This window comes from Oryctolagus cuniculus, chromosome 10 (genome assembly GCF_051225735.1).
Source record: "Oryctolagus cuniculus isolate XC-2025 breed Fujian yellow rabbit chromosome 10, ASM5122573v1, whole genome shotgun sequence".
NCBI lineage: Eukaryota > Metazoa > Chordata > Mammalia > Lagomorpha > Leporidae > Oryctolagus > Oryctolagus cuniculus.
Genome location: NC_142876.1, coordinates 100,030,501 through 100,152,396, shown reverse-complemented (window position 1 = coordinate 100,152,396; position 121,896 = coordinate 100,030,501). Strand labels below are relative to the sequence as shown.

General features: G+C 57.3%; 4 protein-coding genes and 2 long non-coding RNA genes across 46 annotated transcripts; 4 read left to right on the top strand and 2 right to left on the bottom strand.

Moving 5' to 3' along the window:
* The first annotated feature begins 6,999 nt into the window (after positions 1–6,999).
* On the top strand, positions 7,000–16,082 carry LOC149124362 (uncharacterized). The gene is made up of 3 exons (XR_016214327.1): positions 7,000–7,663; positions 8,226–8,449; positions 11,635–16,082. It is a non-coding gene; the product is annotated as an uncharacterized LOC149124362 (long non-coding RNA).
* An 8,373-nt stretch (positions 16,083–24,455) lies between these two features.
* On the bottom strand, positions 24,456–33,721 carry C10H3orf18 (chromosome 10 C3orf18 homolog). Of its 18 annotated transcripts, none has more exons than XM_051852409.3 (6): positions 32,406–32,689; positions 31,080–31,197; positions 30,567–30,959; positions 27,951–27,976; positions 27,152–27,299; positions 24,456–26,077 (listed from the first exon to the last, which is right to left on the bottom strand). In XM_051852409.3, exons 3-6 carry the CDS (start codon positions 30,798–30,800, stop codon positions 25,997–25,999), a joined length of 489 nt encoding a protein of 162 aa, XP_051708369.1. In that variant the 5' UTR covers positions 30,801–30,959; positions 31,080–31,197; positions 32,406–32,689; the 3' UTR covers positions 24,456–25,996. The 18 variants fall into 18 exon arrangements, with proteins under 18 accessions (XP_051708369.1, XP_089162334.1, XP_008258924.1 ...); XM_089306208.1 differs by having other exon boundaries at positions 30,861–30,959; XM_008260702.5 differs by lacking the exons at positions 31,080–31,197; positions 32,406–32,689 and adding an exon at positions 33,590–33,721.
* Positions 33,667–59,548, top strand: HEMK1 (HemK methyltransferase 1, mitochondrial release factors N(5)-glutamine). 22 transcript variants are annotated; one of them, XR_016214795.1, is made up of 13 exons: positions 33,963–34,098; positions 34,853–34,936; positions 35,033–35,426; positions 35,667–35,758; positions 36,023–36,116; positions 40,133–40,267; positions 40,589–40,653; positions 40,917–40,966; positions 41,921–42,029; positions 42,820–42,915; positions 43,051–43,164; positions 43,306–43,425; positions 59,414–59,548. XR_016214795.1 is itself a non-coding variant. In XM_089306195.1 (12 exons), the coding sequence occupies exons 3-12, from the start codon at positions 35,166–35,168 to the stop codon at positions 43,340–43,342; spliced, it is 1,053 nt and encodes a 350-aa protein (XP_089162321.1). In that variant the 5' UTR covers positions 33,667–33,749; positions 34,853–34,936; positions 35,033–35,165; the 3' UTR covers positions 43,343–43,716. The 22 variants fall into 22 exon arrangements, 14 of the variants coding, with proteins under 14 accessions (XP_089162321.1, XP_089162320.1, XP_089162325.1 ...); XR_016214794.1 differs by lacking the exon at positions 59,414–59,548 and adding an exon at positions 54,618–54,754; XR_016214796.1 differs by lacking the exon at positions 59,414–59,548 and adding an exon at positions 44,233–44,292.
* On the top strand, positions 54,648–105,403 carry MAPKAPK3 (MAPK activated protein kinase 3). 2 transcript variants are annotated; one of them, XM_089306191.1, is made up of 11 exons: positions 54,648–54,791; positions 59,414–59,626; positions 96,635–96,774; positions 97,882–97,946; positions 98,405–98,484; positions 100,463–100,586; positions 101,739–101,814; positions 102,120–102,244; positions 102,709–102,794; positions 103,023–103,103; positions 104,074–105,403. In XM_089306191.1, exons 1-11 carry the CDS (start codon positions 54,648–54,650, stop codon positions 104,224–104,226), a joined length of 1,287 nt encoding a protein of 428 aa, XP_089162317.1. In that variant the 3' UTR covers positions 104,227–105,403. The 2 variants fall into 2 exon arrangements, with proteins under 2 accessions (XP_089162317.1, XP_051708345.3); XM_051852385.3 differs by lacking the exons at positions 54,648–54,791; positions 59,414–59,626 and adding exons at positions 76,483–76,659; positions 76,932–77,208.
* Positions 65,123–65,636, top strand: LOC149124361 (uncharacterized). The gene is made up of 2 exons (XR_016214802.1): positions 65,123–65,326; positions 65,433–65,636. It is a non-coding gene; the product is annotated as an uncharacterized LOC149124361 (long non-coding RNA).
* CISH (cytokine inducible SH2 containing protein) lies at positions 66,391–72,113 on the bottom strand. 2 transcript variants are annotated; one of them, XM_002713219.6, is made up of 3 exons: positions 71,760–72,113; positions 68,147–68,367; positions 66,391–67,935 (listed from the first exon to the last, which is right to left on the bottom strand). In XM_002713219.6, the coding sequence occupies exons 1-3, from the start codon at positions 71,777–71,779 to the stop codon at positions 67,403–67,405; spliced, it is 774 nt and encodes a 257-aa protein (XP_002713265.1). In that variant the 5' UTR covers positions 71,780–72,113; the 3' UTR covers positions 66,391–67,402. The 2 variants fall into 2 exon arrangements, with proteins under 2 accessions (XP_002713265.1, XP_017199331.3); XM_017343842.4 differs by lacking the exon at positions 71,760–72,113 and adding an exon at positions 70,441–70,661 and having other exon boundaries at positions 68,147–68,385.
* Positions 105,404–121,896: the final 16,493 nt, after the last annotated feature.

The following is a 121,896-nucleotide window of genomic DNA, read 5'->3' as shown; positions in this document are numbered from 1 at the left end:
CCCTGGATATCTGACTTACCCTAGTCTGCTGCTCATAGCCATGCTCATGCACCCCTCCCCCACCAGGGTGAACCTGAACCCCAAGGCCTGTGCTCACACAAGCAGATGCCTGTGTTCCTTTGGAATGCCCCCCTGCCCTTTGCATTCATGCCCCTCTCTGGGCACACACACTAAGATGTGTAACTACAAACCAGAGCTCCAGAAGGTCAGAACCCAGACAAACTAGAAGTGTGACCTCCCCTGACAAGTGCCTGGGGGAACCAGAGGCCCAGAAAGGTGGAGTGGAAGTGGAGAGCTGGCTGGGAAGTGTGGCTGCACCCAGGAAGGGGTCAAACTGGTTACCCCACTGCTTCCGAAACAGGTCCCCAGCTGAGCCATGTGCCTGGGCACATTTCCTTGCCAACCGCTTTTCCTGTCCAGAGCAAACAAGATCTCAACTCTGCCCTGGGGAGCCAAAATGCCCATGCCCTTCAACCCTTGCCTTCTACCTGCTCCTCTCTACCTCCAGCTCTCTCTCAGGACCATCTCTCCAACAGGAAAGTCATCTCAGGTCCAGCCATGCTCTGAGGTCCCAGCTCCTGCTGTGTGACCTCAGACAGGTCACCTCACCTCTCTGAGTCTCCATTTCCTTAGTAAACACAGAGACCAGCAGAGCTTACCTCATGTGCTGTCGTGAGGCAGAGAGGCTCACCTGGAAGGGACTTTGTGCAGGGCACACAGTATAATAGTAACAGCAACAATGATAAAGCCGCTGTCCTTCCCCACATCCTCCAACCCCCAGCTCCCCACCCACGGGAATCTTTTCTTCATCAGACGTCATCTTGTGCAAGGCACCACTTCCTTCCCGAGCACATACTCCTACACACTCATGCCTACTCGCGGGAATGTGCCCCTCGTGGGAATATGCCACAAACCCACACCTCCATGGGACATGCACACACATGCTCACACACATGTGCACAAATGGTAAATGAGTGTAATTCATTTGTAAAGGAGACTCCAGTCGTGCCATCCATCTTAAGCTAAAATCCAATACTTCCTGGGACTTGATGAGTGGAGAGAACAAGGCTGGCTCCCACGCACCTGCTGAGCTACCTTCTCTGCAGCAGCAGAATGCCAGCCATGAGGACCCAGCATCCCAGCCATCTTAACAGGTCAGTGTTCTAAGAGATTCCAGTAGGAAATGCTCTGACTTCAGCTATCCCACCTAACTCCCCTTCTCTGATGCTGCATTTTATTCTAGGCCTTTTGGGGAAAATGTAGCCAAGCAAGGGGGAGGGCAGGGGCACACCTGATGCCAGCCCCCACCTCCGTTCCACCTCTGTTTCTCCCTCCCAGCTTCAGGTCCTCCCTTAGCCACTACAGCAGCTTGGCTGCCCTATTCTCTCTCTCTCTCTCTTTTTTTAACTGTTGGCATTTTACTTTTTTTTAAATTTATTTATTTGTTTGAAAAGCAGAGTTACAGAGAGGCAGAGGCAGAGAGAGAAAGAGAGGTCTTTCATCCGCTTGTTCACTCCCCAGACGGCCACAATGGCCAGAGCTATGCCAATCTGCAGCCAGGAGCCAGGAGCTTCTTCTGGGTCTCCCACGCGGGTACAGGGGCCCAAGGACTTGGGCCATCTTCTACTGCTTTCCCAGGCCATAACAGAGAGCTGGATCATAAGTGGAGCAGCTGAGACTTGAACCGGCGCCCATATGGGATGCCAGCGCTGCAGGTGGTGACTTTACCTGCTATGCCACAGCGCCAGCCCCCAACTCCCCTATTCTTAAAATCTCCCCCATCCTTATGGGAACTGCACCCCCTTAGAGCCTGCAGCCACCTCTCAAGCACCTCTGGCGTTTCCAAGGCTCTTCTCCCACCCTGGGCCGCCATTCCTCCCCTTTAGTCTGGAGAACTCTTCCACGTGACTCAAAGCATAGCTCCAACATCCCTCCTCCAGGTGCCAGCCCTGGCCGTTCTGGGAACAGCCAAGTGCAGGCAGTCACCACGGTTAGAACCATGAGGTGGGGAGCAGTGACGGAGGCGGGGGGGACTGTCCCTGCGCCACCATGCAGGCTCCTGTGGGCCAGGTGCCAAGGACGAGGGAGCGGGGCAGTGCAGTCAATTTGAGATGCCTGGATGTGGCTCTGGAAAGACGCACCAGCCCTGCGCCCCGCCCGGGAAGGCTGGCACCCGGCTCGCCGAGCGGAGCGCCCTGGCTGCCGGGCTCGGGAGCTTTATGGCCCGCGGTGCTTCCTCCGCAATGGCCTGTGCTGTTTACGAACCCCTCTCCGGCTTGGAAATAGACTGTCTTTCCTGAACGATTTTCTCTTTTCCCATTTACTAAACATTGATTTCCCCCCTCCTGCGCCTCTAATAGAGCAGAAACCAATACGTCTTTGTTTGCTTTTCTCGCGCGTTCGGGGTGCGGGCGGCGGCGGGGAGCGCAGGCTGCGGAGCGGGGCCGGGCCGCCGCTCGCTCGGCGCATGCGCGTCCGTGCAGGTGCCCCCACCCCTCGCGCCCTGCCCTTAGCCGCCGGGTCCGGAGGCCGGCGCCGCCAGGGACAGGACAGGAAGTACAAGGGCTTCTGCATGAGGTGCCGGAGAGCACCTGAGGCTACATTCGGAAGAGGCCAGGTGGGGCTGGCACATGCATTCAGCCACCAAACCTGTCAGATCACCTGATGGGGAGGAGAGGAATGCAAGACAGGTGACTGTCCCTGCTCCAGGGTCTCTGACACAGCTCCCTTGCTGCTTTCTTCTCAGAAGGGGAGGGGGTGGAGGTAATCCTCAGCCTAGGGCTCACCCTCCTCCTGGGGCAGGAGCTCTCACAGGGGTGCGAAGAGCCCTGGGCTCAACACTGCCTCGGCTAAAAGCTTCAGGCTGCCCAGCTGTGAAGCAGGGTTGTAACAGCTCCTCCTGAATAGGGTGACTTTAGGGATCAAGTGTGGCCTGGACTAGCACTGAGGCTGCACAGTGTCACTAAAAGTCCCTTCCTGGCTGGCGCTGTGGTGTAGCAGATAAAGCCGCCGCCTGCAGTGCTGGCATCCCATATGGGTGCCGGTTCGAGTCCTGGCTGCTCCACTTATGAACCAGCTCTCTGCTATGGCCTGGGAAAGCAGTAGAAGATGGCCCAAGTCCTTGGGCCCCTGCACCCGCGTGGGAGACCCAGAAGAAGCTCCTGGTTCTTGGCTTCAGATCAATGCAGCTCTGGCCGTTGTGGCCACCTGGGGAGTGAACCAGCAGATGGAAGACCTCTCTCTCTCTCTCTCTCTCTCTCTCTCTCTCTCCCTCTCTTCTCTCTGTGTAACTCTGACTTTCAAATAAATAAGTAAATCTAAAAAAAAAAAAAGTCCCTTCCCATCCTGGCCCTGCCTCCTCCTTGACCTGCTGAACCCAGACCCGGGCAAGGGGGAAGGTAACTGCTGGTGGGAGGACCTCTGCTGCCTGTGACCAGAGAGGGACCGCACATTTTCCTGGCTGGCCAGTAGTGTAGTCTCCCCCTGCCGTATGGGATCCCATCTCCACCACCACCCCAACCAGAGTCCCAGCAAATGAAGCCCACGGTAGATCAGAATTCAATGTGACCACCGAGTCCCTAAAACCCAGTGAGGACTCCAGGATCAGAATGTAGAGGATTCAGAGGGGGGAGGGGCTGCCCAGGTGGGAGGCCCCAAAGGATGGGTAACCACAATGGCCCCTGGTTTTGTGGTTCCGTGTCCTTCCAGAACCCAGAACAGTGACGGGCCAGGCAGAAACTCATCTGTTTCTATTTAGAGATGAGAAAAGCAAGAGCCCCGAGCAGGGAAGGAGGTTGCCCGAGTCACACAGCAAGATGGAGGCAGAACTCAGAAGAAGGCCCTGGCCTTCTGACTCCGGGCAGGGATGGCTGCTGGTTGGGCACAAGGGCCTGGAGACAGGGATGTGTTTGCCATGGGCTGGGGCAGTGGAGGTCAGGACGTGGCCCCGGCGTGTTTGTGACCAAGTGAGATGCAGGAGAGGCCTCAGGGCAGACACCAAGGGAAAAGCTGAGGTTAGGGCAGATGCAAGAGGGGCCAGGGCACAGAAGGGCAGACAAAGAGACCCACAGACAGATGGGTGGCTGATGGACACATGGATAGACAAATGGACAGCCAGTTCCAACAGAGAGCAACGAATAGGAGTCAGCAGAGCCAAAGAAACAGGAGCACGTGTGTGTGAGCAAAGGCTCAGAGGTGAGTGTGGTTGAGTGTGACTTCTGCACTGGGGGCAGTGGCCACAGGAGGCTGGTGTCCTGTTATAGCAAATCTCAGAGGCCCAAGGCCATCAGCAAAGCAGGGCCAGGGTCCTGCACAGAAAAGGGGCCATTTTCAAATGGGTCCAGTCTTTCACATCCCCAAGGATGCCACCCCCCTGTACAGCCAGTGCCCAGCGTGTGCTTACAGGAAGGACCTGGATCCCGGTGCGTTCGCTGTGCAGGGGCTAAGTGTGTGGCTGACAAGACTCCAGGATAAGACTGTGGCCAAAGGGGCCAGACCCAGGGCAGGGGGCAGGCAGGTCTCAGCCAGCCAGGAGTTAGCCAGCCACAGCTCCACGCACAAGGAGCCTCACTCAGCAGGGCCTGGGCCAATTAGGAAGGAAGGGGAGGCAGCAATAATTAAAAATTAAAAGGCAACAAGACAGCAGTTTAAAAATGGAAGGAGTGAGGAAAAACAATTAGCAGACAGGAGGCAACGGGGCGGGCGTGATACAAATGGAGCCGGTCACCAAGCACTAATGGCATCGGGAAAGCTCATTTTGAGGGTGTCAGGACTGTGATTGAAGCGCAGGGTCTGCTCCCCTGAACCAGGTTGCGTGCTTGTCTGAGGGCGGCGGGACCTGGTCTCCCTCCATGCATCTCAGTGGGGCCAGGAGGCTGAGGATAGATGCCTGTGTGAGAGACTCAGAGGCTGGATGATCCAGGGGGTGTTGGGGGTGCAGAGCTGAGAGCCGGGGAAACTGAGGCAGGAACTGTCCCCCACCCCAAGTGTCCCCACCGAAGGCGGCTGCAGTGCTGAAGTCACAGTCTTCCAGTCACACGCACCGGTTGCCGCGGAGACCAGGGACCCTCCTGGCAGAGGGAGGCTGAGTCAGTTTGAGTAATGGCGGGGAGCGGTGCCGCTGATGGGGAAAAATACATCTTCATAACAGGGGGAACCTTTTGGAAAATGGAATAAGTAAAATAATTGAGAGAAAGAAAATTGAGTTTTTATTGCTTTTTAAGTGTTTAAGTGGCGGTTTCATTTAGGGAAATTATCGCTGCTTTTATTTTTAGCTGCCCTGTGGGGTGGGGAGGGGTCTGGGGGAGGCATTAATTTAGGGCGGGGCTCCAGTGTCCTGCCCCTCCCCCTAGGAGCTGCAGAGCACCCCCATTGCACAGAAGAGGGAAGGAGAGACCTCACCTCAGCCGAGGTGCTGCAAGAGGCCATGGTGCCACCGTGCTTCCTGGTGCCCCTTGCCGCCCTTCCAGGCTGGCCGCTGTGCGGCCTCTCGCTCTGCCCAGGGCCCACCCTGACCCACCTCCATGTCTTTGCCCACACAGGGACCTCCACTAGGAATGACCCCCAACCTGGCCCACCCTTGCTGTCCGGTGTGGGATGAGCGGAGGCCTCCCCAGGCTCTCCTGCTCCCCTGAGCCTCCGTGTGTTCCATCCTGCCCACCCCTACTGCTCCTGTGTCTCAGTCCCCAGCCCAGCCCCACAGCATGGTGGGGTGAGAAGGGGTCCCAGCAAACCTTGCTGATCAGCAGCCTACTGCCCCTGGGGTAGGGAGTCCTCAGACGCTCCAAGGGCCACATCCAGGTAGTGCCGGCTGAGCCGAGTTTACAGCCTCAACCACACTGCTCACCACCACACTCCCTGGCCCAGCCCTGGTGGTTACCTTTCCCCACCACAGGAATGGCTCAGGGCAAGGCCATTTGCCGGCAGCTCCCAAGTGGCCGAGGCGGCCTGCCTCCCCCTGTACCGGGCCCAGCTGCCCTGCAGGGCCGTCCTGGGTCTACTCTCCCATACTACCTTTTCCCCTTCTGGGTTTAGCCTCTCCCCAAGATATCCCAGACTCCCCACTGAGCCCCAGAAGGCGCCTCCTGGTACCAATCCTCCTCACTCCTCACAGGCCCCTCCTTCCACCCCAGCGCCCCCTTGCTCGGTTCCATCCCTGATCCATTTGCTCCCAGACCCCCTCGTCTCTGAGACAGACCTCCAGAAGCTCCCTACCCTGCTGCCTCCACTGAGCTCCCTGCCCCAGCAGTGTCTCAGTTCCTCAACAGCAGCATGGTTTTCTTGGCCCCAGGGCCTTTGTTTATGCTGTCCTCTCCAGGCACTTTCTGCCCTCAGGTCATGAATCAAGATGCAGAAACCGTGAAGTGGGTTGAGAGAAGTCCCAGAAGCTCAGTAACCTGACCAGTGGCTCCTGTATACCCGGAGAGGACCCCAGAAGACTGAGAAGGCACAAGCCCACCTTCCTGGCTGCCTTCATTTTTGCCCTCCTCCTCCTCCTCTCTGCCACCACCCACTCCCACCCTGGCCCCCTTGCTTATTGGCCTTGGCCAAGGCTCCTTTCCTCTCCCTTCCATTCTGGCCCCCTCCCCATGCATATCCCACTGCCGTCCTGGGCAGCCACCCTCCCATCTTTCCCTGCCAGCGCCCCACCTGCTCCCCGCTCAGCCTCTGTCCCTGGCAGCCCTGTCTCGCGGCTGCCACAGCTGCTTTGCTCTCCGAAGCTAAGTTGAATGGATCTGCTCTTTAATGGCCTCATGTGTTCATTACCTTGGGCAGAGGCGGGTGAGGTGGCTGGCAGGTGGACAGCTGGGACAGCTCAGCACCTTCTCACCTGAGAGTGCAGCAGTGCAGGTGAGCTTCCCAGGGGGTCGGGGAGGCAGGAGAGGCGATACACAGCTGCCCACACATGCATTCACACACACACACACACACACACACACACACATCTTGTTGTGTTTCTATATGTATAACATAGCCATGCCCCCACATCTCACTTGGCCAGTGGGGCATGCATATACACACAGGCATGTCCATGTGCACACACGTGCCCCATTGTCTCTCACACACAGGCTGTCCATACCCTCACAGCTGGAAGTACCTCCTCTGTCCTGGGCCCAACATACAAGGCCTCTGATCAACCTCAGCAGACGACTCCAGCCGCCCCTCCTTGAGGTGTCCCTGGATACGCTGGGGGCAGAGCAGCCTCGAGGCAGCCTCTACAGGCCCAGCCAGAAGAGGGCAGGCTCTCTGTGGCTGTCCGTCTGGCTGTGGAGGTTTCTGGCACCCTGGGGCAGAGGCTCTGAGCTCCCCTCTACAAACCTTGCTGATCCCGAGAGGGCATGTAGGGCTGGGCCAGGCCTGGCACTCACCCATCACCTCCCCTCTGCTGCTACCCTGGCTCTGGGCAGCACCTGGACTCCCACCCACACCTGAGCTGATCCCAGCCCTGGGGAAGGCAGGAGAGGGCAGAACTGAGAGGAAAACAAGCCCTCCCTGAGCACCTGCGTGTGCTGGTGCTTCCCGGCCACTGCTGCACCTGCTCCTCCCATCACCCTGTCCTCTGCCCACAGGTCCCCTCAAGCTCCCGAGGGGGCACCTTTTCCGTGTCACACACAGCCTGGTGGACCGTCCCCAGTGTTCCTGGGCTGTTTTCCCAAGGGCAGGGGTAAGTCTGAATTGGGTCTCTGTGGGTGTGTGGGGGACCCATTTTACAGATGAGGAAAAGTCAAGACTTTGGGAGTGCAAATAACTGTGAACTGAGGGCTCACAGATAGGAAGAAGCTGTGGCAGGAAGTGACCTTGGGTCAGGTTGCTGCCTGGGGTGGGCTGACCCCCACACCCTCCACACAGGTCAGGGGAGGGGTTAAAGCCCTGAGGTCAAGAAAGGAAGGCGCGCAGTGACCCTGAGCCCTGGAGGTCTTGTGCAGCCCACCTCCCTTCTCCCCTAAGGGACTCGTGAGACAGGTGTCCTGCTTGTGGGGTGGGGGTGTCAGTGATGATCCAGGGAGGAACCTAGCCCACTGCCCTGGTTTATTAGCATGAGCTCACACCCCCTTCCCCACCTGATCACGGGTCTCTGCAACCACCCACACCTTTCACAGTCTTGGCCCGAGAAAGGACCCAGAGAAGACCTAAAATAATGCAATTTTCCCTGGGTCTTTGTGTCCTGTAAAACTTAGGTAAAATAAAGGTATGCTTTTCTCTTACTCAGCTGTCTTTCGTTTTAGGGGGGTCGGCCATGGCCCTTGCACTGGGGAAGAGAAGACGCTGCCTTTTCTCCCCTGCTGCGTCCTTTCTGGAACCCGAGGCCAAAGCTCTCTCTGGACTGTCAGGGCCGGGAGCGGACCCTTGCAGACCGCAGCTGCGTCTGCATTTGGTGAACAACCCCCCACCCCTCCTGGCCTTCTATGTGTGGCAAGGAAACCACCGCCGGGGCCTCTTTCTGTCTGAGGTCAGCAGCGGCAGATTGGGATGTGGAAGGAAGTGGTCAAAGGGATTTTTGTCCAGCGGGCCTGACCTTGGACGAGTGAGCGCAGTGGCTGCTGTGCGTGGCCCCCCAGCGCCTCTCTCTCCTGGGAGGGCATTGGGAAGGAGAGGCAGGCAGAGAAGAGGGAAAAGGGAGGGCAGGGGAGGAAGGTGAAGGGGGTGGGGGAGGACACCCACCTGACCTGCGGGGAGGCTGCAGGGAGGGGGAGCCTGAGCCGCAGGGGAGCCCTGCAGGGCTGCAGGAGACAGATAAGGCTGGGGAGAGAGAGCAGCGGCTGAAGGGAGTGCAGGGATTAGGGGCTCCCAGGGACTGTCCTGGATTGCGGGTGGATCCCAGGGAGAGGGGAGGCTGGAGGAGAGCAGAGGGAGGTTCCCCTACCCCCTGCCATGGGGGAGCAGTAAGAAAGCCCCAGCACACTCCACCTCTGCCTCCCAGAGAGACGTCTCAGCACTGCAGCATACCCTGAACTCAGGGCTCCTCCCATCACAGACAAATCACCACCGTGGTCCAGCCCCCAGGGGTCTTGCTTATTCGCATCCTGATGCACTGACAGCCCAGGTATCAGCCTGGGGGGGGGGGGGCCTGCCCTCACACAGGCGTCCTGTGCAGCTGTGTCCTGACCGGCTCACAGCCACACACCTAGCCTTGGAGCCCTCCTGCCTGGGGCTTCCTACCTGACCCACAACAGCCAGGGTAGGGCTTGGTGCCAGGGTAGGGAGAACCCTGTGCTGGGTGCCTCAATCTCAGGGCCAGATTTTCACCTCATCCTCACCCCGAGTGCTGCCTCCTGAGTCCAGGGCCCCAGGCCATCAGCTTGAGACGCTAGCACTGGCCACAAGGCTGGGCCTGGGGAGCACAGCTCTGTGTGGGACCCTGCTCTTGCTCCCCTGCTCACCGTGCCCAGCACGTAGTGGGCAAGTGGCAGGCATGCACAGATGTCTGCGGTGGGTGGAGCCTTAAGGGTTAGAAGCTGGCTGTCCCAAGGGCTTGATGGGAAGGCCCCTTGGAAGGCCCCTCAGGCCCGGGCAGCACTGGGCAGGGACCTGCCAGGTTTGATATTTCCGGGTATCTAACCGATGAGCTGCATGGAGGAAGGGCCACCCAGCCCCAGCCCCGCGGGCTGGGAGCAGCTGAGGGAGATAAATGGCTCCTGTCCCAGGTGGGGGTCAGGGCCAGGGCCAGGGCCAGGGGAGGTGGCCTTGGGCCTAATAGATGACTCCAGCTGGGCCAGGAAGTCCAGGAGACCTCCAGCAGTGGATCTGCCTGGGCGGCATGGACCCAGCCATGCATAGCCTGTCCTGGTGCCCTCCCTAAGGGCTGAGAGCACGGGCAGGGGCCGAGCAGGCCCAACCTGTCCCAGGAGAGGACACTTAGCCCTGCTGGGCTCTCACCTGCAGGAGAAGGAAGGTGTGGGCTTTCCCAGGTGTATTTGCCAACTCGAGGTGAGGGCGGGGCCTTCAGAGGGCCCAGGTCCAAGGCTGTGTTCATTCATTCGTTCATTTCCCTGCCAGCCCCTGCTGTCCTTTCTGGTCTGTGAGGAGCCCCTCTCCACCCAGCGAGGCCCAGCCCCCCTCCCTAGCACCTCCTTGTTCATTCTGCTCCCGTGCATCCACTCTTTTCTGGGCTGTGTCTCCAAGAGACCCCTGCTCCCTTACTTTGGCTGGCTTTTTTGTCCTCTGGGCCCCTCCTGCCCAGGTCCCTGCAAGGCTAGCAGCTCTGGCCACCAGGGTCTCAGCCCAGTGCCGCAGTGCCTTCCCTCCTTGGCCACCCAGGAGAAGATGTACCCCTCGGGTTTTACTTCCACGGGGTCCTGGTTTGTTTCTTTCAGAGTTTGCAAGCGTCTTGCTGATTGGTTCACCTGTTTCTAATCTGGCCTCCCAAGGCCCTGGCCAGGCCTCCTGAGAAGCCAAGATCTCAGCTGCTTTCCCTCTGGCCTTGAGTGCCCAGGTCTCCAGGACCACTTGGGTCTGGGCTGCTGCAGACTGCTAACTAGAGGACTGTGCCCAGAGCAACGGGCTGCCTGTGTCTGAGGGGCTTATGGCTTCAGATCCAGGCTGTCAGAAGGAAGCTAGACAGCCAGGATCTGGGGACCCCACACACCCAGAAAGCAGGTTCCCCAAGCCATGCCCTGGCTGGATCCTGCAGCTGGAGCCCAGAGAGTACACACGTGGACGTTGGCATCAAATCAGGGCACCTCCGCCCCTGACATGATGGAGACAAATGAGAGGTGTCTGGTGCTGTCGTGGGTGACAAGCCGGCTGGCGCGGCCTGATTGATGCAGGGCTTGAGAGGGAGACAAGATGCTGGGAGGATCCACAGAGGCTTTAGGGCACTGCCCCGTGGGGGGAGGGATGGGCAAGGCCATGTTCCACAGGTGGGAGAGGTGGCCCTGGGGTCCAGCTCAGCTTCAGCCCCTGCAGGGGCAGCACCAGAGCCTTTGGCATCACCTGCATGCCAAGCCCTGAGTGCAGAGCCAGGGGGCAGTGTAGGAGCCTCGGCCACCAGTTCTGGCTCCCCTCCCCACACACTCCACCCTCTTCCTCTTCCTCTGTGGCTCCAGGAAGGGTCCTCTCTGGCTGCCATCTGGGAATCAGCAGGTCTGGTCAGTGTGGGCATCTTGGTGGCCAAGCTCCTAAGACCCTGTTGCTTTCTGTGTGGTTCCTCCAGTCCAGCCGATTCCCTGAATGCTGGTGCTGGAGAGGAGCCACGGCCACAGGCTCCTGAGATGGAAGGTGGTCCTATGTCTCACAGGGGTGTAGCCCCATCATTCCTCAACTCCTTTTGGGTCCAAGGCTACCAGATAACCTCAGGATCTCTTTAGAGGTCAAATCCAGCACTCCAGAGAAGGGATGCAGTGAGGTGCAGTATGGCGTTCACTTCTGCCACCTGGTGGCTGAAAGAGGCAAAGTACGTAAATTGCCGCCTCCAATTCCAGTGGCCTCCTGGTCGGGGGGAGGAGGGAGCAGAGGGATGTGGGGTGCAATGAGGGGAGCCTCCACTGTAGTGAAGGGGAACCAAGGGCCAAACTAGAAAGAGGAATGGAGATAGGGAAGCAGGGAGAAGCTTGGGCTGGGATGTGGTGCAGCAAGCCAGGCCCTGCTGTCCTGCCCGTGCCTTGCTCACAGACGCAACTGGTCCTGTCTTTGCAGGAAGCTCGATGGGGCTCGCCACGGCACACTGTCACCACTGATGTGTGTCACCATACAGCTCGCCCTGCTCTGGAGCAGCTCTGGGGTCAGGGACAAGGGCAGCTTGCTCAGGACCCTCAACTGAACCCAGCAGAGAGTCCTCAGGAAAACACAGACTTCCTTTCCTGCCCACCCCTCAACTGCCCACCACTCTGCCTGCATTGCATCAAGGTTATGTCAAGGTCATGAAATCCATGGAAGGACTTTCAGTGTAGCACCCGAGTTAAACGTGGGTACCAAAAATGGCTGCTCCTGGATTCCCAAGGGGCTTTCCCTGCCCTTTCCTCAGCCTCCAGGAGGCACAGCCCGCCTTCTGCAGCTGCTCTCCTGCCTGCCAGACAAGGAGCCCTGCTATTCCTCCAGTTGTCCATCTCCCGGCACCTCAGCAATTCTGACAAGAATAACCTACAGAAATCACTGGATGATCATCTGGAGTCGGGGGAGTGAACTGGATCCCTACCTCACATCACAAAGCAAAAGCCGATTCCAGTTGGTGCGAGGACTAGAGGGACTAAAGACGGATGAAAAAAAATTCCCAGCAGATGACAAGGGAGCTTTTACACAGATTTGATGTGGTACAGCCTTTATAAAGCACAACAAAAACCAGAAAAGCCATGGAGAAAAAAAATGGATGTGTCTGACTACATAAAAATCAAACATTTCCATGTGGAAAATATATCAAAGTTTAAAGACAAGCAGCAAGCTGAAGGGGAAATTGCAAATTTCATAACATTTAAAGGGCTCCATAAGCCTTTTAAGGGAAGGAAAAGATCAACAATCCCGTGGAAAAATGGGCCAAGCAGACAGGCACAGGCACAGGTCAGACAAAAGGAAACTCAATCATCGCAACCAGGCTCAACTCACTCCTCTAAGAGAGAGAAGATTAAACAGGCAAAGCTGAGAACGGTTGATGCGCTTGCTGGTGACTCTGGGGAAAGCGGAAACTCAGAGCTGCTGGTGAGAAAGTCAATTGTGCAGGCTGCACGAGGGCATCAGCGGCGAGAAGGGTGGCCCTGTGTAGTCCCTTGGCGCCCCCCCAGTCCATCCTCCACCCGAGATGGCCACATCCCTCCCTGTTCAAAGCACTCTGCCGCTCTCTGCTGTGCACTAGATGGAGGTCACATCCCCCACACAGCTTTTATTTTGCTCTTTTTAAAATTTGTATTTATTCATTTATTTGAAAAGCGAAGAGATATAGAGAGGGGAAAAGAGAAAGATCTCCTGTCTGCTGGTTTACTTCCCCAAAGCCCCCCAACAGCCAGGACTGGACCAGGAGGAAGCCAAGGACCAGGAGCTGGGAAGCCCACCCAGTTCTCCCATTGGATGGCAGGACTCCACACACTTGAATCATTACCTGCTCCCCCCCCCCCCAGGGTACACGTTGGCAGGAAGCTACAATCGGGAGCAGAAGAAGAACAAGAACTGAAACGCAGACCCCCGGTTTGGGGTACAGGTGTCCCAACTGGCATCTTAATCTCTTTGTTGAATACCCCCCAATTGGCTAAGTTTTTAAAAGATTTATTTATTTGAAAGGCTGAGTTACAGAGAGAGAGGGAGAGGGAGAGAGAAAGACAGAGGGCATCCATCTACTTGTTCACTCCCCAAATGGCCACATTGGCTGGAGCTAGGCCAGACCAAAGCCAGTAGCTTCTTCTGGGTCTCCCACGTGGGTGCAGGGGCCCAAGCACTTGGGCCATCTTCTACTGTTCTCCCAGGCACATTAGCAGGTAGCTGGATTGGAAGTGGAGCAGCCAGGACTTGAACCAGCGCCCTAGGAATGCTGCTGTTGCAGGCAGCATCTTAACTCATCACACCACGATGCCATCCCCAGCCCCAGCATTGGCTTTTGAGGGTCTGTTCCTGGCAGCCACACATTCTGTAAACTCTGACTTCTACCAAACCTCTGGTCTCAGCACAGTTCCCCCTGCCTGCACCCCTTCTCCCAACCCAGGGGCAGCCTCACAGGGCCTCCTTGTCCTGTCTGGCTACTGTGCTCCTGCCCTCACAGTGTCAGCCCTAGTGTAGTGCCTGCCTCGGGGCTGGGCTCTGCCAGAAGCCCACCCCACCCCAGTGCTCCTGGAATGCAGAATTTGGCCACATGGACAGAGGGAGGTTCCCAGGGCTCTTGGACTCTGAGACCCTCTGGGGGTCTCTGCTGCAGAACCCTGGAAGGCTAGATCAAAGCCAGCCAGGGAGGGCCCAGGGCACTGGTGCCTGGAGACCAAGGAGGAAGATCTGTGGCTGTGTGGAGTCAGCAAGAAGCTGTGTTTGAAAAAACAACACTGCTGTCAGTGGCGGTGAAACAATATAACAAATATGAGAAATAAACCTCGTTACCATGTAATGAGCTGCCTTATTAATGTGTTAAACTTGTAAGAAATGCTTAAGTGTTTAATTGGCACCTAATGAGGGTGCCAATTAGGGATCATTATACATTTCTTTAAAAACCCTCATTGGCAGGGGGCATTTCAATCAATGCCACAGGGCTGGTTCCAGGGGACCCTGTCCTTGCAGCCCATCTGCCTCTGGAGCCCACAGCCAGGTCAGGGCCACTTGGGTTGCAGTTGACCCCAAACCCACCAGTACCAGGACTCAGTTTCCCCTCTGCACCCTGGTAATCAAAGTCTGAAAATGGACTTCTGAAATGGACTTCTGTGGGGCGGCTGCCCACTCCCCCCACCGGACGTGGCCTGTCCCGAGGCTTGGGAGGCTGGGGACGCCCCGAGGACCCAGGGCCCAGCTCCAGGCCCAGGAGCCTGGGTGGGCAGGTGTTTCCAGAGGCCGAGTGAAGGCCTGGCTGGGCTGAGGCTGCTGTGCAGGTGCGAAGTTCTTGGGGCTGGAGAAAGGCTGGGAGGCTGTGCTGCAGTGCATCCTGGGATACTCTCGGGGTCTCCCAGAGGCAGATCTGGGTCTCTGTCAGCTAAATCCCCTCCTGGCCACCCTGCCGAGTAGCCCTGGTGTGCCCAGCACCCTTAGTGATGGGGCTCTGGGTAGATTTGGGTCCTTGAGCAGAAAGCCAAGCAGGTGTGTTTTCCAGGCCAGGCCAGAAGAGGCACGTCCAGAGCGGCAGGAACATGATTAATCACCAAACTAACTGCCAAATTAATCACCTGGGTAATTGCCAGAGAGCTGGGAGGGGAGCAGCAAGGGAGGCTGCCGCCCACCATGGGCCGAGCACAGGCATGGGACCCTGGCACGGGCACGGGGCAAGAGGGCAGAGGCAGGAGGCTGGCTCTGCCCGAACAAATGGCTTGGGTCCAAGGGAGGTAGCAGGCTGAGGGCCTTGGAGGCCAGACTGGGGCCTTCTGGAGTGTTCCACAGAAGCCTTGCAGGCCATGAGTGGAGGGATGCGGGGGCAGTGGCAAGTGGGGCATGGTGGGGAGGCCCAGAAAAAGGCAGCAGGTGCTCCTTACGGTCATGGGGGCATGTAGGCAGGTGGTCCTTACGGTCATGGGGGCATGGCGGTGACCAGCCTGGGGGCTGGGGGTTGGGGCAAAGCCCTGGTTTCTGGCTTGGAGACTGAGAGGGCAGTGGGTGCCCCAAGTCAGCAGAGAATGAGTCAGGGCAAGAGACCGACCCCTCTCCTGCTGCCTGGGCCCTGAGACTTCTTTGGGTGCCGCGCTAGGAGTGACTGGGTAGCAGCCGGAGAGTCTGTGCCATCCACGGGCTTTCAGAAGTCGCAGGAAGCTGAGGGACCCCACCCTTCCCAGCGGAAAAACCTCCCCTGGCCTTGTGCCGCAGGCTGCAGCTGGGAGCCAGATCAGAGGGCTCAGACCCCGCCAGCCTCCTCCCCTGCTCCAGCTGTCCTCACTCCTCCCTCCCAGATGGGATCCCAGCACCTGGACTCCATGTCCAGGAGGCAGAGGTCCCGCCAGGTTTGGAGCAGGGGACTGTCTCGTGGCTCTGACAGTGGACGATTCTGCTGGCCAGCGGCAACTTGAGAAGTTAGGCCACTGGGGAGGGTAAGAACAGAGGCTAAGCCAGGAGGTGTGGCCTGGAACCAGGCAGAGCTGGGACCCCTGTGTGCCCGGGGTTGCCTGAGGCTGAGTCTATGCATGGCTCAAAGTCCCCCTGCTGAGGCCCCGTGCCCCTGGGTCACCCTTTCGATGTTTACTGTGTGACTTATTTAGCAGGCATCAGCCTGGTGTTGCTGCTTGTCAGACACTGTTCTGGGCCCTAGAAATAGGGGCTCTTTTAATCCTCTTAAGTAGGGAACACCTACCCCACGTTGCAGGTGAGGAAGCTGTGGTGAGAGGTTCAGAGACTTGCCTGGGGCTGCAGGGTGGCTGATACCGGGCCTCGAGTGCTGGGGGCACTTACCCTGGGGTCCTTGGGCAGGGGTCTCTGGAACAACTGGCACAGCACCTCCAGGGGAAAGCAACACTGACCAGCCGTTGTCCTGCCTCAGACAGAACGTGGGGCCAGTCCCACCCCCCCACCCCCCGTCCCCCGCTGCACTTGACCACTAGTGGTTACTGCAGGAGCTGTGTGTTTCCTGCTGTCCGCCTTGTTGGAGGTGATGAGTGGGGAGGAGGTAGCTCAGTTCCCCCCCTTCCCAGTGGGCCTGCTGTGGAGACAGCAAATACCCCACCTCGCTTGTTCATGGTAGGGATAAAGGATCCCAAAAGAGGCGGCCCTCAGAGACGCAGGAGTAGAACCAGAGCCCAGGCCCTACATCCACCATGAGGGACGCAGGCATAACCCAGACCCATAAGACCTGGCCTCGGAGCCCAGCAGAGCGGAGTTCAAGTCGTGTGAGATGACAAGTCACAGAGCCTTGGCTCCTGGTGATGGTCTCACGAGGACTCAGTGGGAGGAAGCTGCCTCCCAGCGGGGTGGGGAAGGAGGTGGCAGTGAGCAGTTGCCCATCCTCTGGGCAGATGCCCTGGGTGTGCACTGAAAGGCAAGGACAAGACTGGCATTTACAGCAGGGGTCCCAGGTGGGTAGAGGTGTGCAGCGAGAGGGGCCCTGTGTGGGGCTGGGGGATCCAGACAATTCTGTGACCACCAAGGGAGGTGTGGTCCTCCAGCCGGGGGAGCCTGCCAGGAGCCAGTGCTGACAGGGACAGCAGGAGGCCGCTTGGTGGGGTCTCTTGGGGCCCAGTCCCCGTTACAACCTCAGCGACCCCCAACAGGCACCTGCCGTGCCCCAACTGCCCACCCACCATGGCTGCTGCATAAACTGGGTAGGCCTTGGGGTCTGCTCTTTGTCCCCCATGGAGAGAGGCCATCCACATCCCAGGTGAGGCCCACAGAGCAGACTCCCATGGCCCAGCGCGGGTAGGGGCCTCGGGGGTCCCTGTCCGCATTCCCAGAAGGCCACCCTCCATGACTGCAGCACAGTGACAGCATGCGTCTAGTGAAGGCTCTCCAAGAGCTTTGAATATGGCAGCTTGCTATGCTTCGAAAAGGGTGTGGCTCCTGCCAGACTGCCGGGACCACCCCACTGGGGACAGTGAGCCAAAGCAAACCTCTTCCTTCCTAAGAGACTCCTCCTGGTGTCTTGGTTAAAATGAAAGCAAGTGGGGGCTGGCGCCTGGCATAGTAGCTCAAGCATCTGCCTACAGTGCCAGCATCTCATATGGGCGCAAGTTCAAGTCCCGGCTGCTCCTCTTCCAATCCAGTTCTCTGCTATGGCCTGGGAAAGCAGTAGAAGATGGCCCAAGTCCTTGGGCCCCTGCACCCACGTGGGAGACCCGGAAGAAGCTTCTGGCTTCTGGTTTCAGGCCGGCCCAGCTGCGGCTTTTGAGGCCATTTGGGGGGTGAACCAGCAGGTGAAGACCTCTCTCTCTGTCTCTCCTTCTCTCTGTCTGTAACTCTACCTCTCAGATAAATAAATAAATCTTAAAAAAAAAAAAAAGCAAGCAAACACCCAGCTCATTTAATTCTCATCTGTTCAATCCTCCCTTCAATAAGGGACCTTGAACACCTACTATGTGCCAGGTTCCATTTTAGAGGCTCAGGCCACCGCGGTGAGCTGACTCCCGTACTCAGCTCATACGGGACCTGCTTCTTGTAGGAGGAAGCAAACAACTCCAGTGCAGGTGCCGCACAGAACCCCTAGACTGGCGGAAATTAAAGTCCCAAAGCCAAATTGCCTTCCAGGCCCCCGTCGGTCACCCGCCAGGCACACCCACCCAATAATCTGGGCCGGCACCGCCATCTGGTGGTCACAGTGGGAATGGCCCAAAGCGCCTCAGTCTGGCAAAGGAACTTAAGTCCACCGTACCTGGCTGGGAGAGACCTCTTATAGGGGGCTGGGAACAGGCCTTCTGGGCTCCTTTGGAGGGAGTGTGGATGGGTGTGGTCTCCCCGGGGGCATCGCAGAGCCGCACCCCACCAGTGCCAAAGGAGGAAGACAGGCGGTCCGTTTGCAGGGCTCACCTGGTGAGCGCTAGGCCGCCAGCGCCCTGGCTGTGGAAAGTCCGGCCTCCCTTACCCCTTGCTCCCTGCCCCGAAACGTCGCCGTCACTTACACCAAATCCAGGGCAGGGCCCTGCCCTCCGGTCAAGGGAGACGGCTCCCCTTCTGAAGTCTCCTGTCCCCTCAGCCGGTGAGGGAGGAGGTGTCGCTGCCGTGGGTGCTGCTGTCACTCGGAGGCGGACTCTCCCGAGGCCGGCCCGCCGTCGGGGCGTCCTGGGCGCCAGAGCGCCGCAGAGGGGCTGACTGGAAAATTTGGGACGGTTTGAAGAGAATGAGTCGGGGGCCGGAGCTCCAGCATCAGGGAATTCTTCCCTTCCTTGAGTCTTGGGAGGGAGCCCCGGGGTTCAACAGCCGGCGGTTCTGGGCCTGGGTTCCCCCAGCTGGAACAAGGAGGCACGAGGGGCGCCCACTCTGTGGTTGCTGGGGCGGGAAGCGGGCCCCGGTTCTGCCGGTGAGCGCCCGAAGAGGTTCACACCGGGGATTTGCGGCCGGGACCCCCGCTCCTGCTTCGCCAGCCTTCCGAGCGTCCTGGTGTCGCCTCCCTGTGGAGATCCTGCTGGTTCCTGGGTTCTCTCCCAGCTGCTCGTCGCCTCGGGAACTGGGCCCGCAGGGAGCTCTGGCCAGGGCGAGGCTTGTCCACACCGTTGCCGATGGGGCCTTCAGGAGAGGCCGGGGCGAGGGTGAGGCGGGTGCGGCGCCGGCGCCGGCGCAGGTCGGGAGAGAGCAGCGCCAGCACCTGGGGGCGGCTGCGCCTTTCCACTCGAACCTCAGGCCCCTCGCTCCTCTCACCTCGTCCGGGTCCCGCCAGGGGAGCCCCCACCTCAGGCCTGTGTGGGGGCTGCTGTCCACACCGCGTCGGGGAGCGCCTGAGGGCAGCGGAGAACCCCTGGGCCGCCAGACTGGTGACCTGGCTAGGGGCAGCAGTGCCAGGAGCAGCCAGCGGGTGGCAGCATGGGCTGGCGTTGGAGGCCGGCAGGCAGGAGAGCCAAGAGGGCCCATCCGGCCCCCACTCCTCTGTCCCTGGAGCTTGTCTGAGGCGCCTTCCCAGAGCAGTGTGGAAGGGCCCAGCCCCTGGCTCTGAGCCCGAGGACTCTGGGTGGCTTCCGGAGGGGCCACTGAGGTCAAGCGGGATGCAGCAGGTTGCACCAGTCACAGACGACGGTAACTGGGACCAGGTTCTGGCCCTCGGTGTAGTCCAAGACCCGTCCTGCGCTCTCCTGCGAGGATGCCTGTGGATGGTGTTCCAGGGCCCGGCTCGTGCGGGGATGCCGATCCACGTCCTGGCTTGTGGCGTGCGCTCAACACATCACACTCCTGTGATTACTCTGATCTTGTCCTTGTTATCAACCCCAAGCCCTTTACAACTCTCCCACAACCCCAGCAAATGGAACCCAGCTCCCCTAGCCCAGGCCCAGGTCTCTAGGCCTCCAATAGAAGAGCACCCAGAGCCAGGTGGACAGGAAAGGCGAGATAGGCCCAAGCTCTCATTTCCTGTCTGACCAGTGACTGGAGGACAGGGGCCTGTGAGCAGATGCTGTCCCCTAAATGCAATGGGAGGGACACAACCCACCTTTAGCCACTGTGGGCATCAAAGATGGTGCAGCTGAGTCCTGGCCTGGAGCCTGGCTCCGGGTCCACACAGACAAGCCTGTGGTGTGCAACTCCTGCTGCAGGGGCTTGGGAAGGACTACGGACACCCCGGGGGGCTGGGGGGAGCTGAGCAGCCAGTTCTGCACCCCTGTGCTTGTCCTGGCCCACACAGAGGCCCTGCCCACTGACTTGTCAGCGAGCGGAGCAGATGGGCCCAGCTAGTCTGGAGACACTGGCCAGGGGGTGGGGAGGAAGCAGCTGCCCCGACCGGCTGAGTGGCCACTGCCCATGGGAAAGCCCCCAGTTGCAGGAGGCTCAAGACATCCACCCAGGCCGCAGGACAGTGCCAGTAGCTCCAGCCACGGAGGAGGCTCAGTGGAGCAGGTGCAGGAGGAGGTTCAGGTGGAGACTCACAGACTGGCTTGGGGTGGAGAGAGAAGGTGGGAGGGTGCCCCTGGCAGTGGAGTGGGGCACAGGACCCCTTTGCAACATGAGCCCATGCTCTGGGTGGGGGCTACTCCAGCTAGGTAGGTTAAGTTCACACCTGGAAGAGTTGGCTCTAGGGGAGGGCCCACACCTGTGTCCCCTCCAAGTGGGAAAGCCAGTTAACATCTGCTGTGCCTACCTGACTTGGTGGGGCCAGGGAGCAGACTCGCTGTCCGAGTTTCTGCCCAGCCAGTGCCACTACTGGCTGGGGACACGGAAGGGGCGCCCAGCCACCTCACAGGCCAGAGAACGGGAGGCAGACAGAGCTGGACTGAGCCCTCCAGCCAGCTGCCACCTCACTGGCCACACAAGTCCAGGAGCGAGACTTGGGGAACCACAGTCAGCAGGAAACCATGGGGGGCTTGTGGGCCCTGAGATCAGGTGAGCGGTGAGCAGGGTGGCCTCTGTTACTTGCTGCAGGGGGAGTCCGGTTTGCTCTGTGCCTCTCCCTCCCCATTTGGACTGGGGGTGGGGCTCCTGTCTCTTCCATAGGCGTCCCCACGAGCAAGGCTGCCTGGTCATAAAGTGGCCTGGGGAGGTTGTGAATCACTTTCCAGGGTGCAGCTGTGTACTGGGAGCCAGCCGGGCTATGCCCTCCCGACCCTGCCATCCCTGCCTCCCAGCTGTGTGACCCCAGGGTAGGCCCACTGCCTCTGAGCCACCCTGTGCTTTCTCTTTCTAATGTTTGTCACAGGGATTATGTTAGATGGTGGGAGGCTGCCACACCCTGACCTGCAACCCTGGCCCTGGTGAGTCAGGCAGAAAGGGGAGGCAGCTGGTACCTTCCCCTCTGCCTCTTCCAGGCAGCCTTCCCTGGCTGGAACTCTTTGAGCTATTCAGACCCAGCACACTTGGTCCTGGAGGGCAAGATGTGCACCCAGGGCTTCTGAGCCTGGGGTCTGGGTAGCCCAAGAAGAGAAGGATGCCAGATCTCAGCATTATACTCTAAATACTCGGGCTGCAGGCCACAGCCCAGCGGGACTGATGGGACAGGGGTGGAGGCAACAAGAGGTCCAGTTGAAGGGAATCCAGCCTTCGACATGACTGCCGCCAGGACTCGGTCCCTGGGGATGGCACAGGATTCTGTCTTCGGTGGGCAGGATGTCAGGAGGGCTGTCTGGGGTGTGGAGAGGTCAGACCTGAAACCCTGGCACTGCCTTCAGACTTACCAGCGCTGTCTGATGTAGAGGAGAAAGGTGCAAATGCATCCCTGGTCCTGGCAAGGACTGGCACTGATGGAGGCAGCTGGTGTCTGACCTGCAGACCCTCCAGTCCTGGTCTGGGCCTGGCCAAGGCTGCAGTATGGAATCCTGAACCTGAGACCACCAGCAAGGTGCCCAGGGCCTTGGGTGAAGCCTTGCCCAGGGATACAGGTCGTGGGGCTCTGTTCCCTCCAGGAGACAAGAGGCCTCCAGGCCTCTGAGCGAGCTCTCTGCCACCCACCAGACTAGGTCTCAGCCCCGGCCATGCCCTCAATGACCCAGGAACTGGCCTATCCACGTCTCTCCCCGCCCCTTGGTGAATGTCAGCTGCTGTCACCTTGTAGGCCACGGTGGACACTGTGTGGGCCCGCAGGAGCTCTCAGGAGCTCCTCTGGTGCCAAGAAGTTCACAAGTAAGGGGCCTCTGAGAAGCTTACAGGACTCTCGGGCTCAACAGTGGCTTCAGCCACTTCACCCCAGCACCCAGCGACCTCGCACTATGTGACTCTCATTTGGCTTTCACGTTGAAGGTGGCTCCCTGGATTCTGTCCTAAATGTGAGTATGCAGCCCACCCATTAGAGCTGACCTGGCTCATCGTGGACGTGGCCTCCAACCTTGGAATAGAGGCTGTGTCTCCCCTGTTCTCAGAGAAACATCTGCAGACAAAGACCCGGCTCCCAGGAGGGGGCGTCTCCTCCCTCCTAATGACTGCCCTGAGCCCACACAGGAACCCCAGGGCCACCACACTCACCCCCTCCCATCAAGTTCCTGAGGTCACCTTGCCAGCTAAACCCTGGGAGGGTGGCTCTTCAGAGCTGAGGGAGATCTGAGAAGCAGGCCAGCCCCTTGACAGGCTTCCCCCTACCAGGGCCTGGGAACTGGGAACCCTGCTCCCAGACAGGTCTCAGTCCCACCCACTCCTCCGCCCCTCCCATGGACCCTCTCAGAACTGAAGGCTCTGGGCCTGGGGCTTTCTCTGGGATGAGTGAGCCCGACTCATTCCTCATTCCTCCCTGCATGCCTGCTGTGTGTTCCCTGGTACCCTCAGGGATGTGTGTGTGGGGTTGGGGGTGGGGGGCAGGTGTCCCTGGGGAGCACTGCCAAGAAGCTCTGGCAGGGCGGGGGGGTGAGAGCGAGCACCAAAGCAGACCCAGGCCCAGGTGGGATGCCACCCTGGTCACCTGCTGTGTCCCATCCGGGGCATCGCCACGCTTCCTCCCCTGTCTGCACATTGCTGCTTGCTTCTCAGCTTCCCTGGCCTGTGAAGGGTATGCTCCCGGTGACCACGTTTGTCCTCAAACGCCAGGGTCCCCCAGGGCTCTCCAGATTTCTTCAGCCTGCCTAGGGGTGCAGCTGCACTTGGTAGGGGTGTGTGTCCCCAACCTCTGGACACTCAGACCCCGCCCTGCCTTCTCAAACATCCGGCCACAGATATGAAGACAGAGACGTGGTAGGTACATGCGTGTGTGTGTGTCATGGGAGTACACACAGGGCCACCCCTTGTTTCCTATGTGACGTCTTCCTCCTCCTCCTGGGCTGGACTTGCGGAGCCTGGGTAGGTTTGCCAGTGGGCGCTGGGCTCAGGACAGGGGCTGGGTCCTGCTTCTGGAAGGCGTGCACAGCAAGGGCAGCCCACTTGCCAGCATTTCTCTCTCCCCCACGGAGGTTTCCTCTGCATTCCAAAGGCGTCCCCAGCGTCTGCCCGCAGCAGGCTCTAAGGTGCGCTGCACTTCATTAAGCAAGGGGACTGCTTCCTTCGGAGGCGCCCATCCACATCCACCCTGGTGCACTCTCTGCCAGCGCCGCAGCTGCCAACCCCAAGGCCTGCTTGCTCTTCACCAGGAAGGATCACTGATGGGATCACATAGGTGTCGGACGAGGCAGCATTCCTAAAGGACCCTAACAGTCAACTGCAGGAGCCAGGGGCAAGTGGGCACCTCCATCCCACCCTGGGTGACGGGCTGGGGCAGCGAGGAGGGCACCAGTCAGCCACCAGCAGGACATGCAACAGGGCCCGTTCACCTCCACCTGCCCAGCTCCCACCCTTGGTGGAGGCTCCAGGACACGCTGGGGAACTGGTTTCCTCCAGGGCTGTGAGGAAGAGCTGGGGAGTGGGAGAAGGTGGGTGAGGGGATGAGGAGGGGACTGTGGGGGCACGAGAGATGAGAAAGCAGCCTGTCTGTCACCCAGGCAGGCCCACCCGTCAGGAGAGAAAAGGACAGGGGTCTCCCCGGAGCCTCTGGTCCTTAGGGGCCGGCCTCGCTCCACAGGCCCTGTTTCTGCAGTCCCTCGAGACCTGGAGCCGAGGGGCTCTACAATCAGGCAGAACACCTAGCCCACCCACTGCTTCTCTCACCCCAGGCCCTTCAGGAATCCTCTGGTCTGCTAAGGGAAGGAGGCCCCTTCCCAAGACCAAGGTCATCTGCACCAGGCCTGGCCTTGACGCATGTGGGTGGCCCCTGGAGTACCTGCTGCTCAGCCTTCCCTCAGGGCCTGTCCTGCAGCCCCCACCTCCAGCCCAGCCCTCCACTGTGGAACCGGGGCCTTGCCCCTTCTTCCCTCCCATCATGCTAGCCTGAATGCTCCGCTGTCTGGGGAAGGGCACTCTTCAGTCCAGGCCTGTGGGACATTCACTGCGAAGACTGGGACAGTCCTGGGAAAACCACACGGTCACTCTGGGGTCACTCTGGGGTCACTCTTCCCCAGCCCTTCTGAATGCTGCAGATGGCCTGTGCTCCGGGAAAGGCTGCGTTGTCTTGTTCCTTTTTGTGTTTCAGATCCAGTTCCCTGAGGCACAAGATCACCCCCGGCCCCGGGGGCTCAAGTCCCCTCTTTCCCCATCCCACAAGGCCTTGTCTGCTTGGCCAGGGAGTGGCAGGCCTGCTGACCCATTCCACAGTTAAGACATGAGGCCCCCAAGCAGTCTGGACCTCGGGCCAGAGGCACTTCCTCAGTTCCATCAGGGCTGGGCTGCCACCTCCCAGCTGCCCTTCTTCCACACCCCCACTGCCACCCCCTGCAGCTCTCCGGTCCCCCCTGGGGTTTCACACCCTGAGTGCCACAGGCTACACTCTCCTCGTGTAAACATCTTAATTACATCTTTAATGTTCTCACATAGAGATGCTGTGAGTTAAATTACAGCTTTGTGCATCCCAAATTACCCACAGCCCTCCAGTTAGTGCAAGTACCAAAGTATTTATAGCATCTAGAGGAGGGAATAAATCCAGAACCTTCCCCATGGGGCCTCCTGGGCCCTCACCCCCTGACATGAGGTATTTGCCCAATGGAGGATCCACACATGCCCTCCCCGGGGTCCCTGGCCAACCAAAGACAGTGATGTGACCAGACCACTACGCATGGCTGCGTGTATATGCATAGCCAGTGTAGCCCTTGGGGTCTGTCTCTGCCCAGTGCCTTGCCCTTGGCATTGGTCCCCAGCCTCCAGGGCTTAGTAGGAGGCCGGGTACAGAGGATCTTCTTCCTCACTGCATCAACACAGGGAGACTTTCCACAGATGGGGTGGAGGTGGAGAATTTAAACACAGACCAGATTTCCTAAGTCTTTGCAAGGAGCATCCCCCCCCCCCCAACCTTTCAAGCAGTCAGAGCTGCCTCCACTACTCTGTGGCCTGCAACTACCACCCTCAAACCAAGTCTCCAAGCCTAGGTCCTTAATGTAGTCCAGGACAAGAAGCCAGATGGAAGTGGATTGGCCTGCCTTCTGGAGCCCGCAAAGAAACAGAATGGACAGCAGGACCTCACCTTGCTTCCCTCTCCCTGTGGTCTCTGAACATTGAGGGCAGAGAAGGTGGCCTACCCCGATGCTCCACTTCATGCCATGGGGGTGGGGTAGACTCGCAGGTGGGGTCAGTGCAGTTTCCATGCTGCCCTGTGCTGGGATGGGCACACATCTGCCTGTGAATGCGCTCATGCACGTGCCTGGGTCCTTTCTGCAGACCTGATGGGCTGTATCCTCCCCATCTGAACCGCTACTTCCTTTTCCCTGAGCTCCCTCTGGGTCTGGCGAGCCGCTGGCTGTGGGAGTTGGGTGGCTGGGGCAGCTCAGGGCCATGCGGGTGGAATGGGCAGCCCTGCTCCTGACATCCTGCCTTTTGTGCAGTTTCAGCGCCATCCCCAGGCCTCTCCCAGTCTGTCACAGATGCTGGCCCTGGGACCCACATGGCTGCCTCTCCCCAGCCCAGAGAAGGCTCCAGATTTTAAAGCACAAGTCTCTCCCTGATACTGGGGAACCTCCAATTTCTTCCACCTCCTCTCTCACCCATGTCTCCCCTCCATTTCCTCCATGCCAGAGATGCAGACCTGGATATAAGCAGCCTGGACACGAGAAGAGGAAGCCAGCAGTGCCTCACAACCTTCCTGGCTCGAGGGAGGCCCTCCATGCCAGGGCCCGCAGGGCAGGAGAGGTCCATGGCCAGATTCCCAGCCTGGCCAGAGCCCCGGAGATTCAGCAGATGGGTCTGTAGAGCAGCTGGGGCCTGGTCTGGCCCTTTCCTGACTTGGCAGGGCAGGTCCTGAGAACAGATCTTGACAATCAGCGAGCAGGCAGCCCTACGGGCACCACGGTGGACGTCTGTCAGAGTTCCAGGCCTGTCCCCAGGCCACTCATGCTTGGATGGCGTTGGCTACGTCGGTAAACACCAGCCGGCTGGGCCTCTGCAGAGGGCCCTGGGAGGGGACAGTGGTCTGCAGTGAGAGAGGCAGGGACATCAGAGAACTCAACCAAAGCCGTGTCCTTTCTGACCTCCCCACCTGGCTTCCTGGTGCCTGCTTGTGCCTGACACCAGCGATGCCTTCTGCCTGAAAACTCATGCTAGAAACATGACCTGGCTCAAATGACTCCGCCCCAGCAGCTGTCCCCAGCTGGCTCTGTTACCTCCACAGCACTTGCGGTCTCAGGCAAGTCCAATCAACTGAAGCATGCATCGCTTTCTCCCAGCAGGGGGGCTCGGCTCTGGACCCCTGGACCCCAGCACGAGGGAGGTGCCCGGCAACAACTGTCAAATGATCAGTAGCCCCAGAGGTTGGGTGGACCAAGGTTCTTAGTGTGGGTTCCAGAGCAACCCAAGGGGATCCAGGTGACTCAAAAGTGGCAGAAAACCAAGGGGTCTCCAGACTCTCAGCCTGGAAACTTCCCAAATCCAGGCTGGGCAGGGCGGGGGTGGGGGACTCTGCATGATGCTCTTGGGGATTTGGGGCAATGGTGTCCAGGATGACCACACAGGTCCTCACCCCTTGGACACAGGAAGAGAATTTGGCTGGGGTCCCCATCTGCCTGGTATCTGTCAGTGACGAGGAGTGCTCCAGCCCATTCCAGCCCGAGTCTGACCCTGTCCATAACCCACTCAGGCCTGTGGACCCTGGAAGCAGAGGAATTTAGCTCTGACATGTCTCCCACCAGTCTTCTACTACTTTCCCAGACAGGATATGGGGGTACACAGGGCAAGAATTGGGACTTTGATTTGTGGGTAAGAGAATTGAGGCTCTAAGATACCAAGGAGCTTCCAAGATCAGCAGGCTATTGGGGCAGAAGCAGGCTGGAGCGTGGGGCTGCCCCTGGCCTGGCCTCACACAGAAAGTTTGTGCAAGGCCAGGGAGCAATTCTCAGCTTCTGAATAAACTGGGCCAAGCCCATATACCCAAGAGCTGCCCGCTGACCACCTGGCAGGTGTGGGCAAGCGGCATGGGAAAGGAGGGAAGCACGGGTGAGGGAGACATGAAGGGCTGCAGGCTGGGTTGGGGAGCCTGGCTGGTGCCCACCTTGCCCTGTACAGCCTGTGCAGAGGCGGCAGCCTGCATGGAGGCTGCGTCCCGCCCGTGTTCCAGCAGCTCCTGCTCCAGTTCGTCTTGTTCCTCCGTGGGGTCGAAGTTGTACATAGGCATGAGCTGGTGGCGTAGCTTCTCCAGCCTGGGGGTGGGGGCAGAGGCTGCTGGGGACAGGACACACCCTTCCCTCCCCCTAGCCCTCCAGACCTTGCCTGCTGTCAGCTGAGCCATTGCACACAGCCTTGTTTTGGGTCCTATGATTTCCCCTGGGACTAAATGACAGACTTTTTGCACTTGCTTTACCTGCTCTATCCCTCAGGAGGGTGACCTGGGAAGAAGCAATTACCCAGTCCTGGGACTGATTGGGGCCTTGGGCCACACAGCTGTCATCCATGGGGTCCATAAGGACTGCCTAGGCCAAGGCCTTGCTATAATTCAGGTTCTGGGGGATGTGGCAGGGGGTGGTCAGGGGCAGTCAGAGCAGGGCAGCAGGGCAAGGGTAGCTGGGCAGTCAGGTGGGGGTGTGTCCAGCCTACTTCTCCTTCTCCTTACCACCCTTCCCAGTCCCACAGTAATCCCTGGCTGGCTGGAATCTGCACCTGCCTGTCCTGTCTGTGAGGTCCTGGTGGAGCTCCAACCTCCCCAAGGGAAAGTAGTCACCCCCAACCCAGGGACAGCAGGATAAGCAGCCCCAGTGGTGGTGGCCTCTGTCTCCCTTCCCACTTGCACATGCTCCTGGAGCCCAGCCCAGCCCTGCCTATGGGCTGAGTGTTAGGTGGCAGCTGGGAATTACCTCTTCTTCTTCCTGATGTACAAAACCTGCAAGAGAAAGGGCAGTGTCAAATGGCAAAGCAGGGAAGCCCTAATCAACCCAGTGGTCCCTCTGGTTGGGGGATCCATTGAGGCTGAAGAATGGGAGATTTGTGGGTGTCCCCATACTCAGGGTCCCCAGCCTACACTCATGCCTCCCTTGGGTGTATTTAGATGCTGACAGCACCCAGACTGGGCCTGGGGTCTCAGAGGTAGGGACCAGCCTGCCCTCGAGCAGCCTGGCCCGGGAAGACCACACAGGTGGTGGGCTCCATTGTGCCGATATAGCCCCTGGAGCCTGCCTGTGACTCCTAACAGCCAAAGGGGCAGGAGAAGACACACAGCACCCCACCCCCAACTTTCTCCTGGCCCAAAGCCATGTATAGGTCAAAAAGAGCAGGAGAGAGGGGAAAAAAAAAAAAGAGCAGGAGCTAGGGGGTGGTCAGATTTTGCAGGGCTGAGGCTTAGGCAAGGGGCTGGGCTGGGTGCTGGGCTCCTAGGAACTTGACGGCCCACAGTAGACAGAGGCAGGAGGTGGGGCCTGAGCCCCTGGATGCAAGCCCAGGCTAACCCCTGAGAACTCAGAAGCCCCTGAGCCCTTCCTCTGTGTGCAGGCTTCCAGGTGAAGGAGCGGGCAGGCAGAGAGGACATCTACAAGCTTCAGGGGGAGCAGGAGCGCGGACAAAGCACTGAGAGAGAGAAGAGAGGGTGAGACTTGGGCAGCCACATCGGGCAGGGATTCTAGGGACCACTGCCACTACCTGCCCTTCCCCAAACTGGCAGCTTCAGGGAAAGCCACATCCCTAGAGCCTATCCCAAACTCTCTGTGGCTCCAACACTCTCTGTAGTCCATTCACAGCTTCTATCTGGTTTGGCTTCCAGCTGGCCCAGAACTCTTCCTGGGACCCCGAAATCGGGAAAGAAAGTAGGGGATCCTTTGCTCGCCCATCCTCTCCAGGCAGCCCCATGTGGGGGTGCCCCTTGCTTTCCTGTGGGTGGGAAGATCTCTGGGGTCTTCTGGCCCAGTCCCAGCACCTTGTGTGTTGCTGCCCCCTCCTCAAAGCCCCTCCCTCTCCTGTGACCTTGGGTTCAGAAGGCCAGGATCTGCACCAGCCTCCAGGCCTTTGCCCCTCTGCTCCAACTGCTGGCACTCGCCCCACATCTGCTTCTCCAAACCTTCCTTCCCCCACTTCTCACTGTCCATCTGCAGCCCCTCCTCCTCCAGGAAGTCCTCCTCCACTGATCCTGCCCACACCAAGCACTTTGCCTTCTGTGCAAAGCACACAGCCTAGCACTGCTTTGCTCCTCCTGGCTAGTGTGAGGGGAGAGGAAGTAGCAGTCAGTGAACATCTCCAGACTTGGTCCCCGTGTCCAGGAGTTTTTCCTGACCGTGACCCCCTACCCCAGCCTTTGTCCCACAACTTACCTACCTCTCCACCTGTGGCAAGCAGGCTAACCCCAGGGCCCCTGAATGTGCCTCTAAAACAAAGAGCAAGGAGCAATCCCAAGCTGCAGGGATGAAACCTTTCACAGAGAGTAAGGAGGGCAGGTTCCAGGTTCTGCTAGGGCCCTGAGGTTAGGGGACCTGGGTTTGCTTTACCAGTACATGACGCCAGGGCAAGCTCTGGCATTCCGCCTCCCCGCCCCAGGAGACCTCTCGGGCCAGGCTTCAGCCTCCGTATGCCATGTCCAGGCCCTGCCTTCTGGCCGGCAGTTGGTCCTTGGCAGCCATCCCGAGCCTGCAGGGCCCATATGGTGATCCTGGTTTACCAGAGGCTCCAGCCAGGCCATGGATGCACTCTCCCCAGCTCTATCTGCAGGGTAACATGCTCCTGAGCCTGCGAGGTCCCCTGGGAGACCACCAGCACACTGCCCTCCCCCCATCTCAGTCTGCACAAGCTCCCGTGGTCCCTCAGTGACACTCTGAGTGTCTGTGTGTCCCCTGAAAGGATGAGACCACATCCTCAGGGCTGACAGCAGCTGGAAGAGCCCCCTCCTCCCCACAGTCCCTGGACGCTTTCTGCAGGCTCCTGGGTTTTTAAAATCTGTTTGCTGCTCACATTTCTCATAAGAACCTGTCTCTCCAGCCCTGGTGGGCTCCTAAAGGCCTGGTCCAGGGCAGGTACCCGTTAACTTATCACCACGAGAATAAATGAACACTGCTGCCAACAGTCCAACAGGGGCTGAGTCTGCCACCCAGACTCCACAGCCCACAGCCCAGCCTGGCCCTCTCCTGCCCTCTACTTCTGCTGCAGCCCCACAGCCCTGTGCCTCCTGCCTGCTGCTCACAGGAGCTCCCTCCGGCCTCCAAGACTCGGACCCGCCAGCACCCTCCAAGGCGAACAGCCGCCTCCCTAACTCCTAGGAGGCCTCATGACCCAGCTCAAACACAGATCTTTTCCAATTGTTGCAGTCAGATGAATTACCCCTCTCAGCGGACAAATCTCTGGGGAAAGGGAGGACTGTGTTGTCATTAGCAGACAACTGCCTCCAGACTGGCGTCTCTGCAGTTCCAAACACTGACCCTCACCCCCCGACTAGGGGCCTCCTGGCCAGCCCCGGCCAGCCCCAGCCCACCCCGGCCCGCCCCAGCTCTCACCACCGCCACAGCCAGGCCAATCACCGTGATGACCCCAAAGGACAACAGCATGGTGCCCACGCCGGCTGCGCCATTGGCCACGTCAGGGACTCTGGTGTCATTAAAGCTGGTGGCTTCTGGGCTGAGGGTGGTGGTCTCAGAGGCTGGCCCACCTGAGGCAGGTGCCAGGCCAGGTTCAGAAGTGGGTGGGCGGCTGCTGAGCCAAACCCTAGCAGAAGGGATCCTGGAGTTCATGCTGGCGTGGAGGGGCCCTGACCGAGAGACTGCCCGTCACCAGTCAATTGGTCCACTCGCCTCGGACATCGGCGCGCCCTAGCCGGGGCTTCTGCCACCCGTAGTGGCCACCTGCAGGGCCACCTCGTGGGTAAAGGGAGCTCCCTGCCTCCCTGCGAGCTGGAAAGAAAAGAATAAAAACATGTGAGGCTAAGGACGGGGCCTGGTGCTGAGAGGGGAAGTCCCTCTAGCTCGGAAGCTCCTGGGGGAGATAAAGGTTCAAGGGCAGGGTGTGGATACATTCAGAGGCCATCAGGACACAAGCTGGATGCAGTGGCAGTTCCTGTGCGGATTTAGGCACAGGGAAATGAAGCCTTGCCACCCCTGTTTGTAGGGAAGGAGATCCCAGTGATCACACCTGGAAGATAAAAAAGGGAGTGGGGAAGTTTGAAAGAGAAAGCCCCTCCCCTGTGTGATAAGTCCCCCACTCCCACCTCCTGACTCCCTGCCCCCGACAACCCTCATCCTGCTCAGGGATAAAAAGTGCTGCAGAATTTTCCCTTTCCTGGATGGAAACACTTGCCTGAGAGTCAGGCCAGCCTGTCTTTGAATTCCAGCTCGGGCACCTAACGGGATGGCTCAAGGCAAGTCCCTCCGCCTCCGCCTCTCCGGGTCCCAGTTTTCCCTTCTAAGGTGGGGCTATTGGGATAGTGGGAGCAGCCCACAGGATCACAGAAGCACAAATGTGGGAATGAACAGCTTCCTAGAAAAGACTTGGCTCAGCACAAGCCCTCTCCCTAGTGAGCACCCAATAAGTGTTAGATCTGCTCTCAGGCCAAGCCAGTTAGAGAAGGGGGAGTCACAGGAGTCTCTGGGCCCAGTGCACCGTGTGGTCCTGGGGTGGAGAGACCAAAGACAGAAGGCAGAGAGGCTAAAGGTGGTCCTCCCACAGGACTTCTCTGCAGGCTCCTGGGGTCATTGGAGCTCTGACCCCTTCCCCTGTGGGAAGTTGGGGGCTTCTAGGGACAAGAGAAAGGTAAAGGAAGTGCCTTCCCACTTTGAGGTGACTTCTCCTTCCCTGAGGGGTGGAGGGGTAAGACAGGGTGGGAAGGGAACCTGGCTGAGCTACAGATGGACAGACCCACAGAGTAGAGGGCTTCGTAGTTCATGGCTGCACACGTACTGCACCCGTGCAGGTGCATGAATGTGTGTGTGTGAGGCAGGTGCACACACATCCATGGTGGCAGGGCAGGCAGAGGGACCGGAGGTAGGTGTAGGCTCTCCCTCAGACTACGCTAGGTCAGGGGGCCCAGGTTCTTTCCTTGGCTCTACCACTGACCCCAAGCATGACCTTGGGACAGACTCTTAACTCTTGCTCTGGGGCTCTACTGACTTGTCCACCCAAAGGAGCGAAGGAGCCCTGCTGACCACTCTCGGGGCCTGCGTGGGGGCCCGCAGGAGAAGGCAGGGAAAGTGGGGTGAAGGGGCTCGGCAGCGCGCCCTTTGAGAACCCGCATGCCGTTCTCCACCGGGTCCTGCAGTCCTCCCTGTCCCGATCCCCACGCCCGCCTCCGCGGCTCTGTGATGCCTCCATTTTTGCACAGAAGCAGCGACCTCAGCACTTACTTAATCCTCTCCGGGGCGCCGAGCTGTCAGAGAGTGTAAGAGTGGTGGCGACCGGCAGGAGGCCGGAGCGGGGCGAGGGGGAAACCCTCAGGTTCTGCAACCCTCAGGGCTGCAGGTACGACCTGAGGTCAGCGCTCGCGGCACACTCCGAGCCGCGGGCCGGGGCAGGTACCGGGCAGCTGCAGCGGGTAGCGCCGGCTTTTCCAGCCTGGACTGCGGTGGGCAGGGCCAGAGTGGGCAGGGCCTGAGCGCCCGGCGGGGGCGAGGCCGAGCGGAGCAGCCTCGGGGGAGCCCCGAAGCTCCAGCACCTCACCTCCCGGCCGCTCCGCGCCCCCAGGCCTCGATTGGCTACCAGCTCTAGAGCCCGCCCGGTATTGGCCCGCTAGCCTGTCGCTCGGCTCCGGCCCCGCCCCCAGCAGGAGCCGGGAGCGGGGAGCCTGGATTTTGGAGCTAGGTCTTGGTTCCCCGAGACCACCTTTCCGCCCTGTGGCCCGCGCCAAGGTCGGGCGAGGGGCTGGCTGTGGGGGGCCAGGCCCTTCTCGGTCCAGGACTCGAGACCAGCCCTGCGCCGCGCAGACTCGCGCTCCCAAAACACAGGCTAACGCGTGAGAGTCTTTCAGCCTAGGCTGAACTCTGGCCCGGCCCTCTGCTGACTTTGTAACCTTGGGCAAGCTCCCTGGCCTCTGCTTCCTACCGTGGTGGCGGGTCTGGTGTGGGGGCCCCTTGGCTAGAAGTGGGGAGTCTTCAGTCCAGAGAGGTTAGGCACGGGATGGTATTGTTATCTGGCTGGTGTCATCACTGGGCACCCCGACCCAGGCAGGCCGACATACAACCAACCCTTCACGATCGCTAACGTCCTTGGCGTGGTCATCTCAACGGCGAAGTCCTCAGAGAGCCTTTAATCCGCAGGTTTTCAAAGGCGCTTATGGGGATTACGGGGTTGCCAGGTAGAGACGCGGCTCTCCGAGGCTCCCCTGGTCCGGGACAGAACGCGGCGAGCCACGTGTTTAATAGTAGTAAACAGTGTTCTAGTTAATGGTAGATTCTGGTGCTTGGCGGTGACAAGCCACGCTTTGTGGGACGCTGCCATGAATTTTATAAGAGCAGCAACTGAGGCCCCGAGAGGACTGGGTACCTGGACAAGGCCTGGCGACGAGTCGCCAACTTTTAGGATTCGAACTCACGTCTTCGGCATTCGGCTTCCAGTTCCCTGCTCCAAATCCTGATCGGAAGTGAGCGGGTTAAAACCCGCCCCCAACTCGGGAACCCGGCGCACGGCTCGTTCTGTCGCACCGGCTACGCTAGGCCACGCCCCCGACGTCGCGTCCAGGCCCCGGATCGCCGGTCCGTCGATGACACGCCCCCGTTCCGGCCAGCTATGGGGTTCCGCCAACACACTTCCCCCATCCCTGTACTTTTCGGCTTATGGGTTTACGGGTATGGTGGGCGTGGAGTTCACAGCCTTCCCACCCTCCGCTGGGGTCTCGGGGTGGGTGGGGGGAACAACTCAGCAGCAGTAGGAACCCTGGAGCAGGGAAAACGGGTCTGCCCGAGCCCTTTCTCAGCTTCCCGGCCCGGAAGCGGGGCTTATGAGGGAGCGCCCTGAAGACTACGCACATCCGGGCGCTTATCTCCGGGCCGGATCTCCAGGGCCGGTTCTCCCGGTGGGTGGGTGGGGCAACCCCTTTGACAGGTATGCATTAGAGTTAGGGATTGGGATGGGGGCTCCTAGACTGCAACACCCTTGAGACCTGTCTGGCCTCATCCTCCACAGTACTGACGGGGAAGCAGCCTCAGAGCGGGGGAGGGGGCGACCTCTGAGTCAGTGACGGTGCGGTGGCGCCGGGGTGTCTGGAGTCAGGCGCACCCGAGTTCGTGTCCTACCTGGGAAGGCTTCTGGCGGGGTGTCCGCAGGCAAGTCGCTTCCCCTCTTGAGCCTTGCTGCCTCTGAGGATGTTGGCGTTTGGCAGGTGCTGCTGGGTAAATGCTGGTTTGGACCCTAGTCTCTCTGGAAGTAACAGGGACCACTGATTTTCAACTTTCAGTTAAACTTCCTTGTGACACTTGGATTATAACATTCTCAACTTTTTTAGCTGGCAGTTTATGCCGATATTAAGTTAAGTTAAAGGGAAATTTCCAGCATCCAAACCGTGGCAGTTCATGCAAATGTCTGAAGCAAAGCTCCCCAGAAAGGAGAGCCTCCTGTCTTTTGTAACATTAGTTAAATTAGCAATGTTGAGTCCCTGCTATGTGCGGAGCTGGTTTCCCGGCCCCTGATATTCCTACTTTGCAACATGGCATCGGTGCTATTTCTGTTTCACGAATGAGGAAACAAATACAGCAATAATGGTTTGCCCCAGGTCAAGGTCACTTACACTGGGTCACATGCAGATCTATCCTACCTGCAAACCCATGCCCTGACCCACCACCAGCCTCTTTTTCAGCAGGTATTTAACTTAAGGTTCAGTCCTCTTCAACTAAAAACTTGGAGAAAACAGAACTGGCCAAGACAAGAAGAATCAAGCAGATGGGTGAGGATCTGTAAGGAGTCAAGAGGTGACAGAGCAGAAGCGTGCTTGTCCCACACGGCCCAAGTGCTCACCCGCTTCTCCCCTTCATCCCTCCAGGTGGCAGCCGTGGCTGAGGAACAAAGCCATTCTGGAGAGCCAGAGCCTGTGACTGCTCCATCCACCCCGCCGGGGCCAGGGGTCACTCTCAGTACTTACCTCAGCAGCTTCTAGCACCAGGGGGTTTCAGAACATGGGGGCACTCAGGAAAGCCCTTTCCTGGGAGGTGAAACTTTGGGGCCGAGTGCTGAGGCCCCTGCTGTCCTGCCAAGGCAGGACGGGAGGCACCAGGGGCAGGACTTGCAGCTCACGGCAACCCCATCCGGCTTTAGCTGGGCTGTTGAGTGCCACAGGGCAGGTCAGCCACTGGACGGAGGTATTTGAGAAGAGAGGCATCCCTGAGGCCCGGGAATCCAGCGAGTACATCGTGGCTCACGTCCTTGGAGCCAAAACAGTTAAGTGCACTGTTGGTAGGAGGGCTTCACTATGTGCTTAGCTGAGACGGGTGGCATTTTCTGAAGGAATGTCAGATATTTATTCAACAAATGAGTCCAGTGTGTGTGTGCCAGGCACCAGGGGTTCAGGAACGGCCAAGGTGACCAGAGCGGGGCCCGTAGGCATTGTCTGCATTCGGAACCTGGGTTGTGGCCTCTGGACCATGGGAGCCAGCAGCTCACCTTCTCTACGGGGATAGTTTCAGAGCCTGAAGCCGGTTCTTTGGACCCAGCCCCTGACCCCTTGGCAACTACAGCGCATCCAGGAGCTGTGTAGCCACCGATTGCAGAGGTGAGCATCCATGGGTCAGACCTGAGGGCTCTGCATGGGGAGCAGAGGCCCAGCCCCCCCCCCCAGCCCCTGCCAAATTCATGGTAAGGGAGGAGGATTATATCCAAGGGTTAGGGAGGTGTTGGGGCAACGAAGTGGCAAGAGGGGGGCCCAGCCTTGGCAGGGGTCTCAAGGCAGTGGGAATGTGGCCTTGCCAGACAACCTGTAGGCACAAATGGTATCCTGGTTCTGGCACTGATGACCACCCGGTTGCCCCTTCTGCAGGATGCCTGTGCAGTACATCCTTGGGGAGTGGGATTTTCAGGGACTCAATCTGAAGATGGCACCCCCAGTGTTCATCCCTCGGCCAGAGACAGAGGTGGGTGTGTCACCATGACGAGGCAGTGTCCTGCCTCAGATTTCCTCCAGGGGGCGCTGGGGCCACATGAGTGCGATTGTCCGACCTGGCTGGGTTGGTGACGCCAAGAGGACAGAGGACTCCTGTGGGGCCCCTTTACCGTCCTCGTGTCCCAAGTCATGGTCCTACCCCAGGGCTGCGAGTAGCCCAGAGTCAAGTTGTGCCACCTCAGTGTTTAGCTTGTCCTTGGCATTTCCTAGGAACTATACTGGGGGACACCATGGGAAATAATCTGCCCCAGCAACTTCTCAGGGGCATGGGGAGGTGGAGAGGACTCCAGCTGGACACCTGCAGGTTGGCTCTGAGTTGTGTGACCTTGGGCAGATCACTGCTCCTCTGCACCCAGATGATGAGGGGGTTGGGCCTACAGACCACGGACTCTGTGATTTGGTGGTCCTCTCAGGCCCACTGGTCAGATAATTGCCTGTGTTGGGTTTTAAATGATTAGCATTGGTGCTGTCCCTCGATGAGACACCCTGATCTTGGGAGAGGCCCTTGTTGCACCTTCCCCTGACCTTACAGATGGCAGAGCTGGGAGCCAGAGAGAGTAGATTGAGGAGAGCATAGCCTGGTGGGCAGGCCAGAGGTGCGATGTTCTGAGACAGGAACCCAGGCACACAAAACACTCCTGGGAAAAGTCAGGTCCAGTCCTCCTGGCCTCGGTTTCTGTCCCCCAGCCAGGAAACCTTCTGACGGCTCTCTGGCCATGGCATGCAGTTGGGAAGCTGGGTCTTTTCCTCACTGCCTGGGGTCAGGACAGGCATCATAGGGAATCTGAGGCCTTGCTGAAGTCACAGGGCCAGCAAGGAAGGGAACATGAGGGCAGCACTTGGACTTCCTGTCTCCTGTGCGAGGCTGTGCCATTGAGGATTGGCACGATCTGGGATGCAGTGCAGACTCACAGCAGGATGTGGGCTGCCTCCTGCAGTCTGTTGGGTAGCCACCCTGTGGCTTCCCCAAACGTGCAACCTCTAGCCAGGAAGTCGCTTGTCATCCCCCTGAGACTGCCAAGGGTCATGACGTGGGAAGGCAGTTGTCAGGATGATCTTCGAGTTCCCCTCAGAACTGACCTTGCTTGCACCAGACGTGTGTTCTGGGATTCTGAGTGTCGAGGGTGGGTTCCTAGCTCCCATGTGGCCCCCCCTTTTCTTGGACATACTGGGCCAGGAAAGCAGCTTTGCTGTGAAGAGTGGGTTGGGACAGGACTGTGTAGCTGGGAGGCCAGGTCCTCACCTAACTGTACAGACATTTCTGAGAACTCGCCAGGCTTGCTGCAGTGTGAAGCCACGTGGGGAGAGGCTGCCTTACCAAGAACTCAAGAGGACGTGGCCTGTGGCAAGAAGTGGGGAGATGGGGTGCAAGGGAGGGGTTGTGCTGCTGTGATCTCTCCATCCACTGTGAGGTAGTTTCTGATGATGGGTGCAGAAGTCTGATGCAGAGTTGCAGGTGGCACATGGCTTGGAGCATGGAGGTTTTCCTGGGTTGAGAAGGCAACTCAGCTCTGGCCTGCCAGTGTGTACAGCAGGAAACCCTAGGATGGGCTCTGGCCTGCCAGTGTGTACAGCAGGAAACCCTAGGATGGGGTATGAGCCATTCTGGCGCAGCCTGGTGTGGAGAGGCTATCAGGGTGGGGGTGGGGCCCAGGCTTTTATCTGTGATTGGTTTGGGGGAGACACCACCTTCCTGGGGTGCTTCTCCAGGATGTGATCCTAGTCAAGGTGCCTGTGGCACCTAGGTCCAGGCTGACCTATTAAGGGATATGGAGTCCAGGGTGGGGCAGTGGCTCTAGGCAGAGCCAACAACTGCCTGCTCCCCACCTCCTCTGGTACCTCTTTGTCCCTCCACCCCATCATGTTCTTAGATTCTTTGCATGTTCACCAGGAGGAGATACCTAGGACCTGTGACTAACTTGGTTATTAACTACCCCCAGAGGGCTTACTTGTAAGCTGGTGGGGGGCTTTTCATCAGGTGAGGGAAGAAGTTTCTAGACTTCCTGGGGGTCTTCACCCACCCTCCAGGTCCCACAATCAAGGTCAGCCTCCTGTGGTCTGGAGTGAGAGGTCACTGGTGGGGGCGGGGGAAGGGGAGTGGTCTATCAACCTCACACCTGCCTCAGGTGGGTAGTCTCTGAGACCAGGGGCCTCTCAGGGTGGCTGACCAGTGTGGCCGCGGACAGGTCATCTCCAGCCAGAGGAGGTCTGTCTGTGGCCAGAAAACCAAGACTCACACCCTGACAAGTCTCAGTCACCCTGCCAGCCACCGGGCACATGACCTCACCACTGAGACCACAGGGTCTCAACCACAGCTCGGACTGCACACCCTGTGCTGGTCCCAACCCTCGACACCCACTTGCTACAAACCCCAATAGTACCTGGTGGTAGCTGCACAGCAAGCGACTGCATGGGGTTCCTGCAGGTGCCAGGCACCCTCTGCGGCGTGCAGTAGCTTCCAGAGGGGCTTGCATCGGGGAGCACTGGGCCTGCTGGCCAAGTTCTGCCTGCCTTGAACTTGTTACTTTTAGAGTGACTAAACTTTGCTACTGGAGTTGGGAGGGCCCAGAAGAATGACATGCTTTCTGGGACTCAGCTTGAGGAACTTACATGGAAAATGGGCCAGAGTCACCCAAAACCCTCTGCTCCAAAGCTGATGGCTTTGATGCCTTGTGTGGGCCTGGGAGTGTGAGACTTGGAGGGTTGCTTCCCGATGCCACAGAGAGCTTGTCTAGCCCGTGAGAAGTAATCAGGAGGCCCCTCTGTGGGCCAAGCCCTGCAGGTGTGGGCCCATGTGACAGTCAGAATCCAGGTTGTGGACTCCTCCCATTGTGGAGTCTGGTGGGAAAGGCAAGCCCCCTCCCAGACTTTAGACCCCAGGTGGGGAAAGTTGCAGTAGGGCAGGCCTGACAAAGGGGTTGAGGAGGGCTTATGGAGGTGGGCCTCTTTTCAGATGGGAGAAGCACCCACTTGCTCCCCCCCCATTCACTCTATTCCCTGAGCCAGTCCTGCCCAGGGGGTGGAATCCCAGGAGTCCTGAGCCTCTGATGAAGCTCCTCTGCCCATGTCCAAAGGGATGGCTTTGGGAAGGGGCCACACTATCCTTTCCCTGCTCCACACGTGGCTACTCGGGCCTCCTCCCCATACTGGCTCCCACGCCCAGAGCCTGCTCCCAACAGATGGGAAGGTGGGACTCAAAACCTTCTTGTTCCTTAGTGACAATGTCTGAAGTGTTCTGCCACCATGGTAGATAGAGTGCAGTTGGGTACTTCCCACTACATCCGTGGTGTTTACTCCATGCTGTGTGTATGCCCAAGCCCCCGTTAGGAATCCCCTCTCACCCATGGAGGGACTTCCCTGTCTCTTTCTTGAGCCTGGGAGCCTCCCTGGGGACTCCCTAGCTCAGTTCTTTGAAAGAGCTTTGGCTGTACCAGTCCCTGATTCTTGGCTACCATGAGTCACAGGCCAGTCTCCATGGGGGCCTTAACCCCTGGGGTGCAGTTTCTTCCTGGGCCAGTTAGGAGGATCCATCAGATGGGACAGGACGAGGAACAGAGGGAGGCGTGGCCAGGTTTATCAGGTGTGGTTCTTAGCATTTCTGTGAGCACAGAGAAGGGTGATGTCTGTAAGGGCTTAGTTTACTGAGCACCCGCCTTGCCACAGGTATGGGGTCAATGCCTCATAAACGTGCTTCTATTTAGTCTTATTTTTTTTCCCCAAAGAAACTTTATATTTAAGGAACACAGACTTCATGCATTTCATAAGAACAACTTTATTAATATAGTGATTCTCCCCACCATACCCTATTTAGTCTTCATGAGTTGGGTTGTCCTCAACTGTGCTCAGTTTTACAGATGGGGAAACTGAGGCATGGGGCGGCAAGGGGACCTGCCCATGGCCCCAGCTGACATGCAGGACAGCCTGACTTTGGCCTCTCTCTACAGCCACACAGGAGCTGACTGTGATCCAGACCCCTCTGTCTTGCAGGAACTGGTTGAGTGGGTGCTGGAGGAGGTGGCCCAGAGGCCTTGTGCAGCGGGAGCCCAAGGCGGCCCCCTCATTCTGGAGGTGGGCTGCGGATCTGGAGCCATCGCCCTTAGCCTGCTGAGCCAGCTCCTGGAGGTGAACCCTGCTGCGCCCCTCTCCCCTACCCTGGCTAGACTGAGACTGACACACTCGCTGGCCTCCCGTTGGCCTTCATCCCCTCCCCTCACTAGGAGCACTTGGGAGAAAAATGACCAGAGAAGGGAGGATAGGGCTGTGCCAGCTTCCCATGGTCACAGCCTCTCCCTGTGCTCCCCATCTGCCTCACTAGACCCTGGCTGTAGAGAGGAAGAGGCTATTGGCTGTCTCCTTCTCCTGGGGAGGGCTGGAGGAGGGTCCCCAGGCCTGACACTCCAAGCACCCTGCCTCCTATGCACCCTCTGTTTCTTCTTGGGGCAGAGCCGAGTCATTGCTGTGGATCGGGAGGAGGCCGCCATCTGTCTGACCCACGAGAATGCTCAGAGGTAGGCAGCTGGGGAGGGGGGGGGTGTCAGGTGGGAGAGTTAGACTTTAAGGCCTGGACTTGACCCTTATTCAAGTATCAGATCCATTGGTGTCTGCTTTCATTTCCAATCGGGAAGAAAAGGGAGTGGCCTGGCAGCTGTCCCACAGGGTTATGACAGGGCATGGGTATCTTGCAAGTCTGAGAAGGTTCACTATCCCTTCCAGTCCCTGTGACCAAGAGCAGGGGTCAGTCCCCCATGTTCACCCCACCCCTTCTTTGCAGGCTTCAGTTGCAAGACAGGATTTGGATCGTCCCCCTCGATGTGACCTTAGGTATCACCCTCCCTACCCCTATTGTCCCTGAGATGGGGATCCTGGATGCTGGTGCTGCTGGGTGGGTGCCACACTGGGGACAACAGGAGAACTTCCCGCTGCCCTCCCCACCTGCACATGGATACACACACACACACACACACACACACACACACATGGCATCTGAGAGCAGCCCTGGGTGAGGACAAACAAGTTACTGTTGTTTCCTTGGCTGACCTGACCCAGGAGGGACCCGGCTTCAAGAACTTTCTTACTGTCTGAATTTTCTGTGACCAATGAGTTTCTCTAGGGTTTGCTTGTTGTCAAGAGATAAGCAGATGCTCAACAGGAAGCCTTTAGGACCAGAGTACTTGAGTGCCCGCCCTACCTCCACCTGGCTTGGGAAGGAGTGGCCCAGACACTGCCCCCTCAGCCACAGCCTCTACAGGGTCCTCAGGTTTCCAGCTTCAACACTGGCTCCATCACATCTGCCACAGGATCCTTGAGTTTTGATAGAGCTGGTGTGGCAGCTGGCCCAGGCGGAACCAGTCAGCAGCCATCAGGATCGGCTCACTGAGAGCAGGCCTGCTCTCTGCGCCCTCTCAGACCATGCTGGCTGTAGGGCAGAGAGTAGCAAGGCCAGGGGGATGCAGAGGAGAGAGGCTGTTGTTTTATCAGGTAAAATGAGAGGGCTTCCTGGAGGTGACACAGGAGCTGAGTGTTGCTTAACAAGGAGGTTTTTGACAGGAAGAGGAGAGGGCAAGGACATTCTAGGTGCAGGATTGCCCTGTCTGGGAGTGCACAACTGTGGTTAGGCTGGGCACTGATCTGCAAGCATGGCTCATGAGGTCCAGAGACAGGCTCAAGGGGTGGCTTGTGGGGAGTAACTACCCAAGAGACGTGGTAGCCAGCGGAGCTGACACTCTCCCTGCCACTGGACCAGCTTGTGCTATGTGTCTGTTCCTTTGACCACAGAGGGGAGCTGGACACACCTTCTGCCCTGGGGTCCTGTGGACCTGGTCGTCAGCAACCCTCCCTACGTCTTCCACCAGGACATGGAACAGCTGGCCCCAGAGATCCTCAGGTGCTGGGGATGGGAGGGGGGCAGGCTGGGAAGGCCCAGTGGGGTTGCCCTGTGCTGAAGGACCACACGGTCAGGAGGAGTGGGAGGCAGGAGCTGAAAGCGATAGCAGTATAGAGAGGGTACTTTCCAGAGCCCACAGCCCTGCCTGCATTCAGCTTCTGCCTTCCTGCAGACTGCTGGACAGCCGCTGAGCCTCTCTGAGCCTCTGAAGGGAAGTGGTAGTGCTGTGCAGGGCTGTGGGGAGGTCTCCAATGGCCCTGTAGCATCGGATGCAGGAGGGGCTTACAGATGGGGCATCATTTTACACAAGACTGAGGCTCAGAGAGGGGGGCACCTGTCTCAGGTTGTGTGGGAGCTTCGCTACCCTGCTCCAGCTACTCACTTGGTCATCATGCTATCACACAAGGGCTGAGAGCCAAGGTCTCCAGACAGGGCAGCAGAAGTGTGGGCTGGGGCGTGGGTTCCCACTTCTTGGGCTCTCAGGAGCAGTCAGGGCCAGTTCCAGACCCCTCCAGACCAAGAACCGGAGCAGCCTTGTTTTAGGCAGACATCCTTGCCTTGGGCTGGCAGTGGGATTCAGCAAGCTTGCCTGGCCCTGCCTGATGGGGTACTGCTTGCATGGGTAGGTGGGTAGGAGCTGCCATCTGTTCAGGGACTACCTCCTCTTGGTCCTCAGCCTTGCAGCATAGAGTGCATGTTCTGAGGAGTCCCTCTGGGAGAACCTTGTCTAGCCCCTCCACATTTCAGCTACCCCATGCAGGTTCTCATCTCCCACTGTTTTCCTGTGCAGTTATGAAGATGCAGCCGCCCTGGACGGTGGGAAGGAGGGCATGGACCTTATCACGCACATCCTGTCCCTGGCACCCCGGCTCCTGAAGGACTCTGGGTATGGATGGGACAAATCTCCCAATGCGTGCCAGACACACCCCTGACACTCATTCTGCTCTGCCCCTCCTAGCAAACTCAGAAGTGCAGGACCCAGCCCTGCCCAATTTAGCTGACCCATTTCTCTCCCATGCAGAAGCATCTTCTTGGAAGTGGACCCAAGGCATCCAGAGCTTGTCAGCAGCTGGCTTCAGAGCCGGCCTGGCCTGTCCCTCAGTCTCGTGGCTGTGCGCAGGGACTTCTGTGGGAGGTGAGGCTCTACCATCCCCTCTGCCCCCACAGCCACTCAGGCCATCTTCTGCTCCTGCTGCGAGGGGAGTGTGCTGCGCCTACTCCTTGCTCATCCCCTGGAGCCCAGGATATAGCCAGTTCTTCATTTCTGTCTCCTCAGGCCCAGGTTCCTGCATATCCGGAGATCTGGGCCATAGTGTGGCTGTTCTGCAGATGCCTGGCCATGGTTCCAGCCTGCACGACTGCCTGGCTGGCCCTTATCGGAATGCTGCTCAGGGAGGTGGGTCACTTTCCAGGACTCTGGGTACTTGTGGCATTTCCCATGCTTCTGTGGGTCCTGTGCTCTGTGTTGCTGGGAGGCCTGGGGTAGGAACAAGGCTTGAATATTCTTCATATGGTATCAAAGAGCAGGCCCAACCCATGTTTAGCTCAGGAGCTGGGCAGACCCAGGCTTCTGATCTGGCTCCCTGTATGTTAACGTGGCTGAGGGCAGATTCTTAGGGTCTCTGGTGGTGGAATTGCTTTGGGGAATTGGGAAATATGGACAGTAAAGTATGGAGAGACTGACAAATGGTGACTGAGTCTCTGTTATTGTGATTTGTGGTTCCCTACCCCTCGCCCTCAGGCAGTGCTGGGGCTGAGAGCTTCCTTCTGCCCAGCAAGGTGGCTGTTAGTGCCCTGCCTGGTGAAGAATGTGGGAGGGAGTGTGGAGGAAGGCACAGGGGAGCTCACTCCAGACCTGGCAACTGTGGGCCTGGTACTGGGCGTCTCACATCCAGAGGCTGCCTTAGCTCCGGACTGCAGGTGTCATTACCTGCCTCATCCCAGGGTACACATTAGTAGGAGGCTGGAATCGGGATCCAGGCTAGGACAGAAACCTTGGTACTCTGATGTGGAATTTTGGCATCTTAGCTACTATGCCAAACATCTGCCCCCATTTACTTTATAATCTTGTAACTTTAGTTACAACATCGTTCCAAGTTGACCTTGAGGTTTCAGATGATCCACCTGGCCCTGGCTGGGGTGGGGGGTAGTGAGAAGCTAGACAGTGGCTATGATTTTTCCACCCCGGCTATGGTCTTCGCAGACTCTTGGCCACCAGGACACTGAAAGGCACAGCCCTGGCCTCAACAGCAACAGGAAACCGGTACGTCGGTGGGTACTGGTGTGAGTTTGCATTGGCGTGGGGCCTAAGGAGCATGGCAGACCAGACTCATTCTGCCAGATATTGTCCCCTGTCCTGGTTCTTTCAAGGGCCTGACCCAGGGTGCAGCAGCCAGAGGCAGTGTAGTCCAGTGGGTAGCATACTGCGCAGGAGCCAGGAGAGCTGAGACCCAGGGCTGTGTCTTGCCGTGAGAGCTCAGGCAGCTCCTTTCCCTTTGAGAAGCTGGCTCTTTTAAATCCAAGGCCAACACAAAGTGGCAGCCTCGTTTTACTCCCATTCACCCAAGTATCCTGTGTTTGTTGGCATCTGAATGCCCACTCCTCTCCAGGCAGGGATACCAAGGTGCCTGGCATCCCGTGTTGGAAGGTGGCCAGGAGGAGACAGGAAGGTTGGTCCCTGCTTTTGATGGGTCTGTATCACACCCAGCCTGATCACACAGCCACAGTTGGGGGGTGTTTACACTGGCACAACTATACTGCGGTTCTCAGGACCTGCCATCCTGCCCATACCCAGCCCCTACTGCAGGGACCCTGAGCTGCCCCCAGCTTCCTTTGAGGAGAACCCAGGGGCTTCATCTCTTGGCTGCGTCAGAAGGAAGCTGGGAAGGCAGGACTTGCTGAGACTCCCATGGCCTTAGACCTCTGCTCACCAAGGCCCTCATGGTGCCTGTGCCCTTTGACTCTCGCTGCCTTCAGTGGCATCTCAGGACACTAGTGCTGACCTCAGAGCAGTAAGTGGCCTCTTTGTCCATCAGCTTGGGCTACACTTAGCCAGTGCTGACCCCTGATGGTTTCAGCCTCCTGGCCTCAGGCCCAGTGCTGAGGGAGGGCTGGTGAGCATGTCAGTGTGGTGCTCAAGAAAGTGTGGTAGAAAAAAAACAAAACAAAACAAAAAAAACAACCGGGCCGGCGCCGCGGCTCACTAGGCTAATCCTCCGCCTTGCGGCGCCAGCACACCAGGTTCTAGTCCCAGTCAGGGCACCGGATTCTGTCCCGGTTGCCCCTCTTCCAGGCCAGCTCTCTGCTGTGGCCAGGGAGTGCAGTGGAGGATGGCCCAAGTGCTTGGGCCCTGCACCCCATGGGAGACCAGGAGAAGTACCTGGCTCCTGCCATTGGATCAGTGCAGTGCGCCGGTCGCAGCACGCCGGCCGCGGCAGCCATTGGAGGGTGAACCAACGGCAAAAGGAAGACCTTTCTCTCTGTCTCTCTCTCTCTCACTGTCCACTCTGCCTGTAAAAAAAAAATAATAATTAAAAAAAAAAAGTGTGGTGATGGAGAGTGACAGCGTGGGGCAGCCGGGGTCACTGGAGTGGGAGCCACCTCTATGACAACTTCTTTCCAGAAAATGTGGGGCTTGATTCCCCTGGGAAAAAGGCCCCAACCAAGTGGACTGGCGGGCTGGGGCCTCAAGACTGCAGCTGCAGGCTGCACTTGGCTGTCTCTGTGGGGCTCACCAGGTTCCTTTATTGACTTTGTTATCCCCCCACGCCCCGCTCTGCCGGGATCTGTGTGGTCCCTGTGTTGTGCAGCAGTCCTGCTCTGAAGAGGGAAGATGGTGGTAGGAAGGGCTCCAGAGCTGTCGTCAGGACCCAGGGCCCACTGCTGACAGACCTGAGGGCTAGCGGCCCAAGCTGGGGGACCCTGTGACTTCTTTAGACCTGCAAGTTTCCCCAAGCACCCCGGGATGCTTTTCTCTACTGCGTGGACATCAGCCCCCGGACAGGACTCGCCATTCGCCGTACACACCTTCCCTTTGCCCAGGCAGTGCTTCTATGAGGATGCCCTTGCCTGCCACTGCCTGTCTGAGTCATCCCCTCCTTCAGTTTTCAAAGCAAATGCTGCCTCCTCTGGGACACCTGCCCTGACCTCTGTGTTCTCTCCCTGCCTGCCCATAGCCCACATCACTGCCAGCGCCGATGACATTCTGTCCCATGCATTTGCAAACTTTCCCGTCTCCTTCCATCTCTCTGGACACCCTCTGAGTCTGGCATACTCAAGTTCAGTAAATGTCTACTGATATACTAGCGGTATGTTCATACTCTAGAACAGGGCTGGAACTTCCCTGTGGCCCGCATGTGAGTGACCTCGGCTCTCACGTATTCTAGTCAGCAGGGTGGGGCAGCTGTTTGAGCTGAGCTGTGGTCACTTCAAGGGCTCCAGTGCACGTGATCCCTGTATGCTACCACTCCAGAACAAGCTGTCCTTGGCAGCAGCAGGGGCAGGCACCAGGTTTCCTGGAGCTCTTGTCAGCTAGCTCCCAGCCAGGGTATTGGCTAGGGCAGTGATCCAGTCCCCCCTCATGAGTCCTCTACCCTGGTCAAGCTCCCTGGACTGGGCTTGGGACTGGCAAAGCAACCTGCCCCCCTGTGGTAGGCAGATAAATGCCTCCCAAAGATGCTCCTGTCCAATCCCTGAACCCGTGACTGAGTTACCTTCTGTGGCAGAAGGGACTTTGCCAACGTGATTGGGATCTTGGGATCGAAAGGTTATCCTGGGTTCTTTGGGTGAACTCAGTGCAATCATAAGCGTCTTTAAAAGAGGGAGGCAGGTGGGTCAGGGAGAGAAGACTGAGGATGGCAGCAGAGGTACCAGGCGTGCAATTGTTGGAGGAGGGATCCTGAGCCAAGAAATGTGGACAGCCACCTCTCCCCTAGAACTTCAGGAAGGAACATGGCCCTGCGACACTTGATTGTTGAGCCCAGTGACACTGACTTTGGATTCCTGACCTCCAAAACCTAAGATGATAAATTTGTGTGGTTTTCAACCACTACCTGTGTGGTAATTTGTTCCAGCACCCCTAGGAAGCTAAGCCAGTCGTCTGTGCCTGAGGTGGAGTGCTCCTGTAACAAACACTGACAAGTGGGAGTGGCTTTGGAATCGGAATGTGGAAGTGATCAGAGGCTGGAAGGATTTTGAGACACATAATGCAGTGCCTTGAATACTTCTCCCTGGAGGGTGATGTGGCCGGGTGTGGGGGGAGGGGAAGCTGAGTTTGCAGGCCTGGGCTACCCAAGTCCCTCACCTCAAGTCTGACTATATTGCTAGGGAACTGAACTTCTGGGAGCAAGAGGACTGGACAACTTACTAGGGTAGACCCCAGAGAGGCTGGCCTGGGCCCTGGGAACAGGTGCAGAATAGAACTGGGCTGAGAGGAGGGTGCTCAGTGCTGGCCTCCCTGGCACTCTTCAGTGGCATGGGGACCCCCTAGGCCTTCAGAGAGAACCTCGGAGACTGGCCCATCTGGTCCTGTGCCCCCATGGCTATCCAAGCCACACTGAGTATGTGAGAATGAGCAGGGGTCATGTACCCTCTGGGTTGCGGGTACCATGTCTGTGACATGAGCCCACATCCTCTGGCTTTGTTTGGCCTGACCCCTCCTTGTAAGCTGTGGAAGGTTGAGCTCCTTCTAGCCACCAGGCAATGCCTAGCTTCTGCCAAGGGATGTGATAGGGCTATGTTACCATTCTTTCACTGAGGTGGATTTGGGTCATCCCTCGGGTTCGTAGCCTCTTGGTCTCTAGAGCTGAACTGGCCAGTTGGTGCTTTTGGCCCTGTCCTTGTCTAGCACCCCTCATTTACCGAGGGGATCTTGGCAGCACCATCTCACCTGGCTGAATCCTGGCACTCGTGAAACCTGGCCTCACCCAGGAGTCACAGAGAAAGCTCCTGGGAAGCTGGGCACAGGCCTCATTCTGGATTTGAGTGCCAAGAAGCCAAGGGCCAGCCCATCTGGACTCTTGGGCCCAAGGGTCAGCTTGCCCCAACTACCCCAGATATGCTTTGCATGAAGCCAAGAAGGTCTGTTTGTCCTGGAAGGGGTGGGTCATGCCAAGACTCAGGCCCAATCCCTGATTCGCCCTCTTCCCAAACAGAGGGAAGAGGCTGTTTGAGGTCAAGCCCTTGTCTCCTGACTCCTGGTCCAGTGTTCTCTGCCACCATTATTTCCAAGGGCCCATGGCCATTTCATTAACTGGTACTCAGCAGGCTCTCCATGGAGCTCCTAAACACAGAATTCTGGTCCATGAAGCTCTCAGGTTCATGGCTGAGTTCAGCTGCGTTAGCCCATCAGTGGTCCCTGGGTGTGTGAACAGATCTGGGACCCATTTCAAGCCCTGGTAGCTGTAAGAATAAGTGGACATCTCCGTCTTTGAGGAAACTTGCTATGCACCCCAGCCCCCAGCCCTTGGGGGATTCCTGAGGTATCTGGAAGGCTCTTAGGGCATCTTTGGTCTTAGAACCAAAAATCAGAAATGTGACAGCTTCAGGGATTTACTGTTTTCCAAAGATTCCCCCACTTCCTGCCCCTGCCCTGTCCTGCAGGAAGATGGTCGGGCATGGCCAGTTTTACAGTGCACACAGAGAGGGCACAGGGAGCCCAGCTTGACCTCCCTGGGAACCCTAAACGGAGCTCTGCCTCCTCGCAGCTGAGATGTGGCCGATGGGGAAGTCAGATATCCCACCAACTGAGCCCAGGGAGATGATTGCAGCTTGAAGCCCCACAGAGGTCCAGGTGCTGCAGATGAGGAAGCTGAGGCACCACAGGGCGGGTCTCGTCTCTGGCTCCTAGCTAGTAGTCCTTCCTCTGCCAGCTGAAGACCCCCACCCTGTCTTACTTTCCAGGAACAGCCCTGCCTGCTAGGAGAGTCAGCCAAGTCCCTCTGTCCTTCTTGGAAGTCAGCATGAGGCTGAGCTACACGAGCAAACACAGCGAACCCCGAGCTGGCGCTCACAGAGCCTTGCTAGCCTCGGACCTTGCGGCTGGGGAAAGGATTCAGGCTTCCTGCCAGACCTGCCTCCACCTCCCTGCCTCTTGAGCTCCTGCTGGGCACTGGGCTCCAAGCAGCTGCTTTATATTTATGAATTTTATATTGCACGCAGCTGCAGATGGGGTTTTGAATCATCCCCGTGTTGTAGCTGACACCAAGGCTCAGCGGGCTGCATGCATGGTTCGGGTGGCAGAGCTGGACTGAAAGGGAAAACGAGGCAGCCACTGGTGCCCATTTGACTGTCAGAGACACTGAGGCTGGTCCAACTAGTTCCTGTGCTGTCCCCTGCAGAGTTCAGTGCAGAGATCCTGTGCACCCTCAGAGCAGGAGCATGGGTTGCCTGGGATATCCCCAGAGGGCTTTCTAGAAGCCCAGCAGCTTCTCTGATGGGCCCTTCTCCTGAGGCATGTGCAGCACAGGGCCAGGAATACAGATTCACAAGTCCTACTGTGTGCTAGGTTCCAAGGGACAACCAAACAGCAGGGCTTGTAAAATAGGGAACTTGAATAGTGTACCCTGAGCCAAGTGTTTCTAGGATATCCTTTTTTATGCCTTGATTTTTATTTATTTATTTTTGCTTATTTAAAAGGCAACAAGAGTGAGAAGGAGAAAGATAGCTTCTACCTGCTGGTTCACTCAGCAGATGTCCTCAACAGCCAGGCCTGGGACAGGCCAAAGCCAGGATCCTAGAACTCCATTTAGATCTCCCACACGGAGGGCAGGGATCCAATCATTTCAGCCATTGCTTACTGCTTCTTGGGTTACACATCAGCAGGAAGCTAGAATTGAAAGCTGAGATAGGGCTTGAACCGAGGCATTCCAGTATAGGATGCTAGCATCCCAAGTGCTGTCCACAAGCCCACCCCTGGATTATCTTAACCCTCATGACACACAAGATAGAGGCATTGAACCTCTCATTTTACTCATGAGAAAGCTGAAACTGAGAAAGCTAAGGACCTGGCACCCACATGCTGTCTGAGCTGATTCTGGCTCAGGATGAGTGACCAGGGCCTGAGGCCTTGGTCATCACACCAGGCCTGAGGAGGGGAGGATGCAGGATGGGGATGTACCTGGCCACGGGCCTGAGCCTGGAGGCCTGAAGGCAGGGAAACGTAGGGGTGTGGTAAGGGTTGGGGTACCCTGGGCTGAAATCTGAATGCAGGTTTTTGCTCCCTTGACCAGGTGGGCACTGAAGGGGTTCTTGCTGGCTGGGGCAGAAGGCTGTACCTATCCAGGTCCTGGAGGTGGCTGGGGACTACACTGGTGACATCAGGCGTTATAGAACAGAATTGACTCATAACCCTTGCTGAAGGTTGGATGTGGGTTGGCCAGGACCCATGATGGGGCCAGGGTTCTGACTGGGACCTAGGTTGCCAGGAACCACTCTGAGCTAGAGACCAGGACACCAGGGACAGTCAGGATGTGAGTTTGGGAGTGAAGGAAGCCCTCAGGACATCCCAGATCCAGATGCATCCATGTGAAGACATAGCCCAAACTGAGCCCTTACGGTCGAGTTGGGAAGACCACCCTCCCAGCTCGGGCACTGGCAACAGCAACCGGATGTCTGCCGTGTGACAATCTCTGCTCACTGCACAGATGAAGAGAGCGAGGCTTAACATACCCCAGGTCACAGGCAGCAAGTGGCCATGCTGTGGTTTGAAGCTAGTCCTCTGACATCCAGCCAAGGAAGGCTGAGCAGGCCACGGAAGCCAACTGCAGCCCAGGACCACGACTTCCAGAGGGGCCCCAGAAGCTGGTTAGGGTGGTCCCAGGGCTGACGTGGGCTTCCAAGACAAAGGGGAATGTAGTGACCCAAACACAAAGTGCCAGACTCAGGTGAGCTTCCTCCCAGCCACCTCTGGGCATCCAACCTTCACATCTTCATGGAGGGGCCAGGCGGAAAACCTTTGGTGTGGGGGAGGGGATGGCAGTGACTGTGGCTGCTGCTGGAAGGAGACTGATGACTCTGAATGTAGGGTGGCCCTGACAGCTGAGGGGGATATGGAGCCTGCATTTCAGGTCCAGAGGTCTGGGGTCTAAGGAGGAGGCACCAGTTAGGTGTGCCTAAAAAACCTTGAAGGCACCCACAGCTCAAGAATTGACCGTGGTTCCCCGCTGTCTGCTTGCGCTGAAACCCACTGTCTCTGCCTCATTCTGCCCAGCCCCCTTGTCCCAGCCCCCTAGAGGATGGAGCTTGTTCTTTGAAACCATGTTTCAATGCGGAACTCAGATATGAGGGAACTCAAAAGGTTCTTGGAAAAATGAAGTTGAAAGATAATATACATTTTCCATGAACTTAGATTTTAAAAAGATAAAGGCATCAGCTTATTAATATATTTTACAAGTTCAAATTCTTAGCATAAATCCCATCGAGGCCGACAGCAAGATGAATGTGAACGTTTTACTGGAAGCCAAGCTGAGAGTTGCAGCCTCCCTTGGCCTCAGCGTCCAGTCACTTGCAGAGTTTGCTTTTGGCAGCGAGAACCCCGCCTGCATTCTCATAGATCAGGGGTTGCGAGGGCAGCAGTGTTCGTGGATGCACACGCAGTGTCTTTGATGGACAGGGACAGCAGGGACAGCCTTGTTCCGGGCTCAGCAGCAGCCCTGTTCTCTGAGCGTGGGCAGAGGACTCTAATGTGTCATAATTTGGGGCTGTGCCCATTGGAGTCTGGAGTTTTTTCAGTAATTAAAAACATGAAAGAAAAAGAAGGAAAGAAAGAATGGAAAAGAGAAAGGAGAAGAAGGAACTCATGGATGGTGGGGCCCCTGGGCAAACTGAGGCAGCCCCAGGACCACTTGCTCCCTGGAAGCCTGCCCTGCCTGCTCCAGTGCCCTACACGGGACTCTCTCTCGTTGTGTGTGTGTGTTTTGACAGGCAGAGTTAGACAGTGAGAGAGCTGTGCCGATCCGAAGCCAGGATCCAGGTGCTTCCTCCTAGTCTCCCGTGCGGGTGCAGTATCCAAGCACTTGGGCCATCCTCCACTGCCCTCCTGGGCCACAGCAGAGAGCTGGACTGGAAGAGGGGCAACTGGGACAGAATCTGGTGTGCCCAACCGGGACTAGAACCCTGGGTGCTGGTGCCACAGGTGGAGGATTAGCCAAGTGAGCCACGGCGCCGGCCGGGACTCTCTCTTACCCAGACCTGTCACAGCAAGCACATTTGGTCCACGTACCCCTGAAAGGTCCCTGGTCCCACAGCCCCGACCTGGCTCATAGTGGATGCTCCAGGCTGCCAGTCACCCGTCAGAGCAGGGGAGAAGCCCCAAGCAGGAGACGTGGGGCAGGGGCTTCCCCAGACCCCAGGCAGAGCGTCCAGGGGTGGGAAGACAGGAACCCGGTGCCTCTGAAACCCAGAACGTCTCTGGTTCTGGGTACCTTCGTTTCTGGGAACTGACTGTGCTTTGGAAAGAGTGAAATGAGAAGCAAAACCCTCGGGCCCCAGCATCACCCCCCTTCCTGCATTCTGTCTTCCTTCCGCTGAGTCACAGCGAGAGCCGAGCGCTAAAGCTTCACTGAGGGCTACTTGGGTAGGGCAGGACTCAGGGTCAGATGAGGACACAGAATCTAGGATGAGTCCCTGTCTCCTGCCAACATGCTCTATGAGAGGCCCTAGGGTTGCGGAGGGCTGAGACAACCTCCTCAAACTTGTGGAGAGGGTAATCGGAGCCCTCATCTGTCCTGATGCCCCTCCCTCCCCCAGGCGCAGCGTTCACCCACAGTCACTTTCTGAGAACCTGTGGTAATCTAGGCCCGTGCGGTAGATGGTTTGGGGGGGCCTTGCTCTTGGGGAGCCCATGGACTTGGGCATAGATGCCTCCTGATGGGCCCCAGTAAATGGCTAGGTCCTCAGGACTGCATTTGGTCGGTGATGGGATAGCCACAGGGGTCATTTGACGCAGGGGAGGCCAGGCCCCATCATGCATGCATGTCACAGACACCTGCACACCCCTACACTGTCACCCACAAGTCCAGGGTTGTGGGACTTGAGCACTTGGGCTGGTGTCTGTGGTCACAGGCGTCTCTGCAGGGCCTCTTTGATGGGGAGTGCCAGGTCCCGGGAAGAGGTCAGGGCTGTGTGTGTGTGTGTGTGTGTGTGTGCATGTGCGTGCATGTGTTGTCATCACCCTATCTCAGAGGCTCAACCCTGAGCCGAGGGAGCTCAACACTGTACTCCTGTTCATGGGACAGAAGGCCTAGAAGGCCGAAGCCCAGAGAAGGCTCATGACTTGCCCAGTGTCACACAGCATGTTGGGGCAGGCCTGGGAGGGGAATGAGCCAGACCCGAGCACCAAATCCATGCCTCTGACCTTTCTGGTTTGGTACCTGGGGCTGGATAGCCCCCAAGGACCATGCTTCATCAACCTCTGGGAGGTAGGGCTGCTGATTCTCCCAGTAAACCCACCGAGTAACCAACCACAGGATACTCTCAAGCCTTACCAACCCCTTCCCAGGATTTTCCACACACCACACCTTTGCTTGGACTGTCCTGGCCACCACAGTTTCTCTCTCTCTCTCTCTCTCTCTCTCTCTCTCTCATCCCTCAAGGCTTTCCAAATTCTACTCAAATGCCTCCACCCTCACTGAGCCCTGAAACTCTCGGGTCTCTTATGTTCCCACGAACTTCTGACCACCTCATTCCTACACTCTGGTCCCTCACTCAGTAAAGTTGCAATTGACCCTTTGAGCTCTGAGCTTGGGCAGCGGATCTTCCAGGCTGGGGAATCTGGAGCCACAGCCAGCCCAGCCCAGCCCTTCAGACTTTACCAGTCACACTAGGGTGAGCCCCGGAAACCTCTGCCCCCCAACTCTGCTCCTGCAAAGGCCCAGCTAGGCCCTCTGCAGCCTCTGAGAGCAGGAGAAACTTGTGGCTGCCAGAGAGGGCAGGGGTGCTGCCACGTAGGCATGGTTTGGGCCGTGATGTTTACTGTTCCAGTTTCATTTATTCCTCATACCATGGCACCCCTCACCTGTATGCCAGGCCTGAACTGCTTGGCAAGGTAAGGGTTGGGGCCAGATAAAGTGTAGAGAACATGCAGGTTTAGTGGCTGTTGCTGTGTCTCTAAAAGGTCCCAGACCCAGTTCTCCATTCTTTGCACAGAGTCCTCTCCTTGGAGAGGGGCAGAGGGTTGCCTTTACCTCCTGAGGCTCTGAGCCCCACTGCTGTCTGGCTGCCCTCCGTCCCTGTTCGCCCACCCTCTGCCCTAGTCCTGACCAAACCTGGGAACCTGCTGCCACCACCCTTGACATCACTTTGTCTCAGGGGATGGACCCAGCAGCGCACACTCTGGGATAGCCAGCTTGAGTCCAGCCCATGGCAGAGAGGGGTCAGCTCAAGGAGGGGCATCATCAGGACCTGGCTTGGGCGCCCTGGAGAAGATTAGGGAGGGGGGACGGGAGGGTAAATTTCATAGCCAAGAGGAAGGTGGCTTTCCCTTCCCCACACCTCATTTTCTCCTGGCTATGGCAGGCCCAGGCCTCTGTGAAAAGTGAGCTTTTTCTGCTCATCTAGTCTCAGATTCCTGTTTTGTTTTCTATCACACAGAGAGATGGCCTAACCGGTTCTTGCTGGTGCATGGATGAGCCATGCCATCTGCTGGTTCACTCCCCAAATGGCCCCAACGGCCAGGACTGGGCCAAGCTGAAGCCAGGAACCTTGAGCTCCATCCATGTGTTGCAGGGGCCCAGGGACTTGGACCATCTTCTACTACTTTCCAAGGTACATTAGCAGGGAGCTGGATTGGAACCAGTGCTCCAATATGGGATGCTGGGGTGGCAGGCAGAGGCTTAACCCACTGTACCACAATGCCAGCCCCTTTGTGCATTTATTTTGTATCTGGCTACCTTCTTGGCTTCTGTTACAGGATTTGCTATTTGTTGCTTCTCTTGGACTTTTTTTTATTAACATTTTACCACTGAAAATGACAGAACTGTCTTTTCCTTCGAATTCTTCTCGCTTTTATTTAGTTTCCTTGTTTTATAGCTTGGCTAAGACTTCCAGTATAATATTGAAAAATAATAATAACCAGAGCATTTGTGTCTTGTTCTTTCTCCCTGGCCATGCCCTAATAGCTGCCTATCAAGTGTTCTGGCTGCTAATTTTGGATAGACAGCCATTCTCTAGTTAAAGATGGCTCAGCCTAATCCTGGCTGACTCAGGATTTGTTGGTTTATTTTAGAAGTTTATTTATTTGCATCTTTCTTTTTTTAAAGGCGGACTTTACATGAGTGAGGTAAATTTGTCTCTGGTTGGAAGTTACTTTTTTTTTTTTTTAAGCAGAGTTACACAAAGAAAGAAGGAGAGAGGAGAGGCAGAGAGAGAGAGAGAGAGAGAGAGAGAGAGAGATCTTCCATTCGCTGGTTCACTCCCAGTTGGCCGCAACAGCTGGAGCTGCACCGATGCAAAGCCAGGAACCAGGAGCTTCTTCCAGGTCTCCTACATGGGTGCAGGGGCTCAAGGACTTGGGCCATCTTCTACTGCTTTCCCAGGCCATAGCAAAGAGCTGGATCAGAAGTGGAGCAGTCGGATCTCGAACTGGTGCCCATATGGGATGCCAGCACTGCAGGAGGCAGCTTAACCTGCTACACCACAGTGCTGGCCCATATTTGCATCTTTCATTCATTCATGCAACAACCCTTCAATGAGTGAGGGCTGATTTCCAGGTCTACACTTGGTTCTGGGTGTAAAAAAGAAAATTGACACAGCCTTAGCCCATAAGGAGCTCATAGCTCAGTGGAGCGGAGGCAAGTCAGTAGGCCCTGGACCCGGGGCCGTAGGCATGCATTTGATCACTGTCTGTGAGTACTGTGCCGGGCAGGGGGGATGGGCAGTGTTCAAAGGCCCTGCTGATATGCACCTCACAGTCTGCTAGCATTCAGGTTCCCACACAGCAGCTGTGATGCTCAGCGAGGCAGAGGCCAGGTCAGGAAGTAACCAGAAATGCCAGGGAGCTAACGCCTTGCAGCAGCCCTAAGCCAGTGAGGCCAGGAGGTCTGCGGCTTCGTGTCCCGTGTTCCTCACTGTTCCGGTGGAACAACCCTGATCCTCAGTTGCCTGCAGCGGGAACCCACTCACTAACATGCCTGCTTTGGCTATCTTTCCTTCCTGGTCTCACTTCCTCTCTCCTTTATGTCAACAATGTATGGGCTAAGATTTACCTGATTGCATGCTAACAAGTCAGTCCACCATGGTCTCGAGGATGCTGGCAGAAGGTACAAACTGCCGGTTAAGAAACAAAGAATGGATGGGCATTTGGTATAGCCATCAAGACATTGGGATGCCTGCATCCCTGAGCAGAATCCCATCTCTGCTCCAAATTCCAGCTTCCTGCTAATGTGCAGCAGGTGATGGCTCAAATAGTTGGGTTTCTGCCACCCATGTGGGAGACCTGAGTTAAGTTCCTGTCTCCTGGCTTCAGGGTGGCTCAACCCCAGCTGCTGCAGGCATTTGGAGAGAAAACCAGAGCACAGAACACGTCTCCCTGCCTCTCTGCCTTCCAAATAAAAAAATTTTTTGAAAGTTAAGAAAGGTTGTTTTCGTGGCAACAGCAGTAGCCAATCAGCATTTTCTGCCACCACTTCCCTGCGCCCCATTCCCCAAGGCTGCACTGAAGGCCAGGTGGGTTGCATTCACAGAAGAGCCTTGAGTTTAGGGGACCTGGATCTTTTCTAGTCTCTGCAAGCAGACTTGCCCAGTAGGGAGATGATATCTTAGTGTATTGGACAGTAAACGAATTTGCCCTTTTCCCTGGAGGAAGACACAACATTTATCTTCTTCTTTTAAAAAAAAATTGAGAGGTGGAGAGACAGAGACAGAGACGTCCTCCATATGCGGATTCACTCCCCAAATGCCTACAGCCACCGAAGCTGAAGCTGGGAGCCAGTAACTTAATCCAGTCTGCCATGGGGGTGGCAGAGACCCAAGTGCTTGAGCCCTCACCTGCTGCCTGCCTCCCACCGCTGCACCGGCAGGAAGCTGTAACCAGGAGCCAGGGTTTCAAAGCCTAGTACTTCAGTATGGGATGAGAGCCTCCTAACCTGTGTCTCAACTGCTGGGCCCAACACTCGCCCTGCCTCTGTCCTCCGAGGCTGGTGTCCGTTATAATCACTGTGGTGAATTCTGTTTGGAAGAAGGGCAGTCAGTGCCTCTCCTGGAGGGGGTGCAGAAACGGGAGCGAACCACAGAGCATTCCAACACCCTGCCGGTGCTTCTTGGCGTCACTTCCCAAATAAGCGATTTGCCTTTGAATCCTTGTCTGAGTCTGATTCTGGGAGAAAACTCTCAAAATGGGGAGACAATGCTAAATGGACATCAATGGATTTCTGGAATTTCACCCTCACCAATCCCATCGTCCTGTAAATATGCAGGCAGCCCTGTGAAGGAAGCTGGCACCCAGAACTGTTCCTGCTGTGATGCTTGGGCGAAGGTTTCTAAAGAATGCCTAGGGTTTCCTTTTTAATGTTTAAATATTTGTTCACCTAGAATTTATGGTAGTGGCAGATGTGAGGTAGACACTGGACTTTTTTTTTTTTTTTAAGAGTATTTATTTGAAAGGCAGAGTTACAGAGAGAAGGAGAGACAAAAAGATCTTCCATCTGCTGGTTCACTCCCTAAATGGCCTCAATGGTCAGGGCTGGGCCAGGCCAAAGCCAGAAGCCTGAAACTCCATTTCAGCCTCCCCTGTGGGTAGCAGGGGCCCAAGTACTTGGACCATCTTCCACTGTTTTCCCAGGCACATTAGCAGGGAGCTGGGTCAGAAGTGAAGCAGCCGGGACTCGAACTGGCATTCATATGCGATGCTGGTGTTGTAGCCATCAGCTTAATCCACTGTGCCACAACACCAGCCCTGGAGTTTATTTTTTTTCCAAATTGTTTTGGGGTCAGCACTTTGCCGTAGTGGGAAAAGCTGCTGCCTGCAGTGCCAGCATCCCATATGGGCACTGATTCAAGTCCCCAATGCTCCACTTCCGATCCTGCTCTCTGCTATGGCCTGGGAAAGCAGTAGAAGATGGCCCAAGTGCTTGGGCCCCTGCAGCCATGTGGGAAGCCTAGAGGAAGCTCCTAGCACTTGCCTTCAGACCAGTGTAGCTCTGGCTGTTGCAGCTATCTGGGGATTAAAACAGCAGATGGAAGACCTCTGTCTCTCTCTCTCTCTCTCTCTCTCTCAAAACAGCAGATGGAAGACCCCCCCACCCCCGCCTCTGCCTCTCTGTAACCCTGCCTTTCAAATAAATGAATAAACCTTTAAAAAAGAATTACTCCAATGCCATGTATTAGAAACTGCGCCTGGGGCCGGCGCTGGAGGTTTGACACTCAGCATCCACTCCGTAATGCTGTGTGGGCCCAGGGAGAAGTGTGGCGGCTGTGCCCCTACTCAGCTGCACAGCAGACAGATCTGCCCCCCCGAGGATTTGACTGTGGATTAGGAAGATTTCTTCCTATGAAAAAATTTAACAACATTAATAAACATTTCAAAAACTGAAGTCAAATTTCAGTTTTAAATATTTCTAATTTAAATGTTGACAGTTTATTATAAGCTGAAATAGTCTATTTTGTCTGACTTTTTGGAAATGTTTAAAATGCTCATACTTTGAATTTTAAATGTCTTTTGTTTGATTTTTTATTTTAATATTTTAAATATTACCAAGAGAAGAGTAGTTGTGTGAAAATCTTGATTATGATAGCATCATCAATTGTTTAACTGGAATGAAGGCAAGGACAAAGAATGTTACAGAATAAATACAGAATATCTTCTGAATCAGGCCTGTCTCTGTTCTCTTTTTTTTTTCTTAAAGATTTTTATTAATTTATTTGACAGGTAGAGTTACAGACAGTGAGAGAGAGAGAGAGAAAAAAAGATCTTCCTTCCATTAGTTCACTCCCCAAATGGCCGCCATGGCCGCTGCTGCGCCGATCTGAAGCCTGGAGCCAGTGCTTCTTCCTGGTCTCCCATGCATGTGCAGGGCCCAAGCACTTGGGCCATCCTCCACTGCACTCCTGGGCCACAGCAGAGAGCTGGACTGGAAGAGGAGCAACTGGGACTAGAACCTGGCACCCACATGGGATTAACCAAGTGAGCCACGGCGCCGGCCCCTGTCTCCGTTCTCTTAAACCTCAGGCCCATCTCCAAACACATAGACAAAAACAGTCATAATTAAGTTCAGGATTCTTTCATAGTTGCTGGCTTTGAGATATATAAAAACAACAGAATTATAGATGTTTTCTTGCTGTAAAAGTTTATGTGTGAGTAGGAGGAGAAAACATGTTTTATTACAGTTTGATTTATGATTTTTCAATATTTAGATTTTGGTATGTGGGCCTCCACTTGCCTTTCTCCGCAGAGCACTGCCAACATCGGATCGGGGCCTCCGCTCCAACAGGAAGGAATAGCAGCCGTGAGCACAGGTTCTTCCTGCTGCAACAGGAGCCAGAGAAGGAGGGCTCCTGGTGCTCTTGTCCATGTGGGCTCCTGGCGAAGTGGGAGCCAGAGGCGTGGGTGGGGCCCGGAAGAAGCAGCACTCAGCAAGTCTACACACTCACACCTTGTGATTAAGGTAAGCGACACCATCATCCCCACTTCACAGAGTGGGGGTGAGCTCCCAGAGGGCTCATGATTTGCTCGAGATACCATGTAAGTTGTGAGGCTCTGGTACCCCCTGTAACAGGGCATAAGGGTCCTGTGAAAACCCAGTGGATACCACCCAGCCACTCTTTTCACGCTGACTATGTACCAGGGTACCAGGTCAAGTTCTCCCACAGTTGAATTTTCTGCAGCCAAGGCCAGCCTGACCAAGGCTGTAAGTGGCAGAGAATGTGGCATTTCCGTCAGCTGCCCCCAGTAGCCCCTGAGAACTGGCTGCTCCCTGGGCTGCCCCCACTGCCATGCTACAGTGGTCAGAGGACCCCGGTGCCCAGCTGCACCTCCCATCTGTCCTCTGGACAGAGTCCCAGCCTTTCTCTCCAGGACTGGGCCCTGCAGGATGGTGAGCTGGGGATAGGTGGGTGGCAGTGAGGGCCACGGAGTGACCTGAGGGCATGAGCCTGAGTCCCTGCCCGCACCCCTGTCCAGCCTCGGCCAGGGGAATCCTCCTCTACTCCAGGCAGACTGGTGCCGAGTGGTTAAACGGCTGCCCCAAGGCCTCCCAGCAGGACGGAGGCCCTCCCTTCCCTTCTGTGCTGACCTTGACTTGCTCTGCCAGTGCCCCAGCTGATGGTCAGCACACTGACGGCCACCACCTGGGAGAGTGTCCAGACCCTAACCCAGCCCTAGGTCACACCCTCCACAGCCTCCTGGGAGCTCCAGGAGCCAGGCATGGGCTCATTGAAGCCTCCCATCTTCATTCTACAGGTAGAGACACAAAAACTCCCATGGGCATAGCAGGGCCATGGTGCTGGGACTACTCTGGGCAGCTTGATGCTGAACCCGGGGCCGATAGGCCCTGCTGTGGGACAGGGAGTGAGGATAGGGACAAGGCTGGCCTGGAGAGTCAGAGCTGGCTGCCCTTCAGCAAGGGGGCTCAGTGAGCAGGACCTGGCACTGCTGACCCTGCTGACTGTCCTGCCTACTCTCCCTGGGCCACTCAGACTCCAGGTGCTTCCCACTCTGGGGCAGCTCGGTCACACCTAATCTCTCACCACACCCACACACTGCCCCTCACAGGCACCTGCACCCCTTTTTTCTCTACCCACACACCCATTTCTGACTGTCCAGTCTATGTCCCAGCCTGGGCGCTGGGCATTGCAGAGGCTGTGCCAGACCTAGGCCTGCCCTGGCAGAGCCTTTGGAGTGGCTCAGCAGTCCCCAAACTGGGATGGGGGAGTCTCAGGGGGTACCTGCAGTCAGGGAGGGCTTCCTGGAGGTAGAGACCCAAGCTGCGGCCTCAGCACCCTCCCCCACCCCACATCACTGGCCATCCTCGGCGCCTCTCCCTGGAATGGCCAGCAGGTTCCTGGAAGCGTCCCCTGGCCCTGCCGTGCTGGTTCCAAGAACTGCAGCTCTTGGCAGCATTTGCTTGGGATCCTTTCCTGGAACCTAGGCCTTGCCCTGCCGCGGTGGCTGAGGTCGCACAGGGCAGCCAGTGCAAGTCCTGAGGCAGGGAGCAGCTTGGAGGGGCCTCTGGAGGGAGGACACTCCATGGGCCAGACACTGACAGGTGGGTCCAGGACAGGGTGGAGGACGGGAGGTCAGGGAGGTGTAAGTGCTTTGGCCCCCAGTCAGCCATAGGGACAGCCCCATGAGTTCTTGTCCAGAAGGGAGGCCCCTCCCTGGGCCACAAGTGGACTCACCCTCCACCCCCAGCCCTGACACCAGCCTTCATCAGATTAACTCTGGAGGGACAGGCCAGGGGACAAGGGATAGGAGTGGCAGCTTGTGAGCAGGGAGGGGGGATGGGACCCTTGGAAGGTCAGGACACCTGCGTTATTAATCCTGTTATGATTGCACCTTGGGTGAGTACAACAACACTCAGTCACATGCACCCCGCCCCCGCAAGTTAGGTGATTGGGGGCCAGGCCCTGATGAATGGGCAAGGGCAGGGCCCAGCTCCCCTCAAGGTCACCAGGCCTCCTCTTCTGGGGTGTGTTCTCTACCCCCACCACTTCTGATCTGGCACCAGGCCTGCCCACCCGCCTGGGACCTGCCAGATCACGTTGAGCAACCGGTTCCTGAGAAGCAAGGCTGTTTAGTTTAAAATTAACTCCCCCGCTCCCCTCCCTCCTGCGGCCTCCTCTGAGTTCTTGGAAGAGACGCTCAGCTCTTCCTGGGAAGAGGCCTCCAGCCGCAGCAGCTGCCACAATTCTGGCGAAAACACCTCACCCAGGGTGGGGGTGGGGGTGGGGGTGGGGCGGGGGGTGCCCGCACCAGGCCCTCCTGTCCTCTGCCAGGCCCTGGGATCCTCTAGGAGCTCGGCACCCCAGGTTACCCAGTGAGGCTGAGCACAGAAGAGGGGTGATCATGCACACTGGGAGGCGAGGCCATTACCCCTGCTCCCAGCCGCGAAGCCCACGGCTCGCAGCCGGGCACTGCTGGCTTAGAGACCCTGCCTGGGCACCTCTTGGGTAGGAGAGGGAACTGATCCCGTTGGCAGCAAACCCAGGATCTTGTCCTACTCCAGGTGGCTCCAAGAGAGAAAGCAACCTTCCCTGCTTCCCCGGCTTTGTCTGCCTGTGCCCAGCCTGCCCACCCACGAGGTACCCGGCTGACGAGAACCACCTGTCAAGGAGGCCCAGGGCACACGCTGTAGGCCCCCATACACCAGGGTCATGGTGCTGTCTGCCAGAGGTCCCGTCTGCCCTCTCACCCAGACCTGCAACTGCCTTTGGGCTCCATCTCCTTCTGGGTGAGCCTGCGGTTTCTGGAGCTCTTGAGCTTCGTGGCTCTGAGCTGTGGGATGAGTTCGCTGAGAACCCACTCTCCCAGTAGCTCCTCCTACCACATCCCCTGGTAGAAGCTGAGAGAAACAGAGGAATGCTGGCCAAGTGGAAAGGTTAACACACTCAACACACCTGCAGGTGCACACACACACACACACACACTGGGGTGTGCTTGGAGGCAGGGCTGATGGGAGCGGGGAGCTTAGAAGTGCTCAGGGAGGAGGCAGCTTTGGTCACGGGTGCGGGGAGGGTCCCCGGAGCAGGGCTCTGCCCCGGGATACCATTCCCCCTCTGGCCACACCATCAGGGCATCATTGGTACCAGTGTATTCATTGGCAGTGGGGACTGAGTGGGTGGAACAGTCCTGGAGTTGTGGCAACCCCAAGTTTCCTCAGCTTTCCATAGCTGCCCGCTGTGCTCTGGGCCCCGTGTATTTCCACCAGGTCTAGGTCATGGGAGCAACTGTCTTTCCACTGAGCAGAAGCCCTGGAGGAACCAAGAGGTTCCCCCTGCCCTGGGCCTGTCCTTCTCCTGCTCAGATGAGCATCAGCCTCCACTCTGCATCCCCCAAAGCCAGCCCAATCACCTTCCAGCCACCCTGTGGCTCCCATTTGGGGTAGAAGGCAGCCTCCAGGGACTTGGTAGACAGGGGGAGCCCCATGGAGTGACCCCTGCTGTTTCCAGGCCGGCTGGGGAGAGACTTAAATTCCTGGTGCAGCTCAAATCTTTTACATTGAAACTGGTCTAACAGGTCGGGGTGAAAGGGCTGCGTAGGCCTGTCTAGGCTCTGCCTCTCCTGGAGCAGGAGGGCGTTGGGGAGGTCCCTAAGGCCCAGAAGCTCTGTGCACAGCCCCTAAGAAGGCTTCAGGCCCCTCACCCTGTCACTCCCTGCCTGTGAGCAGCCACACAGCGCAGGACTCCACCTAGGATCCAACTCCAATCCCCCTGCCCTTGGCCTGGTGGAAACCTGCAGAGCCCAGCCCCCTTTTCCAGAAAGCTCCCCCTGACCCTCCCCACCCCTCCACGTGGCCCCCGAACCCTGTGCATGCTGTGCCGAAGGTTTAGCGAAACAGTCTGTGGAGGCAGAGAGAGCTGTGGTTACAACAAACAAGATCTGGGCCTGGCTCTGCCTCTTGTAAGCTGTGTGGCTCTGAGCAAGCTGCCACCTACCTCTCTGAGCCTCACCCTCAGCTGTACATGGGGACAAACCCTGGGAGCACAAGCCCCACCAGGGCCCCAAAGCTGTGACTCTCAGCTCCTCTGCTGCTCACTTCACAATAACCCTCCCAACCCTGTACCTCACAACTCTCTGGCCATCTGCCTCCATGTCCTCATGTAACCGTTCCCCCCAGCTGACCAGATGTCCCTTAGGAATGGGCATCAGGTCACGGCTCTCCCTGGCTAAACTCTGCAGGGGTGCCCCTGTCCTGCCCACCCTTCTGAGCAGCTACTGTGGATGCACTGGTGGTCAACTTCAGCTAGGACCCTTCCCCAAGTCACCTGCAGGGCAGCTCCTACTCTATGCCTGGGTCCCTTGGCTCAGGGCCACCTGCTCCAGGGCTTGCCCCACCCCCTGCTTTGGTTGTCCTGTGTACTCATTTGTCCCCTTGTTTACTGTCTCTTGCACTGGCCCCTGAGCCCCATGAGGCTGGGGACTGTCTGCCTTGTTCCCTGACGTGTTTCCAGAGGGAGTCTGGCCCATTTGGTGTCTGAGGAGCGCGGTCAAAGGTCTGTTGTTGTCTATGTGTTGTGCTGGGTCCCATGCACCCAGGTAGTGCTAGCAGGGGGTACCCCTTTTTCTAGTCAGGGATCCCCCGGGGGGAAACATGTTGGCCAGAGGATTTTCACCTTTGTTAGACTGGGTCTCTGACTTGGGCCTGGGCAGAGCTGCCACTGCCCCTGTTCCAGGCAGGCATCACTAACTGGGAAAATGTCAGAAGTCAGATGGAGCATGCAGCCTCTCTCCAGGACAGAGCCGGGCCCTGGCTTGAGCTAGAGCAGAGGTGAGGGGCTGGGACCCCACTGACCAGGCCATTGGCTCCAGAGTTCTCAGCAGGCAGGGAGAGGGAAAGGAAAACCAGCATCCAAAAGCACCTTGCCGGAAGCCATCTCCCTGGCGCCCGCTCCTTCCACCTCCCATAGGGACCCTGGGGTGGGCGGCAGTCAGAAACCCTCAGGGTGAGCTCTGCTTTCTGTCCCGCTTACTAGGTGACCACAGCCAACCTCTTGCCCCTCTGAGCCTCGGGTTCCTCTGCGGAGCGTGGTAGGATTTGGAGCCCACACTCGGTGTGGTGAGTGCCTGGCATGCACCACGTGATGTCCCCTGTGTACGGCGAGGTATTTCCTTGCTACCTCTTGCCATGGCAGCCTTCTGACCAGGCCATAGCACCCAGTGGGGACAGCCTGCCTCTGGCCCCTCTGGGTCCACTACCTGGCCACTAGGACACTCAAATCTAGGAGTGGAGCACACAGAGGGGTCACCTCAGGGAGCCACCAAGGAGCTGATTCAGGACGAAGGAGTAGGGAGCTGTAGACAGCCCTGGCAGGGTCACGGTAACCCCAGGGGGTAGAGTGCCAGGCCCCACAGCCAGCCAAGGGCCCAGGCTGCCACCAGCAGCAGGGACGGTGCCAGGCTGGACATCTTGGCCTGGGCACCACACCAGGAAGGGCAGCCCTCCCACACCAGTCTCCTGCTCACTCTTACCCAGTGGCATTCCCTTTCTTTGCACAACCATCCTCACGGCCTCAGGCCTAGGCCTCTGGAGTCCTGCTGTTGTTCCTTTCCTGCCTTCTCCTGTCACCAGCACAGTGCTCCTCAGCTCTTCCAGCGCTCAGCCCACCAGCAGCTGCTGCTTCTCGTCGGCAGCTTGGGAGGCAGCATGGTGAGAAGTGTCTCCGGAGGCCGGCGCTGGGCTAAGCCTCCGCCTGTGGCGCTGGCATCCCATATGGGCACCAGTTCAAGTTCCGGCTGCTCCTCTTCCCATCTAGCTTTCTTTTATGGCCGGGGAAAACAGTAGAAGATGGCCCAAGTGCTTCGGCCCCTGTACCCACGTGGGAGACCCAGAAGAGGCTCCTGGCTCCTGGCTTTGGATCGGCTCAGCTCCTGCCGATGTGGCCATCTGGAGAGTGAACCAGCAGCTGGAAGGCCTTGCTCTCTGTCTGTAACTCTACCTCTCAAATAGTTAAATAAAATCTTTTTTTTTTTTTTTTTTTATAAAGTGTCTCTGAAGGAAGGTTGAGGAGCTATGAACCAGGCCCACGGGTGCTTTCCTGCAGAAGTTCAACACAATACAGGACCCAGCGGGAGCCTATCAGTGAGTGTGTCCCAGAGTCAGGCCATTAACTGGAGGGAGGGGGCAGGCGTCAGGTGCAGGACCCTGAGTGGGAGGATAGGGTCCCCCAGCCCTACCATCCCCATCTGTGGCCAGAACCTATCAGCTCTCTGGCCACCATCCCCAACTCAACTGCACCCCTGCACAGAACGAGCCCTCCCCAGGCCTCCTGGCGTCGGGAATACGAGGTTCCCAGTCATGCCTCAGCACCTTCACCCTCACTGGCCCTGCCTTTGCTGTTAGTTTGCTCAACTCAAGAGACTCTGTCCCCAGGAGTGGACCACAGCACTCGCCCCGCTGGCCCTCTGAACTGGCATTCCCTTGTTTACACACCTGGGTCTGGTGCCCTTCTGGCACCCCACCCCACCCCCACTTGGCAGGGGCCTGGGCAGTGATCCAGCTGGCTTTCACCTCTGCCTCCCATTCCTCACGGGGAACAAGAAGAGGTGAGAGAAGGGCTGCTCCTGTGTCCCGCACCCCTGACCCCCCCAGCAGGGACTGCTCAGCCACAGTAAGTCTCTGGGCCTTGGCTAGCCCAGAGGTAAAACGGGGTCAGGATAACAGGATCAAAGGGGAAAAGCCACGGACAGAATTTCAAAGAGGCCCCCGAGGGCTCCATAAATGAAAGGTACAAGTTTATTGTCATTACAGAAAAATCAGTGGAAGAAAAAAAGATCACTAAACTGGTTTTTGTGTCATGATAATTATTTTATAAAGTCTCATCAGTTGCGTATTTCTCTCCCTCTCTCCTGAGCACAAAGCAGGTGCAGCAGCACAGCCCTCACACCAGCACCCTACTTCCCGACACAACACCCACACCCGCACAGGGCCTGCGCCACAGGAGACCAGCTCTGTGCAGACAGGGCTCTGCCCTGCCCGGGGGTGAGCCAGGGCTCTGCTGGGGACCGAGGCCCTGGCTCCGTTTCCCACATGCCCACCCTCCCAAGACAGGGCTGGGGCGAGAGGGAGAGGACACATTCACAGGTGAGTCAGTGCCAGGACACCCAGGACATGTCTCAGGAGGGGCCTTGTCTGCGGGGAAGAACCAGGAAGCTGGCATGGAGCTGGGGTCTCTGGACCACCTAGGGCTCAGGGCAGAGAGGCAGGGTGGCTCAACCCTGAGACCACCCCCATGGAGAATAAATAAATAAATACTGTTGAATTGTGCAGCCCCTCAGCCTGGCCCACTCCCCGACAAGGGGGACTGTCACTCCCACTGCCCTCCCAGAAGCAGAGGCTGGAGGTCAGTAGGGGCCTGCCCCAGCCTGTGGATTGAGAAACCAGGGCTGGACAAGTCTGCACAGTTCAGGTGGCTGGGGCAGGCCAGTGAGTGGGGGCCTGGGCCTGGTCCACAGGGTGAGACAGGTCCTGCCTGCCTCTCTCCTCTGACACAAGGCTCACCACAGTGGAGCCACAGGGGCCTGGGGATGCCGGCCTCCAAGCTGTGTGACACCTCCCCCCACCCTAGCCCCTGGCTTGCTCCCTGCTGGCTCTTCCTGGTGTAGCTGCCAGATGCACACAGGTACCGGGGAGACTGGAGAAGGGACAGCAGGAACCCAAGACCAGCTGGGGCCAGTGTCCCCTCCAGCGTTGTGGCCAGGTGGGGTGGGGCAGGTGTGGGCTCAGTCAGAGCCGGAAGGGGTACTGTCGGAGGTAGTCAGCCATGCGCTGGGGCAGTGGCAGGCAGTCCACGTCGGTCACCAGGCGGTTGATGACAAGGCGGCAGAGGTGCTGCAGGCTGCGGGCGCTGCTTCTGCGCACAAAGGGCTGCACCAGTTTCAGGTGCACGGCAGTGGCCACGGGGGCAGGCAGCGCAGGGTCACCGGGCGTATCTTCCTTGGGGACAGGCAGGGCTGGGCCGGGAGCAGGATCAGGGCTGTCACTTCGAGTGTCAGCAGCACAGGAGGCCACGTAGTGCTGCACAAGGCTGACCACGTCTGGGAAGGCCAGGATGCGTGGCCTGGACAAGCAGTTCGAGTCCAGGCGGAAGCTGGAGTCGGCATACTCAATGCGCACGTTGGTGGGGCCGCGGGTGGTCTTGACTGACAGCGTGAACAGGTAACTGGGGTGGGTGCTGTCTCGAACTAGGAACGTGCCCTCTGGCATCTTCTGCAGGTGTTGCCGGGCCTCACTGGCCGTAATGGAACCCCAATACCAGCCTGGGCAAGTGGAGAGGAGGAAGAGGGCCTGGTCATGGGAGAAACTAGCTGGGGTACCAGCCCCTCCTCCTTTACACTTCCCTGGAGTGCACTTTACCCCTCCCATCACACATTCCTGGGGAGGGCCATGCCTCCCAAGTCAGCCTCAACAGGCACAGCTTCACGCCCCTCCCAGACCTCCCAGGACTGGCCTGCCTCGCTGGCGACTCACCAGATTCCCGAAGGTAGGAGAAAGTCTTGGCTATGCACATCAGATCCTCCTCAGGGTCCAGCACCTTTGATTCACTCTCTGGCTGGGCTGGGGTCTCCTCTGCCACCTCCTCCAGGAAGGCCACAGCAGGTAAGGGCTGCATGGCTGGTCCGGGCAGCTCCAGGGACCGGGCCCACAGGGGCCGCTGCCCGATCTGCTCCACAGCCAGCAAAGGACAAGGTCTAGAAGGAAACGGCAGCAATGAGTGGAGGCCCCATGCTGCCCCATGTCCAGAGATCCCTAGGGCTGCAGACCAGCTGCACTCCTGTGGCCAGCACTCTCAGCTCCTCTGCATCTATTATTTTTAAAAAAGATTTATTTATTTATTTGAAAGGCAGAGTTACAGAGAGGCAGAGAGAGAGGTCTTCCATCCGCTGGTTCACTCCCCAGGTGGCCACAATGGCTGGAGCTGCGCTGATCCGAAGCCAAGAGCCAGGAGCTTCCTCTGGGTCTCCCACTTGGGTGCAGGGGCCTAAGGACTTGGGCCATCTTCTACTGCTTTCCCAGGCCATAGCAGAGAGCTGGATTGGAAGAGGAGCAGCTGGGACTTGAACCAGCATCCATATGGGAGGCCAGCACTGAAGGCAGCGGCTTTACCCACTATGCCACAGTACGGGCCCCTCCCCTGAACCTATTAAAACACTAATTAATCTCCCTCTATTTTGTATCAAATTAGACCACAGCTTATTCCCTACAGGTACTTCCAATGCCCTGGACATGCTGACCGGGATCACCAGAAGTACTTCACGCTGCCCTCCTGGCCGAGGGAGGCTGATTAAATAGCATGAGTCCTGGCTGAGCCATAGGACGGGCCTGCAGGGAGTCCTCTGGGACGGCCCCAGAATTACAGCAGGAGGCCCGAGGCCACACTCTGCCCACCATGGCCTGGTGTCTGCTGGAGGCACCCAGGACAAGATGCCTTAGAGACTCGAGAACCCTCTAGCCTACAGGTACAGCTCCCAGCCTGGCTCCTGCTTGTCCCAACTGAGGCCTGGGGGGGAGGGGGGTGGCCTCTAAAGGTGCCTCCGAGTCTCACCTCCCATACATATGAACTCGCACCAAAGGGCAGGGTACTCAACCCCCACTCCAGCCCTCCCAGGCTCCCTGACCTTGTACACAGCTTGCTCCTCACCAGGCATTCGTACCCAGCCCAGCTGGGTCCCCCAGCTCAGTTCAGGGGCTCGGCAGCTCCACATCTTAGATGGCTAGGGCTGGAGAAGCCAAGCTTTCCAAAATCTGAGCAGCAGCTGTCTCCTCCTCGGGGAAGCCCACCAGCACGGTGACCACCTGCAAGTGTTGCAGGGATAGGTCCTGCTTTCCGAGGGAGGGAAATACATCCCAGGCCGGGGCCTAGCCCCTGCCGGGCCTCAGGACCCCTAGATAATCAGCCCAGAAGGAAGGGCTGGAGGGAAGCCCTGCAGGCACCGAAACAGCACGGATAAACTGCCAGTACTGCCTGTGGGGCAGCAGGCAGGCGGAGCCAGACCTGACCATGGAGATTACAGGTGACCCTGAGAAGGTGCTCCCAAATCACAGCCCTGTGATCGCTCACAGGGAGGAGGGGCCTGCTGACTCTGGCCCGTACAGCCTGCAGAGGACTTTTCCACACCCGCCCTGGCTGTGCTGAGAGCTCTGGGATACTGCTCAGGGGGCCAGAGGCTGGATTTTTAAACATTAATTTATCTGAATCACTTCTCAGCATAAAAATCAAATTACTTGAGAAGCAGAAACAAAGACAGAGGGTCCATATGCTGGCTCACTCCCTAAATGCTCACAACAGCCAGGGCTGGGCCAAGGCCAAAGCCAGGAGCCAGGAACACTATTCAGGACTCTCCTGTGGGTGGCAGGAACCCAGTTCAACTAACTTAGGCCAGCACTGCTGCCTCCCAAGACCTGTATCAGCAGGAAGCTGGAATCAGGAGCCATAGCCAGAGATCAAACCCTGGTATTCTGATGTGGGATGTGAACATCCCAACTGATGTTTCAACTGCTGGGCTGCATACTGGCCCCACAGGCCGAGTTTTGAGGTGACCCACCTGGAGCCCAGAGCTTGGCCCAGGCTCCTGTGGTCTGAGAACATGGTAGGTGGCTAACTGCTTGGGCTGCAGCCTCTGGGGGTAGCCATGTTCAGACAGCTCAGCAGGGCCTCTGAAAAAAGTCCCCTGTGTGGGTGTGGGAACCTCTGGGGCCGGTGTGTTGTCTGAGTGTGTGAATGGCTGTTCACCAAAGGCTTCTGGTGAACCACTGTGTATCTGGGTGTGTCCATGGCTGTGTCATCATCAAGGCGGGGGCAGTGGTTGGTGTGTTCCAGGTACATGTGTGTGCCTGCTGTAGAATCCAGCCAGTGAGTCCTGCCTAGGGACACATGCCAGAGGGGTGAACCCAGCCCAGGGATGGGGGGTTCCCCAGCTGCTCTCCACCCCAGGAGGGCACTAGCTGTCCTGTAGCTGTGTGTGGGTGTGTGTGTGTGTGTGAGAGAGAGAGAGAGAGAGAATGTTAAAAATCTTGCTGACATCCAATACTGGTGCTGAGGTTTACAAGGGGGGCCTCAGCTAGGGGGAAGGGAAAGGGGCTGTGGGACCCCAGGGTTGGGGCTAGGGGGCTCCTGAGGAGGAAGGCAGTGGTTGGGGGAGGTGTTCAGCAGCCCCAGAGTCCAGCAGGGAGGAAGGAACACACCCAGGCAGCCAGGGAGAAGCAGAGTTCGTGGCACCTCCACACCCCTTCCCTGGAATGAGGGCTGCTCAGAGCAAGGGGCACTTCAGCCTGGTGCCACCTCTCATCCTTACTTGGCAACATGCCAGTTCTGATAACAGCAGTTACTGGGCCACTCTGCTCACCCTTGGGTGTGGGACACCCAGTGGAGCCGCCCCCTCTCCTTGAAGCCTCCTGAGCTCAGTGTGGAGAGCACCCAGCCCTTTGGCTAAAAGGGGATGCTGAGGGTCAGGCAAGTGGGTGTGTGAAGAGGGCACAGGCCAGCCCAAGACTCTGTCCTATCAGCATCCCCTCTATCGTCCCCCGCCCCAAGTCTATGAGAAACCTGGAGAAGGGAAGTAGAAGCCAAGGTCATTCTCACACTGGGATCCCAAACTGAGCAGAGAGGAGGGGTGAAGCAATTGCAGGGGAGCCCCAGGCAAGACCAAGCCAAACCCAGGCTCTCCAAAGAGCCGCTTGTTCTCAGGAGCCAGCCTGCGGCAAGGATCTCACGCTGGCTCCCCCAAGAATTGACAGTTTCGCGGCAGGGAGGGGACACTTAGGCACAGTGGGCAGGGCTCTGGGCTGGCAGGACTAGGGCGCTCTGGGCCCTGGTCTGCGTTGGGAAGCCACGTCTTGGGGGGACCCTGCCGTCTGAGAACCCAGGCTGAGCCCACTGTACTCCTCGGTCGCCAGCCGGCCCCTCCGTTTCCCACCACTGTGTGAGCATAGGGGTGGGGTGGGAGGTCGCGATCCCGACAAGCGCCGCACTCGGCCACCTTCTGCCCCGCCTGGGCCTCCCAGTGCCCGGCAGCTGGCTCTAGGCCCGCGCGATCCGGCGACCCGACGCACACGCCGGGCGGAGACGGAAAGCCGCGCTTACCCCTCAACGCAGAGGACCATGTCCCGGCGGCGGTGGCGGAGCGGCGGCTTGGGAAGGGCTCCGCGGGGCGGTAGCGCGGGCGGGAGCCAGTGGGCGCGGAGCGAGCCCGCGGGGCAGCTCCCGGGTAGACGGCGGCGGGCAGGAGACTGAGCGGCGGCGGAGCAGACGGCCCGGGAGGGCGCCGGGGGAGGGCCAGGCGCGTGGGGCGGGGCGAGCCGCCTCCTAATCTTTTGTCCGCCGAGCCCCAGCCCTTCCCGGAAGCGCCCTCTTCCTAGAACCGCAGGCTGTGCGGTGGGGCCCGGAAGGTGGGGGAAGGGCGCAAAGTGGGGAGGGGGCCGCCGGGACGGGTATCCGGTGCCGGGCGCTGCGAAAGGAAACACCTTTGACTAATTTCCAAGAACTTTCCAGGAAAACGGGGCGGGGCCCCGCGAGGTGACCAATAGCAGAGCAGGGGCGGAGCCGAGTGGCCCGCGCGAGCCAATTGTAGCGCGCACAGCCGGGACTGACGTAGCCGAGAGGGCGGGACCAAGAGAGCCGTAGGAAAGACCCGGTGGGGGAAGTTAAGGAGCGGCCGAAGCTCGGGTTCCCAGAGCCTGCTTTCCCCCTCTCTGGGTTTGGACTCCCTTATCTTGCAGTCGAACAAGTGACAGCTCTGGGCGGGGTCGTGGGCCAGTCCTACTTGCTGGCATCAACTTCCAGGCGGTCTGTGGGGTTGTGCAAGCGCCTCCAGTTGGGCCACGTCTGTACTCCGGGTGTGGGTGTCGTAGGGGTAGGTGGGTGGCCCATGGTGGGGTCTGGAGAGAGACGCAGAGGGGGCAGCGGGATCAGACGATGGCCCCAGAAATAGGCAGGTCAGCTGGGGTCGAGCCTGCGACCACCGAAACCAGAAAGATCCAGGCAAGAACTCTGGAGGAGGCACATCCCAGCCCTTTGTATTCGGCGGGGCCGTGTAGGCTCGGCTCTGCGTTTGGCCTCTGCTGAGGCAGGAGAGGAGCCTCTGCGCCCAGGCGGCTTTGGTGAGCCACAAAAGGTGCTGGGAGAGAGACCAGGAGCTCCTGAGCTCCGGAGATCATCTGGGAGTTGGTGACAGAGGCAGGGGGTGGAGCTGGGACAGCTGACTCCCCACGGTGCTGGCGACATTGGATCCTTGGACAGCTGGTACCGCCACCATTGTGCAGATGAGATGATCGGGCCGGAATCAGATTCCCTTGCCTGTTCCTGGCGAGATGAAGTGGGTTGCTAGGAAAAGACAGAGCCAGAGCTTGACCCTAGCTCACACCCTGACCCCCTCCTGCATTTTTAGTTTACTGGGGAGTACTCTAAGGCACTGTGGGGTCTGTGCAGGCCTCCCCCAACCTCTAGAACCAGGACTGGGAAGGGATGGGACTTGGAGTGGGCTAGGTTGGCTCCCTGGCCCCGTGCCCAGTGTGTGCCCTCAGGTCTCCTTGGAAGGAGGTGAGCTGTGATGTGCAGGGCAGGGATGACAGCCCCGGGCAGTAGTTAGAGGCCTGAGTGGCAGTGTCCGGGCTTTCCCCGGGCAGACAGGGCTCAGCTTGTCCTGTCCAGGCTGGGGCAGAGGACAAATGGGACCTTACCACAAAACCCTGTGAAACGGGAAAAAAAATGATGAAGATGAGAAGTTACTCTAGGGGACCTAGTTCTCATCGCTGATGGGAAGCCAAGGGTGTGGTGGGATGGATGCCTCACCCCCGGAGTGGGGCCCTCCCTCTGCAGTGGGAACGGTCCGCTGCCCCACGACTATGAAGTCAAAGGCACTCCACACTTGCTGTGCAGCAGAGCCGTGGGTTTGAACCTGGGTCTTTATGGGCCAGATCCCCAGCTCCACCCTGGGACTCCAGCGTCCCCTCTCTGTGACCGCTTCACTGAACACACTTTCCATGCCAGTCTCACTTCATTGTCGCAGGTACAAGCAAGGGAACTGAGGCTCAGAGAGAGTACAGTGTACCCTGGATCTCACGGCTACTGAGTAGTGGGGTGGCATTAAGCGACCCCCCCCCCACCCCAGACTTCCTCTCCAGGTGTCCGTGACGTCCCTGCTCCCAGGTATCCTTTAGGTGTCAGCTTTGGGGTCTTCCATGAAGCTTCCCTGGGCGTGACCAGTCAGTGTTGGAGCACCAAAGGTGTCCCCTTGAAAACATCCTCTCCAGGGGGCCGAGGGTAAACCAAAGGGTGCCAGGGGCTTTGGCCTCCATCCATGTTTTGTGACTTTGACACCTGCCTGCTAGGAACAGCGTGCTCCTCTTCTGCCTTAGCTGCCCGCCCGCCGGTCCTGTGCGCCTCTCCTACTGGATCCTTGTCACCTCTTCTGCCCCACCTGTGCCCCGGGAGCTCCCACTCTGACTGCTGGGCCTGCACTGCCACCCTGTGGCACTCCCTCTGGTGGCCTCAGCAGCGGAACCTCCACAGATGGTCTCTTCCAGGAGGACCCCTCTGCACAGCAATGCCTTCCGCATCTGGTCTCTGTCCTCCTGCCAGTGCAGCCCGCCTTCTCTGAAGGGCAGTCCACGTGGATGCATGGGGGGATTCAGCCCCTCATTCTGGGGCTCACTTTCTGGACTCCTTTGTCACTACAAGCTCTTCCAAACACCTTGCTCTTCGTCCCCATGGACACACAGTCATCGTGGAGGCCCGGTGGTGGGATCTGCCACCACGACCCCTCCTTTGCCCAGGCCCAGTTGTCCACGGACAGACTCTTCCACCATTGGGAAGGTGGGTGTGGCAGGGGTTGCTGGGACGTGAGCATGAGGGGACGCCACATCTGAGTGTCAGTGATGCAGGTGGATGCTGCAAAACAGCCATCTGTGATGGACCCCCGTGAGGACTGTGCGCAGAGGGGCATCTGTCGGCACTGTTTACTTTTTACATTTCTGTGCAGTTTGAGTTGATCACGCCCAGCAAGTTTTACTTATGTGATTACACATTTTAATAAAAAAGAGACTAGCTTAGCAATACAATTATACAGTCTCAAGAGCAGTTGTAATCTAATTCTGCTTTAAAGAAAGAAGACATCTCTGAGCGTGCTCTGAGATGTTCTTGGCTGAGAGAGGGAAACAGCCTCCACCCTCAGCTCCCGAGCTCATCACCTGTGGGACTCTAGCCTCACGTTCGCTGGACTCCAGCCAGCTGTCTCCAAAGGGCAGAGCCTTCTCCAGCCCCCCAGCAGTATGAATGTTTGGGTCACAGGGTTTCCCCCAGAGCCGTGGAATCTAGATCTGATTCTCAGGCAGGGCAAAGGGACACTAATGCTGGGGACAGCTAGGCATAAATGCAAGTGAGAGTGTATGCATGTGTGCGTGGGTGTGTTGTGTCCACGTGTGAGCATATGTGTGCATGCCTGCATGTGTAGATGTGTGTGTGGAGGCAGGGATCAGGCGGGGAGCCCATGGTTTGAGGGTAAGAGCCTGGCCCCGACGTTGTACTTGGGGTTTGGAATGGGGGCACTGTCAGGAAAGCTGCTGATTTCAGGTCTGTCCTCCCTGCTCTGGTCTCAGTGGATTCACGGAGGGTCTCAGCAGAGCCTCTGGTCTGCAAGCAGGGTTCAGTGTGGTCAGCTGAGGCTACTGCCTAGGGTCCCTGGCTTCACAGAACGCTGCTGGCTTGGAGGTTGCCTGCGGGGACCGGCAGGGCCATCAACCCTGCACACCGTGGCTACCCACCAGCAGCGGCTGCTCTTCACTCACTTGCTCATCCCCACACTCAGAGGGGTCATCAGGCACAGGGGAGGCGGTTACCTAGGCAGAAGGGCACCAGGTTCCCACTCACAGCCCGGTCAGAGTGTGTCAGCGTGTGTGTTGGGCGGAGGGCAGGGAGGAAGGCGCCCGTGGATTCGCATTTCTAAAGCTGGTCGAGGACAGGAGACAGACACCTTTGGGTAGAAGTTGCAGTGCGTGCAGTCCTGAGAATGGCCTGTAGATGGCGGCAGAGGCCCGCGCAAAGACCCTGTGCCGAGCGCGTCTCCTCCCTCGGGTTCTCGTCCAGTTTGGGGATTGGGGTGGGAGGTCCTGTACCAAGAGACAACCACAGCCCGGCTCCCTGGGGCTCTAGACAAGATATTTTTTCCTCCGGGGGCTTTAGTTTCCTTTGTAAAATGAGCGTTGGTCTGTGTTGAGAACACCTGCTCACAACAGGCCAGGTAGTTTAAGCCGGGATCGGAACGCTGCAGGGCTAGCAGAGAAATCTCTCACGGAGGAGGGGGCGGCGAGCAGGGGTGAAAGGCTGTGGGTCTGAGCAGATGGTAAACCAGGATTTACTGTCCCCAAAGGCCATCGACCGAGGTGGGCCAGGAGCCAAGGGTACGGAAGGGGAGGGTCGCCAGAGCGGGGGGGGGGGGCACCTAGGACGAACGAAACAACCAGGCGCTGCCCGCCACTTCGCCGGCGCTTGGTGGAGCCTGGGGAGCTGGGCGCGCCCGCCGCCTGCCCGCCAAGGAGGGCGGAAGCGGCCGGGCCCTGCTGGAGGCCGCCTGGCGGTGTGCAGAGGAAGCACCGGCCCGAGAGAGAAACGAGACGTCCGGCACCGGCCCTTCCTGGGTCTCGGGCAGCCGCGGCGGCCAGCACAGCTGGAAGCGCACGTGCGAAGTTCTTCCTGGACGTCCCGAGGAGGTGGCCGCCCTCCACGGGAAGCCACGCCCTCGCTTTTGTCCCGGCTCCGGGGCGGGGCTCGCCCGGGGACTCCCGCCCCGCCGCGCCCAGCCCCGGCCTGCCTGGCCCTTTAAGGCTGACCTAGCGGGGCCCCAAGTCGGGATGACGCGCGGGGAGGGGGTCACGTGGGTCGCCGGCGGCGCGACTCTCGGCCCAGGGCGCCCCTCGGCCGACCGCTGCCTCTGCCCCTCGCCGGAGCAGCCGCCAGGTGCACCCCCCAGCAGGCACGCCCTCGCCAGGTACGACTAGCCTGAGTGCCTCCGCGGCTCGCTCCCGGGACCTCGCGGCCACTTCGGCCGCCCGGCCCCTTCTTTTCCTGACACGTGCCCCGGCGGGACTGAGGAGCCCGGCGGCGCGACCACCGCCCCCTGCCGCACGCCGATGCTCCCAGGCCGAGTGCCCTGCGTCCCCAGCCTGTCCCCCGCCTGCCGCCTTTGCCCGGCTTAGGGGCTCCAGGGCTGGGGTGTGTTGGGAGAGCGTGGGCGGGACTCACTCTTCCCCCTTCCCTCAGGTGCCGCTGGACGGGCCAGGCTGGGGCCGCCTCTGAGCGCCCCGCGGGGGCCATGGAAGTCGAAACCGCAGAGGAGCAGGGGGGTCCTGCGCCCCCGCCAGGTGCGCCCGGCGGACCCGGCCTGGGCGGGGCTCCGGCCCACGGGGGACGGCGGGAACCCAAGAAGTACGCGGTGACGGATGACTACCAGTTGTCCAAGCAGGTGCTGGGCCTGGGTGTGAACGGCAAGGTGCTAGAGTGCTTCCATCGGCGAACGGGGCAGAAGTGTGCCCTGAAGGTCAGTGACCGCTCCCTGAGCCCCGGGGTGACCTGGAGGGCCTGTCAGAGAGGCCTGTGGGGGGCACTGCTAGGGCCAGGGCCCCAGCCAAGCCTCCTGTGCTTAGCGTCCTGTCCCCAGAGTCCGCTATAAGGTCAGGCCGATGACCTTCCCTGCTTTACTGATGGGGAAACTGAGGCTTAGCCTGGCTAAGTGAGAAAGGGGTGGAGCCAGATGGGCAGAGCCGTGGTACCCGGAAGCAGGGGAGGAGTAGCTCCCCGCTCTGTGGTTCTGGCCGGGTCACTGTATTCAGGCAGAGGGTTAGGCTGGGTTGCCCCTTCCACTTCCATCTGGAGCTCCTCTGAGGGGGGTGGGGCTGCTTCCTCCCCGCAGCCCCTGCCTGTCCCGGCTGGAGTGAAGGGAGCCTCCTAGTGCAGGGCATTGCCGATTGCACCTGTGGGCGGGAGGCTGCTCCTGATGAGTCACTGTCCCCATGTAGGAAGGGGCAGGCCCTGCTCCAAACCCCACCCACCCTGCTTCCTGGCCAGAAGGTGGGCCACCCATCCAGCCATGGGGCCTGGCACTCTGACACAGGTGGGATCAGGGGATGGTTTTTGGAGTGGCTGATCTGGCTACCTGATTCTGGCCTCAGGTACACAGTTCAAGGCCCAGGACCCTGCCCCAATACCCAGGATTCCTTGAATCTGTTATCTCAGAGAACTTTACTCACCTGCAGCCTGTGCCAGTGGCTACCTGGATGGAGTGGATCGTGGCAGTGAGAGCGGTTTCTGAAGCCACAAGTGCAGCCAGGGATGTTCCCATTTTACAAGTTGCCATTATGAGGCCCAGTGCAGAGCCCTACTGATGTGCTGTATAGTCTCTGCCCTGTATTTGCCAACTCTGTGACCTTGGACAATATCCTGGATTCTTAAAGCCAAATTTCTGCCTGTGTTCAGAGGAAAAGATGAGTAGCTGATGTGAGCTTGAAGGCAGATGACGTGGGCGGAGGACTTGTGCGGGGCCCGATGCTGGCCTGGAGAGGCTGCAGGACTTGTTTGAGGCACAGGATCTGCAAGTACCCGAGCGGGGACCTGGGCCCAGCTCTCTGCCTTTTCCAGGGCCACTAGGGCTTGTAGAGGTCATATCCCCGGGGGACCCTGCGAGGGACCAAGCAGGTGGGGCTGGAGGAAGATCTGGGCTGGGCTGTAGGGGCGGGGCCCCAGGTGTAGCGTCTGCTTGCTAACTCAGAGTGGAATGGGACTGGGGGTGTTTTTGGAGTCCCGGACAGGAGAGTCTGGGAGCCCTTTAAGGCAAAGGTAGGGGAAGGGGATGAGGAGTGGAGTCGGCCTCTTCCTCCCCAGCTCCGTGCAGCTCTTCCACCTGTGCTGGCTGGAGGGCCTGGTGGGTAAGGGGCTAGCTGAGGCCAGAGAACAGCCTCGCAACCAACGCTTCGGCCGTTTGAGCCAGCTCTGAGCTCTTCCGTGAATGAGACAGGGATGGTGTGAGACTCGAGTGGTGGGAGGCCCACGCAGCGCCCCTTCCCCCAGGTGCCCTGGCTCATGGGTCACTTGGGGGCACTTCTGATGCGGCGACTTACACAGCACCTCCTCTCAAGTCCAGGACCCCAGTGCTCTCCCTCTTCTGGACTGGGCAGGACCCCAGTGCTCTCCCTCTTCTGGACTGGGCAGGCATGGGCACCTTCCTGTTCTTGGTCCTCCACGCCCCCTTCCTGACCAACCTAGAAGTGTCTGCCCAGGCAGGCAGCCCTCACTGCCGTCGAAGATGGGGCTAGAACAATCACTGGCACAGTCATTGTGCCTGTGAGTGGTGACTGAGGCAAGAGGAGGTGTCCCACCTGCAGCTTCCGCGTCTGCCAGGATGGCCAGGATCCAGGGTCTTCAGTGCAGGGGCAGGCCTGGGCCCAGGGAGCTCAGGCAGCTCATGAATGGGTCCCAGCCTTCTCTCTCTCTCTGATTAACTCCTCCCACCCCCACCAAGCTGCCCTAGCTCTGCCTAGATGAAGGCCATGGGCTCTGTGTCTTTCACTTTACAGGGCTGTACCTAGATCACCAGGCTGGACTGTTCTTGTCACTGGGACTTGTTCAGTCTGTCTTTGTCCCCCTCACTCCATGCTTGTCTTCTAGCCCTGTCGCCAGAGATGGCAGCCCGTGCTGAGCAGAGTCTGGAATGCAGCAGGCACTCTTAAAACAGGAAGAGCTGTGGTCGCCGTCCCTGTAGCTGTTGTGTGAGGGCCAGGGAGCTGGGCCTCTTCCCCTTTCCCGCAGCTCCGATCACCCCACCCGCTTGCCCCAGCTCGGCCTCCCCCACACCCAGCGGCTCCTCCCCGGACCACCGTGTGCTTCTTTGACCCTTTGTTCCACCGCAAGTGTCCCCTGCCGCCCTGCTCTTAGGAACTGGGGGACTGCCTGTCTTCCAGGAGTCCCCGCTCCCTGGGCTTCCTGCTCACCTCTGGCTCATGCCCCCTCCTAAGCCCCTCCTGGCGCCTGTCAGCGCTACCGCTCAGGGGCCAGGCCTGCAGATGTGTCACCCAGCAGTAGCTCCACCACATCCATGACTCTGCCCCCCAAACCTTCTCACATACGTGAAGATCAGAGGCCAGAATTCCCTGCCCTCTTCACTCCCTGTCTGTCCTGCGGTGGCCATCAGCTTCCCGGCAGGCAGAAGTGACCAGAGCATGTAGTACGTCTAAATGAAAAGCCTTGGGGAGACGGGATCTGCACAGAGGAGGAGAGATGGGCTCGTCTTTTCTGCTCCTGTTCTCCGGACTGCAGTCCTGGGGCCCCTTCTCCTCTGGCTGCTGGGCTCTGGTGTCATCTTCATCCCTTCTTTGTCGAGGGGAGTGAATGATAGGGTGGCGTATGTGCATGCCCCCTGGTGGAGCCCCTGCAGTGAGCATCCTCCTCCTGGCCTGCTGGGCTGGATCGGGGGAGGTTGCAGGGGCTGCCTTGCCCAGGGCGGTTCACGTCCGCGTGGTGCCGGCCGACTGCCGTGAGCCAGGCTTCTCTGAGTGGTGTCCTTGGCGTGGCATTGCAGTGATGCCCCGAAGTGCAGCATCTGAACGGTGGGGAGTGGAGCCCTGGTCCCACGGGGCTTGAGGACTTGGCTGAACACATGTCAAGCCTCCAGCAGTGGCATTGGAGGCCTCTGCAGTGCAGCCCACCTGCCTTTTCTACCCCAGGTGATGTCTTTGCTCCTGCACTGCCGAATCCTTCCCATCTGTCAAAATTCAGCCCCAGTGCCACCTCTTCCAGGAAGCTGTCCAGTGTCCCTGGCTTTTGAGCAACTTTTTGGAAAACTCCCTAAAGCCACAATAACCCATTTTGGCTCAGATCTGTACTCAGGGTCTTGCCTACGTTAGGCGCTCTTGATTGGCTCCTCTGAGCTTTGGAAGGAGCAGTAGGAGCGGGACCGTCCCAGGTTCTCCTCCTCCCCAGGAGAGAGGTTCTGGCCGTGGGGAAACACTGCTCCCAGAGGCATCTAACAGCTCCTCTGCCTCCAACAGAGCTCCTGCGGAGGGCGTGGGGAGAAGGGCAATGCCTGTTCACGGACCCTCTCTGCCCCACCTGCCGTCCCGAAACACATAGGGAGGCTGTCTCCTGCCAGGATGAGGAGGACGGTAAAATATGAGTCTGTTGCAGAGAGGGGGGCAGTGGACCCAGAACCTGGACCCTGGAGGCCGTGCCCTGCCTTGGTGGGGGACACGGGGCCCCTGGCTCCACGGGCGGGGCCGGCCTGTTGAGACCCGTGCTTCTGAGCTGGGTGTGGGGCCAGGTGGCAGCCGCTGCCGCCGCCTCCCCTCCCGTTTCTAGACCGGTCTGATCAGCTGCTGCGGGGTGCTTGCTACTGAGTCAGCCACTCAAGGGGCGCGTGGGTGAGGGGCTGGCAGCTCTGTGTGGTGGCGCCCCTAGGAGTGGTTTCACAGCGTTCCAGGTTCTCCCCCAGGCCATCCCTCACCTGCAAGGAAAGAATCTGCAGAGTGCGAGGGCTGGCACACCGCGGGAGCCTTCTGTGCTGCCAGGCGTGGGCAGTTTGTTTTTCACAAGAAGATCCTGAGGAGGGCATCAAACCCTGTGAAATGCAAACGGTGGAGTTTTAGGTAGAGCTTAGCTGTCTGAGATGCTTCCTACAGTGCCTGGCTGGCCTCCCTGGTGACTTGGAAGCTGAGCGCACAGCCTGCTCCCAGGATCCTCTCTGCAGGTACTTTCAGGGTCTTCTGCATCCTATCCAGGAGCTGATGCCAGAGATCAGGCCCTGGTGCTGTCCTTCCGGAGTATTCTACGTGGCAGACCCTGTCCCCAGTGTACAGCAGGCGGCATCGCGCCCAACTCTTGCTCTTCTGTCTTTGGACGAGGGCACCGGGGTTCAGAGAGATGGGTGATGTGCCCAAGGTGCACAGCTTGCGGCAGCAGCGCTAGGACGGGAGTGTAGGCGGTGTGATGTCGGTTTCGGCTTTGAGGTCACTCCACCCTTCATGTAAGGCTGCAGGGGTGCGGCAGGGACTCTGGGACTTGGCCCCTGGAAGGATGGGCCCCGAGTGATGCCACCAGTGCTGGCTGACACCTGTCCAGTTCTCACCGTGTGGAACTCTGCCTGCGAATGGGCAGGGGCTGGCCCCACAGGGTCAGCACACGAGGACCAGCTGTGGTTGTGGGGCTTGGCTGGGGCCTCGTGACTCACACAAGTCCAGCCCAGCAGAGCGCAGAGCAACACAGACAGGAAGTCAGACTGGTGAGTGGGCGGGAGGAAACTGGGCTGGGCCAGCCAGGGGAGCCTTCCTGGAAGAGGCTGCCAGCTCTAGTCCAGACCTCTGGTGTGAGAGGGCTGTGGATGACAGCAGAGAGCACAGTGTGAGTGACAACGAGCCTGGCTTAGACACTTGGCACCTGCTGTGGAGTGCCACTTCCCCAGGTGTAGACTTATGTCCTGACGGCTGGTGTCAAGTTCCCAACAGGCCCTGGAAACCGTGGAGGGCCTTGCAGGGGAGCGCCCTTGCCAGGGGTGCTGCAGGAGCTCCTGGGTCACCTGAGCTGCTGCGCAGGCCACGTGGGGGAGGGCCTGGTCTCCATGACAGCAGAGGTCTCTGTCACATTGCATCGCAGTTTTGTAACGTGGGAAGTGATTTTCCTACTTGGATCCCTTGTCTTTCTCTCCTTGGGCCGTGGGATGTTGTGGGGTATCGGGTGGGGTGGGGGCGGGGAGCACTTGAGTAGCAGCAGCAGTCGGAGCCCTCCTTGATCCCAGCCTGATGGCCGCCTGCGTGTGTTCAAGGGTGATGGCCAGCGCAAGAGCTGAGGACGGGTCCTCTCCAGGTGCGGCGGCACGCCAGGCGTACCTGAGGGAAGGACTGTGCACCAAGCGCTTCCCCAGAGCTGACTGCTGCTTCCAGGGCGGCGACACAGTGGCCTGGGTGCTTCCCAGGAGGGCGTTCATTCTGCTGTCCTTGATCCGTCTCTTGGAGAGCTCGTGTGGCCCCAGATGAGACACTGCCATCTGCGAGAAAAGCAGGACTCTGAGCTTAAAAATCCTTCCTGCCGTCTTCTTCCCAAGTGGCTTGGGAATCTTTTTTTTAAAGATTTATTCATTTATCCAAAAGTCAGAGAGAGCTACACAGAGAGAAGAGGGAGGGTTTACTCCTGATCGGCCACAGCGGCCGGATCTGGGCCTATCTGAAGCCAGGAGCCTCTTCCGGGTCTCCCACATGGGTGCAGGGGCCCAAGGATCTGGGCCATCCTCCACTGCTCTCCCAGGCCACAGCAGAGAGCTGGATTGGTTGTGGAGCAGCCGGGTCTCAAACTGGCGCCCATATGGGATGCTGGCGCTCCAGGCCAGGGCGTTAACCTGCTGCACCACAGCATCAACCCGGCTTGGGAATCGTGTGCAAAACCATGGTTGTTATGGTGCTGCTCAGCCCAGGCTTGGCTGTGCGGTGGGGAGCAGGCTTCAGTCCGAGCGGCCTGTAGGACTCCCAGAGGGCCATGCTCTCCTTTGGGGTGGCCTGGGTGCATCTTTGGTGACACCTTATTGACCTTTATGAGGACTCACCAGGAGTCACCCTGCACCTGAGCAAGCTCCACCCCCCCCCCTCCCCAGCTGGAGGAAAGAGCCGCTTTCGGGACTAAGTGGATTAGGCCAGCTGCGTGGGAATGGGGAGGTTTTGCTGAGAGCAGGACTGGGAGGCAGGAGAGGTGCCTGGGGGAGGGGGAGGGGGAGGGGCAGCCTTGGGAGGCCTTGGCAGCGCTGGCCAGGCCCGAGGTGCTGCGAATGTTGACACTGGCACTCGCAGGTTCGCTGTTCTGGCTGCCTTTTCTTTCCTGGGCTTTCTCTCCAGGTGCTGTCTCTGCCTCCCTTTCACGTTCGTTTCTCCTTCCCACCCGCGTTCCCGCTGTCACTTGGTCCATCCTCTCTCTGGCCTTGCCACTCTGCCTGTCTCTTCTCTTTCATCCGAGGCTCTGTCTCTTGACTGCGGCCGGCAGGCAGGGGGCAGGTGCTGGGGACTGATTCTAGTCAGCCTGCTGCTCCCCTGTCCCCAGGGCAGGAGCGCCACCCTCCCGTGTTCCCTGCTGCTGCTGGCCTTGACCAGGTGCCGCACCTTGGCAGTGGAACCAGTGAGTCAGGCGCACTTGGGCTGAGCTGTAACCTGAGACATCCCCTGTGCAGTGTGGGCAGTCGCTTCAGCTGTGATTTGGGTCTGAGACTGTTGCTTGGGACAGTGATATGAAGCTGGGCACTTTATGACCTCCATTTCACAGAGGACAAACACTGAGAGGTGCCCACACCAGCTGGAACGGGCACCCACGCCTCAGGCCTGTGCCCCACACCTGCTGCTCTCAGCTCAGTAAAGCTCAGAGGCTGTTTTCAGGGGCCTAAGGGGTCAAGGCCCTGACTTGCCACAGGCATCGCCCCATTCCTAAAGGTTTGGCCTCCACAAGGCACCTGCAGCTTTCTGCGTGCATTCTCTCCACGCGCAAACGGCCCACCCTGAGCTGTGCAGAGGGCCCGGCAGGTTCTCTCCATGCTCTGGCAGGCAGTGGAACTCTGGCTGAGTGCTCCCTCCATGCTGAGCACAAGCCCAGCAGGACCTGAGAATGGAGTGTCACTCCCATATCGTGGGTGCAGAGACTGAGGTTCAGAATAGCCAAGTAACTCACCCAGGTCCCATTGCAGGGACAACCCCAGGCTGGGCTGGACCCTAGGCCTGGCTGGCAGCCAGGTCTTGGCTTTCTGCCATCCTTCCCTGTGTGCCGGCTCAGCTGGGGATCAGGAACATGCTCTGCCCATCTGTGTACTGGGGGGTCGGTGCTCTGCTTGCAAGGAGCCTCCCTTTTGACGGTGCAGATACTCTGGGTTGGCCGTGGCCGTGGAAGTGCTAGGGAGGCAGGCAATGAGACTGCTCCTGCAAGTAGGGCAAGGGTCGGCCTATCTGCAGCCAGGCACAGGTGCTTTGCTGGTAGAACAGGGACCACGGTGACACCACTGCAGGGTCTGCAGTCTGCTCGGGAGAGTTCTTGAACCTGAAGGCTTATGACTCAGGTTTGAGGACTCCTCTCCACCATACCCCATGGCTCAGTTAGACGCTTGCATCAGGCTGAGCTGCTCTCAGAATGTGTCCTTAGCCCAGGGAGGAATGAGAGAGTGGGGCTGAGCTACAGCCCATTCCCACCACAGGGCCGTCCCTCATGGTCAGGGCCATGACCTCTCCTCCTTGTGTCTGGGCCCACGTGGCTCTGTCAGAGTTGAGCAATGTCTTCTAGGGACCAGCTAGGGGCTGGTGCCTTGGGAGCCCTCTGGCTAGACAGGAGCAGGGAAGAGTAGCCTGGGACCTGGGAGCTGCAAGCCTGGACATCTGTTGTCCCTGTTGTCCCAGAGAGGAGCCCAAGGAGAGCAGAGGTTGACTGTGTTCACCCAGGCCTCCGCTGGGGGCTGCAGGGATGTGGATGAAGCCAGGAGTCGAAGAAGAGGTGGTGAGCAGACACAATGGAGGCTTCTGGAAGGGCTGGAGTGGGTGGAGTCTGAAGGATCCCTGGGGTCTCTGTGCCATGCTCTGAGTAGGACTCAGTCCCCCCCCCCATTTTATTCCTTTGCCATCTCTGTGACATTTCCGGTAGGGGAGAGACACCAGCTATCACTTTTTGGAGAGCTAGAGGGTCTTGGGTCCCTGCCTTCAGAGCTGGCCTGTTGGATTTTATTTGCCCTGGTGGCCCCCTGTGTGGGGAGGGTCCATTCCCCCGGTAACCCATGCCAGCCGCATGGGCATTGTCATAGCACAGCCGGCTCGTAAGGGCCTGCGGTGCGGTGTCTGCTGGGAGACCCCCACAGGGACTTATTTCCGAGGTTAGGACAAAACGTTGTGTCTGCCAGAGTTTTCCAGCCCTAGGATGGAGACGTCCTACTTTTGCACTGCCGCGGGGGCAGTAGAACCAGGATAAGGTTTCACAAATCGTGGAGCTGATTTCGACAGAAGAATCTTCAGGAGGGTAATGGGCCTGCGTCCTCCGAGCGTGTACTCGGGGAGCTCCCAGGGGGTCTGTGTGGCCTCTCCCTGGCTGCCCCGCAGGAAGGCCCCGAGTGAATGTTGGGAGCGGCCCCAGTGGGGCAGGGGGAGTTACCGTTCTTCCATGTATGCCCTGTGACACCTGGGCGAGAGGGAGGAGCCCAGGGTTCTCCCACGGCCTCATTCCCACCTGTACAGTAGGCCTACGTATGAGGGCGTGCAAGCCCATCGCCTAGAGGGAGCCCTGGAGCACAGAGAGAAGACAGGACTGGGCCAGATTCTCACTCTTGGTGGAGGGGGCCACTGCTCAAAAGGACACTTGGGGAGCCTAGGGGTGTGAGTGTCTGCCACTGGCTACCAGAGTGGGGTTGGGCCCCTCCTCTAGGCCACCAGGCTGGTGGTTGGTTTCCTGCCTTGGCCCCAGGTCTCCGCAGTGTTTCCCGCTACCAGAGTCCCTCCCCAGATACCAGGTCCCCTCTTCCAGCCCTAGAGGCCCCGCCCCAGCTTCCTGAGCCTTTCCCAGCACACAGGGTCTGTAGACTCCTGATTCTCGGTTCATCTTTGGGAAGCCCAGCCTGGCCCTGGCTCTCTGAGGATCTAGACCATTTCCGGGAACCTGCGGGGCTGGAGGGATCTGCCCTCCTGGGACCTGTGGGGCTAGAGGGATCTGCCTTCCTGGGCTTCCAGAGGCCGCACCTGGATTTCCCTGTGTTCAGGGGAAACAGAGGGGAAGAGCAAGAGGCCGCTGCAGGGCAAGGCCCACGGGATTCCTGAAGGCAGGGTGCTCCAGCAAAGCTGGAAGCCGTTCCCACCCGTGACGCCGGTCGCGCCTCCGTAAACTCACTCTGTGACGTGTCACCGTGCGAATCTGAGCTCTGTGCGCGGGTGCTCCTTTCATCCTCATGGTCACCTGGGCACAGGAGTGGTCACTGCCTCCACTTTGCAGATTGAGCCAATGAGGGTCTGAGACGTTGAATGGCCTTCTCAAGGCCATGGGTGAGTCAGAGCGGGAACTGGCCTGTGCAGCTCAGTCTGCCTGACCTGGAGCCCTGTGGCCACAGCTGGTCCTGCTGTGAATGCTCCCTGGCCGGGTGGCGGAGGGGGGGCACTGCTGCTCCCTGGCCTGCCCCAACCAGCACTCCTGTTCCCACTGCCCCCGCCCCAGCCTAGCTTCCTCTGGAAGCTTCCTCCCGACTCCTCTCTCCTCCCCCTGCCCCACCCCCGGAGACCTGGCACTTCAGCTTTTGTTTCCAGGCTGTCTGGGGCTGGCAGGAAGCAGACAGACTGAGGCCATCAGATCTGAGCAAATTGGATTTCGCAGGGTGTGTGGCCAGCCTGCCAGCCGGGCTCCCCGGGAGGACGGGGGCTGCAGCCTCTGCTGCTCCTTCCTCTCCCAGACTGGTGGGCGGTGGTCAGGGAGGTCCCCAGTCTGTCCCCTGGCCCCCCATCTGTTGTCCCAGCCTTGTCCTAGAAGGGACCCTGTCTGCTCCTGGGTTTCCTCAGAAGGGGCTGACCTTCCCCAACCTGCCTGCTTTGCCAGGTTCTGTCTCTGGGAAGAGAGGATGGGGCGAGAAGAGGAACCAGTGTCTGTCGCCCTGGACCACATCTGCAGCCAGCATCCCAGGGGCAGTAACTCATCTGCAGACCCCCAGACCCTTGAGGACAGAGAGCCTGTGGCAGGCAGGGCCAGTGAGCGTTGGCAGGAGTTGGGAAGGGATCAGTAAATGGACCAGCATCTCTGGATGGGAGTTGAATCCTGGTTCCTAAGAAGCTGTCAGACGTGGAGGTGGCCGTGAGGGGACCACGTGACCCACAGAAGCCACAAAACTTCCTTGAGCCTCAGTGTCCTCAGCTGCAGATGGTGGTTAGCAGTGTGGTGGTTGGAGTGGGGGCTGTGACGCATCTGGAAGGGGCCGGGGCACGGTGCACCGCGGCCCTATTGTGGTTGCCACCAAGAAGCAAAGCCTGGTTTAGATGCAGGGACGTGCGGCCAAGCTGGGAAGGAGCAGCTGGGCTCTCCCACCATGTCCCACTTCCCCCAGGCTGCCTCGAAGCCAACGGGTCTGAGTTCGAGCCGTGGTTCTTTTTATGCAGCTGAGTGACTTCGGTGGATCTCTTAACCTCTCAGAGTGCCAGGGTCCCCTCTGTTACAAGCGTGCTGCTAGGGGCTGGCCCCGGGCACAGCAGTTAAGATGTTGCTTGGGAGGCCTGCGGCCCTTAGCAGAGAGTGCCTGGGTTTGATCCCAGCTTCGTTCCTAATTCCTGCTTCCGGTGAATGTGAGCCGGGGAGGCAGCAGGTTGTGGCTCAAGTATGTGGGTCCCTGCTACCCATGCAGTCAGGCTCGGATGGAGTTCCTGGTTCCTGGTTTCAGCCTGGCCTTGGCTTGGCCTCGTCCTGGTTTCTGGAGGTATTTCAGGAATGAACCAGTGGATGGAAGTTCTGTCTCTCTTTGTCACTCCTCCGTAACTCTGCTTTTCAAATAACTCAACAAATCTTTTTTAGAAAAGGGGGTGCTGCTGGTCCTTCTCGGGCCCCGAGGAGCCCTGTACGGGGTGATGGCAGCACAGCACTGGGCGCCGGGCAGAGGTGGTTGCTAAGAGGCGGCACTGACACTGACACGACTCCATCATCCCCTGGGCAACCAGCTGCGCCTGGCATTTGGGGTCATTGGCATCACGTGAGCCTCCAAGGAGACACAGTAAATGGGCAGGGCAAGAAGGAGGGCAGGATGTGGTCAGAACTTAATGAAGCCAGGTCGGATCTGGCGTGAGGCCAGCTAATCCACAGCTGTAAAATTGGTTCCATTAGCTTCTGTAATGAGCTGTGCGAGCGGGGAAAGTGAGCGCATGTGAGAATAATGGCGCATGTCCGAGGCTCTGACTTTTCTGAAACTGTGGCTCCGGAGTCAGACTTGACGCTGCTGCCAGCTCTCCAGAGAGCACCGGTGCCCTTCGGGGTAGGGAGGGGGACGGCGCAGGAGCTGCCTCCAACTTCACCAGGAAGAGGCCGAGGCATTCAGCAGGAAATACCTGCTGCTGAGCCCTGAACTCGGAATCAGTCCCATCTCTGACATCTGCCTCCAGCACACAGGCTGGAGCTGTGCTCCATGCTGGGAGTGGGCAAAGCAGCCAGCGAGGGTCTCCCCACCCCTCCTTGGTGCTAGCAGCACCCACTGTTGTAGTGGGGTCTCTTGTAAAGCTGGGGATGTGTCCCCATTGAAAAACAATGCCAAATAGCTGTGGACTTGGGAGCTGGAAGACAAGGTGGAGATGACCATGTGAAGACTTCTCAAGGGAGGGTTATGGTAGGCTCAGGGTCTTTGGGCCCTTTCTTATCCATTGCCTCCGTGAACAGAGACGAGAGGTTCTTTGCAGTGAGACCGACGTGAGTCAAAACCCAACTTTTCCTGCTGTTCACTTCTGTTGCCTGATGTTTGACATTGTAGCCAGGAATTGCAGCTCTTCCACATTCTAGCCTGTCCTCCCTTCCCTGAGGTGGGCAAGAGTGCTGGAGAGACAGACCGGTCCTTGCCGGCTCTCTCGTCTCCACCCTCTGGCACCAAACAAAGCCAGAATCCCAAGAAAGGAAAGGGCCTGCTGACGCTCTCGGCTCCAGGGCTGCGTGCAAGAGTCCGAGTTCGATTTGTTCATCTGCGTCTTCCTGTGTCCTTTGCAAAGTGGCTGCTGAAGCTGTGGCTGGGAGGGTAGACTCCCCCCCCACCCCCAGTCGGGTGAGGGTTGCTGCTGAATCCCTTGTAGAATTCGATCTTAGAAAAGTTCAGCGAGGATCTGTGCTTCTCTGATCAAAGGGCAGAGCCCACCTGGTTTCCTTTTTTGCCAAGACTTCCAGGAAGCTCCGGATTAAGATTTGTCCTCATTTGCAGTTAGGATCTAAGTGGGTTTCGGGTGCATTTCATCTTTTTCTTCATTCTGAAGAGAATCTGCTTTTTGTTTCTATTTTTAAAAATGTGGCTTCTGTCGTGCTTAGGAATGGTAAAAATGCCTTGAATCCTGGTGTCTAACCAGAGCTTGTGGGAGGACTCAGCCTCGGGTGCCTCTTGGGGCTGTGAGAGGAGCTGGACGTTCCTGGGCTGTGGGGCTGCTGGGCTGATGCTGTCAGGAGATCCAGAGCTTCAGCGTCTTCACTTGTCCCTGCTTGCTGAGGGGAGAGGTTATAGCGCAGCCCTCCGCCCCCGGGAGGAGGGGGTGTTCTGGAGGAGCCCGCAGAGCAGCCTGGTGGCGGCTGTACACACACTGCTCAGCACTGGATGCTGGGCTTTAGGTGTGGTGGAGTCGGGGAGGCCGCTTGTCTGGGCTGGTAGTCATGGCACCTGCTGTGTGAGAGAGACAGAGGGGGTACCGTGAACACTCTCACTGGAGAAGAGCCTGGCCCTGGGCCGGGGTTGGGGGAGAGTGGGGACACTGGCTATGTGGGTGGGCCCATGCACCTAGGTAGGGGACTCCTCCTGGTTTGGGAGGTGGCTGCAGAAGGGGACTGGGGGCTGATTTCCCAAGTGTCTTTACGGTGTCGCTGTGGACACCCAGCTCTGTCTGACAGAGGGTGCTTTTGGAGCTCTGAGCGGTGAGAGGGGCTGGACCTTGCTCTGGGAAAGGAATTCTGAATGAGGCATCCGGGCACGGCCACTTCCACGGGCAAGGCTGTCACAGGTGGAGCTGTGGCAGCAAGGCCCACAGTCTCGGGTGGCTCTCTGACCAGTTCTCTGCTGGGCACTTCAGGATATAGAAAGTATTGGATGAGTAAATGGACAGGTGACTGAGTTCCTTCTCTGGGAGTTCGAAGTCAACATCACAGAGACTGGGACACAGACATGTCTGTGGGCCCACATACTCACCCCTGCCCACACCCCTGTACTACCACACATGTACACACCACTTTGTATACCTGCACAAACTATGCAGCCGCACACACACAACCCACACACATTACTACACATGCATGTGCACATATGAACACGCCACCACAATGCACACACATGTATACATATGTCAGTGCACAACCAACACAGCCACACATATCACTATGCATTGTGTGACACATGTGTTATATGTCATGGCATACACCGCTAAACACATGAGCACACAGCTGTGCATTGCTGCACATGCATGTACACATGGTTGAACACACCCATGCAGCCATACACACATTTGTTTCATAACAAGCGCCCTGACTCTTGTGCAGGTGGTGGCTTTAGCCAGCACCTCTCCACCTTGGGGCCACCCCTCCTCTGAGCCCCTCTGGGGGCGTGGTCTGGATGCTGTCTTACAAGTTCTCTTCTCCCTCCTCCAGCCTTGCCATCCTATAGCCGAGAAGCCCCAGGGCAGTGACCTCATCCTCCCGAGCCTCGCTCTCTGCTGTCTGCGCGCTGGGGCTAATGACCCCCACCCTGCTGGCCTCACAGGGTGGCACCCAGCATTCCTGTGAGATGAGGGACAGCAGAGTGTTTTGTAAACTGCAAACTGTTTTCCAGACAGGCAAAGGTTGCCTTTGTTTACCCAGCCCCGGAACTCAAGAATTCCTTCACCCACATGCAAGCCCTGTCCTTGGGTGGGAAGCATGGGCGTGGAGGTGGTGAGGGGCACGGCCTCCTCTGTGGTTCCCCTGCCCACCTGGGTTGCCAGAAGGGCACGGCCAGTGTCTGTGGGGCTCACTGGCTGAGGTGCTCAAGAGGGGTCTTCGTTGCCAGTCCTAGGTGCAGGTAAGATAATTCGGCCGAGGAAGGTAGAGACCAGGGACCCTGTGCAGAGGTCCCTGCAGCTTCACATTGGGTAAATACAGGCCCAAAGAGGGAAAGGCAGAGGCCCAAGCTCATGCTGAGAACAGAGGTGGAATGCGAGTCTTCGGTGCCATGCCTGGGGCGATGGAACTGTTGTCTGGGGCATCTTCTGTGAAGGACGTGTGGAGTCATGTACCTGCATGATGAGGCTGATTCGTAGCTCTGAGCTGGAGCAGTCCTGTCCTGGTAGCCTCCCTGGAAGAGGAGGTTCAATCTGGTTCACCAGAGAGGATGGGTGAGGTACAGGCTGCCTCCCGGCAGTGGGGAGCACGTTTGGCCAGGGTGTCATGTCTACTATTTGTTGAGTCTCTCACGATGCCATGTATTTTCTCCTCCTCCTCACATTATACATTTGTTCATGCAACCTACAAATATTCTCTGAATCAGTGCTCTGTGCCCATCTTGGGCTCCAGTACTGAGACCCAGATGTGGCCAGGCACATTGGGCCTGCCCAACAGACCCCCAGTCTAATAAGGGAAATCGTATGGTGCTGGCCCGGCTGGGAGAGTAGCTGTGTGATCTGGGACCAGCAGCTTCCCCTTTCTGTGTCTCAATTTCTCATCTGAAAAAAATTACTAATGGGGGAGGGTGGGACTGTGGCATAGCAGGTAAAGCCACCGCCTGTGATGCAGACATTGCATATGGACACTGGTTCGAGTCCGGGCTGCTCCACTTCTGATCCAGCTCCCTGCCAATGCCCCTGGGAAAGAAGCAGAAGATGATCCAAGTGCCTGGGCTCCTGCACTCCTGTGGAAGAAGCACCTGGCTCCTGGCTTTGGCCTGGCCTAGCTCTGGCCATTGTCGCCATCCTAGGTGTGAACCAGTGGATGGAAGAGCACCCTCTGTCTCTCTCTCTCTCTTTCTATAACTCTGACTTTCAAATAAATAAATGCATCTTTAAAAATAAAATAGTAACAGGACAAGTCTTTGGCTAGCAATCAGGCTGCCATTTGCAGTGCCTGCATCCCAAATCACGGCGCCTGGTTTGAGTTCTGGCTCCACTCTCCATTTCCACTTCCTTCTGATGCTCACCCTGGGAGGCAGCAGGTGATGGCTCAGGTACTTGGATCCTTGCCACCCGCATGGGAGACCTAAATGGAGTTCTCATCTCTGGCTCTTATGGACATCTGGGGATTGAGTCAGTAGATTGAAGATTTTCTCTCTCTCTCTCTCTCTCTCTCTCTGCCTTTCAAATAGATAAAATAAACAAAAACTATAAATATAAATTGGTGATAATGAAATCCTTTCCTCCCAATATTTGCAAAGTGCTCTGAGCAGAGCCAGGCACATTGCAAGTGCAGGATCTGTATGTATGTTTGTTTAAAGCGTTATCAAAGGGACAAGCTAATTGCAGGTTGTGAGCAAGTGCTGCACAGGAGGTAAAAAGGGCGATGACGTGGGAGCATTGTGGGGAGCTGGGAATGTTTTTTGTCTTTTTTTTCAACATTTATTTATTTATTTGAAAGGTAAAGTGATGGAGGGGAAGAGAGAGAGGGAGAGAGAGAAAGAGAAACACAGAGAGATCTTCCATCTGTTGGTTCATTCCCCAGATAGCTGCAATAGCCAGCTCTGGGCCAGGCACTCCATCCACGTCTCCTACTTGGGTGCAGAGACCCAAGCACTTGGGCCATCATATGCTTTTCCAGGCACATTCGCAGGGAGCTGGATTGGAAGTGGAACAGCCAGGACTCAAACCAGCACTCATCTGGGATGCTGGTGTGTGCAATGTCAGAACTCGCTGAACTGGACCCTTGATACCATGCAGACTACCGGATGTGGGTTGTACCTCTGCAGAAGTGTGTGTACCACACGAAGAAAAGCCAAGTGTGAAGGGAGAGCGAGAGACTTTAGAAGTCCTTTTAGACCACAGTGAGGAGCCTGGAGCAGGAGAAGGCCGTGGGGAAAAGAGGAGGAAACCGAGGCTCTAGGAGGTGTGGGGCCATGTTCAGGGTCAGGAAGCCAGAAGAGGTCCTGGCAGCTGGGCCTGGGTGGATGCCCTGTAGAGGAGCCAGCTGGGGCATGGATTGTATTTTCTGGAGAGAACCTTCTTCTCTTGCCTTGCCACTTGCAGAACTATTTGATTTTTTTTTTTTTTAAGAAATCTATTTATTTGAAAGGCAGAGCAACAGAGAGTGAGGGTAACACACACACACATACACACACACACAGAGATCTTCCACTGCTGATTCACTCTCCAAATGGCTGCCACAACCAGGCTTGGGCCAGGCTGAAGCTAGGAGCCAGGAGCTTCTTTTGGCTTTCACATGTGGGTGGCAGGGACCCAGGTACTTGGACTATCTTCCACTGCTTTCCCAGGTGTGTTAGTAGGGAGCTGGATCAAAGGGGAGTAACTGGGGCTCAGTCACTCTGATATGGGATGCTGACAACTCAAGTGGTGGCTTAAACTGTTATGCCATGATGTTGGCCGCAGGGCTTTTTTTTTTTTTAATTAAAGCCTTATTTATTTATTTGAAAGGCAATTACACACACACACACACACACACAGATTTTCCATTCTCTGGTTCACTCCCCAACTGGGCTAAGCCACAGGAGCCAGAAATTCCATCTGGGTTTCCCAGTCGGTCAAAGGGACCCAAGCTCTTGGGCCATCCTCCACTACCTTCCCAGGCACATTAGCAGGGAGCTAGAATGGAAGCAGAGCAGCCCAGACTGGAACAAGTGCTCCAATATGGGATGCCAGTGCTGCAGGGGATGGCTTAACCCACTGTGCCACAGTGCTGGCCCCAGGACTGTTTTAATGCCTGTGGAAAATGGCCCTAAGTATGGGCTGAGTGGGGCAGGAAGTATGGAGGCTGCAACTAAGGGCGGCTCCACTGGCTCCTCCGCTTCAGCAAAGCAAGGCTTCAGGCCCAGCTGTGAGCTCCCTGTCCCACCCCCACCCACCCATCCACCTCCCTCTTCCCCTGCCCATCCCCTGCCCAACTTCCCCATCCTTTTTCGCTCGGGAACCAGTGTTTCCTGTTGGGTTGCAGCCAGGGAGCCCCAGCTTCACCCGACTTGCCTGTGCCCTTGAGCTGTTCGTGGCTTGCTTAGAGGAACGGGAGGTGGCAACGTTAGGAGAGGCACTGAGAGGACTTTCTTTGAGTGGAGGCATCGGAACGGAGCCCAGGAGGTTCCTCCGAGCGAGGGAGTTGACCTAATGGGGGAGGGGCTGGGGCAAGAGTTCACTGTCTGCAGCGGAGTGGCCTGGGGGTAGACATGGGCGCCTGAGAGGGCGAGGCCTGTTTGAGAAGAGCTAGGGCATCATTCTGGCCGGAACAGAAAGGGATTGGGAGCCAGGGTGGCAGGAAATTCAGTGGGAGAGGGAGATGATTCCTGGCTTCCAGGGAGGAGCCGTAAGTGGTAGAGAAGGGGCAGAGTGGGCAGGGCTGAGGACCCCATGGAGAGCTGTCCAACTTGGGGCTTGGAATTTTAGGAGAGGACAGAGAAGGCTAGTGTGGGGGTGAAAAGCCACAAGAAGGTCCAAGAGCCACCGAGGAGGCTGGGGAGGAGGCCAAGGTGAAAGAGGTACAGGGAGGGAGGGTGGAGAATCTTGGGTACTCCTGGCTCCCTCCCCCCGTTAGGGGAATGGAGCTGGTAGAGGGACTTCTCCAGCCCCAGATTCCCTGTGCATTCTCCTTGCACTGCTGTATTCCCAGGCGGGGTTGAGGGGGATGGTTCCAGAAGTAGAGGAACCCGACACACTGCCCCATCCCAGTTTACCTGTTCCTGGGGAGTTTGATCCTCCAGCCTACCCCACAGTGCCCCATCCTGCAGAGGAGGAAACTATGGTAAGGCCAGGAGGGGCCGGGGCCTGCAGGTGCTGAGCAGGGCTGATCTGTGCCCTGGTCCAGGCGTTGACCCTGATCTTCAGTCCTCTGCTGTCAGGGTGCTGGGCCTTGGGGGAGCAACCATGCTGGGGGACGGCTTGCCCTGCTCTCCCTGCTCTGGCCATCTCCCCCTTCATGCTGACTCCCCAGCCTCTCTGAGCAGAATCCCCCAGGGCCTTGCTCATTTCTGGGGCTGGGCCCTGTGGCTGGCAGTCACAGCCCAGGCTGAGTTCACCTGAGAGATCCTGACCCCCTGCCCACCTGCTGCCTGCCTTGCCCCAGCGACTGCGGCTGACTCTGTCATTACTCCGACTTAGAGAGTGTGGGCGTGACCAGCAGCCGTGAACGTCTACCTGAGGTCACACCGAGCCACTGGAGGAATCGAATCCCAAAGCCAGCTCTCACTCCACCCGACCGTCCTCTCCCTCAGCCGGGGTCTTCCCTGGCCCTGGTCTCCACCTCTGGGTCATCATGTGGTATCTGTAGGCAGGGATTGAGGGTGGAGCCTGGCAGCCAGGTGACCTTGGACACCCCAGCAGTGAGGCTGGCACGGTCACCCTGCTCCCACACAGCGGCCTCCAGGGAACCTGGAAGCCAAGGACTGACTGGGAGGTCGTGACCAAGCCGCTTGTTTTAGAAGCACTTTTCTTGGTAGTGACGGTTTTATTCCTGTACCTGCTTCTGGAGGATGGGAAGTCTTAATTACCTCGGCTCCTGCAGGAGTGTGGCCTGTCCCCCTGCACTCTGAGCTGGGTTCTGTGGCGAGGCCTGGGCTGACTGATGCAGGCCGCTTCCCTCCACTTTCACAGTGAGGTGCAGGTGAGGAGCACAGGGGAGCTGCTGAGGACCTACTGTGTGCGGGATGCTGTCCTGTGCACCTTGTGGGCACACTTCCCAATCCTGGCCTGGGCCACACAGCAGCTGTGTCATCCCCATTGTAAAAATGAGGCCCAACGGACCTGTGTGGCCCTGGCTTGGGACCCCCGGCGTGTGTGTGATTTGACTACAAATCACTCTCTGCCATTTTGCTTGCTGCCCCAGAGACGGGAAGCAGCAGCAGCTTTGGCCTCTGAGCCCCTCTCAGGACCTCCAGAGCTACCAGCCACAAGGGCTTGAGCCAGGGGTGACCACCCCAGTACAGACACTCATTGGCCCACAAGGCAGGGGACGCTGGACTCGAATCCTCATTCTGCCCCTTGTGAGCTGTGTGGCCTCGGGCAGGTCACAGGCCTCTCTGAGCTTCCATATCCTTGTCTGCCAAGTGAGAGCAGCAGGCTGGGAGCCTGACGCTCTGTGCCCACTGCCCGCAGCTCCTGTATGACAGCCCCAAGGCCCGGCAGGAGGTGGACCACCACTGGCAGGCCTCGGGCGGCCCGCACATTGTGCGCATCCTGGACGTGTATGAGAACATGCACCACGGCAAGCGCTGCCTGCTCATCGTCATGGAATGGTATGCCGGCCACCCTGCCTCGGCCCTGGGCGCCCTGCTGTCCTCCCGGGGCTGCCTCTGTTCTTCGGAGCACAGCTCTGGGTGCCACCCCAGCCCCTGCAGGGTGGGGAGCAGGCAACCACAGGCCCTGGATCTGGCCTCAAGGGTGGGAAAGAAACTACAGGGGCTCTAGTATGGCCTCCCCGGGGATGAGTTCTGTTCTTGGAGGAGCAGCAGTGATGCTAGAGCTGTCAGAGAAGGCTGCCAGGCCTCGGCGTGTGGGGGCAGGGAGAGTGGGATGCACACGGTGCCCCTCGCGTCTTCCTTTCTCCGTGAGTTCGTGCTCCCAGGGCCCCACGGGATGCTGGCTGACGGAGACTAGAACCAGGGGCCAGGGGCCTTCTCCACCCTGTGCTTCTCCCGCCAGCCCTAGGGCTCAGCCCCAGCCTTGCTCAGACCCGGGACCCAGGTCTGAGCCTCCAGCTCCTCCCTGTCTGCCCCCACCTCCACCTGGTTATCCAGCTTCTCGGATTTGGGGTCCAGACCCTGGTTCTGCTGCCTACTAGCTGTGTGACTGCGGGCAGCTGCTAGCCTTTCTGAATCTTCGGCAGTCACAAGCAGAAGGCGGAGGAAGATCTGAATGTAGCAACAGCCTGTGCTTGATTCTACTCTGAGTGCACCCATGTGTATCACATGCAGTCTTCATGACTGTGGCATTGGCACTATTATCCCTGTTTTACAAAAGAGGTAGTTGCACAGAGAGGTGAAGGGATAAGCCCAGGTCCCACGGCAGTGTGCTCGAGTGGCAGAGCCCAGGACATAGCGCCCAGCAGGTGCTCAGAGAACAGTGGTCTTGCTGATAGTAATTGACGTCTTGTTCTGCATTTGGGGGAAGTTGGGACTTGGATGGGGCTAGAGATGCCCAAGGTCTCATGGCCAGGAAGGGGCATTGCTCACCACTCTCCCCTAGTTGGGAGTTCAGTTCTCCCACCCAGGCTGGCAGCCCACTGTGTGCTAGGTTCTTGAGATACAGGAAGGTGACTGGGAAGGAGCACTGGGCCTGATGATGCGCGCACGGGCAGGCTGGTGCCTGGTTCTCCCCATGCTCACAGCCGTCTTCTCTTGCAGCATGGAAGGTGGTGAGTTATTTAGCAGGATTCAGGAGCGGGGTGACCAGGCTTTCACCGAGAGAGGTACGTGCATGTGGCTGGGCCAGAGGGGGCCCTGGGAGATGGATGGAGCAGAGGTGCTGTGTGATTCTGGGCCAGTCCTGCTCCCTCTCTGTGCCTCAGTCTTCCCAGCTGAGCAAAAGAGGCTGGGACAGAGGGTTTCTGTGAGTCCATGAGGGCATCTATGAGTCCATGGCTCCTTTCTGGAGATGGACTCTGTGTGGCCGTGAGATGGAGGCCTCAAAACCTCCTGGCACTGACTAGGAGTTGAGCAATGAAGAGGTAGCCCAGGCCCAAGGAAAAGGGTCCAGGTGAGCTGGGGGCATTTGTGCTGAGAACTGGGGTGTCTGGGCAGGAGTGCTGCCATCATCCTGTGTTGTCCCCAAAGGCTGTGCCTGGGGGTATGATCAGGTGGGGATCCCCAAGTCTCCTGCCTTTTGACTGGCATCACTGACACCCCCCTCCCTCCTCCATGTGTGCAGAGGCTGCAGAGATAATGCGGGATATTGGTACTGCCATCCAGTTCCTGCACAGCCAGAACATCGCCCACCGTGATGTCAAGGTGAGGTCCAGGACCCAGCCTGAGGGGCAAGGGAAGGGACAGTCACACTCCACGAGCCCAGATGGCTCCCAGGATGGAGGCCAAGTTCAAAGCCTCTGCTCCCTGGCCCAGACTGCTCTTCTGTGCTCTAGCCAGGGGCTGTCCTTTTCCTTTAAACACCATATAATCTCAGGAGGAATGAGAATAATTGAGTGCTGACCTGGATCCACCAGGCCCTGACAAGCAGCTTGTTTAATCCTCACCCAGCACTGTGAGATATTATGGACGAGGAAACTGAAGCTCAGAGATTAAGTGGCTTGCCCAAAGCTGTGTCCTTGTGGCACTGGCGTTCATTCATTTGTTCACTAGTTCAGCAAGGAATTTTGTGTCCATGCAACGTGCCGGGCCTCAGGCAGGGGCTGCCTGATGCTGTTGGGTCTTCTGTGAAGTCCCAGCCATGATTTTACAGAGTAGGCCCTGGGACACTGGCATTTGAGGGCAAAGAAGCCATTTTCTGGCACTGGAGAGAGGGACCCAGGAAGTCCCAGAGGCTGGCCTGCAGGGTGTTCTGAAAGCTCGGCTCTCTGTGCTGGGAGGACTGGGTCTCAGAGGATTTTGGGATCAGGTGGATGGAATGCAAATTGGGGCTGCCCTGCTGCACGTGCACAAGTGAGTGTGGAAGTGTCAGCCGCCACCGGGGTGGAGTCTGCTCCTCCCCAGCCCTCTGCCCCAGGCCTAGAGCGTTACCCACCTTGGCTTATGTCCTCCCAAGTCTGGGCAGAGGGGAGCTGAGAGTCAAGCTGCTGTTGTGGATCCTTCCTCTGGCTTCGTACTGCCAGCCCCTAGAGTTATCCTTTTATTTTTTTTTTCAATTTATTTTATTTATTTGAAAGACACACGCACATACACACGTACATCTTCCATCTGCTTGTTCACTCCATACCAGCTGGGGCTGGGCCAGGCTCCAGCCACGAGCCTGGAACTCAGGAACTCAGTCCTGGTCTCCGGGATGGGTGGCAGGGACCCAGCTACTTGAGCCATGCCCTGCTGATCCCCAGAGTATGCATGAGCAGGAAGCTGGGATGGAGAGCAGAGCCAGGATTTGAACCTGGACTCTTCAATACGAGAAGCAAGTGTTCCAAGTGGCCTCTTAACCCCTCGCCGAATGCCCTGCCCTGCGGTTACCCTTTGGTTCTGGATGCATGTGGAGTCACACAGCTCACCTCTGACTCCTTGCTTTACATTGGCCTCCCCCCCCCCTTTTTTTTTTTTGTAAGAAGAGAAAAACCTTCTGCAAGAGAATCTCCGGCATAGACTAAACCTGCTTCTCTGTTTTTATCCCAATCCACGGCCAGATGACCTCAAAAAGAACCTGAGAAATAGCTTCCAGAGCTCCACCCAGCATCCCATTGTTCTGCCCTGACTCTGTTTGGAGGTCCCTCCTGTTTCTCTCCGTGGGCCTGGAATCCCACCCGTTCATGAGAAGTCGGCTTCAGGGCTGCCTCCTCCCCTCTGTCACTCTGCTTTGTAGCCAGGAGGAGCTGCCTCCCTGCAGTCACTGGGGTCTGAGTGGCGGGAGTGCTCTCCCTGGAGCCACCCCGGGCGGGGCTGCCCTGCTGGCCCTGCAGGCTCCATTCCTGTCTTGGCAGCATAGGCTCAGGAGCAGTCTGCCTCCCCTCATGCCTTTATGCTTTCGTGTCAGATGCTTCACGTACCCAAGGTCAGAAATCCCTGCCTCTAGACTCTCGATGGCACTTAGCCATTCACAGCCTCAGCTGCACACCTGCCTCACCTCCCCACTCTGTGAACCAGGGTGTCACTTCCTAATCACCTTGGTCTTCTCCATGGGCCACATTGTTGATGGCAAGGGCCCATGTACTTAGAGGGTGGACCTGCCCCCTCCTACACTGGAGGTGGGGAGCCCAACCAGATATCACCTTGGGGCTCTGTCCCCAGGTGGTCCCTGATTGCAGACCAATATTTTCTCTCCCTGGCTTAGCCTGAAAACCTGCTCTACACGTCCAAGGAGAAAGACGCAGTGCTTAAGCTCACAGACTTTGGCTTTGCCAAGGAGACTACCCAAAGTGCCTTGCAGACGCCCTGCTACACTCCCTACTATGTGGGTGAGTCCCTGGGCCTTGCTCTGTACCTCCCCACCGGCACCGGGCACTGCTGTGGCATGGAGCTGCTGGTGGGTTGCAGAAACCAGAGGGTTAAAGCTCTGTGAGGAGGGGGGGAGTTCTGTCTGCATGGAGGCGGGTGATGCTGGGTGGCGGTTGGGGGGGGAGGTGGAGGCTGCAAAAATATTCTCCCAAACTTCAGCTTCTGCTTTTGAAAATAGATCCAGGAAAATTCTGGCTGTGGCCTGTGAGCTGAATGACATCACAGCAGCTCTAAATATATACGTGATAAAAGGCTGCCATGAGCTCGGGATGGAGCCCAGCCGCGGTTGTTTTTCTCCGGTTTTTATCTTCCTGGGATTCATACTCAGAAAGTGGGCAGGCCTTTGGAAAGACGCAGGGCACTGGGCCCCTCACTTGCCCTGTGGGAGAGGATGCCTCTGTCCTGGGCACGGATGGGCCCCAGGGATGTGCGTTCATTCGTGCTTCCCGCAGGAGCTGCCAGCAGCACCTGCCACGGAAGAGCCCCTGCTGCCGACAGGGCCCCTGCTTGAGAGCAGGCTCATGGCAGAGGGCTCTTGTCCCTCAGAAAAGGGCTTCCCAGAGGGCTGCTCAAAGCAGGGGACACCCCCATGACATCAGAAATGACACCCTGCCTACCAGGACATGTTCTGCCTTACAAATCTGCCCGACCCGCCTCATTGCACAGATGGGAAGACTGAGGCCCCATGGATTGGTGGCCATGCTGGCCAGAATGCTTCTCCTTGCCAGTGACCTGAGCTGTGTCCCAGAAGGCAGAAGATGCAGGGCAGTTGGTGGGCTGGCGCCCTCTGGCCCATGGCAGCCCCTACCCTACCCGCCCCCCAAGCCCTGAACTGGCCTTTTCCTTCTCCTCTCAGCCAAGTTTGAGCCTGGCAGAGGGGCTCAGGCAAAGGAGCTAGGGGCTGTCTGAAAGCAGAGTGTGTTTCCCGGAGCAGTTTTCCTCCCCCAGTGTCACACACTTGCCTGCTTCCCAGAAGGTGCCAGACACCCGTCTGCTCTTTCCCCCCATTCCCAACCTGGGCACCTGCTCCCCACCTGGCCCAAGCATCAGGCTCCTGCCTGTGCTCTGAGACTTGTAGGACTGAGAGCCTCCTTTGCCCCCTCGCCTGGCAGCCCCTGAGGTCCTGGGTCCAGAGAAGTATGACAAGTCATGCGACATGTGGTCCCTGGGCGTCATCATGTATATCCTGTGAGTACAGCCTTGCCCCCGCCCCACCAGATGCTCTCAGGACCACTTCCGCCTCCCTGTCGTGGTGAGGGGCTTGTGTGTGCCGCTGCATGTGCGAGCCACCCTTCCCTTCTGCTCATGGGACACCAGACTTCAGGCTGCCTGAAGGTCCCTCTGTGCCAAGGTGTCCCTGGGATGGACCTGGGAGGCCAAGGGCTGTGTTGCAATGGAGTGGCTACCTACCTGCCCAGTCAAGGGTTTAGGGCAGACAAGGAGTCCATTCTGGCCCCCCACCCCTATGCCGAACGACCTCCTCCCGCCCCCAGCCTGTGTGGCTTCCCGCCCTTCTATTCCAACACGGGCCAGGCCATCTCCCCGGGGATGAAGAGGAGGATCCGCCTGGGCCAGTATGGCTTCCCCAATCCTGAGTGGTCAGAGGTCTCTGAAGATGGTGAGTAGACCCCCCCTGCCCCCGGCCTGTCTGCTTGCACCCTGCAGCCTTCATTCTGGGAGATAGCATTTTGGAGTCAAGCTGCCCTGTCTTCAAATCCTGGCTCCCCTCCTTCCCTGCTGTGTGACCCTCGGTGAAATCACCCACCTGTTTTACAAGCCTCAGTTGTGCATCTGCCAAATGGGCTCATAGCTTCGCTCCTCAAAACTCCACCTCGTGTTTCCTGTTCATATTTTACCTGCTGGGGTCTTGTCTTTTTTGTCTATTGCTGCTTGGCAAATTACCCTGGACACTGAGTGCCTGAGAATAAGGAGCCATCCTTAGCTCACTGTTTCTGAGGGCTCAGAACTTGGCAACACTTGCAGCCCTTGCCCCAGCCGAGCCTGTGCTTTACAGGGAGGAGGGGACCAGCTCCCAGGAGCCCTGCGACCTCACCTCTCGCCTCTTCTCCCTGGCCTCCCTAGCCAAGCAGCTGATCCGCCTCCTGCTGAAGACGGACCCCACAGAGAGGCTGACCATCGCGCAGTTCATGAACCACCCCTGGATCAACGTGAGCACCTCCTGGCCCAGAGCAGGGCTGCCCAGCAGGGGGTGGTGGCCCCAGAGGTGCGGGGTTGGAGGGGGCCCGTGTACACAGGCGATAGTAGCACCCCCGCTCCAGACTGACTTTGCACCTCAGCTTCCCCACAGAGACTAGGAAAAGGGGGCTGGCTGGGGGGAGCCGACTGTGGTCCACAGTTCTCCAGATGCTAATCCGTGGGCTTGGGACCCCTCCCAGCAATCGACGGTGGTGCCGCAGACTCCGCTCTACACCGCCCGGGTGCTGCAGGAGGACAAAGACCACTGGGATGAAGTCAAGGTGGGTGGACTCTACCTCAGTCTCCCTGCAGGCTCCATGGCTTTGGAAAAAAGAACTCTAGGTAGTTACACACGATCTGAGTCTTTGTCCCCTTCCCCATACCTGAAGCATAGGGTGTTAGTGGCTATCTCAGTGGTCCAACCGTGATACTCAAACCATTGGGCCACACTATTCCATTCAGGGTGGTGCTCCTGATTCCCCAGCCCCCACTGAAGGAGTGCTTTGGACCAGGGGCTCAGCTTTGGTCCCAAATGGTGGCCATAGCCTCTATTATGACCAACAACACTAGGGGCTAAGTCAGCCTGACTTTAGACTCAGCAGAGGCCACGTCTGAGCATAGCGGGCAGCAGCTCATAGCCCAAGGACACCAGGGTGTGATCTCCTAGCCCCTGTGCCCTGCAGGGCCAGGGAGGTCGTATGCTGTGCGGATCTTGCGGTTCTGAGCAGGTGTCGTTGCTCGGTGCTCTGTCCCATTTACCCTTGGTGTGGTCCAGAGATCCTCTCCCTGACAGCCTGCTCCACAGAGGACCGTAGTAAGGATTACCCGACACGAAGGACTAGGCTCTGTGCTGGGCGAGCAGTGGGCACTTGGGCAGCACAGGCTGTCACTGCCATTATTTTATTTTTAAAATATTTATCTATTTGAAAGAGAGATGGAGAGAGAATCTCCCATCCTCTGGTTCACTCCCCCGATGTCTGCCCGGAGCCCAGAACTGAATCCAGACCTCCCACTGGGTGGCAGCGACCCAAGCCTTGAGCCATCATCTGTTGCCTCCCAGGGTGCACATTAGCAGGAAGCTAGAATCAGAAGCCGGGCTAGGACTTGAACTCAGACACTCTGATGTGGGTTGCAGGCATCCTATGTAGCAGCCTAACCGCTGCACCCAATGCCCACCCCACTAATATTATTAAGGGGCTGTCAAGGCAGGAGGGTCCTGAACTCTTAGGCTCCCACTGTATCTGTTCCCAGGAGGAGATGACCAGTGCCCTGGCCACCATGCGGGTGGACTACGACCAGGTGAAGATCAAGGACCTGAAGACGTCTAACAACCGGCTCCTCAACAAGCGGAGGAAAAAGCAGGCAGGCGGCCCCTCAGCCTCACAGGGCTGTAACAACCAGTAGCTCGTGGGATCCGGACAAGCCAGGCCGCTCAGCCTGGTATTGGACTGGAGTATGCAGAAGCCCTGGCCAGGAGGGCCCAGGGCCATCCTTTTCACAAAAGGATTATTTTATTGTGTTTTAAATTTGTCACTTGGGACTTCAGAATGGAGGATCCTGAGCCCAAACCTCCTTCAGAACCCCTGCCCAGGCTCGGACCCAGGAGAAGGCCAATGCCCAGGGCTGGGGAGCACCTGCTGCCCCTGCAGCACCTCCTGAGTGAGGCCTCGGCTCTGTCCTACCCTGGGGCATGCCTTTTACCTTTGGGCCACTGGGAGTTGTGGCTGGGCTTTCCTTCTTCTAGAGAGACACCCCACCGAGGGCTGGGCAGATGGGCCTGGCCTTGAGAAAGGCATTGGCCATTGGTTGCCATGGTGACCAGGGGACTGTGTTGCTGTCTGTGAATGCTGAGTGTGGGAGCAGGGGAGGGAGGAGGGCCCACCTCTGCATTCTGCAGGAGGCTGCTCCTCTCTGCTCCCCTCTTTGGTCTCCCTGAGGCCACACGGTCCTGGCTGTTGGCTTCCCTGGGTGGTCTAGCCGTTGCCCAACCAGATGGCACTCGGAGCTCTTTCCCCAAGGAGTCCCTGGTCCCAGCACACCTGTCATTACTCCTTATCCGAAGGGTGGTTTCAACTCCCAACTGAAGGTGGGGAGTCATTTAAAACCCTTTTCCACTATGGAAAATGTCACTGTGACACAAGTCATTATACTTCCCCTACCCCTACTTGCTCACCAGATCCCAGGCCAGGAGGCCCCCTTCTGTTTATGGTAGGGCTGCCTTTCAATGGTCTTTGGTGAGTGCATGGCTGGGGGCGGGCCAACAGGCTCCCATGAACCAGGGGTCTCTACCCTGGGTCAGACCTGAGTGATGCTCACAGCGTCTGCTCCTGGCTTCGGCCTGAGTTGGAGCAGAGCAGAGCAGACCCCTTCCTGGCTGATCCGGGTAATGCAGCCCCACCCTGCCCAGGGCAGCCTCGGGCTGCTGAGTGCCTGATTCCAGTCCTGAAAAGTGCCTGACACCCAGCCGAGTTCTCAGTTCCTGGCCCCTCTGTCCGTGGCTGGGAAAGCCCAGACCATGGCAGATGGGACAGCGCTCTGGGTTTCACATCCAGATAGTAATAAAGGCCATTTTGGCATTCGCTGCTGGCTCTCGGGTTTCTGTTTGTCTGCATGAGTGGACCATAGTGGCCCAAGGGCAGCTGGTCACACCCACTGGTGACTTCACCCTGGCTGGAGAGGGTGAGTCTGGCACACGTGACCGGCTGAGGCCTCCCTAGGTGTGAGAAGGTCAGAGGAACTGAGCGATGGCAGCTGCCACATGCCCCCTCCCCCGCCCCCGCTCTGTGCCGCCTCTGTGCACTGTGTGTGTGTGTGTGACACTCACCCCCGGCCCTGTGTGCGCCAGCGTCTGCCCACAGTGGCCACCCCTGCTGCGTGCCAGCCTGCTGAAGGGCGGGCAGGGTGCCTGCTGCAGCGCTGAGCTATTTTCAGGAGCTGCCAGATTTCATTTGGCAGCGAGAATATCGGGGAGGGGAGGAGCGGGAAGCTGGAAAGACTGTCTTTTGACTATTCCAGAGCACAGCGCCCTCAGCCCTCGAGGGGAGCCCTAGCTGTGCCCCCCCACCCCCCAGCTCCAGCTCCAATCTTGACATCTCCCAGTTTTCTAAGAGCTCATCTGGCGCCCTCCTCTGCCCCCATTCCCTCAGGGTGTGTGGGAGACGTTAGAAGGCAGGGACAGACAAGTGCGTCTGAGATTTTCCGCTGCTTCCCAGCGCCGTGACCTTGGACGAATCCCTGGACTTTTGCAGCCCCAGTGTCCTCAGCTGTGAGCCCAGCAGTGGAGGGTCTGGGGAGACTGTGTGAGAGGCGCTTGGTGGGTGCCCAGCACCCTCAGCCAGGAGGAAGGCGAGGAGGACCCGGGGTGGCGGAGCAGCCCCAAATGTCTTAGGGGTCTCGCTCCATGGGTCTGCCCTCCAGGGCTGCCTCCTGGGGCCTCCTGGGCCTCCAGGGGTGGGACCAGATTAGCTCTCAGGGCCCCGGGGGAGCCTGTGGTGCAGGCCAGTCTGCCTGGGGTCCTCTGGATGTCTGGGGACACTGGGTGCACGCGGAGGTGGGGACTGTTCACCCGCTCACAAAGCTGCAGAGGTGCTGGGGGCACGTGGCTCACCTGTGCTACTAAGCAGCTACTGGGCCTGAGTCCCGCAGGGTGCAAGAAAGGCAGAAAGGAAAGCTCGAGACAGGGGTCTCAGAGTTTACGTTCCCGAGGGAAAAGGACAAAACGTGGCACAGGTGTGGGCTGGACCACAGCCGGGAGCAGCCTGCGAAGGAAGATTTGGTCGGAGGAGGCGGTGGCAGCATCTTGGGGCAGCTTGACCCGGAGGGAGAATTCTTGAACCCCAGTGGCTAGGAAGGGTGCCTGGTTGGTTGTGGGGTTGGAGGCAGGGACTAGGGCCCCGGGACAGAGGGACCCTGTGTTCCAGGGCCTGTCCACATCTTAGCCCTCCAGTCTGTGTGTCTCCCTGGGGCTAGCCTTTAGCCTTGGCTGCCCTGGCCTTCAGATGCAAGACCACAGCAGCAGAAGCCCTGGGGGGAGTGTGTCATCTACTCAGGTGCCTGCATTCAGACCCAGGGAAAGCTTCTCACTGGTCATGTGCAGCCTTTTCCTGTTGTGGGGGAGGGGCTGCAGGAGAGGCAGTTTGCACAGGACGTATCTGCTTGGCCACTTCCAAAGGCCCAGGAGGGCCTGGCCGGCAGTCTGTGGCATTACGTGTTGCTCTAACAGGTCGGGGCTGGGAGGCTGAAGCTTGGCCAGGTCACATTCCTCTGGAGGCCTCAATGTCACTCTCTGTGAAATTGGAGCAAATTTCTGACAGTCAGCTGCTGTCAGGTGAGCTACGAAGCCAAGGGCCCAGCATTCACATCAGCTAGCCCCGACACACATTTGCCCAGGCTCCCGGGGGGCTTCCATGGGAGCTTTCAGTGAAGAGCTACATACGTGCACATGGACTCACACACATTCGCGTACCACACATGTGTGTATTTGTGTATGTGAGAGAGAGAAAGAGAGGGATGCTGTGTCTTCAGAACCTGATGCTGGCTGGCTTCCAGCAGCCTGGCTCATTGATATTCTATGCCAGCCCCTCTCTGCCCTCGATTCAGCCTCAAAATGCAGCCCGCTGCAGCCTCTGCAGGGGTCTCAGTGTTTGCAAGCCTGCTTGCAACTCTGCCCCTGGCAGGCCTGGGGTGGGGCGGGCCCTGTGTGGCTGTCTCCAGACCTAGCTGCCCTCGGCCAAGGCTTTGCATCCCCGGTGGGTCTTCCCAGCTCCCCCCAGCCCAGGGTGGTAGAGTTCTTCCTGTTGTCCTGCGGGGCTGCCAGCCGCTTAGCCCTTGGAGTCAGGATCAGCAGGCAGGGAAGGGCCTGGGAAGCAGAGCTTTCGGTCTGTGTGTGGGATGGGGAGGTGGGGGATGTTTAGGAACCTGAGCTTTGGGCAAGGCTGTTCTCATTTTTGAGGCTCTCCATCAGTAAAAGACCACGGTGAGCAAATAGGACCAGATGATTGCAGTGTCTTTGGCAGACACGTTACCACCACTAGAGGGATTGTGAGGAATGCTCTGTGGTCTCAGGTAAACCATGCACTTTACTAGACCTCAGTCTTCTTACCTGTTCAATGGGACTAAACCTCACAGTGATGAGGCTGGGCTTTGGTGGAGAAGGGGAGGGGGTGGCCAAACTCACAAATACAGGGCAAGCATCTGGTAGGTGACGGGACAAGCTGCCCAGCACTCTGAAAACTCTGTCCTCTTTGTTTCCCCTGACCAGGCGACTTCAGGGAACCACTTCCGAGGAACTGGTAGCCTACGGGACAGGTTAATTGGAGTGTGGGGCCATCTGCTGGTCACTTGGGTAAACATTTGGTGGACACCTACTGTGTGCCAACATGTGAAGGAGCTGTGGGGTGGCAGACAGACCCTAAAACACCAAAATGAATAGCTGCCATTGATGAGTGCCTACTGTTTGAGGGGACTGGGCTGGGCCTTTACACGGATCTGCTCAGTTTCCACGTTCCCATTTTGCAGATGGAAAAACTGAGCCCCAAGCTTTGTGCCTCAGCTGCACTGTCAGAGAGGGATTGCTGCATTTGGCTAGGGACAATCACTGAGGGCTTCCCAGTGGTGGTGACAACAAGGGCAAGCTAGATTTGGGTAGACAAAGACTTAGAGGAAGGGGATTCCGGCTGGTAGGTACAGGGTTCTGTGTGAAGAACAGAGAATGAGTCTGTTCAACAGGTGGGAGGCCATCGTGGCAAGGCAGTCTCCCATTTCCTCACCCTGCCTGCCATAGGAAGTCAGAGTGGGGTGAGACAGTGGGCACCGGTGGCAGCTTCTCCCTCGAGAGCATCCTCATGTATGGCCCATCCAGCTCCCCTTGGCCACCTCTGCCTCCTTGGAGACTCACCCAACTTCGGATGCCAGTTTGCCAGGTAATCCATCCACCTGCTGCTGCTGTGGTATTTGTAGCTAGCTCCAGTGCTGGCTGCCCACGTTGGCCCCGGGTGTTTCCACATGGGACTCCCCGGACCCTCAGGATATGGCAGAGCAGTCCTAGGGCCTCCCACCTCTGCTTCCAACAGAGCGATCCTATAGCCTGGAGTTTCTCCTGAGACTTCATCTGAACTAGAGTGTACATGCTTGAATTTGCTTATGGGCCACTGAACTAGACATGAACAGCATTTATCTCAAATCCTGCAAGGTAGGTACTATGATCCCCCGTGGACATAGGGAAACCCAGGGCAGGATGCGGGGCTCTGCCATGGTCAAATGGCTTCCAGGCTTATCCTTTCTACTGCTGTTCCTGCCCTCAGAGAGGGAAGGCTCCTCAGGGATGGGCAGAGAACAGCGGCCTATGTGTCTGGGAGGATGGCTTCAGCCGTGGAGCTGGCCTGCTGGTCATGGCCATCCCAGGCACTGGCAGGCTGGCTTTCCCCTCTCTGGCACAGAGAAAGCTGGGGCAAAGAGGAGGAGATGTGTGGGAGGAGGCATTGGGGCGCCTGCCTTATCCTGCAGAAACTGCCCCTGCTGTCAGGGCTGTGTCGAAGCAGACTGGACCCCACTCTTGCCCTTGGCCTTGCTCTGTGTTCAGACCTGGTAGAGATCCTCTATGCACATGCCAGTGTGGGGGTCCCCCCCAGCTCAGCCTCCCTTCCAGATGATGGGATTTTTTTTTTTTTTGACAGGCAGAGTGGACAGTGAGAGAGAGAGAAAGAGAGAAAGGTCTTCCTTTGCCGTTGGTTCACCCTCCAATGGCCGCCGCGGCCAGCGCGCTGCGGCCGGCACACCACGCTGATCCGATGGCAGAAGCCAGGTGCTTCTCCTGGTCTCCCATGGGGTGCAGAGCCCAAGTACTTGGGCCATCCTCCACTGCACTCCCGGGCCACAGCAGAGAGCTGGCCTGGAAGAGGGGCAACCGGGACAGAATCCGGCGCCCCGACCAGGACTAGAACCCGGTGTGCCGGCGCCGCAAGGCGGAGGATTAGCCTAGTGAGCCGCAGCGCCAGCCTGATGATGGGATCTTGACTCATGGACCATGGGTTTCTAGAGCAGGTGGAGGGTCTCAGGGCCCACTGAGAAGGACCCAGTGAGTGAAGGGCTGGGCTGCTCAGCTTTGGGCCTGGCCTGCTCCAGTGACACCTTGAGCACCTAACATAGGCCAGGCATATCTTGTACTTGACCTTGTTTACGTTTCTGCTCTTTCAATAGCCTGTTGGCGGCAGAAACTATGCCCATCGTACAGATGCGGTCACTAGAGCCTGAATGGCATCAGGAGACTGTGCCCAGCTCCTGCACGGGGCACATGGCAGGACCAGGGACCCCACTTCCCTCCCCAGTAGGAAGGCTGTCACTGCTGAGTTGAGTGTTGCTTGACCCCTGGCTGACCTGCCCCTCCCCTTGCCAGATCTTCTGTGCCCCTAGTTGCCAGAGGAAGGAGCCTGGGGGGGGGGGTCTTCCTTGGCCCTTGGCCCCTGGACCTGGGCAGGGGGTGTCCAGCACATCTCAGGATAGTTGAAGGTCACTGTATCTCCCTACAGATGAGACAGCCAGAGTCTGAGGTCCTCTTTTGACTGCGTTTTGATCTTGGACATCTGCCTGGCTCACTCTGAGCCCATCTCCTTGGTACGTGGTGACAGCCATGCCTGTCCCCCGGACTGTGGGGCTGGGAAAGGCCAGGCACCGCATTCTGCAGAGCTCCCAGCACGTCATGGGTCCTGAAAAAGCTCACCTCGCCCAAGCGGCTGCGTGGGGGCCGGATGGCTGGCGTTCAGGGAAGTGTTGAGTCACAGGTGAAAGCCTTCCGAGAGGAGGCTGTCTTCCTGGGGGAGGCTGCAGTTAGAGCTCCTGTCTGACTGAGTGGCCCACCTGCCCTCGGGGCTGCTCTCTCCCGGAAGGTCAGGCCGGGCCGGGGCCTACCAGGCTGTGTGGTGGGGCTGCCCAGGGCTGCTGGAGGAACAGGCGAGGCAGAGGGGTGCTGCCCAGTGGTCATGGAGGGAGCCAGGGACTGTGGGGCACCTGTGCCGGCCACATGAGGGGATGGACTGGCTTGGGGCGCCCGCTGTGGGCAGGTCTTCCTGTGCTGTTGGCAGGGGCATGCTAAGCAGACAGGACTCCTTCTCCAGTGGCGGAGCCCACAGCCAGGGCAGGGTGACAGGCAGGAGCCTGAGGGTCAGGAAAACCTCTGAGGAGACGAATGACAAGAAGAGTGAAAGGAAGAGCATCACAGGCAGAGAGAAGAGCCTGAGCAAAAGCCCTGTAGCTGAGAAGGCCTCCGATTGCCTGAGGAGCAAAAGCAGGCGCAGCCTACCTGGAGAGTGCCGGTCTCCACCAGCCTCCCCTGCAGGGAGTGAGCGTGTGGGCAGTCTCAGCGGAGCCTTAGAGGCGCTCAGGCAATCGGGCTTTCTGCAGGTGCCTTTCTCTGATTTCTGCCTCTGACCATCCGGAACAGGGTCTGATCCAGGGCTTAGGATGGCTTGGCCAGAGGTGAATTGGCCCTTACCTGGCCCTTGATTCTACGTATTGGACACCTGCACCTGAGAGCTTCAATACTTACATGCTCGGTCCCTCGTGTCTCTTAATTAGGCTTCCTCTTTCCTCTGGGGGGAGAGAACATAGGTGACTGGCACTGGACGCAGGTGTAAGGAGGCTGTAGTACAAAGAGAAGGGCAGGTGTGTGGGGAGGCAGGTGCTGGGCAGCCAGGGCCCAGGCAGTCTGGTGGCTGAGGGAGAGGCAATTTCAGGCCTCATTCCTGCCTTGTGCAGGCTCTGCTGGAGCCGGGGGCCCTGCAAGTCTGAGAGCCCTGGCTTCAAAGGCTGACTGTTGATGTCACCTTCTCTGCCTCTCGCAGGACTAAAACTGCCCAGGAGCTGGACACACACAAGGGATTTCCTGATCACATCCCGAGACTGGGGCAGGTTGCAGCTGCATGAATGTTGGAAGCCATGGCCTGTTGGAGTTGCAGTCCCTGCCCTCTGGCTTGGGTCGTGGCCACTCTCTACAGGCTGTTTGGCTTTAACATAGTGTAAATGCTGAGTCTGGGCTGGAAAATTAAGTGCCAGGCTGAGTATGCACACTGCCGTGGCAGCAACAGGGAGCCATTGGAGACCCTTGGATTAAGGCAAAGAGAGTGGTTTGGGGCAGCTTTGCCTGGGGGTGGGCAATAATGAGGCCCAGGTGGGTGTCTCCTGGACTCAAGTGGCCACGTCTCAGGCAGGCATCCGTTTCCCAGGGTGACAGGCAGTGTGGCTGGATGCTCAGGGGCATCCCAGGGTGACTCCCACGTATGTCACCATCAGCCCCCCCATTGGAGTCTTCCTTAACAAGCCTTCCACCCCTCCCCCAACCCAAGCCTTTGGTACCTGAGCCTCAGGTGTTTTCCAGGCAAGCGGAGGCATTCTCATGCTGTCAGCCCTACGGCTGCCCCCCTACCTGGGACTTGAGTCCATAAGAGGAGGAAGGATGCTGGAACTCTGCTCATGCAATCCTGGCAGCTCCCTGAGAGATACCTGCATTTCTCACTCAGTATCTCCTGATAAAACAAGGGCCACACTGGTCCCTTGGCTCTGCCCTTCTGACCCTGTCGAAAGCTCCCTGGGATTTCGACCCTGAGAACCTGCCTCCTCCCGAATGGTGCCTGTATTTACCACAGGCCCGCTGGGCAATCTCTTCACAGCTGGGTTCGGGGACCTTGGCCCCAGGTGCTGCCCCCCGGCGGTCTCTCTCTCTCGATTAGTGGCTGGCAGTGCCAAGACCACTCTCATGTTCCCCACTGTGCAAGAAGCTCTTGGGATCATCTGTGCATCTGGACCAGGGTGCAAAACACAGAACATGTGCTGCAAGTGGGCGGGGAGAGGGGGAAGCCTCTCTCCTCTCCCTCAAGTGTGTTCTGCAGCTTCCAGCCCTGTCTTCATGGAGTGTTCACTGCAGGTTCTGCAGAAGGTCGAAGGTCAGCCCATCAAAGTCTGTGGCCGCTGCTCTCTCGGTACGGAGTGGGAGAGTTTTGCTGTTAGGGGATGCCTGGAGCTCTGGGACTGGCTGATGTTTGTGTTCTTGAGCAAGGCTCTTCCCTACTTTGGAATCAGATTCCTGTAGTGTGGTCATGATGATGCTCAAAGGGTTCTTGGAAGCCTTTAGTATGAGAACACCTGAGAAGGCACCAGAACTGCAGAATCCGGTGCTCCAAGAGTTGAGTTGCTCCAGGTTGGAAGCTGTCAGGGGCCCGGGGACGCTCCCAGGGAGAGGAGAGGAAAAGGATCCCGAGGGAAGGTAACATCTGATCTGGCAGCGAGGGCCAGGGCAGTTAGGAGTGCAGAGGCACCCAGGCCCTTTCACGGGCTCTCCTGTGCAGACATTGAGGGTGGTCTATGGCTCATTTAGAAGAGCTTATGACAATCAGAAGCTTGGGGTCCAGGGAGCCAAGAGCAGTGTTGGCCACCAGTGATTAGGCCCGGGGGCGGGGGGAAGAGTAGATGGAGGGAACAGGAAGTGCAGTTCTCTTCCCCAACGGCTACTCTCACTCTCAGGAACTCAAGTTACCTCTCAGGCCTTGGGTGGTGAGGAATCAGCATCCTACCTCCTGCCTAAGACTGGTTCATAGGATGAGAAAGCCTCCCAAGCGAAAGATAAATGCCAAGGACACTGCCTGGCTCCAGGCCCAAGGAAGGCAGTCATTCAGTTCCCTGTTTGAGCCTTGTGCCTTGTCAGTCCTGGTCTATTTCACTGTACAAGAATTTCATTTCTTTTTTATTTGAGAGGCAGAAAGAGGTAGAGATGATAAATATAGAGTGCTCCCATCTGCTGGTTCATTCCCCAGATACCCACAATAGCAAGGGCTGGGTGGGGCAGAGCCAGGAACACGATCTAGGTCTCCCACATAGGTAGTAATGACCCAGTTACTTGAGGCATTGGCCTTGCCTCTCAGGGTCTGCATTTGCAGGAAGCTGGAGTCAGGAGCAGGAGCCAGAAATAGAACTCAACTGCTCTGGTGTGAGATGTGATTGTCTTAATTGTTAGGCTAAACACTCCCTCCTGGGCCAGATTTATGAGCCCAGAAGTCCAGGTCTGTTTTTTTTTTTTTTTTTTTTGTCAGGCAGAGTGGACAGTGAGAGAGAGAGACAGAGAGAAAGGTCTTCCTTTGCCGTTGGTTCACCCTCCAATGGCCGCCGCGGCCGGCGCGCTGCAGCCGGCGCACCGCGCTGATCCGATGGCAGGAGCCAGGAGCCAGGTGCTTTTCCTGGTCTCCCATGGGGTACAGGGCCCAAGCACCTGGGCCATCCTCCACTGCACTCCCTGGCCACAGCAGAGGGCTGGCCTGGAAGAGGGGCAACCGGGACAGAATCCGGCGCCCCGACCGGGACTAGAACCCGGTGTGCCGGCGCCGCTAGGCGGAGGATTAGCCTATTGAGCCGCGGCGCCGGCCCAGGTCTGTTTTAAAGCTGGTGAATGAGCCACATAAAATACATGCCGTACGCTCCGAGGCATGACTTCTGCACTTCCCAGACTGCCTCCATGTGGGGAGCTACAAAACATTCATGCCTTGCTTCCTGCAAACAATAGTATTCAGTGGGTCAAGTCTGTGATTGATGGGCTCTAAGAACAGTTCCATAGGTTTCCCGATTGGCCACTGTTATGCTCTGAGTAGCTTCCAAAGGGTGGTTTTTTTTTTTTTTTAAACATTTGCTTATTTGAAAAGCAGAGTGAAAACGAGAGAGGGAAGGGAAAAACAGTGAGAAAGAGATCTTCCATCTGCTGTTTCACTCCCCAAATGGCAGCAGTGGCCGGGGCTGTGCCAGGTCAAAGCCAGGGGCCCAGAGCTCCATCCAGATCTCCTACATGGGTGCAGGGGCCCAAGTACTGGGGCCATCTTCTGCTGCTTTTTCAGATACATTAACAGAGAACTGGATCAGAAGTGGAGCAGCTGGGACTTGAACCAGTGCTCATATGGGATGCTGGCATCGCAGGTGGCAGCTTAACCCACTGCACACAATACAAGCCCCCAAAGTTTGTTTTTAAGGTATAATTTACATAAAGTGCAATCTTAAGTATAAACTTAGATACCTTTTACCTAATGTCTATACCCATGTAACCAAGATATCAGCCAAGCTATAGGGCATTTCTCTCAACTCAAAAAGTTCCCAATCACCCTCTTGCTGCACCCCGCAATTACTTGTCTGATCTTTGCTTATTCTAGAAATTCATATAAATGGGATTTTGCAGTATCTAAGTATGAGGCTTCATGTGCCTGACTTCTTTTGGAGATTCGTTCATGTTGTATTAGTAGCTGTTTCCTTTGTCTCATTACTTCTCATAGCCAAGTAGAATTCCATTTTATAAACAATCACAATTTGGAGGTCACTGAATTGTTCCAGTTTCTGGTTATTATTGTAGAAATCTGCTATGAACATTCGCGTGCAAGTCTCTGTGTTGACATAAACTTTTTCTTCTGGGTAAATGTCTATGCCCGGAATGGCTAGTAAATACCTAGAAGTGAAATTTCTGGATGTACATTAAGAAAATGTTTAACTTTTTAAAAAGCTGCCAGATTTCAGAAATGGTTGTAGCATTTTCCATTCCCTCTAGCAATCTCTGATACTTTTGCATCCTCACCAACTTTTGTTATTATCCTGATGCTTGTGTGATAGTATCTCATTACAATTTTAGTTTATGTTTCCCTGGTGACTAATGATGTTCATGTGGTTATTGGCCATTCATGTATCTGCTTACATCTCTAGCCCACTTTTAAAATTTGAATTATTTACCTTTTAATTCCTGAGTTGTTGGGCATTCTCTAAACATTTTGATTTCCATCCACTGTCCTAGATATATACAGGGAATATTTCTTCCACACTGTGGCTTATCTACTCATTTTCTTAACAGTACTTTTGATGAGCAGGAGTTTTTAGTTTTTTGTAGTTCAGTTGATGTTTTTGTCTTTTATGTTTAGTTCCATGTCCTAAGAAATATTTATTTATCCCAGGGTCACAAATATACCCTTTTAGGTTACTTTTTTTTTTAAAAGATTTATTTAATTTTCTTGAAAGTCACAGTTACATAGAGAGAGGAGAGGCAGAGAGAGAGAGAGAGAGAGAGAGAGGTCTTCCATCCGCTGGTTCACTCCCCAATTGGCCACAACGGCCGGAGCTGCACCAATCCGAAGCCAGGAACCAGTAGCTTCTTCCAGGTCTCCCATGAAGGTGCAGGGACCCAAGGACTTGGACATCTTCTACTGCCTTCCCAGGCCATAGCAGAGAGCTGGATCGGAAGTGGAGCAGCTGGGTCTCAAACCGGCGCCCATATGGGATTCCGGCACTGCAGGCTGTGGCTTAACCTGCTGTGCCACAGCACCAGCCCCCTTTACAGGTTACTTTTTCCCTCTCCTAGCATCTTATAATTTTAGCTTTTATATTTGGGACAATGATTCATCTGCAATTGATTTTTGTGTCTGATGGGAGATCAAGATTGAGGTTTATATATTTCCATATAGATACTAGTAATTTCAGCACCGTCTTGATGAAAATAAGTATTTTTCCCCTGTTGAATTTCTATGACAGCCTTATTGGAAGTCCCTTGACTATGTGTGTGTGTAGGTCTAGTCCTGGACTCCAGATTTGTCTGTTGATTGCCTGGTTGTCTGTTTGCCAGTACCATAGTGTCTTGCTTACTTTTATTTCATGAACACAGCACATGGCCTATTTATTTAGGTCTTCTTGAGTTTTTCTCAGCAATATTTTATGGTCTCCTATTATTTTGTATTTTTAGTTGATATTGTAATGGGAATTTTAAAAACTTAAATTTTTAGTAGTTTATAGAAATGTAATTGTTTATATATATATTAATGTTGTATTCTGTGGGATTGATAAATTATTTGCTCTAGGAATTTTATCTTTTAAAATTTTTATTTATTTGAAAAGCCAAGATAGAGTATACATAGAGATGTCTGAGAGAGAGAGAGAGAGAGAGAGAGAGAGATAGGCAGACAGAGAGAGATCTCCCATCTGCTAGTTCACTTCCCAAATGCCTCATACAAACAGGGCTGTTTTTCTCCATGGTGCCACCCAGGGTTTGCATTAACAGGAAGCTGGAATCAGGAGCAGACCCAGGCACTATGATTTGGGATGCGGGCATCCCAAGCGGTGTCTTAATCAGCAGGGCATACACCTACCATGCTCTAAGCTTTCTACATACACAGCTATGTCGTCTGTGAATGGAGACAGCTTCACAAAGACAGCTTTATGCTTTTCTTTCCCGTCTTTATGCTTCTATTTTTCTTGCCTGGTTACACTGACTGGGATTTGTCACATAATGTAGAACAGTGGTGATGAGAACAGAGTAAGGCAGATGCAGTAGCTGGGGCTTTGTTTCTGGAGAAGTCATCCCAGAGTTTTGACCCGAGGAATGACAAGCTGTGATTTCTACTTAAAAAAATTCCTCTGGCTGCCTGGGAGGAATCAGGGTGGGCAAAAGTGGAAGAAGGGAGACCCACAAAGGAGGTTACTAGATTTCCAAGCGAAGAGGAAGAGGGCTTGGCCAGGGAGGATGGTAGACATGGGATGTATTTTGAAGTTGCAGTCACAGGGTTCCCTGTAGAATGGCTGTGTGTGGGGAGAGGAGCACAGGGATGACTGCTGGAGGACTGCCTTGAGTTCGTTCCCGGGGAGTGGAGGTGCTGGATCTCAGGATGAGCAGACCGGGTGGAGGCAGCTTGCTCACTCTCATTTTAAGATGCTGTTAGGCATCCAAGGTGTCAGGAAGGCAGCTGCAGCGATAGACCTCGAGACACAGTTCTGTGAGACATCACGATTTAGGTGGAGCCCAAAGCCACAGATAAGAGAGAGAATGTGGGGAGAGATGGAAAACTGGCTCAATCCTGCGGCAGGGGCTCAGCAGATCTGAATGAGAGGGTGCAGCCAGGAAGGAGGAAAACCGAGGAGTGCGGTTGTCCCTAGGCATCCGTGGGGACTTGGCTCCAGGACCCAAATCCACAGATGCTCACGTCCCTTATATAAAATGGCATAGTATTTGCATATAACCTACACATAGCCTCCTATTTACTTTAAATCATCTGTAAGTTACTTAAAATACCTAACACCATGTAAATACTACATAAATAGTTGTTTTACTGTGTTTTTAAAGGAATACTGATAAGAAAAGGATCTGTACATGCTCAGTACAGATGCGATCTTTTTCAGCAATATTTCAGTCTGCTGTTGGTTGACTTCAAGAATGCAGAGCCCACAGATATGGAGAGTTGACTGTGTAGTTTATTGGAAGCCTCTAAAAACGAGTGTTCCAAGAAAGGGATGGCCACTGTGTTAGATGCTGTTGATCAGGAAAAGCAGGACAAGTACAGAGAGGCTGGCATCAGATTCACCATCACAGACATCCTTGGTAGCCTCAGCCCTGGACTTTCAGGACTGGAAGCCCAACTGGGAGGGGTGGGAGCGGCAGCCAGGGAGGCAGAGGCTGTGAGCAGCGTGAAGGCAGTGGCAGCTTTTCTCCCCGCATTCTGAGCAGAGCCTTCAGGAGCTCTGGGCTTCTGTTCTGAGTGACCAAAGCCCTTACCTTCCATAGATAGAGAATAATGGACCCTGTGTCCTGAAAGTCAGGGTCTGAGCTGGCAAGGGCATTGAGCAGATAAGCCAGGTGGGGGAGGAGGAAGCAGATGCAGGCCTCTGTACTCAGCACTCTCTGGGCTCTGTATTCTGAGAGCCCACCTTTGAGAAGTCCTCCCTGCTCTTTACCAGGAAGGGTGAGCCCCAAGGAGGGTAGGATGTGGCTCCATTGCCATCCAGCTCCACGTCCTGCCTACGTGTGTTACTCTCCTGGCAAAGCTGCATTGCTTTATACAGGTGAGTTTGTCAGAGAGGCAATACGTAACCACCGGGAAATTGCAGAAAAGGAGGAATTTTGGTATATTTTACTTTAATTTGTATCTACATGCATTGGTTCTTGCATAATTATAACCACACTGTGAGCAGTTTTCGGCTTGATTATTTTTCACTGAATGTTGCATAATATATATTCTTCATATTGATACATGGCTTTCAGTGGTTGTCATTGTTTGCATAAGATTGCATGGAGTAATATCCTTTATTCAATCAATTCATTCCCTACTGGTGATCATGTGGATTATTTCCAGTATTTATAGATAGTATTACATTGAATATCTGTGTAAATAGAACTTGCCCTGATCCATTTTAACAGGACTTTTTATTTTTTGGTTTCTTGACACCCACTTGCTACAATGGCAGTGAGTGGGTCAGCTAAACCCACTGAACTTGGAGCAGGCAGCATATGCTCACACACCTGCCTGCCCTCTGTCATTTAAAACTTTATTTTATGAGCTAAAGAAGAGCGCTCATTGAAGCTCTGAGTTGTCTTTCTTTGGTGGTTAGAGAAGATGCTCATTTTCCCAAATGTTCTTTTATGGATTCTATTTTCCTTCATGGAAGGAAGCAGCTCCCACTGGATGACTAAATTTGTGCCTTCCCCAGTGGACTCTGAATGGCTCACCAGGTCACTCTCATGCTGGAATAGTCCAAGGTCAAATCTTCGTGTCCAGAGTACCTTCCCTGAAGGCCTCGCAGCAGCCTCCCACTGACTCTCCTCTAAGACATCATCAGCTTTACCCCCAGCCATGTTCTCTAGACCTCAAAGAACCTTCAGAAAATATCCTGGACCAACTGACTAATCTAGTCCCTACTGATTGCCTTGAATTTTCTATCATCTGCTTCCACCCACCTGCCTCCACTGCCAAGGAAATATTGGGCTCTGGTCACATTGACCTTTGTCCTGCTTCCTTTATACCTGGGCTTCTTCCCTCCTCTGTGCCTTGGTTTATGAGACTTCTTCCAAGAGTGTCTCCATATACTCCTGGGCCATGTCATATTAAACTTATCTGAGACCAAACCTTCCTGGGTTTTTGCAGTCCACTCAGCCTTCCCTGCTTTTGAGTGTCTGAAATATTCATAGTGTATAGGAACTCTCTGAGAAGACCCCAATAAATAGTTTCCTTTTCCCCATGCAATTTCTGAACAAGTTGAGAAACACAAACCTGGATGCAGGCCAGAGCATCACACAACTTGTGTGAGGTCAGATAGGGCTGTGAATGTACCGCAGAATTAGGCCCTCTTTCCCTTTCCCCCAGTCTCACTTGCTTTGGGTGAGAGAGGCTCCGTATGTTCCACAGTCAGGAGAGACCCACACGAGGAAAGGAACATTAAGAGTGAGAAATCCACATGCTTTAGCTGTGCCTTGAGCTCCTGAAGACTGAAGATATGTATTTGTTTGTTTCTTAAAGGGGGAGAGAGGGTGAGAGTGAGAGTAGTATCTCCATCCTACTAGTTCACTCCACACATGCCTGTAACAGCTGGAGGTGGACCAGGCCAAAATCAGGAACTAGGAACTCAATCCAGATCTCCTTTTTGGGTGGCAGGGACCCAATTACTTGAGCCAGGAGCAGAGTTGGCATACTTGAACCCAGGCACTCTGATATGGGATGCAGGCATCCCAAGTGGGATCTTGAGCTATGCTGAATGCCTGCACCTGTAGTGTTTCTTTACAGTGCCTTTGAGTAGATGAAGACGACTCACTCTTAGCAAGCTTTCCTACTTCATGAATGCCCCAACTCGACCTAAGCAGAGTTGGAAGCATTTTCATTCACTCAAGCTCCAGCAAGAGGGTGACAGGTCCTTTTCTGAAACAGGCTTCTGTAGGGGTGCAGAGCAGGAGGGCACTATTGCCTGGGATCGAAGAAGACCCAGAATACACAGACATCTTTTTCTTAACTTACAGTTGCGCCAAGAGCCTTCTTTGGCCTTTACTAGACTGATGAATGAATGGTTGGATCTTGTGTGGTGTGGGGGATTAATTATTTTGAGCTGGACACAGGAGTCCAGGGACAGAGCCCAGTAACAAACCCCACTGCTCTATGGACTGCTGCTTTCTAGAGGAATTTGATCCCTTACGTAGTGTGGAGCCCACCTGGTAGTGCCTGGATTCCAGAGCTGTGGGTGCGCACACATCATTGCACCATGTAGAGTTAGAAAAAGATTTCTCTAAAAATAACCACTGAAGAATATTTAATTTGATAGCAAGACTGTGACTAATCCATGAAACAGAGAGTCTGTGTGACAAGACACAGTACAATAATGGGGAGAAATTCATGTTTGACCTTTAAGCAAGTGCAAAATGAAACAGATCTATGCCTTGGTGGCTGAGGATCCCGTGGCTGTAGGGAGAGTCGCTCTGAGCAGGGGATTTGATGGTCACGGAGAAGATGGAATATGTAATTCTCAAGGGTGCTGCATCATGGAAACAGCTGGGGGAAATCAATACCTTTTGGTGTTAAATAGAAGAGGCTGGCGCTGAGCTAAGTGCTGGCTGATAAGAGGCATACACGAGAGTCCAGCTCAGCTGGGCAGGGGTGACCACCAGCTCTCCCTAGGCTGGGAGGAGAAGCAAACACAAGGAAACAAATTTCTGGGAAGCAGTCTGAGTTGGTGGGGAGGGGAGTGAGGCTCTAATGTTTAGCAAACATTTGCCCTGTGCCAAGCTCTGTGCTGAGAGCTTTGCAGGTATCATCTTCACCAGCATCCCTGATATAGAAACTGTTAGGACTTCCTTTTGACAGAGGAGGAAACAGCTCAGAGGGGTTAAGCTACTTGTGTAGAGTCACCTGAGGCTGAATGTGAACCCAGCTCTGACTCCAGAGCTCTCAAGTGCTATTCCTAGTTGCTAGGGTCCTTGAAACTTGAGAGAGACCAAGGCTGCCAGTGGGCTAGAGTGACAGATGGAGTTAGGACTGGGACAGGCTGGGTGCAGGTGTGGTTTTGGCAGGGTTCACCCAGTGGTGAGTTCTCAAGAAAAATTGCCATGGCTTCTGGCCCTGGCAGGTTTCTGAATAGAAATCATCTCTGTTCTGTAATTCGTGGCTGCACATCACAAATTCTGACCCATCACCCTCAGTGCTAGTTGGGGAACTGAAGGATTTCTCATCCTTAGCAGTGATCGGGTGACTGCTATTCCTATTGCTCCAGGATAAGGACCTTGTGTCTTCCAAGTACACGTCCAAGGTGTGCTCTTGT

Bases quoted from the DNA above. Each gene is read 5' to 3' on its own strand.
- C10H3orf18 (XM_008260702.5), bottom strand. From the start codon at position 30,800: ATGAACTCCAGGATCCCTTCTGCTAGGGTTTGGCTCAGCAGCCGCCCA. The intron at 27,300-27,950 runs GTAATTCCCAGC...CCCCACCCCCAG, and splicing joins TACATCAGGAAGAAGAAGAG to GCTGGAGAAGCTACGCCACC. The intron at 26,078-27,151 runs GTGGGCACCAGC...CTCTCACTGCAG, and splicing joins CACAGGCTGTACAGGGCAAG to ACCACTGTCCCCTCCCAGGG.
- HEMK1 (XM_089306195.1), top strand. From the start codon at position 35,166: ATGGGGGCACTCAGGAAAGCCCTTTCCTGGGAGGTGAAACTTTGGGGC. The intron at 40,268-40,588 runs GTGAACCCTGCT...TTCTTGGGGCAG, and splicing joins TGCTGAGCCAGCTCCTGGAG to AGCCGAGTCATTGCTGTGGA. The intron at 40,654-40,916 runs GTAGGCAGCTGG...CCTTCTTTGCAG, and splicing joins ACCCACGAGAATGCTCAGAG to GCTTCAGTTGCAAGACAGGA.
- CISH (XM_017343842.4), bottom strand. From the start codon at position 70,502: ATGTACCTGGAACACACCAACCACTGCCCCCGCCTTGATGATGACACA. The intron at 68,386-70,440 runs CAGATACACAGT...CCTCCACTCATT, and splicing joins GACACAGCCATGGACACACC to GCTGCCGTTTCCTTCTAGAC. The intron at 67,936-68,146 runs GTGAGTCGCCAG...CCACTTGCCCAG, and splicing joins CTCCTACCTTCGGGAATCTG to GCTGGTATTGGGGTTCCATT.
- MAPKAPK3 (XM_051852385.3), top strand. From the start codon at position 76,523: ATGACGCGCGGGGAGGGGGTCACGTGGGTCGCCGGCGGCGCGACTCTC. The intron at 97,947-98,404 runs GTACGTGCATGT...CCATGTGTGCAG, and splicing joins CCAGGCTTTCACCGAGAGAG to AGGCTGCAGAGATAATGCGG. The intron at 101,815-102,119 runs GTGAGTACAGCC...TCCCGCCCCCAG, and splicing joins GGCGTCATCATGTATATCCT to CCTGTGTGGCTTCCCGCCCT.